At 31.4% G+C, this 104618-nt stretch overlaps 8 protein-coding genes across 9 annotated transcripts; 4 read left to right on the top strand and 4 right to left on the bottom strand.

The window, feature by feature from the left end:
- The first annotated feature begins 25710 nt into the window (after nucleotides 1-25710).
- On the top strand, nucleotides 25711-28170 carry LOC129894051 (cytochrome P450 78A5-like). The gene is made up of 2 exons (XM_055969548.1): nucleotides 25711-26792; nucleotides 27246-28170. The coding sequence occupies exons 1-2, from the start codon at nucleotides 25848-25850 to the stop codon at nucleotides 27846-27848; spliced, it is 1548 nt and encodes a 515-aa protein (XP_055825523.1). The 5' UTR covers nucleotides 25711-25847; the 3' UTR covers nucleotides 27849-28170.
- A 5996-nt stretch (nucleotides 28171-34166) lies between these two features.
- LOC129894052 (psbP-like protein 1, chloroplastic) lies at nucleotides 34167-40875 on the bottom strand. Of its 2 annotated transcripts, none has more exons than XM_055969550.1 (9): nucleotides 40783-40875; nucleotides 40432-40516; nucleotides 40236-40347; nucleotides 39417-39500; nucleotides 39164-39246; nucleotides 38720-38842; nucleotides 38466-38537; nucleotides 35395-35491; nucleotides 34167-34452 (listed from the first exon to the last, which is right to left on the bottom strand). In XM_055969550.1, the coding sequence occupies exons 2-9, from the start codon at nucleotides 40492-40494 to the stop codon at nucleotides 34349-34351; spliced, it is 738 nt and encodes a 245-aa protein (XP_055825525.1). In that variant the 5' UTR covers nucleotides 40495-40516; nucleotides 40783-40875; the 3' UTR covers nucleotides 34167-34348. The 2 variants fall into 2 exon arrangements, with proteins under 2 accessions (XP_055825525.1, XP_055825524.1); XM_055969549.1 differs by having other exon boundaries at nucleotides 40719-40854.
- A 2681-nt stretch (nucleotides 40876-43556) lies between these two features.
- Nucleotides 43557-45458, top strand: LOC129894204 (pentatricopeptide repeat-containing protein PNM1, mitochondrial). The gene has a single exon (XM_055969772.1). The coding sequence runs from the start codon at nucleotides 43700-43702 to the stop codon at nucleotides 45266-45268; it is 1569 nt and encodes a 522-aa protein (XP_055825747.1). The 5' UTR covers nucleotides 43557-43699; the 3' UTR covers nucleotides 45269-45458.
- A 3163-nt stretch (nucleotides 45459-48621) lies between these two features.
- LOC129894205 (COBRA-like protein 1) lies at nucleotides 48622-51488 on the top strand. The gene is made up of 6 exons (XM_055969773.1): nucleotides 48622-48860; nucleotides 49739-49818; nucleotides 49952-50408; nucleotides 50553-50712; nucleotides 50820-51097; nucleotides 51177-51488. Exons 1-6 carry the CDS (start codon nucleotides 48755-48757, stop codon nucleotides 51470-51472), a joined length of 1377 nt encoding a protein of 458 aa, XP_055825748.1. The 5' UTR covers nucleotides 48622-48754; the 3' UTR covers nucleotides 51473-51488.
- A 61-nt stretch (nucleotides 51489-51549) lies between these two features.
- Nucleotides 51550-53838, bottom strand: LOC129894206 (COBRA-like protein 4). Its single transcript, XM_055969774.1, has 6 exons — nucleotides 53629-53838; nucleotides 53466-53545; nucleotides 52939-53395; nucleotides 52706-52853; nucleotides 52353-52630; nucleotides 51550-52278 (listed from the first exon to the last, which is right to left on the bottom strand). Exons 1-6 carry the CDS (start codon nucleotides 53750-53752, stop codon nucleotides 51998-52000), a joined length of 1368 nt encoding a protein of 455 aa, XP_055825749.1. The 5' UTR covers nucleotides 53753-53838; the 3' UTR covers nucleotides 51550-51997.
- A 1082-nt stretch (nucleotides 53839-54920) lies between these two features.
- On the bottom strand, nucleotides 54921-57037 carry LOC129896055 (COBRA-like protein 4). Its single transcript, XM_055971873.1, has 6 exons — nucleotides 56798-57037; nucleotides 56627-56706; nucleotides 56095-56551; nucleotides 55876-56023; nucleotides 55426-55694; nucleotides 54921-55329 (listed from the first exon to the last, which is right to left on the bottom strand). The coding sequence occupies exons 1-6, from the start codon at nucleotides 56868-56870 to the stop codon at nucleotides 55103-55105; spliced, it is 1254 nt and encodes a 417-aa protein (XP_055827848.1). The 5' UTR covers nucleotides 56871-57037; the 3' UTR covers nucleotides 54921-55102.
- A 19965-nt stretch (nucleotides 57038-77002) lies between these two features.
- Nucleotides 77003-79230, top strand: LOC129896141 (UDP-arabinopyranose mutase 3). Its single transcript, XM_055971974.1, has 4 exons — nucleotides 77003-77424; nucleotides 77909-78159; nucleotides 78242-78410; nucleotides 78739-79230. Exons 1-4 carry the CDS (start codon nucleotides 77104-77106, stop codon nucleotides 79075-79077), a joined length of 1080 nt encoding a protein of 359 aa, XP_055827949.1. The 5' UTR covers nucleotides 77003-77103; the 3' UTR covers nucleotides 79078-79230.
- A 1018-nt stretch (nucleotides 79231-80248) lies between these two features.
- LOC129895981 (squamosa promoter-binding-like protein 6) lies at nucleotides 80249-86659 on the bottom strand. Its single transcript, XM_055971783.1, has 4 exons — nucleotides 85444-86659; nucleotides 85034-85128; nucleotides 81082-81930; nucleotides 80249-80603 (listed from the first exon to the last, which is right to left on the bottom strand). Exons 1-3 carry the CDS (start codon nucleotides 86055-86057, stop codon nucleotides 81086-81088), a joined length of 1554 nt encoding a protein of 517 aa, XP_055827758.1. The 5' UTR covers nucleotides 86058-86659; the 3' UTR covers nucleotides 80249-80603; nucleotides 81082-81085.
- Nucleotides 86660-104618: the final 17959 nt, after the last annotated feature.

A 104618-nucleotide genomic window follows, 5' to 3' on the forward strand; every position in this document is an offset into this window, starting at 1 on the left:
GTCGACAACAATATTAGCAGACAGATTTCTATCTCCAATTAGCTCTTGTAATTAATTCAATTTAACCCATATAAATATGTTATTCTACTTCAACTAATTTTTACACATCCTTTATAGTTTACACCTTAAACATCCCTTAACCATATCATACACAAAAACAACATCTAACAGCCCCAACATAACTTACAACACAATAGCATATTTGAACTCAAAAATCCTTACACCAAAAACATGTAAAATCTCTTCTCAATTTCGTCTTTAAAAATACCAAAAATGAGCAATAAATTTTCCTTTAACATCTTTAATTTCCTTATTAGACTTATACAACAATGTCCTAAATCATTCTTCTCAAAACAAACCAAAGATCAAAGTAATTCTCAAAAGTTAGAAACCAAAATTTTTGGACAGCTTTCCAAAATTTTCAGATTTATGTTTCCAACATCCATAGCATGATTCCAATGAATTTCATGGAAGAATCAAGTTAAAATAATAAATAATCAACTTACCTTAACCTTGGAGAGATTTTTGAAGTTCAAGGAGTGTTGGGACGTTATTGGATAGGTTTTGAGATAAGGGAGAAGTGGGAGACAATTCTGGAAGTTTTGTGAAGTGTAGAGCTGAAAATTGTCTGATCTTTGTTCCTTTTAATGTGGCTCTTTTGGATCGATTTTGGGCTAATTTTTGGACTAAAAATAGTTTATTATGTGAAAACATATTAGGCTTTTGTCCCAAAAAAATTATTGGAGTTTGGCAACCCAAAATCCTCATCCATTCCACCAACAATGGGCTGCCAGAAAAATTTCAGAATTGGGTTTTTCCACAATTAACTTATATTGGCCCAACAATAAGTCATTACTTAGCTTAATAGTACCATATAACCAACCCATTAAATATACACCATGTCCGAATCTTAATACCTATTACTTCAACTTACTATTCCTCTTAGAATTAAAAAAATCACATGTCACCTTTAAAATTTCAAACAATTGCCACACTCTCGATCCATTTCCAACCAATACATTCATCTACAAGTCATGATTTCTCATACATATATGAATATTCCACACTGAGTACAATATACTAAAATGTTAGCAAATAAAAAAAATATGGGGTATTACAAAAATATACTCCACATTTTCACCCGCAAATATACTTCTGCAGCAGCAATATCATGAAAAGGGTTTTAAAAAATATTCTGAATTACTTTCTCACCTTCTCATTACTGAAAGCCACAATGAGTTATTAATAAAAAATCATGATAGTCGGCCCGTTGGTTCTTTGTCACTCCCTGAAGTAAATCAGACAAATTATAACCAATGAGTAAGAGGTCATGGCCTCAGTCATGATCGTGGTCATGATCGAAAAAGAAATTATAATCATGATGCTCGGTTGGCACCGAGAAATGATCAGCAGTACAAAAAGAAGAGTGAAAAACCAGAAGTTTTACCAAAGAAAAATTCAGAAAGCATATGTCATAAATGTGGAGGTGTGGGGCATTGATCACAGAATTGCTGATCAAAACGTCTGGTTCAGCTATATCAGACATTCTTGAAAAGGCCAGAAAATAATCTGGAGATAAATTTTATCTCTGAAGATAATATTGAGCCTATGCATCTGGATATAGCTAATTTCTTTAATTTTCCAGAAGACAATATGAATATTGATAAGTCTAATAATATTTAATTTCTAACTTGCTTAGAAGAAAAGCAAATATTACTACAATTTTTGGTAATTCAAAAAATGATTGAAGGCTTTAGAAGAGCTACTATATTTTTGCCTAATGGGACAAAAATTGTTATAGAAGATATACTATTCAATTCTAAATCCCCAACAACTTGTTAAGCTTTAAAGATATACGTAGAAATGAATATCATGTTGAGACACTAAATGAAATGAACATATTATGCAAAAATTAGTACAATTGAAGAATATATGATTCTAAACCAGCAGTTTACTGATCTAAATACACTTGTGCTATGACATGATCGGATAGGTCATCCTGAATCAATAATGATGAGACGAATCCTTGAAAATTCAACTGAACATATGTTAAAGAACAAGAAGATTCTTAAGAATGGTGAATTTTCATGTGTTGCTTATTATCAAGACAAATTAATTGTCAGACCATCGACCCTGAAGGTTGGCATCGAATATCTTAGCCTTTTAGAGCGTATACATGGAGATATATGTGGATTTATTCATCCACCTAGTGGATTGTTTAAATATTTTATGGTCCTAATAGATGCATCATCTAAATGGTCTTATGTATGTCTCTTATCATCTTCCAACCTAGCGTTTGTGAAGTTGTTGGCACAAATAATAAAATTAAGGGCGCAATTCTCAAATTATCCAATTAAGGTCATTCGCCTTGATAATGCTGGAGAATTTACATTCCAAGCTTTTGATGATTATTATTTATCAATTGGATTAAAAATTGAACATTATATTGCTCATTTTCATACTCAAAATTGCCTTGAAGAGTCATTTATTAAGCGCCTACAATTAATAATCAGACCTCTACTAATGAAAATAAAATTGTCAATTATTGTTTGGGGTCATGCTATCTTACAAGCAGCAACACTTGTACGTCTCACACCGACACATTATAATAAATACTCTCTGTCACAATTGATATTTGGTCATGAGCCAAATATAATCCATCTACGAATTTTTGGTTATGCGGTATACGTGCCTATAGCACCACCACAACGTATAAAGATGGGCCCTCAATGAAGGTTGGGCATATATGTTGGGTTTGAGTCACCTCCATAATTCGCTTCCTTAAACCATTAATAGGAGACTTATTTACTGCTCGATTTACAGATTGTTGGTTTGATGAAATAATTTTCCAGTCATTGGAGGAGAGAAAAAGGAATCCGAAAAAAATTTACGTGGAAAGTTTCATCACTATCTCATTTTGATCCAGACACCCTCACATGTGAGGAGGAGGTCCAGAAGATCATTCACTTATAAAAACTAGCAAATCAAATTCGAGATGCATTTACTGATTTGAAACGGATAACTAAGTCACATATCCTTGCAGTGAATATGCCTATCCGAATTGATATCCCCAAAAGACCATCACAATCAGACCTAATACAATATTTTCTGTTAATTTGCTGGCAAAGTATAGTTCATCCCCAACGCGAAGGCATTGAAACGGTATCAAACATATTTTGCGATACCTAAAAGGTACTATTGATATGAGTTTGTTTTATACTAACAAAGGTTATGCAGACCTTATTGGTTATGCAGATGCATGTTATTTATCAGACCACATAAAGTTTGATCTCAGACAAGCTATCTAATTACACACGAAGGAACTGTCGTATCATGGCGATCTACAAAATAATCTATTGTTGCTACTTCTTCAAATCATGCCGAAATAATAGCAATTCATGAAGCAAGTACCGAATGTGTGTCGTTGAGATCGATGACACAGTTCACCAAAGAAAGATGTGGTCTGAAAAATAATGTCAAAGTACCCACAATTATATTCGAAGACAATACCGCATGCATAGCTCAATTGAAAGGTGGCTTCATAAAAGAAGACAGAACGAAACATATGTCACCAAAATTATTCTTCACACATGATCTTTAGAAGAATGGTGATATTGATGTACAACAAGTTCGTTCAAGTGATAATCTTGCAGATTTATTCACAAAGGCATTACCAACATCAACTTTTGATAAGCTAAGATATAAGATTGGAATGCGTCGTCTCTAAAATATCAAATGAAGTTTTCATCAGGAGGAGTAAAATACGCGCTACACTATTTTTCCCTTAACCAAGGTTTTGTCCCACTGGTTTTTTCTGGTAAGGTTTTTAAGGAGGCAACAATCAAGACATATTACCAGATGTGTGTACTCTTTTTCCTTCACTAGGCTTTTTTTCACTGTTTTTTTCTAATAAGGTCTTAACGAGACACAATATCTATCGGTGTCCAAAATAACTATGTATATTATTTTTTGTAAAGTTTTTTTTACACGTGAACATCCAAGGGCGTGTTACAAAATGAATGTTGTTTTCCCAAGTGGGGTCCACTTAAAAGTGGGCAAGTTGCCCACTTGGTCTTCTTTTTCTTCATAGTTGTTGTTTTTCTTCTTATATAAATACCATCCTTGGCATTAAGAAGAACACACACAGATACACTGATACGACAATTATCTCTTGTTCTCTCCTTCTGTCACTATCTCTCTTTCTAATTAATTTGCAAAGTTAATTTATTTTACAACAGAAACAACTTTGCACCTCAAAATAGTTTTTTTTGAAATATATTAATAACTTTGAATTTTAAAATAAATCCAGAAGAATACTTTCAATAAAAAAGTACTAAGTATTATTCAAAATTTTGAGGCCTCCGATTCATTTTTGGCTTTAGGCCACTAAAATGCTTGAACCGGCCTCTGCTCACGTCAAAACCAACTAACAGTAATCGAGTAGCATGGTATCTTCAAAGATGCCATCAATTGAATGAACATCTGTTTGGAATTGGGCCTCATCCTAAACGGCAGAATTACATGCAGGCCCGTTGTTATGTTTACATTGCAAGTATTGGACCAAGTCCAATGTTAGAACTAAATTGGGCTTTCGGCACAAACTTTTTCATATCAAGAAATTGCTCTAAATCAAGAATGAACGGGTGAAAATCAACTCGAAATATTCTCCTTATGAGGCAAACATTTTCCTCGAGGGACAAAAATGCAAATGACCCAAAATTTCTTCTCCTCCACCACCGTCGACATCTTCTCACTTTCTTCAGTATATGTAAATCATCAGAATTTTTGCCACGAATCTTGACCGATCCCCTAGGATTCGAAATGGTGACACTCCAACATTCTATTTGAGTGATTTTGCAAAAACTAGTCACCCTCATGGAGGAAAATTAAGTTATTTTCATACAAACCGTTCAGGGTAAAAAAAAAGAAGAGAAAAAAAACTTTCAAAGTCGATGCGAGATAAATTCTTAAATTGTTATTCCACTTTATTATTATTCAAAAAAAATGGGGAAGGGAAGAATAAGAAAGGGATTACAAGAAAGGGAATCGAATTTGAACCCTCACTAACCAGATGAAAGTCCGTGTAGTCAATCAAATGAGCTACTAAAATCACCGCCACTTTATTTTTCAATTTGCGGATTTAGAACTTATGTTAGAAAAATACTTATTGAGGGAATTTCACCATGGAGACAAGAGTGCAATTAATGATGAAGGGTAGAATGAAAATGAAATTTTTGCATCAAACTGTGAAATATGATAAGCATTTCCCAAAGCGGCCAATTGCCCCTTCTCCAAGTTACCAACTTCAAATATAGATACTGCATGAGATCTCAACATGCCACATTTGCCTAAACATTATCAAAAGTTGTACCAACCAATTTATTTTTCATACTCTCGTGATTTGTATATTGGAATTCCTAAATACTCATATAGTATCAGTCAAAAGGGTTTTAAATTTTTTGGTTCTATATGTTAGGTATAAGTAATAATAGAAAAAATATCTTATTTGGTAATTAGATAGATTATTAATTTGGTAAGAATTGGGTAGGTTGAATTATGACTCATTATTTAATGTATGTTTACCCAATTCATCGTAGCCCAAGCAATTTCCAAAGAGTTAATAGCCCGCTCATTTGTAAACTCATCTCATTTTAACCCGTCTAATTAAATTCAATCAAATCTGCTCATCTTACACTCCTAAATGAATTTAGGGTTCATTTGAATTTTCATTGTCAGAAAATTAGAGTGCATATGTAAGGCTAAAATTGTTTTTTAATGCACGCATCATATTTATTAAATGTTAAATTACCTTGATTTTTTTGTATTTATTTCTTTACGTTTGGCCTAATTCTCTAACGCAAACCAAAACACTTGTGAAATTATTCTAAAATTATGTCTCAATTTAAGTGGCAGAGTTGGAATTTTGAGAATCAAAAGAATATATTCATTTTGACGGTAAATTCAAGCATATAATCTTTTAATTTTTTTTATGCATCGTCAAATTATAGTTTCACACTCAAAGTCACATGCACTGACTAATCCACAAATCATAAGAAGCCGACAAGATTGCTTTCATTAGATTAAAACTTAAGAATAATTTGGAAGCAAATCTATATCTAAAATTGGAAGAACAAAAGTAAATCTTCTTTGGAATATTGTCTTGGTAACATTAGGCCAAACGTAAATTAAAAATATTCACTTAAACACGAGTATACATCAAACATGTTAAATAATAGATTTGTCTCCATCAAAGTTGGAATCTAATAATTAAGATTTTTTTATAAAAGGGGTGGAATATAAGTCGGAAATAAAGGTAATGCATACTCTAATAAGAGTGCTTAGCAGCTGTATTACGAGGCTGCTAACTACACTATTGCTATCCCGAGCGAAGCTAGAATATTAGATTTGAATTCGACCAGACTCAGTAATTTTAATTTTATATTTATATCAAAAAATTTATTAAATATATATAATAGTTAATAGCCTTGTTATTAATACCAGATATTGGCAACATCATAGCCACATATCGAAAAGGATAGTCGATCAATTGAACACTCTTCATTGAAAATTTTTATGGCATATATAGAAAATTATACTAAATATATAGGTAGAAAATTATCTAATATACATAAATATTTAATTTTGAATAATCTGTAGAGTATTTCTGATTTCATCATTGAATATTAAATAAAAGGTGTCGATCAAGTGGTAAACACCTGCCTCTAACCCTGATATTGTAGGTTTGAGTTAGACAATCTAAAAAGGTTAAAAGTTCTAGGAAGGGATATATTTCAAAAAAATATCCAATAATATAATTTTTGAAATTAAAAATTATATAGTTCAAATGACGACTTCGTGACTTTACTTATTGAATAAACTCTTTACTCCATGATTTATTTTTTATTATAAAATTTTGCTTGGATATAGAAGCGTTGGAAGTTGGTGCGTGTGGCTGCCCCAATATAGCACCAAGCCCTTTTAATGTTTTGTTATAAGAACAACTTCCTTTTTTATTTTGGCATTTTATGGTGCTGGTTGGATCAAGAAATTGATTTGAAGTGAAGAAATTATACCCACAAAAATAAAGTTAGATTTGGATTCTCAAATTTATGCTGATGAATGATGATACGAGGCCTATTTAAAGATGGTCTAGCAAAAAGAAAAAGAAAATATTTAGATTTTACTTTATAGTTATTGAACAAACTCCCTGTATCTTACTTTGGCATTTAATTTAGATGGACCGTAACATATGCTTTATGAACTAATATGCTTTACTACGCATGAGGATTATAGTAGGACGACTAATATATATATAAAAAAATGTTACAAGTCTTAAAAAAGCAATAACTATAGTCAAACTCAGTAATTAATTAAGGAAAATTTATATAAATGTACTACATTAAGAAAATATTTATCATTTATTGTAATAATATATTTTTTTCACTGAACACTTATAATATAATTAAAATACAATTTTAATACATATTAGCAAGAATAATTTATAAAACTCATATAATACAAGTTTTATTCATGGATAATATATTTATCACATACTTTAATACACATATAATACATTTTGTCAATTTCTTACCAAAATGGTATAATATATTTTAAAACACTTATAATACATTTATATTGCATGATTAATTTACTTTTAATATATGGAAGATATATCATAATATTATTATATATTGTTATAAAATGGTAATAAATAAAAAGTATCGCTAAAATAAGTTATTATTTATTTAAAAGTATTTTTCCTAATAATTTTTCCATTAACTAATGAAATTTTGAATTTTTTACGAGGCTTGAACAACTTTTCTTACTTTGATTTGATTTTTATGATATGAGTTGAGCTCAAAAGATGAAAGTTGTCGAGATGAGAATGTTGAGATGAATGTATAGGCATACCAAGAGCGACATCATTAAAAATGAGGCTATTCGGGACAAGGTAGGAGTGGTCTCCGTGGAAGACAAGATACGGAAAGTGCGACTGAGATGGTTTGGGCATGTGAAGAGGAGAGACACAGATGCCCAGGGCGGAGATGTGAGAGGTTGGCCATGAATGATATCCGAAGAGGTAGGGGTAAGCCGAAGAAATATTGGAGAGAGGTAATTAGACAGGACATGGTGCAGTTACAGCTTACCGAGGACATGACCTTAGATAGGATGGTATGGAGGACCCATATTAGGATAGAAAGCTAGTACAAAATTTCGTTATTCTTCCTTATTAGTAGGCGCATTGGCGCACTATAATTTCTTGTGCTCTTATTTCTGTTATTATATATTACTCTCTGTACTTTGATTACTCTATTTTATCTGTGTCGCTTTCGTTATTTTCTTTCACATAACGGTTTGAACTTCTTGTACTTTTTAGCAGTATCTGACATCTTTTTATGCTTCTATTGAGCCGAGGGTTTCTTGAAAACAACCGTCCTACCTTGATAGCAGTAAGGTCCGCGTACATTTTACCCTCCCCAGACCCACGTTGTGGGATTTCCCTGGATTGTTGTTGTTGTTGTTGATATGAGTTGAGCTCAAAACTTAATTTAACATAAACATTATAGGATTTTAAACATGAATTCACATTTAAAATTTTTAAAAAAAATACTTTAAAAACCTAATTTTCAAATAATAATTTATTTTATATTTTGAATCACACTTTTATCTGTCTAGTTCTATTTTGATTAATCCAAATCTGTGTAAGTAAAGCAAACCTCTTTAGATAACGTCTAACTTCACTAAATTTGGACACTGTTGTTGTCAAAGGATGGGACCTGACCAAGACAGTAGTCAACCTTCATGAAAATTTGTCGTAAGTAAGAATGTTGCAACTTGTGCCTTTTGATGAAGATATTATGTTATGAACAACTTGCAATTTACACTATTTTTTTCTTTTTTCCTATTGGTTTGATCATCAATTTTTATTGATGAGACTAAGCAAGTGGTGGTTGGAACTTGTTGTTGATCAGATATAGGATTCCGATTCCTATTTAGGTTAGATTACCAAGAATTTAAAAATCATATTATCATTTGCGTACTACTCTATTATACTCTTTCACGAATTGAATTAATACCTTTTATTTTCAAAATCATGAATTTTATTTTATTTTTAAAAAACTCATTGTATTTATGTTGTTTTTTAAAAGTTTATCATCATATATTGATAGGGGCTACATCACGTGTGTAGTCAATATCTTGTATTAGTAGTAATTGGGTTCACAACTAAAATATTAGTGTATATACCATAATTAAAATAAATTAAAATTGTAAATAAAATAACAAAAATGAATAAAAGAATAAATATAGATTGAGGCGTATACATCTTATTCTCTTTAAGAAAATTCAAGTCCATTACAGTATAATCTACACTGATTCAGTATAAAACTCTTGACTTGCTCCCTTCAAGATACAACGGTCTAACAACATCATATAACTCAAATAACTACGGATTAGTTGAAGAGTCCAAAGCTCCACCATTAGAATACCTTCCTTTTACATAAAAAATTACTCTCTTTGTAGTAAATTAGTTGAAGACTTGAACTATTTTTCTTTGTCTCAACTCTCACTTTCGCTACACTAACCTTACTGCACACTACATTAATGTTTTCCACACTTTTCATAATTTTGCATACCCATCACAAAAAAAGAGACACCGCTTATTTATAGGTGAGGATTCTTTTTTGTATTGAATAAGAAGAGTGGGGGTAGTAATGTGGTAAATAAATGACTTAGAAGTTACATAAGTTATTAGGCATAATAACAACAACAACAACAATCCAGTGGAATTTCACAACGTGGGGTCTGGAGAGAGTAAAGTGTACACAGACCTTACTCCTACCAAGGTAGGACGACTGTTTTCGAGAGACCATCAACTCAATAGAAGCATAAAAAGAGGTCAGATAAGGCTAAGAAGTTCAAAGCGATATGGAAAAGCAAATAACGAAAGCGACACAGATAAAATAGATAATAACACAAATCAGAGCATAAGAAATTATAGTGCGTTAATGCGCGTACTAATAAGTAAGAATAACGAGACTATGTATTAGCCATCTGCCCTAATATGAGTCTTCCACACCCTCCAATCTAAGGTCATGTTTACAAGACATAATAAAGTAGAGCATAACGTAGTGGTTACATAAGTTACACAAAAATAATTGACCACATTTTTATCAATTTATATCCACTAAAATAATGCACTTCAACTTTAGAATTTAAAATTAAAATATCATGCTATAAAATAAATATTTGATTAGCAAAATTCTTAGTACATAAACATGAATAGAACAAAAGCTACTAAGTTTATGTGAACCCAAATTATACGTTACAAATATGTTACACGACATGAACCCAATAGCTAGCTTTTACCTAAATCATGCATATATTTCATGAAGAAACCTACTTAACATCCATAAATATTTGAGTGTGTACCTAGTTATTATCATAGTATAAATTTAAAGTTACAGTAAAAACTCGTAAATTCCAAATAATGATGCATAAGTTAACACAAAGCTAGCAATAAAGCAAATAGGTTGTACAAAGAACCTTAAAGAAGGATTGAAAGAGAAAGAAGAAGTCAATCACAGGCTTGAAATGACTAGGGACGATGTTAACAACATTAACCATGTTGCTTGGGATATTTTCGTTTAAATGGTTGTCCTTTTATTAACTTTGTCTATGATTTAGATGTTCAAGTCCTTATTTGTAGACAATAATGGCACGTCCTTAATCACGTACATTGTGAGGCACCTTGATAACTAGTACTTAAGATTTTGCTTTGTCAAATCAACCAAAGCCGTTAAGAATTAATATTAAGGTTACGGAAGTGGGAACACCAAAGAATGTCTTTGCATTATAAAGAGTTTCATTGCTTATTTCATGCGTTATAAATGAATGGCCTTACGGAGTAGTTTGGTATGCAAATTAAATTATCGTGTGGTTATAATTTTCTGGATTGTTATTATTTCAAATTAGATAGGATAACTCACAAAATGCATGATAAATTTTATCTTAAATTTAATAAAATTGAAGTGGCACGATTATATGAGAAAAGTATGTGTTAAATGATGCTTAAGTGGCATGATGACATGCCGAGCCATCATATTTAAGTTGAAAAGATTACCAAAAACAATCGGTGAAAGGTATCAAAGGGGGTGAAGAAGGAGAATTCTGTATTTTACAAGTGCAAAGCAAGGTGTAAATTTTTTATATATACTGGTAGAGCATGATTAAATACAATTTAAACTTAGAATAGGTAAGTTTTACCACCATTCTTTGGAATGATTTGCACTAGGCTATGCGAACTTCGTACTAAATAAACTGTCTAGTAATATGCAAAATGTGGTATACATGACATGATTATGATTTTATGAAGGACAATAATATCGTATAAGGTCTTATTTCATTTTTTAAAAAATAAATAAATAAGTACTCCCTTTGTTTAAGTTAGTTTGTTGGTTTGATTCAGCAACTAAGAGATGTGTAATACGTATGTACATTAAAATGTTCTTTGCATTCTGTAATTTTAAATATGTCATACATGATTATGATTTTCTGTATTTGTTAGAACTAAATAGATTTGTACTCCTATATATTCTTGTTACTCAATAGAAGAAGACATTTTGCTCAATACAATATTAATTTTTAAAAACAAATATTTGGGAAACATGAAAAGACGATTAACTCTGAAATAGTAATTATTGGTATCTAAGTTTATAATAAAATGATTTGATCTAGTACTCTAATTTAACAGTAACAGAATTTATAGAGTAGGCATTAATAAAGAGAATTATGCTCTTACAATATGATTGAGTGTTTAAAAGCCATTTCGCCACTAATCCTTATATGCGCCTGTGATCATCAACAAAACAAGTGAATATTAATGATTTTTCTTAAGTTGAACAGTATGCCGCATATTTCTTTTCTTTTCTCTATTTATAGCACAATTTGATACTCACAAAAGAGACACACAACAAATTTACCATAATAATAATTAAAATTATACAAAATTATTCCTCCATTTTTTTAATTTTTTTTTTATCATGTGCTTGTTTTTGACTTGTCTGTCATTGTTTAATGATAGAATAATGTAATCAAAGACAAGTGAAAATTTTATGTTAAATATGAAAATATGTTACTACTATTTTTAAAAAACAATTAATAAAGGCAACGCAGAGTCACAGGTAGAAAGGAGTATTTAATAAAAAAGTAAATAACTTAATAAAATTATTGGTCTATTTTATTTTAGATGATATCGTTGAGATATCAAATAACTTTTCAACCATAAGTTTAAAAATTTGAGATAGTGTAAATATACAACCACAATATATCCAGTGAAATTACAAAAGTGGAGTCTGAGAGAATAGAATGTATGCAGGTCTTACCACTATTTCATTGACATAGAGAGTCTGTTTCCGAAAAACGCTCGGCTCAAAACTCACAACCCCAAAATAGTGTAAATATAAAGATTGTATTTATCGAACTACTCTTATCTTTTCAATTTATGTTTTTTTTTATTTGATTGAATATGAAATTTAAGAAATTATATATAAAGAATATACTGAATGCTATGACTATAAATTAAAAAAATGTATATTATTATAATATATATTTTAATCTTGTGGTTTAATTGAAAACATTGAATTAAAAGTTGTTGAATTAGAAAAATAAATAAATTTTAAGAGGATAGTGTACTTGAAACGGAGGCTCGTAGTAACTTTTTAACCATAAGGTCTACTACTATTTTAAAATAAATTCAAGTACTATAAAATTCTGTTTACAGTACTTAGTAAATGTCATATCTTATTTTAAGTTATTTAATTTAAAATTTTATTTTCATAATAACATACCCTATGTAATTATATAAGCGAATTTGGGGAGTATTGTTGTGCAAATTTTATCTCTATTTTATGAATATAAAAAGGTTGTTTTAATAGACCATCGGATCCACTTCATTAGAGACCTCTCTCGTCGGTTAGGTAGACAACATGATTCACTTATGGCCGAAGCCGTGGGTGTTCGAGAAGCACTAAGTTGGCTAAAAGAACACTTTGCAGCAACACCGATATTTGTAGAAATGGACAATCTTTTGGTTAAACAAGCACCAAAAAAAAATATGCGGAAACAACTCTTACTTTGATGTTATTATTTCATGACTGTAAAACACTCACGTGTGGCTTTACTTTTATTTCTGTCTTTTGTTAAAAGATCAATAAATCAATGTGCCCCACCAATTAGCTCGAGCTTCGGGTTCTATGACTGATGTTATGGAGTGGATAATAGATCCCCCATCTTTAATTCATGATGTACTCAACTTTGATTTGATCAATAATTAATCAAAATATATATTTAAAATAAAAAATAATATATATATAATGTTTAATCCCCTAACCCAATATTTTATTTAGGGATGACAATGGAGCGGGGTGGGACCGGTGCTCCTTAACCCGCATTTTTTTTAACCGCCCCACCCCGCCCCGCCTCATACAAACCTGCCTCACATAAATTCGTCCGCATAAATTTTATGTTTTTTTTCCTTTTTAATTGAGTTTAATATAAAAAATAAAATTCATAATATTTTTTTCATTTTTCGCTAATTTACATTGAAATATGAACTAACTAATTGTTTCTAATTAACATTTCAACAATTGTTTTTTAATCGTTAATTAATTATAATGAACATTTGTCTAGTTGAATTTCTTTTTTAAAAGAAAATTTTAAAATTAAAGTCAAAATTTAATATAAAAAGTTTATATATTTTAATTTTACTAACTACAAATATTTAATTTTATTTGAGTTCCTATTTAATATCTTAAACTCACATAAATTCAACATCTACCTTACACCGTATTAATTTCGATAATAATTAATTCAATCCGCTCCTCATTTGCCCCGCCCCATCTAGCCCTAAATCCACCCGATACCCGCTTCCTAATTTTGTTCAATCTAATCTACTTCTACTAATCTTTAGTCTGAACATAGTCAATCGCTACACCGCCTCAACGCGACATTTAAGTAAATGAAAACAGAAATGAACTATTTATTGCTGAAGAGGAGAGTGTACTGGGTGGGGGCGACAAGTCCTGCCATCAAAAAAAGCATAAGAATATGAAATTAAATGTAAGATACAGAATTATTAATTTCATTTTTAAATTATTGACAACTTCAAAAATATTTTTTTACTTGATAAATTAAATATAAATATATTCCTGATTTGTAATTTGAGTAAAATATAGCCGTATATTCTCATTAAATTTAGAAATATTTTGAATACTTCTTACAATTTTTTATTAAAAATTTCATGCTTCAAGTAAAAAATATTTTTAAGGTTGTCAACAATGTAAAAATAAAATTAATAATTTAGGTGAAATTAAAAGATATTTTCTATACATTTGTCTTAATTAATTAGATTGATGAAAAATTGAAAAAGAAAAATCTGTATGAAAGGAAAGGGAGAGTCGTCAAAATAAATGAGTTGACTATTAAAGAGTGTAGAGTGTACTTGGTAAGGGTCTGTAGCATTTGTCACCACCCCGCTGTGCCTTTGCCCCCTGTAATAGGTTGATGGTACAACACAATCTCTATAGGCCCAGTTTCAGGATCCTTTGTAGGCTGTTCAGTGACACGTATATCATCACGCATCAACCATTACATTCGTTTTCAACTAGACTAGTAAATGTCTCATTTACCCAAAGCAAATTCATCTCGTTTCTTCACCCAACTAAATTTAAAATTTTATTTACCTAAATTAAATAACTTCTTTAAGGATCATAAGTTAAAAATCTCAAACTTATAACTTCGCTTAAAAATATCTAAAATTTCTAAATTTGAAATGTATTTAATTTTATTTTTTTTATAACACACGGATTTTAAAATAAGTTTAAAAAATATCTAAAACTGAACCGTTAAATGTTTTAAGTTTTTGCGTTATAATACAGGCTGTAATAGAGTAGTGGATGTCATAAAAAGCACTACTAGTATTGGTGTAGTTGGATAGTAGAGGTAAAAAAAAAAAAAAAAAAGGCTAGTTTATTGGTGACCTGATTACAAAGGCAAAGGTGATCATGCAGACGGCGTTGCAGAAGATTCACTGTCCTCGCAAATCGAAAAAATAGCAGAGATGTCTTTGGACCAATTCTAGCGAAGAAATAGAAGCCTTTTGGTACAAAAGGCAACTATTCTGCACTGTCATTTGCCAACCTGGGTGGCGACTCACTCATCATACCTTGAACCAAGAGATACGTCCCTATACCGCAGAACAATCGTGGGGGGTGGTTGTAACACAGTAATTACTCCCCCGTTGTCTTTGGTATCACTCAAAATATTTTTATATTTGATTTTGTTAAAAAAAAATTAAAATATTTTATATTGAAAAGTAAATTACTTAGTAATGAGGAGGAAAATAACTTTCTTTTATATATAAAAATAGAGAAAACATTACACAAAATGACATTTTAAATTAATTGTGTTCCTTTCTATCATCCAAACACATTATTCTTTAGAACCCGATTGGATGGGCTTAAAAAAATAATTTTTATATTTGAAGTGCTTTTAGAATTTTTGAAGTGCTGAAAGTTATTTTTATAAATAAGCAGTTGAGTATTTGGATAAAAGTGAATATGTCGAAGAAATGAGGAAATAATGTGAATTTTTGGATTAAAAAAATAAAAATGATAGTTTGGGAATTTAGTTAAAATATAAGGAATATAAAAGTAATTTTCATAGTAAAAAAAAATGGCTTTAAGCACTTAGAAAAAAAAGTTAGGAATCCTAACTTTTCATTTTTGGCTGACTTTAAGAACTTTATGGCTTAAAGTTAGCATTACGCAAACACCATAATAAGCTAAAAAGGGTTTATAAATTTGTTTGACCAACTTATAAGCCTATCCAAACGGGCTCTAAGTTCGGCAGAAAATATTTTTTTTAAAAATAATAATTTAAACTACCTTTTTCAAAAATTAACACAATATTTTATTATTTGACAATACTAAATTCAGATTTGAGTGATTGGTTGAATAATAAAACATATATTTAACTACTATTCCAAAAAGATAATTATTTCATTTTACAAAGTTTCCAAATATGTGCACTATTGAATCTATCAATCAAGTAAACTATCATCATATAAAATAAAACTAAGGAAATACAATGCATACATGCATAAAGTCTATCGTGATTTTACAATTAAGTGGTAGATTTGATTAATAATTACTATTCATGTTTCAAAAATAGTGATATTATATTCTTGTCAGTTTGTGTTATCCCTTTATTAATTTGAAAACAATTTAATTGGAATTATATATTTTACCTTTAGAGGTCATTTGATTAGAGGGGTAAGGAATACAATTTTAGGTTAAATTTTGGTTTAGCTTATTCCCCGTTGGATAAAAATATATATTTCAAGATTAATAAATTTGAGATTATTTATAACATAAGTATTATTGATTTTATATCAAATTGTCATGTTTAATAACAATCATGATATTAAACACCAAAATCGCACAATTGCATTTTCCAACATTTTTATTCCATAATCTTTTAAGAAAATCAACGTTAAATTCGAGCTTTATTTAAACTAAACTACATACAAAGTATTATATAACTTACTTTTATTTATAATGAACCAAACATTTACAAATAAAAATATACACATTAAATTAATTTGTCAATATAATTTTATTATCGTTAATTTTAGGATAAGTTGTTCGCATGCCAATCAATCCATTAATGAACAAGATTTTTTGCATGTAAATGTTATGATATATTCAACTCTATGAAGTTTCAAATATCTCATAATCTACATAAATAATATGAAATGTTTAATATTATAAGTCTTATATAATTTGTTTCTTAAATTTAATGTCATTTTTATATAACATTTTTTCTTAATAGTGATTATTTATAAATAAATAAAAACTAATAACAATTTTTTTATTGTAGGTAAGAAAATAAATTATTCATCTATTAAAATTAATATATCCAGTACTCCTATCATGTTTAACATCATTTTAATTGTTGTTTATAAAATTCAACACAAAGTTTATTGTTTAGTCAGCATACACCCTCCCACATCAACTAAAACATATCCTATCTTCCTTTCAATTTATGTTGCCATATTTTTATTTTTAAGTATGTTTAAAAAAATATCATTTTTTTATAATTAAAATAAATTATTGTGCAAAATCTTCTTTTAACATTAAGGAAATAATTATAGATACATAAATATCCTCTAGTTCATATTAACCAAATTTTCAAAACTTTTTTTATGATGCAAATAAGTAAATTATTCAAAGTCCAAAAAAATCATTGAGACATTTTTATATATTTAACTTTCATTTAATGAGATTGTTATGTACTTTATATTTTCTAGAACACTACTAGTTTGAAATAATTAAACAAATAATAGTGAAAAATAGACTTTAATTTATATCCTTAAATAATTTTTCAAAAGAATAGTCATACTATAACAATTCACTTAATATGAACTTTAAAGAGTATTTGATGTTTGTTTTAAATAACGAATTTCAAATATATTTTTTTCTATCTTAGATTTTTTTTTAAGTCAAATGATATCATACTATATGTAATGAGACAATTTAAATAGTCCATCCATCCCATATTATCTTTCAACTTTCACTTTAAGATTACAAAATCAAAATACTTTTCTACTATTATAAACTAAATCAAATTAATTAAAACAGAAGAAATATATATAAATAATTAAAGTGTAATCACGAAACAGACCACGCACGAAAATCCTACCCATCAGTTTTGTATGGCGGCGCCGTTGCTCAGAGGAAATATTGAAACTGTAACGCCTCCCCACTTTCTAACTGTTACATTCCATGCCCCCTCCACTATTTCATATTAATCGAATTTTTAACATAATGCATACCTATTAAGAAAAGTATTTAAAAATAAAATTTGAATTATATTTTTCTCTATTATCCTTTTATATGATTAAATGTGAAATTGTAAATACAAGTAGTTTTTTATTGGAGTATAACTTTATAAATAATGTAGTTTAACTCATAGAAAATTACAAAACATCATTAAAACAAAGGGTAAACATGAAAAAAGTTTTAAACGTCTCTCATGAACTTTAATCAATTCAACTATTTTGAACAATGAAAAAAGTTCTAAAAATTCAGTTAATATGAAATAGAGGGAGTAACATTTTAGAGTAATATTGCTTTTCTTTATTTATTACATTTCACTCCATTTGACATGATTATTTTTTAAAATTATTCAATACATTTACATTTCTCAGGTATTATTAGGAGTGTACATCGGTCAGTTTGATTAATCAATTTCAGTTTTTAAATACATTAAATCGATAACTAAATCAATAAGATATATATTTGTTATTGATTTTTTTGGGTTATTGGCTTTTGATCTTTAACGATTTAATTTTTGGTTTAACCAATAAACAAATCCTTTCAAAACAAATATACGACTTATCAATCAACTTGACACGATACAAGCGACGTTCTTATCGTGGATACTCACAATTCACAACTCTAGCCATCACCTAATCCTTGTCGGTGTCGTTACAAACTATAGACGCCGCCGTTTTTAGTTCTTTAGATTTTGATGTCGTAAACCTAAAGTAATACTAAAGTCTAAAAGGTAATAAGTGTGAATTGTGAGTTGTGTAGGTTACTGATAGTCTGATATAGTGATTATATTAATATTAAAATAATAAATTATTATAGTTTTAATGGATTATCGATTTATCCAATATTAAAAAATTAATACCGAATTGATCACCCAATGTTTTTTTTATAAGAACATTAAATAATCGTTAATCTAATAACCCAATAGCAATAAATCAGTGACGGAGCTAGGATTCTGAATAAGAGGATTTAAAATCTCAATAAGTAGACACACGGGCTAGTCGAAGGGGGTTCGATATCTACTTTATATACATAAAAATTATTTTAATCATATATAAATGATATAATCTTCTGCCGATGGATTGGCTCAGCCACTACAATAAACCAATAACATTTCTTTCTATTCGATTTATCGTCGTCTCGATTTTTTCACAACCGTAGGTATCGTGTTGAATTAAAATTAAATTTTTGATATATATATATTGAGTGACTTGACTCCGTTCAAGTGCTTGCTAGAAAAAATCTCTATCTTTTGATTTTGATTCTTTCAAATCATTCCCTCAAGAGATCCGATTTCATTTTATTGAATTTGAAATTTTGATAATTCTTTTATAATGATAAGAAAATAATGCATTTTAAATTTAACATCCTACAGAACTATTCCTAGCACAAATAGATAATGAGGTCATTTTTATATAATTTTTAATAATTCAAAGATATTTTAGGCCCTTTTTCGTTTGTTTTGCAATTTGTCTTCTCTATCTCCTCCTCATTCTTCTCCAATTATCACGTTAAATTTTTTCTCTACTTTTAAAAAAACTAATCATAAATTTATATTTTTAAAGAATCCTCTATATCATTTTAATACTTTATAGTCTTCATATTTTGTAAATCAAAAGTGAAGAAAGAAAGAACCGGCACTTCATTGTGGCCGCTATTTTCATGATTTCACATATTGAGTATCGATCTTAGGATGTTGAACTCTTTCAAGAAATACGATTTAAGTTCTATTTTATTAGATCTTGTAAGAATTTTTGTTGATATACGGCTTGGAACCGCCGGAAAGTCTAACGACGACTGGTTGGACGGAGGTAGTAGCGGAACGAAAGATGGACCTGGCAATGATAGTGGTCATATTTGCTCGGGTTATTTCTTGTAAGAAAAATAAGGGTAATATGTGTAGGAGTAAAATATCTAAAAAAAAAAAAAGCAAAGAGAAAAAATCAAATCATTTTAATTTTTTTTTTCATGATTCGTACCATCAGGAATACTAAAATAATAATACCAAATTGAATTATGCATCTAACAATTTTCAATATAGATGTCTAACCTGCAAAATCAAATCAAAGAAGATAAAAAAATGACCAATCAAAAAGACAAAAGATGAAGAGAAATGAAAATAAAATAATCATCATATAAGTCTCAAAATAATTTTTTATAAGAGTGATTTTAATGTGTCATCAATTTGTTTAATAATTTTTTGAGAGTTATGAATATGAAAGGTTAGGAGTTATGGACATTACTAATATTAATTAAGAGTATAATTTATGTATTAAGAAAATGGTTTTATAAAGTAATAATTGAAAGAAATGAGAGAAAAAAGCCAAAAAAAAAAAGAAAATAAATAAATATGAATGGAGGTCATGGAAAGGTGCCACATCACTTTATCTATGATCCTCCTTTATATATATAGAGAGAGATAGAGAGATTTGAAATACCAAATCATCTTTTGAAATTAGTGAAGATTGATTGTTGAGATCCTATCCATTTAAGTGGTGATTTTTATTTCTTCGACAGAGAAAGTTTTCCACAGTTAAACTAAAGTTATTTACTTTACTATTTGCTCAACTAGTCTAAAAAAAATTGGTTCCTTAGACGAGTAGTTGTACTAGTTCTTTCAACTAGTTACGCGCCCTATATGACGCTTAAAACACGCTTAATTCTGGAATAAATTATCTTATACTTTAATTAATTTAACACTTAAAACATGCTTAATTCTAGATTAAGTTATCCATATTTTATAACCAAACAAAAAATAAAAAAATATTAAAAAATTATTCCATAATTATTTTGTTTTATTCATCACACAAACGACCTATAAAGGAGAAAAAAATTATCCCCCACTTATGATAATAACGTATTCTTCTTTCGCCTTCATTCCTTTTGCCCGCAATCTATATATCTGGCTTTATATTGTCCTCTACAAATATTATGTGCTTCCAAGAAAAATATACCGTCGAATAAATTTTATCAAAAAAAATAAAAAAGTAGAGAAGGAAAAAACAAATGCCATAATTATTAAAAGTGTGTATACATACACATATCAAGTTAGCTTTGTGTGTTGCAGAAATTTTATTCATCTATGAGAGGGACGAAAGTCGATACCCTTGTGATGAGGTCCCCAAGAGATAAATTTAATATTGATAATATAAGAATAAAAATAAAGATAAAAAATTAATAATTATTATTTAAATTTTCATTTAGTAGTCATGTATATTAAAATTAGTTATTTCTGAATACTTGTTAATTTAAGAAAATCAAATTTTTTTTTCTTTTCAATTTCACTCTTAACATTGATTATTTTAGAACTAAAAGCCACGTAAATTAACAAATATTAAGAAACTAATAAGAAATATAATGATCAAATTAAGCTTTTAGTTTTTTTTCATGGATCATGCAAAATCGTTCATATTACTACTACTAAATGGGAACAGAGGAGGGAGTACAATAATATTGTTTTAATAAAATTTATTCGAGTAGAAATTATTCAAATGAATTTATTTTGTCGCAAAAAACAAATTTAATAAGAAAATCATGTGTAAATTCCATATGGTGAAATATTTTTACAAAAAAGTTTCCAAAAACATACTGTATTGGGAACAGAAAAAGACATTTTCTAGAAGGGATGTCTTCAATACTATTAACTTCCATGTTTATAACTATTAAGAATGTCCAATTGAATCGTCACTGGATCGTTTGGCTGATAGATTAATTACACTCTTTTCGTTTTTTTTACTTATCAAATTTTAACTTGACACACCTATTAAAAATAATTATTAATATAGTGAGTTTATTAGTTTATCCTATTAATTGATAAAGTTTTAAACATATTTACTCACTATATTTTTCAAAGACATTAACTCAATGTTAATAAATTGAGGATATGATAGGAAGAAAAAAATTGTCCAAAACCCCTCCACCTGAATTCGAATAGTAAAAAAAAAATTAAACTAAAAAATATTTAACAAGTAAATAAGAATGGAGGGAGTATATAATCTGTAACGTAGAAATTGTTTAACAATTAATACAATTGGAAAAGTGTTGTGTGGAGAATAAATAATGTATAAAGATGGTTATACATAAATAAAAATAAACTATGAATTATTAAACAATGAATAAAAATAATTTGCTGCTACAGTTATTTTTTACTATAATTTCTTTTCCTATTTGTTTGTGTCACGATCCAAAATGGGTCATGAGTGTCACCCACCCTTAACCTCCTAGGTGGGAGAACCAATGATGTGAACCCCAACTTATAAAGTATAACAACAACGCGGAAGCTCAAACTTATAAAGTACGAATTAACAATCTACAAGAGTTTACTACTTAACGTTTCCCAAAATTTGAAAGTCATCACATCAAGGACATATAATTCTAAATACTAAGTCTAGAATGTCAAACACTAAAATAAAATAAGTGACATAGTTCGTGTCTGAACACTAAGGACATCATGTCATGACTAAGAGAATCCATCACGAGCTAGAAAGATAGCTCACCCTTAAATCCGATGAACTTGAGACGGACTAGAGCTGAGGTCGAGTCGAAATCTGTGGAACACTCGCTGCACTCCACAAAATAAAACAAGAAAAGATACAAGTAGGGGTCAGTACAGGACAATATGTACTGAGTAGATATCATCGGCCGACTCAAAATAGAAATCAATATGCACAAAGTAGTAGCGAGAAATCAACCATAGCACTAAACAGGTGGCAACCAACAAGAGCAAGTGACAACAAAATGAACAATTTTATAACCAGTCAACAACATCGAGGTCACACATGAGGACTCAAGCCTCCACATCACACTCTTTTGGAAAATGAGTTATGGAGATTGGGTAGTATTAAGTCATTTTAATTTATTTTTCTTTAATATTACCGTGCCGGAATGTGACACCCGATCCAAATATACCATGTCGGAATGTGACACCCGATCCAAATATACCGTGTCGGAACGTGACACCCGATCCAAATATAATTAATTTATCATTCCTTATGATTACATTCCACTTCATTAACAATATTTCATCAAGCCTTCTTTATTCAAGGCAACATTTTTGATAGGACAAGTTCAAGATTATGGATTTCATGGCCTCGGGATTTTAGACCAATCACAATAATATATCAACCATCCAAACCACAACAATTAAATGCGTAGTAAACTTCACACATATTACTCAATGAATATCAATCACTATTAAGAGTCTATCTATGATATAGAATAAAAACCATAACCTACCTCAATTGAAGATCCGAAGTAAAACAAGCTAATCCACCAACGTCTTTCCTTTCTTCAATGCCTCCGGCCACTTTCAATCTATCAAATATATAATATTTATAAGTAAACTAATCCGTAGACATACATACTATATATATGTTTAACCTAGACCCAACAACTCATCCAAATTTATAATCAAATTCCTAAGTTTTGTTACCAACTAATATCTCAAGTCTCATATTCCTAAATTCAAGTCTAGGGTTAAGTCTCAATTCCTCCAAATAACATAACTCTAATAACATTTTTATAATATCATACCTTATTATTTATTTACTTATCTCAATATATCAAAACTTGAATCATAGTATGATAATTAAAGGAATAAAATATATCAAAAGTAAAGTAAATTAAAGTCTAAAAGTTTGAAATAGAGCAACTCATCTGTAGGAGTAGTTTTAGCTTTAATATTTGCAATTCAAAAGTTTTCGAAAATACTACCTACAGTTAATTATGTTAATAATAAATTTTTCTAATAGATAATTTTTTCAACCATTAAATTCATGAAATAGACAATAACTAACACCGACTGTTTTAAACTTTTGTTATTATATTCTAACAATTTCATCATATGTAACCCTCTCAATTCTTTTCTCAACATTATATCATTATTGACTGATCATTAGCCCTCAATCATGCGCCTTAATCTGCCACCCAACAATATAATATACATATTATGTACTCCAGCATCAATTTACACATACAAAGACAATTCCTTCTTTAAAAATATTCATCCAACATTAGTGCGGAAGATAAGATTTCGACCTGAATGCTGCCGTCGTCGTTGATCTATCCGTCTTAGGGTACCAGTAATTTATGGTATGATAATAAGAAATACTAATCCCTATTAACTTATTTTAATAAATAAAGTGATATAGGGTATTTAATAAATTATCACTTTAGCCCACCAATTAAATCAATTATCTAAAGTTACCTCTCAACTAAATAACTATGGTTATCAAATAGTCCAAAATACCCATTAAAAATTTACGGGGTGAGTCATTTATGAAATAAAAAGTTCTAGTTCTCAAAACGACCTAATGGATCGTTACAGTATGATATATTTTATTTGAGTTGATGATACATCAAAAACAACTTCTCTATTAAGCGAACTTAAGAATATAAATAAAGCGCTTCCTTTAGGTCTAAAAAAATTAATAGTGAATTTTATGATTTTTTTAAAAAATGATATTAAAAATTGTAAAAGAAGGAACACAATTTATATAAGAAAAAATAAAAGCACTTTTTACATCAATATAACTTTGAATTAAATACCTCAAATCTTCATAATAATAATTAATATTTTTACTACAATATCCAATATAATGTCTGACAAACAAATGACTGCAATCTTATTAAGTAGAATTAAATGTTAGTATTATAAATAATAATCCTAGTACGTAAAGTTAGTAGAAACTTAATAAAATTTTAGTTTTAATTTATTACGTGTACGTATATTTATATTTAAGGTATCTTATTAAAATTTGAATTTAGAAACTAATTTAATTGAGATGTTCTTGCTCTTTATCCTTATATGATATTGGTAAAGATTTCACTTAATATCGTTATTACTATTTTGAAGAATTTGACTTTTAATTTGATATAAAATAATAATATATAAATGTTCATATATTTGTATCCATATTAATAAGTAAGATATTTTGATTATCCATATTAATTCTATATAACCAAAGACCTCTAACTATTCGTACAAAAAGCAATGCATCCCAAACCCAAAGGTCAAAATTGCCCATAATTGAGTGTACTTTACTTGGCTAAAAAGAAAGAATACTTTAAATTATTACTTTATAAAAAACATATTTTATTATTTTTAAAACACCTAAAAAAACCAGTTTAAAGTTAGTGAGGAAATCAAATAATTGATGTTTTTGAAATTGTTTCTCAATGATTAATTATTGGAAAATGAAATTTATTATGATAATAATATGCTCTAGATTATTATTTTGTCCCATTTCATTATTTTACTAAAAATAAAACGAAATGCTCTAAATATTTTGAGCACTTTAAATTTGAACTTGATTGATTCAATTAAAGTATTAATGTTTGTTTTATTATTCAACAAAAAAACCTTTTTTTTTCACTACATTCAAATAATAATTGTATAAGTACACAATATTTCTTCTTTTGAATATGAATTTTGATGAATATTTTTAAAATTGAATTTTTATTATATTAATATGACAAAAATTATAACTTATATTACTTATAGTATAATTTTAAATATCTTAAATTTTTAAAAATTAAATTAATTTAACCGTATTCATTTTTAGAAATTAATTAAATAAAATTGAATAAATATAAATACTGTATAAATTGAGATGAAAATAGGTTTTTTTCCAAATTGTTAAATTCTAATATAGTCCTTTCTACGAAATTCTTTAAAAAAGAATGATTAATTAGTACTTTATCATTCAGTATTGTTTTTTTTAAAAAAGTTAATTTTCTTTTTCTTAGATAATAATTTATGAAGAATAATAATTAAATTTGCTCCCTAATAACTCTCTATTTAACCGTTATCTCACGCTCTTGGTCTTCTCCACACCTCCACTGCCACCTTCTCTTCTCCACTTCCCCTCTCTCTCTAGTCCCTTTCTCTCCCAAAAGATTTCACATCGTAACTACTCAACACCGCTAAAAACAATCTGTCTTTGAAGCTCAGAAATGTATTCTGAATACTCTCTTCTCTTCATTCCGTCCACTGCTGTCCTTAACTATGAGCTTCTTTTCTTTTTTATCCTCTTTCTTGCTGTTTTCGCCTTCTGGCTTACCCCCGGTGGGTTAGCTTGGTCTTTCTCTAAGGCCCGTGTCTCCATTCCTGGTCCCTCTGGTTTACCTGTACTTGGGTTGGTCTTAACTTTCACTGGTTCCCTAACTCACAGATTGCTTGCAAAGCTCTCTAATGGCTTGAAAGCTGAATCGTTAATGGCGTTTTCAGTTGGATTTACTCGTTTTATAATATCTAGCCATCCTGAGACTGCGAAGGAAATACTTAATAGTTCGTCTTTTGCTGATAGACCAGTGAAGGAGTCTGCTTACGAATTGTTGTTTCACAGAGCAATGGGTTTTGCGCCTTATGGTGAGTATTGGAGGAATCTGAGGAGGATTTCAGCAACCCATTTGTTCAGTCCAAAGAGAATAGCATGTTTCGGTGATTTTAGGGGAGAAATAGGTACGAAGATGGTGAGTGAAATTATGACTTTGATGGAGACAGATGGCCATGTTATGGTGAAAAGGGTTTTGCATTTTGGGTCACTGAACAATGTGATGAGGACTGTTTTTGGTAAAAGTTACAATTTCAATTCACACGATGGACGAGAGTTGGAATATTTGGTAAGTGAAGGGTATGAATTGCTTGGGATATTTAACTGGAGTGACCATTTTCCTTTGTTGGGGTGGTTAGATTTGCAAGGAGTTAGAAGAAGATGCAAAGAGCTGGTGGCTCGAGTAAATATATTTGTAGGGAAGATCATTGAAGAGCACAGGTTGAAGAGGGCCAAAAATGCTGAAAATGCTGTAGATGAAGGTTTTCATGACTTTGTTGATGTATTGCTTGATATGGAGAAGGAAAATAAACTGAGTGATTCAGACATGATTGCTGTTCTTTGGGTATTTTTTCTTTTTAATCTTAGCTCTTTTGAAACATTCAAAGATTCATTGATTCTTATTGTTCAAATATGAATATAATTTTATGTGTTCTTTTTAATCTTTTTACTCCCAGTATTTATTCGCTTACAAGACTTTATTTTGTTGTTCATGTATAGGTATGTTTCGACTAGTAGTCAATCGTCTGGTTTAATTTGCTTCACTCCTTAGTTATTATGTGTATTAATTTTCTATCTTATCAGTATTTATCATTGCCTTTTTCCTCCTGTTAAATCGTCTCTTTCTTGTGTTTTGGTGATAAAGAATCTGAATAATCTTAGCTTTATACAATCCATGATAGGGGCAGTACTGATATTCTTCAAGTCTTTTTCTACTATTTTTTCAGCATCATATCCCTGTTTATTTGATTTGGTCTTCAATTATGTAATGACGTACTAATACGTTTGTTCTTTTCAGGAAATGATCTTTAGAGGGACTGATACTGTGGCCATCTTATTAGAATGGATTGTTGCCAGGATGGCACTACATCCAAATATTCAAGCCAAGGTTCAATGTGAAATAGACACTGTGGTTGGTACTGATAGAGCTGTATGTGACTCCGACTTGCCTAATCTGCCATATCTTCTAGCCATAGTGAAAGAGACTCTAAGAGTGCACCCTCCTGGTCCCTTGCTCTCATGGGCTAGGCTTGCAATTCATGATACCTGCGTAGGTCAGCATTTTATCCCTGCCGGTACCACAGCCATGGTGAACATGTGGGCTATTACACATGATGAAAATATATGGTCACAACCTGAAGAATATGTTCCAGAAAGGTTCTTGGTAGATGATGTAGCAATCATGGGTTCTGATCTTAGGCTTGCTCCATTTGGTTCAGGGAGGAGGGTTTGCCCGGGTAAGGCAATGGGACTTGCTACTGTTCAGCTATGGCTAGCTCAACTGCTTCAAGAATTTAAATGGGTTCCTTCTGATGATGGCATCAACTTGTCTGAGAGCTTGAAATTGTCATTGGAAATGAAACACCCTTTGGTTTGCAAGGCTGTTTCTAGGGTTCATTGAAAGCGCTTGGTTGGTTTCCATGTTTTGGGTTGTTGGCTTCTGCTCGTCTTTGTTGATCTCAAAAATGAATTTTATCTGCTATTAACGAGAGATCGATCAGACTTGTTTGTAAGTTATGCTTATAGATGTAGTTTTTCTTAAGTTGTCTTAGGGGAAGAAAGATAGGCTAACCCAAGGTTCCGTTCACTTGGTCCCTTTATGGTAGGAATTTGTTTGTCGTCTTTGGTGTGGTTCTTGCGAGTATTTCAACATGCCTTGTACACAGCTTCTTTTTGCAATATCCAAAGCAATATAATTTCTATCTTTCTTATCAAAGACTAAACGTGTCTCCTTTGTTCTTCAATGCTACGTTGCTATAATCTCTAAAATGTAATTTAGTCGTGCAACTTGATCTACCGTCACATGTGAACTCAATTAGTTCTTTAACTTTCAAGTGTAAACTTTGCTATATTTGTGTAAACAGTAGCATGCAAGTGTGAACGGCCATGGCGATTATGTTCTTCCATGTTTGGTTGTTTTTTTCTGCTGTATTTGTCCTATATTTAACACTTGTAAATCTGGGGATGCCGTCTCTTGGTCCTTGCGTTGTCTTGTACTACAATTAGTAGATGGGAAAAGATATTAAATTTATTCAAGGGGGGTTTCATATATGACCATTAACTTGTTCTAATCCGTTTTAAGTAACTGACGAATGTTGTATAATTATTATCACGGGTACTAAGGTAGTCAATAGTCATCATAATATTTCCTCAATAAGTATACGTTACAAATTCTCATTAAGTATCATGTGATTAGTGTTCAGTAATAGCAGTAACTGTTAAAAAGTTGGAGAATCCAAGAAATACATACCCATAAGATTAATCTAGAAGAGTGAATGATGATAGTACATGAATTGTTTAGGGTTTTATTTTATTTTTTTAGTCTTATTTAAAAAGAATGTACATTTTCCATTTGACAACGTTTTAATTCCAATTCAATAATTTTCTTTGTTTTTGTAAACTTTGGGCAATTAAAAAAATCAAACAAATAAATTAAAAGAGAGTATTGTTCTTATACTTAATAAATTATGATATATAAATTATACGAGTATTATTTTTATTCTACTTAATACATTAAGGGACTGGTTGGAAACAAGTTATTTCAGGATTAATTATATTGAGATTTGTTATTTCCACCATGTGTATGTGGGATAACTTTATTTCAGGATTAATTATATTGAGATTAGTTATTTCCATCATGTATATGGGATAACTTATTCCAATTTATCCCATCACTATGGTATAAATGTGGGATAAGTTATTCCAAACATGACACGACCAAACAAGATACCAAAATTTTATATCAAAGACTTTTTTAATTCATGACTATTTATTTTTATTTCTCATACCAAATGAGTCCTAATAATATTCCTATTCTAATAAACTCTAATTCATTTTGATGAAACAAGATCCTCATAAGATCTACTTAAATAATAAACAAAAACCTTTAATACTCTCCTAAACAATTTTAAAAACCTTTTATACTCTCCTAAACATGTTAACTTATGATAAATTGTGAGCTTGTCCCTTTTATCAGCTTTATTCTTGTTAGCTTTATTTTGTGCTCTCTATTAATTCTTAGCTAGAAAGCATTGCCTTTTGAATGTTAAAGTAAAGCAAGGAAACTACTAAGATTCTCTTTGCTCTCTCTATTGCTTAGGGGAATTTTGGTTTATGATCAGATAATAACAAAAACAACAATGTGGTAGAGAAACAAACAAATGATTGAAGAATAATATTATTAATGGTCATTTGATGCTATATATCTAAATCCTACCTAGCTATCTAACTATATAAAAAAATTGTACTACTAGTTACTTGAATATTTTTTTTTCTATATAATTACATATACCCATACATAATAAAGCTTTTCTCCTTTTTCATACATGTATATATAAAAAGAAAGATGCATTCAGGATTTGAATATCCAATATTCACAGTTTTTATTTTTGCCCATCCAAATCAAAACGCAACTTGCCTTAGATTCTTCTTTTTTTAGCCATTAATTCTCATCTTTTATTTATTCCTTTCACCTCTTCCATGAACTAATAATGTAGTACACATTTTTTTTTTTGAGTAATTCATCACTTCCACGTTCAATAATTGGGTTGGCACATGGATTGTAAAACGGACAAACTAGAATTTCACCTATTTTTATTGAGTTTAGAATTCAACCACAATTGATTTAGTTTATTAGGTTCGAAATCTACTTTAATAGTTGGGATAGGTAAGAGGGTCAAGAAGCTACTAAAATAAAGTCTTTTGGGGCCTGCATTTTTATCTGTACTGAATTCTTTGATTAATTTAAAATTACGCTATGCAAGATCGATTAAAGAGGAAAGTTCTCCCTAGAAAGATTTGTTTTTTCATTATGAGGCCTGAACTGGCCAAGACTTCTAGTTTAGAAAGAATTAATGAGACCCAATTTTCACTCCCTCTAAACCCTTATTGTGAATGAGAAGATTATTAATAATTTAATATCTCAAAAAGCTAATTTTTTTTTACTTAAATAAGAATATTTATGATGTTTTTATAAGAAATAATATAAGACCCTCATTAAAATTTGACTTTAGACAATCAATTTTATTTAGTTGCCCATGTTTATTATTATTTGGTGAATAATTTTTAAGCACGTGTATAGAGTTCAAGCCAAGCTATTTATTTCGAATGAATCTATAAGTTACATTTTACATGTACCGTAATAAATCCAAACAAACAAAATCGAAATTACATTAGCCTTCCTATTTCTTTTCCAAAAAGAAAAGTTAAAAAATTAAAAGGTGAGCACATTGGGTTATGATCCAGTAGTTACTTAATTCAATTAAACTTAAATGAATTGGATCATAATACTCATTTATAATAAATTTGGCCGCTTTTAACTTAACACGGTGATTTGACACGGCTTGTTCATTAATACCAAGTACTACATGAAAAACCAAACCGCATATCCGTACACAAACTAAGATATGGACGAAAGCTTTTATAAAGAAATAGGAATATTGTAAGGAAATATGGCATCTCTGATTATTTGTTACTTTCGATATTTGTTTTGAATTTCGATTACTGATGATATGATGATGTAGGAACTGGGAATATATTACATATATCATAAGTGGACAGGGAAGAGTAATTATTCCTTTGACCACCAATAGTTTTTTTTCTTCATATATAATTTTTCCTGTCTCTCCAACTTCTCTTCCAAGTTTTCTCCTTTAAAATTTGGAATATTAGCTACCTACACCACATAATTTGCATGGATTCTCTCTTGGGATTGTGCTGATTATTTTCTTACTTTATTAGATTTCTTAAGGTTCCCTTTGCATTTATTTATATATATATATATATAATAATATAAAGTTAAAACATGACAACATGACTAATGACTACCTGTTCCAATTCAAAGGAATAATTAGTCTCAAATTAAACTAATAGTTCTTATATATATCCAGGTTAGATAGGAGGAGCCTTGTTAATATGGATGAACTATGTTATCTATTTGTAAACTGTTTCGGTAGTATATGATGAATATTATATTATATATTTTATATAAAGTATAAACAATTTATACATAATTTTGTACATATTTTCTAAACTAGTTGATCAACATTTTTAAGCTGTTAATTATTTGCCAATTAAATACTAGCTAGATGCTTAATCCAAATTACATCAAAAGGTTAATCAAGATCTTAAGAGTGATTTAATTGAAGAAATTAAGTGTAGGAGAAGCCACCGTGAATAGTGTTGAATCCTTATACATACCATATGAGGGGCAACAAGGAGTACATAAGTTGGATGCAAAAAAAGGAAAAGCCCAAAGGTGAATTAACAAGATTTCCTTGCTTTTCCTGTGATGCCTTCTCTCAATTATTTGCTTTCGGAATGACAGAAGCATGATTTTTATCGACTTCAACATGGGTCTATTATATAATAAATAGTATAGTTTTCTGACAAAAGGGTTCAAATGAAACCCTTCCTCTTCCTCTACTCAAGCTAGGCCCCTAATTTGGACAATCTAATTTCTATTTACGCGAATCAATTATTTTAAAGGTAATCTAAGGTAATTACAACAACAACTAGGTCATTATCGTATCAAATAAAATAACAGTGAAAGAATAAGTTGAAATTAAAGGTAACTATCCATAATATATCATATTAGTAACTTTTCAAAAATAAGGATCCGTAATAAATTATATCAGTAACTTTTCAAAAATAAGAATCCATGATATATTATATTAGTAACTTTTCAAAAACAAGGAACAACTAATTGTCTATAAACATGTTGAATTATACATAAAAGTGTATTGCACTCAATAGTGGAACCAAAAATTCAAACAAGGAGAAAGAACTCTTATATTAAGGTTCAACAATTTATATATACAAAAGAAAAATTATATTTTCCCTATTTACATAAGTATAGCTTTCAATGACTTGCACACGAACCTCTCTATCTCTGCCTCTAATTACATTGTCGATGAATATAAGTTAAATTTATGGGTGGGCGTATATACAAATATTCGTACAAAAAAATCTAGTGTATTTTTTTTTTCATTTTCCATACAATGGAATAGCATGAATATGGTGAAAATCAAATAATAGAAAAGTTATTTCCCTTTGGAATGTAATCTGGAGAATAAATTCTTCATTGTGAAGTTGGCATTAATGATAAAAGCACAACAATTGGAAGTGCTAGTGAATATACTTCCACGAATTATAAATACCTGTACGTCCAATAAAAATCAAGAGGCATGGCAATTATATTAAAAAGTTTTTAATACTTAGCTGTATACTGATTCTGCTGATGATCATGAATTCAAGCACATTTCTTATCATATATTTATGAAGTTGACAGTCACTTAGTCGTGGGATGCCCTATGATGATGATTCTCAGTCTCATCTTGGACCCCATCATAATTTGTTGCATGTACTATGTATATCAATTTATTAATTAAGAATTCGTAAGAATGATTGAGTTGATGCTGTATGCGGTATCATTAGGGATTGATTCCTTCACGCGAGTTCATCACATCTGGCTTGCCTAGTGCGGTTTGCATCTCCTATGTGATTTGTAAGATATTGTACATGAGCAAGTTTAGCCGGTACACATTCGAAGGATAGCGACAAGGGTTTTCCGCGGGTTCCAAAAAAATAATATTACTAAGCCTTTGATCCCTTATCTCTACAAATATGATACTACTATTCATTAATTAATTTAATAGTATGTGCGGTTGATTATTGCGTACACTTGTGCTTAGTATTTGTAGGACATGTTAAAGAAACCATAAACAAGGGGTACCGTTGCTTCTTATCTTTCATACAGTGTATGTCTCTGTTTGTGAAAGAGCCCTTATAATACAAAGTTTGTGCCAACTATAAAAAGTGGTAAAATTTAATACAATATATTTGGCCATCACTATGTGCTGTTCTAAACCAATTTTGACACATCTAAAAGATCCAGCTGAAACATCGTAGGACATTATTTGTATAACTTATTCTTAATTAGTGTACTAATCATATTATTAAAAATGAATTTGTGCTACTGGCTGCTAGTGTGAATGGGGATCCACAAGAAGCCCATGAAGCTGCCTAATCTGGACTCTTTTCTATTTGCTTTTTTTCCTTTCTTTTTGCCTTTATCTAATGACAGCATTATGGCGTATAATGATGTTTAAGGGCATAAATTAAAGATGGCATGCTTCATCTGAAAGAAACCTAGATAAAGTAACGTTTATTATACACGAAAAAACTGCTGTGTGGAACAGGGAAACATGATCTCGTACCCATGAAAATGACACAAAGCTTGCTTTTTCTTGTGCACTATTTATAGGGTAACTTAATATATGTGTACTGTACATATTCTTTTAAGATCATCATTTCCTGATGAGCTACAACCAGGAATTGGCTCAATAAAGAAAGAAAATATGGGGTCAAAGAAAGTTACAAGAAATAATAGAAGAATCATGCAGTTCATGCTTGGGAATTTTGAATAATGAAGACTTGCATGCCAGTTTCATTTTTTATCTGTTCATTTGGAGCACATTTACTGTGAATGGTAAAAACAAATCATACAGCTTTTTACGCATGATTTCAGGGCTTATACATGCCATGAAAATAATGTGCTCTAGAAAAAGAACGTATGAATTTTTTACTGTAACTTGTCAGATTTTGTCAAACGACTATTTTTCTCTAGGTTTGCTATTTCATGTTTCTTTTGGCTAAGGAGCTGTGGTTCAGGGCACATAACTAAATATGAGGGAAGTAAAGAAAAGACAATACAGGGACATTGAAATAGAACAGAGTATTCTACAAAGGCTGCTGCTATAAAATCCGTACTGTTATTTTGACAAGCAGTGGCTGAGAATAAGCACAATACTCATATCTACATTCATTATACAACCTCAATTAGTTATATAAAGATGAAAACTGGGATTTTAACAACAAAAAGAACCGTGCTATTGAAGTATACTAAACATTGAAAATTTGGAAGGAATCAACCACAGTATGTAGTCTATCCTTCATCTTCCCCCATCTCCTCTCATTTGCCCCAGTTGTCAATGTATAGAACTTTCCTGCATAAGGATTCATCATTCAAATTGAAACATTAGGAAGTTTATGCATATTCAAATTCCTCGTAAAAGTAGAGAAGAAACAACTTGGAGTGATACAGTGATTTTAAATGCAACAAGCTGCAAAAACAATAGGAGGAGGGGGTCAGGATACACATAAAATGGAACCAGGGAAGTCTTGGGCTGACCAGCATTAACCTTACGTTCAAATTAAACAAAGAAAAGTTTCTCGTCAGTTCAAGACATTCATGAAGTCATCACTATTATATCTTACCATCAAGTTGATTCTCGGTGCATGAAAGATTCAAATTATAGATACAAAGCATTCAGGCTGGGCAGATAAACAGAACAAATATAACAGTTGATAGAAGTAGTTGTACTGCTTATATAACAAAATTATTGAATGCAACAACATTTTAGTTTTAAGGGGTTTGAACCATCTTCCAATAATTCACTTCTTTCATTGTTATCCCAGATAAAAAAGAAGGCCTAAATCTACTAACATGCTGACAAAAAAGACGGTCACTGATGTCAGATCACTTGCATGACTCATGAGATTTGAGGTAGAAGTAAATCTTATTGTCAATGTATATAAAAATATCTATATATGTTATCATATTTTCCTATATGATAACATAGGAGACTAAATCAGTTCTTGCTAAGTTGATGACTCCCCAGGTTAGGGTAAAAATCACTGCATCATTTTTCAGGCTCAGAGGAATGTCCTCGAGATTTAAATTGCTGCATCTTTCAAATAGTTAGTGCTAAACTATAACAGTTTAAGAACTTGCAGGTAACCAAGTTCTATTCCAGAAAGGCAGGTAAGTGAGACCCTTTCTTTAATCAGTCTTGCGGAAGGAGTTTGAAACAACCAAGTTAGCAAAGAAGTAGAACATTCTCCGTAGCATACACATCATCAATTAAAACCTGAGATATGATTCATACCATTGCCAATGCAGACTGCAGTGAGGGCATGCCGAGTATAATTTGGGGCTTGTGCAGTAAACTCGAACGTGTAATAGGTTTTTCCATCAACGACACGCTACAAAATGCATTTTAGATACATCAAATGGTTATGTAAAAGCTGATATCAGACAATACAAACATGATGAAAAGTAGTAAGCCTATAAGGAAAATAATAGCTTGCAGAATTATGCAAACACATGATGAATCTTATCCCAGTTCTCATTTTACTAACAAAGCTATGATTTCTTGAGTCAGTAGTGCGCACCAGGAAGATGCTTATCATTTGACAAAACCAAATGCCAAGCCTCAACAGTTCTTATGAAGAATCTATACACTGCTGAAGTAAAGCAGGTAGAAAAGTCAAGCTGTGAAGCTGTTTACTATAAAGATCAACATTCCATGTGTATCGAAATTTAGTTATCTTTCCTTGATAGGCTAAAAATTTATTCCTTTTCATTACTACAAAGGGAAAAAGAAGAGCTAGACGATTAAAGTACATTATGACTCTCACCTGCTGACTGTGATTTAATCTCTCTCTCTCTCTCTCTCTCTCTCTCTCTCCATTTGTTGGGAGTTGTGTTGGTTGAAGTTTTTATCATTTTAAAAAATCTCATTATCTCCTGGAATACTGCAAAAGGGAGCAGAACTAGGTGGGATTACTTGTCATATTTCCTGGTGATGTATTTCAAGCATGACAGGTGATCACTACCAACATATAGAAATAAGTTATCTTGTAATAGCTATATGCCATTTCTAGATATGATAGCAATTGCAGAAGTAGCTTAACTTTACTCCAGTGAAACCAATCTAAGCAATTTATGACCTCAAGAATAAGTACAAATTGAATCATTGGAAGAGTGAATCATTTCCGAGTGTTGATATGGAAACTGATAGTTTATATTCCTAAACAGTTAAATACAAATAACAAAAAAGGATACGTACTACTGAAGCAGTGGAAAAATATTGATCATAACATCTAGTTTATCTTAAATGATATAAATTGTCAAGACCTCATAAAATAACTAGTTTTTTTTAGCCTAGTAATTTAATCCAACGCAAGATGGCTTTAAATATATTCCAAGAATTGTGAAGTGGATGGCATTTAAAACACAATTAGGAGGACAACAGAGAATGAACTCCTCATGACGGCTAAACTGCAACTTAATTGTTAATTATTTGTCATTTCTTGGTACTTATCCGAAAACATAAAGGAATCATTCCTTGATAGAGATTTGAAGATAGACCGCATTTTTGTAAACCAATTTTTTCTCCTATACTCAAGCTCTCCAAATAGACCTGAGTGCCACTAAAGAGATATGAGATTGGAACACAGGACACCAATCAAAGTAGTGCACAAACTCATATTTGTCACAACATGAATGGTAAAAAAATGGAGATAAATATATGTTTTACAAGCAAAGTTAAGAACTTCTGAAAAGGTTCACTTAACTGGAACTAAAAAATTTCATGACTAAGTGTGACACAAAATTAGACTGACTATGTTGTACGGGGTGGAGTGGTAGCCAGTCAAGAATTCAAACGTTCAGAAGATGAAGGTAGCAGAAATAAAGATGCTTAGATGGACGCGCGGGCATACGAGAAGAGATAAGTTTAGGAATGAAGAGATACAGGGCCTGCGTTGCCCTGCCGTTGTGGACAAGATGCGAGAAATGAAGCTAAGATGGATGGGGCATGTGAAGAGGAGGAGCACAGATGCCCCAATGAGGAGGTCCGAGATGTTGGCGGTGATAGGTTTGAGGAGAGGTAGACCGACGAAGCATTTGGGAGAGGTGATTAGACAGGAACACATCTACAACTCACCGAAGACATGACCCTAATAGGAGAGCATGGAGCGCAAGGATCAGGGTAGACAATTAGTAGGTAGTAGAGCGTTTTCTCTGCATAGTGGTAGAGCAGGGTTCCAGACTTCCAGTATAGAATAACTGCACGTACCCTTACTTGATTTATTATTACTACCTCCGTTTCAATTTGTTTGACCTACTTTCTTTTTTAGTCCATTTAAAAAAGAATGATCCTTTTCCTTTTTAGCAACTTTTTAATTTCAACTTTTCACATGGCATGCTTAAGACCACAAGATTAAAGTGTATTTTGGTACATTTAACAGATCTTTAATTTTAGACTACAAGATTTAAAAGTCTTCTTTACTTTCACAAACTTCGTGCCAAGTCAAAACAAGTCACTCAATTTGAAACGGAGGGAGTATTATACTAGCATTATCTTATGTTTTGATTTTATTACTACTGATGTTCCTTTCACTTTGGTTATCCTTAATATTTGTAATGTTAGTACTTCTTTTTTGACAATGATATGTATTGTTAGTACTTCTCTTTCTTCAGTATCTTCATCTTAGCCTTTTACTCTTGCTTCTCTCAACCTTTTTTGAAAAACGATTTTCTTGAGCCGATGGTCTATCGGAAACAACCTTTCTACCTTGTGCATTTCACTCTCCCCAAACACCACTTATGGTAATGTACTAGGTATGTTGTAGTTGTTGTTGTTAACTGCTACACAGTAAGAAGAAAAAGGATAGAAAGTAAAAAGAAGTAATAATTGTAACTTGACTTCTGTGAATTGACCATAGTAACACTTTTACCTCTTGTTTTAAGTTCATTGGAAACCACAACAGAAGCGTCCACATTGTAACTTTAAACATTCATGTTGCTTGTAACATAAGTAGCTCTGAGCTAAGAAACGATTTTTGCTTCTTGTTTTAAGTTCAAGGATCCAGAGAAAACACAGTACTTAAACAAGCTTGGAATTAAGATTTAGTTGTTGTTGCATCAACATAGCTATACAATACATAAGTTTTTTCTCTCATACGGTCAAATGGGCTTTTTAAGGGCATAAAACATCAAAACATGTTGACCAAATGATTCGATCCAGAAGGAAGATATATAAGTGGGTAACATCAAAGATGCTAAGGCTCTGAAAGATTTGTTTAACAGTAACACCAACAATATGTCAGCATGACAAGCAGTCAAGGATCAGTTGCAAATTTTCAGTAATGGAAGAAATATCAAAATACACACCTCTGATGCTTCAAATAGTTTTGTTTTCTGAGAAGGCGACGCTAAAAACTTTTTTATTAAAATTTCAGCAACCTGCAATATGAATAGGTTCTGGTTAGGGCATATTCATAAGTGCCCACAATCACAAATTAACAAGGAATCCACCTGAAAATCTAAGTATCTGTTGGGGAAAAATAATCCAAAACATCCAAACAGTTATACGTAGCCCTTTTCATGTATATGTATGGGATAAATGATCTAGCATTTTAACAAACCTGTTGTGGTGAACCAAAATCTCGTATGTCCTCTTTACTGCTTGGTACCAAATTTACGCTAACACTTTCTAATGGTTCAATAACATCTTTGAAAACTTTATCTTCACCTTCAACAACGACTTCCTGGGCAAGGGTAGAAAATGAATAAAGAAACAGCTAAAGAAAAATTGAATCAATGGATAAGACAGGTTTAATTTATAAGGGGGAAAGTGATTCAGAAATTGGAAATTGCAACTATAGCATTTTTCAAAAAATTAGTTAAATTATAAAGAAGGTGACTAAAATTTTTTTATGGAGTAAAGATCTGAAATTGCTAAACCCACAAATGCAGCTACATACTCCTGTTTCCCCAGCAAACTATTTACACAACTATGACATTAGAACAAAAGACAAACGTAAAAGAAAACCAACAGAGAACATTATAGTCATTAAGTGAAGAATGACCTGCCATCCAAAAGGATAGAGGAAAGAGTATCCATCCTTCTTGTCTGTGACAGGCAGAAATCCCTTCTTATTTTCTGCAGCAACTGAGCCATATCAAAGGGTGTACTCTTAGGATATCAGTTGATAAAATTTCAAGAATCAACAAGATACATGAATGGTAACTGTGATAAATGCATCACAACTTCATTTCGTCAAACATTGAAACAGAAGTATAGGGAATTGAAAGGGTAAGATGCTGCATTAAGACTTTTACATGATGTTGGTATCTGAGAAGTCATCAGCAGCAACGGGGCAACTGTTGGTCCCACAGCAAGAAATTGACGCCTCCCAAGTCTATCTGTAAGAAAACGGATAGAGGAAAATAGTGACTAGTCCGTCTTGGGTGCCAAAATGTCAATCAGAGTGAGACAAAATAATATACTACAGCACTATTCCCACATCTTATAATCAGAACAAGAGCCTATAATGAGCATATCAGGAATCTGGGATGACACTTAATTCAAGCTAAAAGAACTCAAACACAAGGTCATCCAACAAACAACATTGCAGTTCATGGATGCAAAGGTGTTAATATCAACCAATTCATGCATTATTACGAAATGTTTGTCCTTCAAATTAGAATTAAGTTTACTTCAAATTCCTTTATAAGACAGCAATGTTGGGTACATTTTTCTTCATAATTAAGAAATTATTCCTCTAACTGGAAGTAGATTCCTTTTATACTCATCAAAATAGCAGAATAAAGTGTACCGAATTAACATAACCATATTACACTATTGAACTAAACGTCCCTGCTTTTGCCAGCATAAGATTGTTCACTCAGGTAAATGGCATCCCCAACAGAAGTCTATAGGAACTATGAAACTGTGTGCTCCTCAATCACTTTGCCTATGACTGTTATCATAACTAAAAGATTGAGAGTAGAAAAAATTAAGACACCGTCTAAGTAAAGTCATTGAACTATAAAGTTTAATGCTCAGTCACATTTCATCTCTTTAGTCAAGGCATTACTTAGATATATGTGATTTGACAGCTCGATCGGACTTTGCTACAAATTCGAAAGAAATCTAACCTTGGCAAGAGGAAGTGGAAGTTTCGGTCACATTCTCTGACCTGATAATACATCCAGGAGCCCTAAGGTTGTGACCATTCCTAAACCACCCCAGTTGATGCATCACATCCACCTTTATAATAAGTGAAGATGAACTTTCGAAATTGGGATACATTATCAATGCTAAGCAAAATGGAAGAAGAACTCGGAAGAGTACCTGAGATGATACATTTGGCAAGTACGCATGATACGGGGTAGTCCACTTTTGCACTAACACCATCTCTCAAAATCCTAATCAAAAACTGCAAAAATGCGAAATCATAAAACGAAATATACACATTATTTAGCCAGTCAACGTTAAATAAGTACATTGAACATCTCAATTAGGTTTTTACACTCAAATGCTTTCCAATTGAATTCTCAAATGCTTTACAATCAGTGGTTCTAGTATGTTCTATGTGCTTTTTACGACGATATATGGAGAAAGACATGAGTAATTGATACCGTTGCCGTACAATGTCGGTACCGGTGAAGTACCGATGAAGGAGCGTCTTTGCCACGCGCTTACCTGGAGAAGAAGACAGTTGGTTTCAGTTTATGCAATCTTCACATCATCCAATATCTCCCTCTCAAATCTCAATTATCCACCCAACTCTCCTGCTCGCCACCCATTATATTCTGAAAAGACTTAAATACCCTCCAACTTTTAAAAATAATTCTTATTTTCCCTTTTAACTTTGATTAAAAACTGCAAACTCAATCTCCATTTCTGGCAAATTGTAGATATTTTCCCTCCTGTTTCAATTAAATTTTTGAATATTTATATTACCTTAAAGGTTATCAACTTTTATCTCTTCTTATCTTTTAAATTACATGATATTTTTTAAATCTTTATTTACTTATGGAATAAACTAAATATTACTTTTGAATTTAAATAATTGAAATTAAACATGTAAGTTAATAATATTGAAAAATAAAAAAAATAAGCATAACACGAATAAATTTAATGGTGACAATTACAGCTCAAATATATATTTATGCAAATGGAAATTTATTAGATTGAGAAACTTTAAAATATCTACAAAACACAATTATTAGAAAAGAAGATAGATATCATTTTTAAAAAATATTCTTTATTTATGATTTTAATGAATCTAATTTATATTTCTAATAAAATTTAATTAGTCGCAATTGAAATTTGAAATTTATAAAATAATAAAAAAAAAGAGTAAAAGAAAGAATGGTAACAAATTTATGAAAGTTCCCGGCTGTTACATTCTTTTTTTAACCCTAAAGGGTAGGATGAGCTGGGTGGGTGAGTAGTTCCCCACATGAAAGAATTGAGATTGATTTTCTTTATCGTTATCCTTTTCAATCAGAATATGTTAGCCTGGTGCAATTTATACCTCTTATATAATTGTGAGCTATTGAATAGAAGCAAGATTATTTAGTGAATATTCAAAAGATAGTGATTTCAATTTTTTTTGAGATTTTAAAAAATAAAATTAAAAAAACTATTTTATTTATATTTTAAATAGGATAAAATTCACCAAGATACAATAGAGTAATTTTATTTGCACTAAATATAGTCAAGTTTTTATCTACATTAAAAAAAAAGTAGCCCCAAATCATCGATATATGTATATGCAACAAAAAATTATTTCAACAACATGGGTCATGTGTTATGTATCGATATGTATATACAATGTATCGATATTATATAAATAGTGTATAATGTATAATTGTATGCATCATAGATGATGTATATCTATATACATTATTGATACAATAAAGTGTACGTTGCAGATATATTTTTTTCAATCTTAACCAACTCAAATCTCATCTAAGCAATTTCAAAATTTAGATAGGAGCTCCTTTCAATGTTTCAAGCCTTTTAATATATTATTTATTCAAAATAATTTGCAATTATTATACGTCAATTTTTGAGTCTAGCTTTGAATATGGAAGATGAAGAAGAAAGAAAACGGAGGAAGAGGAGAAGGAAAACAACAAAGGAATAGGGAAAAAGAGGAAGGAATGAAGAAAGTAGAAAAAGAAGTCGTGAACGGAAGAAAAAAATATTAATGGCTGAAAGAGGAAGATCAAAGAAGGCGGAAAAGAAAGCGCAATTACACTTCACTTGTGTTGAAAAGTTCCGAATGATATTTTTGATAAAAAATAATAATTAAATTATTTTGGATAAAACAAATTATAAATGAGGGAAACTTACATAGATATACTATATTAAGAAAATATTTACTATTTATAGCAATAACAAATTTTTTTACTGGACAGTATAATATATTTATAATACAATTTTAATATATATTATCGAGAATAATTTAAAAAACACATATAATGTATGTTTTGTAATGAATAATACATTTATCACATTTTAATACATTTATAATAATTTGTGTCAAAATCTTACCAAACAGACATAATATATTTTAAAATACTTATAATATATTTATATTGAATACATAATTCACTTTTAATACATAGTTGATTTATCATAGTATTAACATGTATCGATATAGATAAGGGTGTGTATCAGTCAGTTCGGTTTGATTTTAAGTATTATCGATTTTCAATTTTTAAATATGCTAAACCGATAATCAAATCAATAAGATATTTGTTATCGATTTTTGGTTTATCGATTTTTGATCTTTAACGGTTCGGTTTTCGATTTAACCAATAAGAAATGCTTTCAAAACAAATATACAACTTCTCCAATAATTTGACGCGATACAGGCATACAACGAAACAACCAAATTAGACGTTCTTGTTGTGAATACTCACAATCCACAACTCTTAACCATCGCCTAACCCTTGTCGTCGTTGTTGCAAACTGTAGCCGCCGCCATTCTTAGTTCTTTAAATTTTGACTTTGTGAACCTAAATTAATAATAATACTTAAAGGATAAATACAGTGTGAACTGTGAAATAGTGCGAAATGTGAATGGTGTAAGTTACTGGCAATTTAATATAATGATTATATTAACATTTTTTGTTTGATACTTTGATATTTATCTACGAGTAAAAATTTAAATAGTAAATTATTATAGTCTTAATGGATTATCGGTTTACCCAATACCCAATATTAAGAAACTAATACCGAACCCATAACCCACTAATTATTTTTTATAAAATCATTGAATAACTTTTAACCCAATAACCCAATAACACTTTTTTTGGTTCGTTTTATCGGTCGGCTTAGTTTTTGCACACCCCTAGATATAGATGGTAATAAATAAAAAATATCGTTAAAATCAGTAATTAATTTATGAAATCCTAAATAATTTTTCCTTTTGCTTAATTATCCCTTTAAACCTTAAGGTTTAGCCTAAAGGCCCAAAACCCAAAACAGAGCCCAGAGCCCAGAACCACCAGAACCAGACTTGCTGTAGCAGTAAGAGAGGGTTTAACACTCCGCCATAGCCGTCGCCGCCCTTTCTTGTTCTCTCACTCAGTACACACTGAAAATGCGTCGAATCACCTCCCCGGCAACACTCCGGACACTGCTCCTTCGCTGCATTTCTTCGTCGGCGGCCGATCAATCCTACCACCTTCCATGTTCCCAGCTATCCCTTTCCAAAACCCATTTTTTCACTTCACCACTTCCCCCTTATGACCCATTTTCCTTTTCACAATATTCTACCAGTTTCAGACCCTTCTCTTCCCAACCCGCCGCAAGGGATCAAGAAGAAACAACCGCTCTGTCTATTTCCTCCGAGCTTGTTAAGGAACTGGATGCGGAATCTCTATCCATTCCACAAAGTCTCGATCTGTCTTTCTCCCATATCAATTTGACTCCTTCCCTGATCCTTTCCACACTCAATCTTTCCCCAGATGCAGGCCGAACAGTATTAGGTTTTTTCAAGTGGGTTAAGTCTAAGGAGAGTTTCAACCTTGATGATGAGGTTGTGTCTTATTTTGTGGATTATTTTGGTAGGAGAAAGGATTTCAAAGCTGCCCAGGATGTACTTAGTGATGGGATAGGGTTAACGGGAAGGAAGACGTTAGAATCCATGGTTGAGAGACTTGTAAGGGCTGGGAGAACCACTCAGACAGTAGCATTTTTTGAAAATATGGAGAAAGATTATGGGTTAGTGAGGGATTTAGATTCTTTGAAGTTGGTTGTTTCTAGGTTGTGTGAGCATGGCTTTGCTAGCTATGCTGAGAAAATGGTTAAAAGTCTGGCTAGCGAATTCTTCCCAGACGAATATATATGTGATATGCTGATAAGGGGTTGGTGCATTGATGGGAAACTCGACGAGGCACAGCGGTTAGCTGGGGAGATGTATAGAGGAGGGTTTGAGATCGGGACTTCAGCTTACAATGCAATTCTTGATTGTGTTTGTAAGCTCTGTAGGAAGAAGGATCCTTTCAGGCTTCAATCTGAGGCGGAAAATGTGTTGCTAGAAATGGAGGAGAAAGGCGTTCCTAGAGACGTGGAAACCTTTAATGTTTTAATTACTAACTTATGTAAGATTAGGAAAACAGAGGATGCTTTGAATCTGTTTTATAGAGTGGGGGAGTGGGGTTGTAATCCTGATGAGACGACGTTTCTTACTCTTATTAGGAGCTTATACCAGGCTGCTAGGGTTGGAGAAGGTGATGAAATGATCGATAGAATGAAATCTGCAGGATTTGGGGTTGCACTTGATAAGAAGGCCTATTATGAATTCTTGAAAATATTATGTGGGATTGAAAGAATGGATCATGCTATGAGTGTCTTTGCAAAGATGAAGGAAGATGGTTGCAAACCAGGGTTAAAGTCATACGACGTGTTGATGGGAAAGCTGGTTGCTCATAATCGGGTTGACAAAGCAAATGCACTATATAAGGAAGCCGAGAGCAATGGATTGGCAGTTGAACCAAAGGCTTATATGGTGCACCCAAGATATGCAAAGAAGAAACCTACCACTGGGAAGAAGGAGAAGAAGAGGGAGACGTTACCAGAGAAAATGGCTAGAAAGAGAACAAAACTAAAGAAAATTCGCCTTAGTTTTGTCAAGAAACCTAGAAAAATGGCCCGCCGAGCTTTTTGATCCCTTCTGTATTTGATGGTTTTGAGAGAGATTTTCCAGTGGTATGCTGAAAGTGTTTTCCCCCTCATTTTGATTAGTCTTGACAATACTAGAAATAAAATTTTGGTTTACAACAATGCTCTCTCCTTTATTTTTTGTTGCTCTTTAAATTTGTAACTCATGAATGAATTTATATTTTTGTATCTCATGAATCGATTTAGAATTATAATTTCTGAATAAACTTGCCATCATCTCTCCTTAACATATTGTAACATTCATATATGCTTTGGATGAACATGAGTGTATAGGTTCTCTTGCGACGGATAAATTTGTACAACTTGTGACAAGATAAATTGACAGTCCATGATGTTGAAGTCATTGTGCATTTGTCTGTGTATGCGCACATATATTGTATTGGTTTATTTGAGTTGGATGCAAGAACAGGATAGAATTGTGAATGTGCAAGGTTAAATTAGATTCTTATTACGAAAGCAGGAGTTAGAATACTTTGTCTGTCTGGAGGTACTTGAAAAATGTTGTATCTGCAAAATCAATAAGTACTTTGGAAGAGGGAACTGATAATTTGCATGGTATTCTCTGTATTTAGTAACTCTTTAGAAAACTTAGGTCATGTGTACCTGCTATGGTAAGATTACTCGATATCCCTGCCAATCATAGACATATTTGTCCGCTTAGCTCACACATCGGCTAAGTTGTGCTTGAGTGGAGGATGTACTGAACTTGGCTGTAATATTCTATGGTGTTAATTATGACAGATAACTCAGTTTCTCAAATGAGGCTTGCCAGTTTCAGTTTGTGGCCTTCTGCCAGAGGCAACATGCTATCTAGTGTGTCTCTTTTAAATAGATTAATAACAAACCATAGAGTTTGTTGAGAAGCCAATTCTTATTCTAATTTTGTTACTATTTAGTTTTTTTGTAAGGTCAACACATTGTTATATGATGTAACGACGTATTAGAGCCCGTTTGGATGGGCTTAAAGCCATTTTGTTTGATCATGGAAATTGTTTTTATATCCCTTATATTTTAACTAAATTGCCAAACTACCCTTTTTATTCTTTTAACCCTAAAATTCAAACACTTATTTTCAACATAAACACTTTTATCCAAACACTCAACTGCTTATTTATTAAAATAATTTTCAGCACTTTAAAGTTCTAAAAGCACTTCATACATAAAAGTTATTTTTTAAGCCCATCCAAACGGGCTCTTAGTCGTTTCTGTATACACTAGATACAAGAGGCCCGTGCTACATGTTAATTTATGTGACACAGTCGAAATTTGGAGAATCACCTAATTTTTTTTTATGATTTTTAAATATTTTAAGTTGTTATTTATTGTGATTTATAATACTTTTTACATAATTTTTAAATAATGTATATTACTCCATATGTCCCAATTTACGTGGCACAAATAGAATTTTAAGAGTCAATCAAATTTTTATATGTTTTTCAAATATTTCAAGTCGTTAATTGTTATGATTTATAATTTTTTTTATGTCATTTGCAAATTATATATGTTACTTTTTTTTGTTTCAATTCATGTGACACCGATAGAATTCAGTGAGTTAATCAAATTTTTATATCTTTTAAAATTTAAATATTTTAAGTTGTTAATTATCGTGATTTATAGAATTTTTTAACGTAATTTTTGAATATTCAAAAGACTAAAAGAATAAGATAAATAAATTAAAACAGAAAAATTATAGATATTATATAAATGCCCTCGGCTAGAAGCAGACACGTCGAGTGGGAGGTGTCTGCTTCTAGCCTTCTATATTATACGTATTAGCATGTTTGGATTGACTTTTGGCTTATAAGTTATAAGCCAAAAGCCATAAATTAGAATTTCTAATTTTTGACTTATTTTTGTTATTTTGGCTTAAAAATAAGTGCTTATAAGTACTTTTTAACATTACTCAAATACTTCAAAATTAATTAAAATCCATTTTGACTTAAAAACCGTTAAAATAAGCCAATCCAAACTGGCACGTAGTAAAGTAATACAATTTTCAATTTGATCAGAATTTCTTATAAAGAAAGGAATTTGACAACCTCAAATAATTTATTCTAAAGCTCGTTTCTTAATGAATTGGTTTTGCCTTTCTAAGCCCAGAATAGTCGCGAGGGCCTGTGAATCAACATTCCAAGTCAAGTAGGTATCAAGAACGAAAACAGAAAGAAAGAAGATTTCAACAGTTATCCACTTTTAGGCTGCCTATAATCCTAATTAAAGCCACTTTGGATGCTCATTAGTTATTAATCATATTGCACATATAATGGCAATCTTATTCCACGGAGTATTCCCATTTACCCTCACTAATTCTGTCATATTTCTCTTTCACACGTCGATTAAAAAATCATAAATAAAAAGTGTTTTTTTAACTCATTAATTTATTCATTAATTCTTTTCAATATAATCAATATTGTTTGTTTTCAACAATAATTAATTTTAAGAATATGTGGCACACAAGATATAGGTATACCATGTAAATCTCATTCATGTAAAAATATTTTTACTGATCGATATGTGATGAATGTTCGGCGGATGGAGTGCACATATTACACACGAGATAGAGGTGTGACACACGCAATTTTTTTCCCCATTAAATATACTTAAAACCTCTTATTAAGATTTAATTTTATGCCATTAATTTTGTTCAAAAAGATAATAAATCATACAAGGAAAACATGGTCACATTAGAAATTCTTTAGTCAATAAAACAAAAAGTCTTAAAGAAGTAGTCAATAAACAATTAAACAGGCCTCATTAGTTCAGATAAAATGAGATTTCAAATTGATAGTAGCTAAATGTAATAAGTAGGACATTTATTACTTTTACTCTATATACCCCCAGTTTTAATGGAAACGCTGAAAATTGCCTTGAAGCTACCATATATACTTGGGCTCGTTTGGTTAGGGAATAAGTTATCTTGGATTTTATCATAATTAAATATGGGATAAATTGTAAAATTAATTCTAGAATTAATTATTCCTTATTCATCATAGAAACGAGCCCTTAAGAGTCGTTTGATAGCTGCTTAGAGTTATGCAGGTATCAGTAATGTAAGAATTACTTATGAATAAATCTATCATTTCATGCAAGTATTAGTTGTACAGAAATTAGTTATTTCACCTTCTATCCTATATAAAATAATAAATAGATTCTTTTATAAATTATACATGAACAACTTAGATCTTATTCAGCTACCAAACGAGCCTTCGTGGGTGTAAATTAAATTAGAGTAAGTCATAATCAGAGGTGACCATCTGGTGACAGTTGGCTCTAAGAAGTCTCTTTAACCCCTCCCTTTCCCTCCTCCATTTGAAAAACATTAGTAGTCCATATGTAATAACATCACAAAAAAGGCAAACTCCTTGTCATTAACACATTTTAATTCCCTCTTCTTTTTCTATGTCCATTCCCAACACAAAATAGTATTGGTCAGTGGTCACCCTTCCCAATTTTTGTTTTAATCCACTCAGCAATGGAGGTCTGTCTCTGTTACATCTCAAGATCATCAATCACTAAATTTGGCACTTTCGATATTCTGATAGCCTTGTTGCTTTCTCTTATGTGCTTTACGTCTACAGGTGAGTGAATGCCCAACGTGTTTATTCCCTTTTGTCATCATCCCATTTACTACTACCTAGCTAGTCAAGTGTTCGCTTACAAAAAAAAAAAAGAATCTTTTTTGTTCTTATCTTTCAATTTTGGACATAGAAATGAATACCTTGGTTTGCTTATTATAACATTGATAATGTGACTGTTTCATTGAATCGGAAAGAAGAGAGTCAAGATTACACATAGGGATTATGATAATCTTGAAAAAATAATATTATTTTTTTTGGTATGGTTTGATTAAGTTTTTGAGTGTGGTTTGTTTATTGATGGAATAAGAATGTCCTGCACATTGATGTGCTTTGGTTACTCAATGGAAGACTGTAAAGCATTGTGACCATGTCATAAAAGGCTATATTTTTATTTTCTTTTGTGTTTTATTCTTCATTTTATTTCGAATTTGTCTACGATTTCGATATGTTCAATTCTCTTTGTAATGCAGATAAAACTATCCCCGGCTTATTGCTTCGAGCAGAGAGAAAAAAATTCAATTTCCTTACCTTTTTGTGACATAGAAGAGCAGAATAATATATAAGATGTTTATTGGAAAAAAAAATGATAACAAGTCTCAAGTTTGATCAAGTAGGTGGTTTAGAATAAGCAAAAAATATTTAGTTAATGTTTTTCTGTTGTCTTAGGAATTAGGATCATTGACGTAGCCAATATTACCTTGTAATATTAAATTCACCTGCTTAATGTTTGTTAAGTCAACCATTTGCATTTATAATGACTGGAATATTGATATTGTAGCAATTTGGTGCCTAGACTGTGCCTTTTACTCATTTTTGTTTCGTCCCCTATTTCTAGAGCTGGAGTAAAGTAGTTTACTGTTTGATGAATATTGTTGCAGATGCTTATGATACACTTGATCCGAATGGAAATATTACCGTCAAGTGGGATATTAAGTCTTGGACTCCAGATGGATATCTTGTGAGTGTATTTGGTCTTATTATACTAATGAAATGTTACTTGTCACTTAAATAACAATCATAGCTTATAATGAAGTTTATCACAGTTGTGTTTGACCCAAAAAGGATTTTTGTTTTACCTTGGAAATAAGCAGGCTATTGTTACAATATATAACTTGCAAAAGTATCGTCATATTCAAGCACCGGGATGGCAACTAGGTTGGACATGGGCAAAAAAAGAAATAATTTGGAATGCAGTTGGAGGTCAAGCCATCGAGCAAGGAGATTGTTCAAGATTCAAAGGTAGCATTCCTCATTGCTGCAAAAAAGACCCATTCATTGTCGACTTGTTGCCAGGAACTCCGTATAACCAGCAAATTTCAAATTGCTGCAAAGGTGGAGTAATTAGCTCGTGGGTTCAAGATCCAGATAAAGCTATTAGTGCATTCCAACTCAGTGTCGGTCATGCAGGAACAAGTAACAAGACAGTAAGGTTGCCAAAAAACTTCACCCTCGAAGCACCAGGACCTGGATATACATGCGGGCCTGCAGTGAAGGGGAAACCAACCAAGTTTCTAACACCAGATGGAAGGAGGTTCACTCAAGCTTTGAGTAAGTTATGTTCCTTTACTTTCTCAAGACATTAGTGACATGACATACGCGAATGATGCACACTTGTTTGATCATGAAATTTTCCAAGTCTATACTAGTATAATTAAAGGTATAACCATATTAATCGTATCTATTTCCTTGCAGTGACATGGAATGTTACTTGCACATATTCACAATTCCTAGCTCAGAAGACATCCAGTTGTTGTGTCTCACTGTCCTCTTTCTACAACGACACAATTATAAACTGTCCGACTTGCACATGTGGTTGCCAAAATAACATAACTCAACCGGGAACATGTGTAGAGTGAGCAGACACTATCTTTAATCTCAAATTCTCCCTTTCTTTTTTGTTTTGGTTTCCAGAAAATCCTAACATTCATTTGATATTATTTGTTTTATGCTCTCTGACAGGCCGGACTCACCTTATTTAGCCTCAACACTTCTAAGTTCCGGAAAGAATGATTACAGTCCTTTGGTCCAATGTACTAAACATATGTGTCCGATTAGAGTTCATTGGCATGTTAAGACCAACTATAAAGCTTACTGGAGGGTAAAAATTACAATAACAAATTTCAACTACAGAATGAACTATTCCCAGTGGAATCTTGTTGTTCAACACCCCAACTTTGAGAATCTCACGCAGATATTCAGCTTTAATTATGAGTCACTGATCCCGTATGGTTCTATTAGTGAGTACTCGTTGCCCTTGACAAGGAAATACACCTTTCGTATACATTTGAGTTTTGTAACTGATTTGATCTTTTACAGATGATACTGCTATGTTTTGGGGAATCAAATATTACAATGATCTGCTAATGCAGGGTGGACCTTCTGGAAATGTGCAATCAGAGATCATATTTCAGAAGGATAAATCGACGTTCACCTTTGAAAATGGCTGGGCTTTCCCTCGAAAGGTTTACTTTAATGGTGACAATTGTGTTATGCCACCCCCGGATACTTATCCGTACCTACCAAATGCTAGTGCCTACAGTGGGCTTACTCTATTGCACTCTTTGGCTGCAATTTTGATATCTCTTATTCTACTAAATTCACATAACTTGTAAAATTATAAGAAAGAAATACAATTGAAGATTTTCATTGTTTCCAATGAAGAGAATTTTCTAGCCTTGTTTATATCAACATCAACATTAAATGTCTTCAATAAAATTTGAAAGCATCACTTATGCAACTTCACCCCGAGGTTCCAACATGTGAAGGTTTACTCGTGATTTTGTAGATGTAACCACTGACTTGGTGTGTTCCAGTACAGCTGCTCGAGGTTCAACAGATGCATTGTATATATCTTTGCACACATAGTAACACTTTATGATAATGTGTTGGTTCCCTATACTTTGAGAATTTTGATGTACACTACTGAATGATGTTCAGAAAACTTTGTAGCAGAAAGCAAAAATCTTATATATGAGGTTATCTCTAGTTATACAATAAAATGAACAAGGTCCATTCACTATTCTCTCCGCATGCATGCAATATATAACAACATAAGCAAGATCTTGATGATGTAACACAATCTGAATGTGAAGTTTAGATTGTATGTTGTTGCTGCCATCGAGTGAATTTTTCTGTTATCAGGTGAGGAAAATCATCAAAATCATGCAAATTGCAATGCTTGAAAATGAAAATGACCCCTTTTCAGCAGAGTTGGGCAAAATTGGGTATGAATCCGGAGGGGGAAGTTTGCATTCATCTCCATTAAAGTAGACTCTCCGGGGAAATCCCCATCCCGACTTCAGTGTAAATGTATTCTTATCCTTTTGCATAAGCACCTCAGACTGAACATTCCCCGAAGGTCCAGCTTCCATCAAGAGATCATTGTAAAATTTCATACCATAGAACATGGCAGTGTCATCTGTGTAGACAAATGATTGTTAAGTTCCGTTCAAGCTTGAGAAAGAAACTAAATTCACATTCGTATGCACTCACTAATGGATTGGTAGGGTACGAGAGGCTTGTAGCTGAAGCTGAAAACTTGAGTGACATTGTTGAGATTGGGATGTTGTGCCACAAGTGTCCAATGTGTATGGTTCAATCTGTAATTGAAATTAGTGATAGCAATTTTGACTCGCCAATAGTCCTTGTAATTGAGCTTAACATGCCAATGCACGCGTATTGGGCACATATGGTGGGTGCATTGTATTAATGGCTCATTATCCTTTCTTGGAGTGTTTATTCCCTTTCTTTTCAGTTTTTCCGAGTCTCCCCTGCATCATCAAAATCCCAGTAAACTAATTAGCAAATGTTAATGGATAAGCTTTATGTATGCAAAGGATACCTACATAATGCAGTTGTGTTTATGATTGCAACCACAAGCACAAGATGGGCAAGGAGTGATGGTGTCGTTGTAGAAAGTTGAGAAAGAAACACAACAACTCGGGTACTTGGATGACAGAAACTGAGAATAGGTGCATGTCACATTCCAAGTCACTGCAAGTAATTATTACATCAACCTGGTTGCTTACTGAAATACCGATAGACAGAGGGAAAAATAGAAGCAAAAAGGGAAACTTACTCAATGCTTGAGTTTTTCGCCTATGATCTGCAGTGAGGAAAACTGTGGATGGAACTATCTTTGCCGGGCCACAAGTGTAGCCTGGTCCTGGGCCAAGCAGAGTGAAATTCTTGGGTAGTTTTACTGTTTTGTTTGATGTTCCAGCAAGTCCAACACTAATCTGAAAAGAAGATACGGACTCGGAAGGATCTTCGCCCCAAGACGCGAGAACACCACCTTTACAGCAGTTGCTGAACTGTTGGTTGTAAGGAACTCCAGGAAGCAAGTCCACAAGTACTGGATCCCTCTTGCAGCAATGTGGTACATTTCCTTTAAACTTGGAACAGTCACCTTGTTCTGTTGTTTGTGATCCCACTATGGACCATATGACTTCTTTCTTTGGCCAGTTCCATCCTAAAGTCCATCCAGGGCTCATAATATGCCGATACATTTGGAAATTATTCATTGTAACAACAGCCTGTATGAACATTTCAGGTTTTCATTACTATATAATCATTCGCGTCAATCAGTATTATGAAGATACTTACCACATAGCCATCTGGTGTCCAAGACATGACATCCCATTTTATTGTGATGTTACCAAACGGATCCAATGGATCAAATGCATCTGAAGGTACGAAAGGAAGATCAAAATTATATGTAATGGGCCACAAAAATATACAATTTCTTTTCTATAAGTATGTACTTTACCTGCTGCATGAGGGAAAATAGAAGACAAGACGACTGCGGAAAAAATTAACTTTGCTAGAGGAAATAAGAGTTGGCATTGATGGGAGTAATCTTTTCCCTCAAAAGATATTCTTTTCTGAGACATCCTTAGTATAGTAGTATATCTTGATGTTTAAGGATCTTATGTTTTTTTTCCTAATAGAATGAACTTGGAGTATTAAAAGAGAGGGAAATTTTAGCTCACGATGATGCCACACCTAATGGTTGTTGGGTGCTTTATGCCATAATATCATTATCTCACTCCCACTCTATAATTCTTTCTCACCTATTTCGGCATCTTTCAAAGGGTCATCAAGATTGAGAAAGGCGGGCGATGGGACATTTAAACGCAATAGCTAAGCAGTCATTTCCTAGGTGGGATATATCATCAGTTCTGATTAGCTATTGGTAAAACTGTCCCTTTATAGTAGATGTTAAGTCATAATTGTTCTTGATTATTTATAGCAAAAATTTAACAGTGAAAAAATTCCTAATTTGATGGGAATACAATCACTATCTGTACCAGTCTAAAATCGAACCCTTGTAGTTGTAAAAACGAATTCAAAGAGCGGAGCCTTTTTTTTTTCTTGTATATATGTCTTCCCTTTAAACTTCATTTAATTTTCTTGAGAGCATTTCTTATACTACATTGTGTTTCAAGTTGAAGAAATCCTAGCGAAGTTGCATGTGAGCTTTTAACATCGTTACATAAGTGAACAAAGGATGTGTTAACAATTTGAATGACACCGACTTGCCATCTTCAGAGTTACGCTTCTTTAAACTAATTTGCTCTAACAGAACCAACTCAAGACAAGTCTTTCGAATTGAGCCCTCTTGTTCAGTCAGAACAGGTCGATCAACGTCTTAGGCCACGACTCGGAGTGGTGGCCTGGATTCAAGAGTAGTGCCAAACAATGGCCAAAGAGGTTGTTGATCCTCAGGGAGGGGGAAATTGTTGTGTATCAATTATCCCTCGTCGATTAAAAAGATAATACTAATGGTTTATTGGCTTGAGTGAACTCTCCCACCTAATAGACTAGTCTTTTGGGTTGGGGTCTCTTGTTTAGTCTATAACATTCAAGTAGCAGACTGCAAAGTGAAACAACATAATTTTGTATATCCAGCTTCTTGTTGACAATAAAGTACAGTAGGATCAGAGTTAGTTCTTTGAAGAGGTGCTCCGTGTTTCATGCCCAAACGAATATACTTCAAACCTGCCGTATGAATCATTAGACATTTTATGGCACTCATTGAATATATAGAAGAAAATTGGATAATTTAAGTGTGCTCCGGTAAAGCACCTTATTTTTCATAAAAGACTTGAATAGTTTTGGAAATTGCCAAGTGCATTGTAATACTCATTAGTACATTCCTGTTCTTGAATATTTATCACTAGTTACACCCATCAGTTGGGAAAACCAAGGGAAACAGAACAACCAGAGTTGGACAATTTTCTTTATCTGGTGCCGGCAGAATATGGAAGATATGGGTAAGATTCAGGAGATGGCATCACACAAGGATTGCCATTGAAGTAGACCCTCCGAGGGAAAGCCCAAGCTTTCTTCAGTGCGAGTGTTTTTCCGTCCTTCTGAAGTGTTAAATCTGAGTGGACATTTCCTTTTGGTCCAGCTTGCATCAGGACATCATTATATGACTTTCTCCCATAAAACAAGGCTGTATCATCTGCATAGTAAAAACATCATCAGTCTGATGGATAGTCTAATGATCAAGAATATGTATGTTATGTTTATCAATCAAATAAAGGCAAAGGGAGCTTACTAGCTGATAGGTTGGGCATGAGAGGCTTGTATGAAAAGCTGGAAACTTGAGTCGCGTTATTGAGGTTTGGATGTTGAACGACGAGTGTCCATAGTGTATAGTTGAATCGGTAGTTGAAGTTTGTGATGGTGATCTTCACGCTCCAGGACTTCTTGTAGTTTGATTTAACATGCCAATGCACATTGATAGGACACATGTGCTTTGTGCATTGCAGCACTGGCTTATTTACTTTCTTTTGAACGTTTACTCCCTTTCCACTTGGTGTCTTCCTGCAATTACACTTGTCGGTTATGATCTGTGAAGGAGAATTGTTCATAGCTACTTAACGAGGGACAATTTTTACTTGTTTAATTCTTATGTGCATCAGCACCTTCATAACAGAGAAAGTACTACTGCAACTACTACTACTAATTGAAGGTATGAAGTATGGGAAATGCATATAAATCTTACATGACACAGTTGCTACTGTTCTGGCAGCCACAAGAGCAAGAAGGACAAGGGGTGATACTTGCATTGTGAAAAGAAGACAAGGAGACACAACATGTCGGTGTTGGAGAGGCTAAGAACTGAGAGTAAGTGCAAATCACTCTCCATGTCACTGCATATTAAGCAGAAAGATTCAGACTTAGCAAACAGTATTTACTTTCAATGTAGGGTTGAAAGACTCACTCATAGCCTGTGTAAATCGTCGACCATCCGATGTTATGAAACGAGTGGGATGGATGATTTTAGCAGGACCACAAACATAGCCACCACCTGGAGCATTCAAAGTGAAATTTTTGGGAAGTTTCACTGTACTGTTTGTAGTCCCAGCAGAGCCTACGGTTATCTGAAATGCAGAGAGAGCAGCAGAAGGGTCCTTTCCCATCGATGCCAAAACACCATCCTTGCAGCAATTAGCAATTTGCTGGTTATAAGGGGTATTTGGCAGCAAATCAACAATTGCAGGATTTTTCTCACAGCTGTGAGGAATATTGGATCTGAACATTGAACAATCCCCTTGATCAGTAGCTTGTGCTCCAAACATGGACCAAATCACCTCATTCCTTGCCCATGTCCATCCTAAAGTCCATCCAGGCCTCATTATTGGACGATACATTTGGAAATTGTTCATTGTCACAATTGCCTGAAATTTCGAAAAATTCATGAACCAAAGATCTCAAACATCTAATTAAATAATAGTTAGTTCAAATATAATTACCACATAACCATCAGGGGTCCAAGACATCACATCCCATTTGATTGTTATATTTCCGCTTGGATCCAATGCGTCATAGGCAGCTGCAATATAATTACAAGTAAAACAAAAGTCAAAATAGAAATATGAATGCAATAGAATCTCTAAACACCTCCCTTGCAGCAATGTAATTACCTGCACCAGAAAATAGCACAAAAAGTAGAAACACTATGGTATATGAGTTCCAGGACATGTTGGACGACCCCATGGGTCTAAATTTCTCGAGTATAGTTTTGAGATGCAATTGCACATATCTATGTCATTGTATCTATTTAAAATGCTAACAAAAATAGGAAGTAGAACGTGCCAAAGAATGGAAGAAAGAAATTGTAAAGGTCGCAAAAGAAGGCTGCTTCCTGGAAAAAGAGTACACATGCAATTGTTGACTTTGCCTTGCCCGGAAGACTTAAGACTTATTTTAGTCAAATATTTTCTGACCTACTTTTTGACAAATGAAGAAACGATAATATTTTTTTTCTATTATATTCTCAATTTATTAAGATTGATATAAACTCATTATATCAATCATTATTTTTTTAATAGACATGTCAAGTTAAAATTGACAAATAAAAAGGAACGGAGTGAGTAATATCAAATATTGCTGGGAGTACTTCAAAAAACTAATACTCTCTCTTGTGTCATTTAATGTGAATCATTTCCTTTTTATTTCGTCCAAAAAAGAATGTCATCTAGTTAAAAATAGGAAAAGGATCAAAAATGTCATTAAATTATTTGAAATGAATAAAAATGTCTTCCGTTTATAATTTGGTCCAAAAATGTCTTTGCCGTCAAATCTGTGATCAAAAAATGCTCTTATTGTTATTTAATAGGTCAAAAATGCCCCTATTGTTACAAAATGGGTCAAAATGCCTTTTTTCTGAATAAATATAATTTTTTTTAAGAAAAAACAAATCGTGTTCCTTATAAAAATATTACTTTTAAAAAACTCTATTCTTGTTTTCTTTCTTTTTAAACCACATTAAGTAATAAAAATGTAGGAAATTATTTTATTCTTCGTAATCTCATTTTATCAATTAAAAAAGAATAATTTCATGTACTATATGTTTTAATGAATAATATATGCCATATATATAAGATCATAATAAATCCATTATTAATTTTTATTCAAATAACGATAAAAATAACTATAATAAAATAAGAAATATTTTTAATTTTTTTCTAATCGAAGTAGAATAAATATTTGCTAATAAAAAAAATATTATTAGAAAAAAAATATATTCAAAAAGAAAATAAATAATATATATTTTTTAATTATGAAAATAAATAATATATTTATTTGAAAAGGGGCATTTTTGACCTATTAAATAACAATAAGGGCATTTTTGGATCAAAGTATTGACAACAAGGGCATTTTTGGACCAAACTATAATCGGAGGGTATTTTTGTTCATTTCAAATAGTTTAAGGGCATTTTTAACCCTTTTCCCTTAAAAATATTTTAACGTTAAAACTCTCTTTTTACAACACAAATATCTAAGAATTGTTTTACACCAGAAGTTTTTAAAGTCTTTTTTTTAAAATACTATGTCAATTCAAACGGGTGCTACATAAAATGGGACAGACGAAGTAATGTTTTTTATATCAAAAAATGACCTAAAATGCCCTCGAACTATTGAAAATGATACAAAAATGTCTCTCATCCATCTATTGGGTCTAAAATGCCTTTACCACCTTTAAGTTCAAAAATGACTTTTCCTTTAACGAAAAAAGGCATGGAGAAACATTTTTGTACCATTTCCAATAGTTCGAGGCCATTTTAGGTCCTTTTCCGTAATTAAAATTCTGTTAAATAAATTTTGATATATAATTAATTTTAAATAATTAAATTGTAACCAATAGATGGCTATCACATTTTTTAAAAAATTATTCAAATTATTTAATTAAAATTCTTTTAAATAAATTTGATTTATAATTAAATTGTAACCAATAGATGGCCGCCATGTGTTTAAAAAAATTATTCAAATTATTTAATTAAAATTATATTAAAGAAAAAGTCATTTTTGAAATTAAAAGTAGATGACAAAGACATTAATTTTTGGAATTTTATATGATAATCATCCCTCTTTAGTTCAATGAAGTAGAACGAGTAATGTTTTTTATATTGTTCAATGAAGTTGAACGAGTTTGTTTTTTTTGGCCTTTTTAAAAGAAGGCTTCTAAAGGAAGATGAAGAGATCACGCGCGAAGAGCTGAGGATAAAGCAACTTATAACGCCTCTTAAACAAGTGAATGAACAAGAATCAAAGTTAGTCACAAAATCCTTACATCAATTTATTAATTTGATTCTACAGAGCAAACCATGATCTTTATTTTGTACTCCGTATATATTAGATTTACTTTCAGTGAAGCTATAAGGTATCATACCCGGGGGATTACAAAATAACGAAAAAGTAAAAGTGACCGTGTTTCAATTTATGTGGTATTTTTCATTTTTCGAGAATTAATGTGACTAATCTTTAAAAGTTAAATTGGATCAGATCAACTTAATATTTTAAAATTTAAATTTAAATATTCAAAAGCGAAATAAAAAGTACTATAAGTTGCAGTTCTTGTTAAGTTCAAGACGCAAACTAAATTATAGAATTATCTTCATGCTTTTAATATAATTATATTTATCTTCATCCTTTTAATATAATATAGATAGATAAATATTTGAAAAAAAAAGTTTGTAAAACTTTCATTAAATACAAATAAATGAGAGGTAAGAACTCAATTATTCATTAAGCGCGGATAAACGAAACCCAAATAATCCAATGTCCTCAACAAAAACTGTACAAGGCCAAAATGGTCCAATCGAATTGGAACAGAAAAGTATAGCCAATATGAGCTCACGGAAGAAGACAGATGATTCCACGTTGCGTCTTCCTATTGGGTCCAATTGGCTGCATTAGAGATTTTTTGATGAAAATGTAGGCTCTTTCTCGTTAACAACAATGGAATCAACTAATTGATAATCTCTATATTAGTCTAATAACTAAGTTTGTCCATTAAAAATCATTCTAATGGAGTATCTACGTAGAGCCAATGTTAATAATAAATATTGATGGTGATATTTTCAGGCATGTTACTATTTCTGTTAAGACGCCTGGTCCAACTCAACTAATCCATAGCAAAACTCAAAGCATGAGAAAAGGGAGAGAATACCGAAAAACCATAGGAATGGGTGGAATTGGAAAGCTAATCATTAGGAAAAAGCCACCAATCCCCATAGATTTTCGGATAAGCTCATCTCCCTGTTTCAGATCTGCTAACCACTAGTTTGTGTATGTGAATTAACGATGCAGAAGCTGACACTTTTTTATAAGGGAAGAGTGGGGTGCGGCGGAAACAGCTACGAAACTGACTTGTTAATAGCCTGGACTCTCACATATCCATACCCATTGACCGCCCTTGTTGTTTAAATCGTCCAAAAACAAATGGCACGTTTACTACTATTGAAAATAATTTAATTTTACGTGACTTTTTTGTTAATTTATAGTCATCTAAATATTAAAAGAAATTATTTTTATTTTTAAAATTTTATGTCAAAATAAATAATATCATATAAATATAAACAAAAAAAAATACAAATTGTAGCTATTAAGAATTATAAATTAATAACCAAACGTGATATTTGATGTGCTCAATTTTATCCTATTTATGACTTGTTTCATACTCCGGTCCCCCTACAAATTTTATTGGCCTTTTACCTACTATGGAGATTTAGTTTTGTTTTTCTATACTAAATTTTAATATAAAGTAAATGAATTATTAAGCACATAGTATAAGAATATTCGTGGGACTCATGCTTTGTCAAAATGAAATATCATTATTTATTGTCGGTGTTAAAAGGATGTGGAAAATTTTGGAGTGGTTCAAACCTTATACCTTACACAAACTAATAAGTAATAGTTTAGGTATTTATATTTTTAATAGTTTACATATGAAATTAAAAAAAAAAAGATATTTTAAGTGTTTTTTTTACATGATCTTATTTAAATATTATGTTTGTTTTGATTGTTATTTAAAATAGTTTATTGTATTGTATAGTTTAAATAATCACCTCAAATGTGACTCCATATTTTACGGCTTTTGCAATTGTTCTCTTGTAGCTTTAAAACTAATTAATACTCCCTTTATTTAATTTTTAAGGTAATGCACACATATTAAAAAAATAGTTAAAAATAAAATTTGAACCATATTTTTCTGTACTATCTTTTTGTTTAGTCAATCTCATAAAGATAATTAAATGTGAAATCATAAATACAAATAGTTTTTTATTGGAGTATAACTTTATAACTAGTGTAATTTAACTCCTAAAAAATTATAAAACTTCATTAATGCAAAAGGTAAACTTCATTATGTAGTGTAGTTTAACTCCTAAACTCCCACCTTATTGGTGAATGTTCAATTCCCACATTGTAATCCCCCCCTCCCCCCATTTCCCCATTCCCTACCCCCAATTTTTATTAAAGGAAAAAAAAACTTTGTATATTTATTATATACCCGATGTATAATATTATATACCGAATTTTTAAAACATTGAAGTAAGAAAATAGTGACTATGTGATTGAAACTTAAAAATTTGGCTACCTATATAATGGCAAAAACATTTTTCTTATCGAGAATGAGTAATTGTGTTTTTGCGCTAAAGATTTGCAATGTACTTTTTGGATTATAAATTTACAATATAAGTTAGGTAATTATATTTTTCTATTTTGAAATAAAGTGGAATTAGAAACATTTCATCTATAAACGATTTTGGCTTTGTAACTGATCTCTTTTCACTTTAAAATTAATTATTATTAAATATTTTCATATAATTAAAACAAAAAAATGTGAGAATGATGTCAAAATAAATAGATAAAAGTAAGTTATGCTGGACTGACTTAATTGAAACAAAATCACAACTATACTAGTATTTAAAAACTAATACGATATACTATGAGGGTTTGTTTGGAAAGTCAATTCATACTCACTCTTTTTTTTTTAAAAAAATCAAAATAATTATCATTTTAGGAATTCTAAATTAAAGTTACGAATTATTTTCAATTATTCTCTTAAAGTTAAAGAAGTATATGCACAATGTTTAAAAGGAAAAAGTTGTCTACCTGTCGTATTTATTATTTTCTTAATATGCATGAAAAAAAAGAAACTAAACCAATAGTTAAAATGAGATGGAGGGAGTAATTAATAGGATAGTAATTACAACACAATTTAGTAATTACGCAATATTGTAACTTGAAAGACTTGTTAGTTTGTTATAATGTGATGATAATATAATTACAAATGTAACGTTTGATTTTGTAGGTGTAATTCATAGTTAAATTTTTTATGTTTTAAAAATAAAAATTAATTGTAAAAAACCACACGTTAGTGTTTGACAAATATATCTCTATAAGAGATATATACTGCTAAAACATTAATTATGTCAAAATTTATGTTAGAATTATTATTTCGTACACACTAAACAAGAATTATACGTATATGATTTGTTTCTTCTTCAACTTATTATTTTGGTTGATAAATATGTACAGCTACAAATATCTCTGCATGAAACAAGAAGAGATAATTGCATAAAAAAATATGCAATCCGCCGAACGTCTCCGGCATACCAAACACTATATACCTCATCAAAATTCCTACAAGCAAATTGGAATTAAGCAAATTGGTTACTTTGACTGAAAATTCAATAAGTAATAATAATAAAAAGACTTTGTCAACCAAAACAAAAAGAAGCAATTAAATTTGGTGTAATTAATAGGATAATAATTACAATACAATTTAGTAATCATCGCAATATTGCAACTAAAAAGACTTTTTAGTTTATTATAATGTGATTATAATATAATTACAAACGTAACGTCTGATTTTATAGGTGTAATTACATAGTTAGAATTTTTATGTTTTAAAAATAAAAATTAATTATAAAAACGACGCGTTAATGTTTGACAAATATATCTCTATAAGAGATAAGAGATATACATTGCTAAAGCATTAATTGTGTTAAAATTTATGCCAAAATTATTATTCCATACACAGTAAACAAAAATTATAGTATATGGGTTGTTTCTTTTCTTCAACTTATTATTTTGCTTGATAAACATGTACAACTATAAATATCTCTGGATGAAACAAAGAGAGATAATTAACTAAGAACATGCAATCCACAGAACGTCTCCAGGTCTCCTGCATACCAGACACTATATACCTCATCAAAATTCCCACAAGCAAATTGGAGTTAAGCAAATTGTTGACTTTGACACAAAATTTAATAAGTTTTAATAATAAAACGACTTTATCAACCAAAATTATAAATATACTAAATCACCTTTTAAATTTATGATTTTTGAACCTGTCATGACATTTTCCATAATTACAACATGTTATTAAATGTTAAAATTGTTAAAAAATGAGAGCAAATAATAAATACTACTAAAAGAGGAAAGTAACACAATAGAAAAACAAGAGATGAGAGCTTTTGTTATTTTTTCAAGTGTTCCCAAATGTCTCCATGTGTATAATATTATGAAAATAAATCTTATACCTCTATTTATAATGTTACATAGATCAAGACATACAAAATTGAAGATTGTCATAAGCTGACATATTTAACCCATTATATCATATAGACTGTGTTGACTTGATAAATATATTAAAAATACCTTTTAAAATTGCTATTTTAAACATATCATGATATTTTTACACAACTATAACATGTTATTAAGGGTAAATGGAAGAGATTCTTTTTTTTCTTTTTCTTTAATATAACTTAAAAGTCACTAGATTCTTTAATATATGAATAATAGATGGTGGGGCAGGCGGGCTGCAGCCAGAGAAAAGGGGGCGAAGCCCGAAAACTGATAGGAATGGGTGGAGTTGGTAAGCTAAAGATAATGGAGTATTGAAGAAGCTTACCAGCTCACCCATTTCTAAAAGTTTTTGTAGGGCTCAATTCCCATTTCACATTAGCTGAAAGCCTTTTATTAAGTAGTACAGTAACATTTTTGTATGCATATATAGAGATTGTTTGATAAGTGACTTGGCTACCTACAGTTTCTACTTATATAGTGTGTACTTAATGGTCCGTGGGGGGTGGGCGACTTATTACACAATAGTTCCCCATCTGATAAGGTTAACGTCGTGGAATTTCTGAAAATATGTAATATAAATCATATCAATAATACTGAGGAAGAAGATAACTTGGGAGAGAAGACAATCTCATTCTATTAATTAACAATTGAATGCATAACATTGTATATATATAACTCAATCTCTAACTAACTCCTAACTGACTTTCTAACCAACTGATTCTGTAACAAACTTCTGTAACAAACTTGTGAATTGATCACGTGAATAATTAGTTTAATCACTAATCACTAATTCAGGGCACGTCAACACATGTGCTTAATTCCTTCACAAACTCCCTTAAGGGGATATGAAAATATTTTTCATCCCTAGCTTGGACGCCAAATACATGTGTAATGGTCGACCAAGACCCTTAGTGAATAGATCAACAGGTTGCTCAGTTGAAGGTAGATAAGCATTGACAATCAATCCCTCTTGAATTTTTTTTCTATTGAAATGACAATCTATGTCTATGTGCTTAGTCTTTTCATAGAACACAAGATTCGTAGCTATCTGCAGTCTTGATTTGCTATCAAAAAATAGAGAAACGGGTACTTTAATATCTACACCAAGCTCTTTAAATAAGCTAATTACCCATACCACTTCTACAACTCAAGAAGCCATTGCCCTGTACTTAGCTTCTACTGAACTTCTAGAAGGAGTAGCTTGCTTCTTAGACTTCCAAGAAATTGGTGAATTCCCATATTGCGCAAGATAACCAGTAATAGACTTTCTACTGTTGATACAGGTTCCTCAATCAACATCAAAATATACCTTTAAAAGATCATCTCCAACAGCAGACATTAGTATTCCCAATTCTGGTGCATGCTTGACACATTGAACTAACATTAAGGCTGCCTCCATGTGAGATTTCTTTGGAGAGTGCATGAACTGACTCAGACTTTACACAATAAATGCAATATCTAATCTGGTTGTTGTAAGATATAATAACCTTCCAATGAGTTATTGATAACCAGTAGGATCTTTCAATACCAAATCTTTATGAGTTGATGGTATATATTTGTCAAACTCAATTGTAGTAAGTTTTTGAGTCTGATCTATAGGAGTTGGGACAGGCTTAGCACAAGCAAGTTCCATATATGTAATTAACTCCAATGCATACTTTCTCTGGTGTAATCCTATCTTCACTCCTGACAAATTCAATGCCAAAAAAATATCTAAGTTCTCTCAAATCTTTGATCTTAAAAGATGTGTGTAATGCCTTTTTAGTGTGTTGAATCATGGAATGATCATTTCCAATAATTAGCAAATCATCTACATAGACCAACACAATGACAATCATGTCCCATTCCTTCTTTGTGAACAAGGACTAATCTCTAGTGCTTTGATGAAATTCAGATGAAGTTAAGGCTGTAGTGAGTTTAATGTTCCACTGTTTAGATGCTTGTTTCAATCCATACAAGGATTTTAATAGTTTGCACACTTGTCCAGCCTTTCTTGCTTTATCAGAAAAATCTTTTAGAATTGTCATGCATACTTTTTCATATAGATCTTCCTGTAGAAAAGGATTATATACATCTATTTGGTATAATTTTCATCGCCTGGTTGCTGTCAATGAAATCACTGCCCTGACAGTAGTCATTTTCACCATAAGAGAAAAAGTCTCTTGGTAATCCAATCCCCCCTTTTGACTATATCCTTTTGCCACCAATCGAACCTTCAATCTTTCCACTTCCCCATCTGTTTTATATTTGATTTTGTACACCCACCTACATTTCATTTCCTTATTTTCTGTTGGAAGTATCAAAATCTTCCATGTTTTGTTATATTCTAATGTTTGTTTTTCAGCCTTCATGGTCTGTACCCATCTCTGATCATTTGCTACCTCTAAATAGTTAGCAGGTTTAATTTTTACTAAAAATTTAGACACAAAACTTTGTTACTTGGATGATTAACCAGTATAATCTATATTATCAGCAATAGAATATAGACAATTTCTAGAAGCCTTTGTTAGAACATAATCTTTGTGCCATATAGGAGGTTTAGTCCCTCTTACTGATCTTTTGATCTTTGTATTCCCTGCATCATTCATTACAGCTACTGGTGCATTCTCTACATTGTCTCTCTCAGCCAAGGGTACATCCTCTGATATACTACCTTCTGAAGGATGATTCAGCATAACATCCTCTTCAGGAGCAACTACTGAATCAATGGGTAAAGAAGAAGATGTTATAAGCATGAGCAAATCATCAAAAGAAAAATGAGGGTTTGATATATGAAGATCCTGCTGGTCCTTCACACTTCCCTTGAATGGGAAGATGGATTTCATAAACACCATATCTCTACTGATAAAAAAGTATCATTTTTAAGATCATATAGTCTATACCCTTTCTGCTATGTACTATAACCAACTAACACAGCTCTCACTGCTCTAGGACTAAACTTGTCCTTTTGAGTAAGATGTGTAGCAAAACACAAGCAACCTAGGACTCCTAGGTGGTGAAGAGATGGAAGCTTATTGTACAATAGTTCAAAAAGTGACTGTCCATTCAATACAGTTGAAGGTATTCTATTTAAAATATAAACAAATGCTTCAATGTACAATCCCCAGAATCTATCTGGCAAACTATCTTGAAACTTGACTGCTTTTGCAGTCTCAAGAATATATCTATGCCTTCTTTCTACCACACTATTTTGCTGTGGTGTATATGTATTATACTATAATTGTAAAACAACTCTCTAAATGCATGACTAAATAATTCTCCACCATTATCAGATCTTAATTTCTAAACCTTTTTTTCAAACTGTCTTTCTACTTGAATAAAAAAGTGTCTCAATAACATCAACACATCTGATTTAAGTCTCATTAGAAAAATTCAAGTCTATCTTGAATAGTCATCAACAATAGTAAGGAAGAATCTCATACCATCAAAAGTTTTTCATTTATATGGTCCCCAAACATCTACATGTAGTAATTGAAAGCTAGAAGTAGATCTATCCACACTATGTGGAAAGGATAATTTTATTTGTTTAGCAAGTGGACATATCTCACAATTATTCAAAGTAAATGATTTCATCTTACTAGTGTTTTGAGACATAGGTAATTTCTTAAGAACATTCATAGGAACATGACAGAATCTATGATGCCAAGTAAGAGCAGTTTTTTTTGTGCATTTGCTGCAAAACACTTGTGTATGCCAACTTTATTATTTTTTGAGTGTAGAGTGTAAAGTCTTTCTTCTTCACCAATTCCCTCGCCTTCCCAGATGAGAGATCCTGAAATACACAACATTTGGGGAAAAAAGTAGCACTGCAGTTTAAGTCTTTTGTTAATTTGGAAACTGACATAAGGTTAACCTTGAAAGCTGGTACACACAACACATTATTCAAAACATCACCTTCTCCTAGATGGTAATTCCCTACATGTGAAACTTTTACTGAGTCCCCTATGGGCAGTTGCACTTGACCTGCATTGTCTGTCAATCCTTCATCTAATAAGTTTGTATGATCACTTATAATATGATTAGTAGCTCTTGTATCTACTATTCATTTAATAAAAGTTTCTTTATTAGGGAAAAATGTACCTGCCATATTAGCACTTTTACTAATAGGACCAGCAGGAGCATGACTACTGCCAGAAGAACTTGGAGTAAACATGGATTGAGTCATTATGACCTGCTGTTGTTGATACTGAGATTGACATGAGTCAAAATTAGACTGCAGTATTTGCTAGTTACAACACTGATGTCCTTCTCTTTGTTGTGACTGTACCTGCTGATTTTGCTGATTTTAATGCATTTGCTCCTGTAGACCTGCATTGTTAGTATTAAACAAAAGAGTGCCACCTGACATGGATCCTGTAACCACATTTGCTCTCCTTTTCCCTCTAAAATCAGTAGGGTAGCCAATAAGACTGTAATAATTTCCTTTCTCATGTCTAGTGAGATGACAAAAGTCATATTTTTTCAACTTGCTACAATCTCCTCTAGTTTGTCCTTTCATGTGACAGTAATCACAAAAGGAATTTGCATTGAATCCTTTCTTTTGCTTGTGACTGTCACTGTCTGTCCTTGAAGTATACATAGCAGTGGGAACAACTTGTTCATGCATCATTCGACTTGTTCCAGCTACAATCCTTTGACTCTCATCTTGATTCACCAATACATAAACTTGATTAATAGTTGGAACCTGTGGCATCATTAGAATTTGGCTCCTAGCTTGACTATAACTATCACTAAGTCCCATTAAAAACTGCAATACTTTTTGATACTGTAAATACTCACTGAATTCTCTTGACTTAGTACAACTACATGAAAGATGAGGCATAATCGAATCATATTCATCCCACAAAGCCTTCAGTTTAGAGTAATAAACTGATACTGAGGAAGTACCTTGAACAGAAGTTAAAATTTCTTTATGCAATTGAAAAGTCCTAGAACTGTTGATTTTATCAAACCTTTCTCTTAGATCCTCCCAAATCAAATGACTATCTGAACAAAACAACACACCACATATGCTATCTTTACTTACATTGCAAATAATTCAGGAAACCACAATCGCATTGCAGCGATTCCAAAGTCTCTCTAAGTCTCCTGTAAACTGAACTTGTTTCATTGATCTATCAATAAACCCTTGTTTATTCTTGCCTAGAAAAGCAAGCTTTATAGCTCTGCTCCAAAGTGTGTAATTTTCTCATCCAGTCAACATAATTCCAACTGATAAAGAACCAGGTGCATCCAATGGATGCAAATACAAATGATGATGATAATCACTTGATGTGGTTGTGGTCGCGGAAGCATTTTCTCCCATAACTCCTAAATTCGTCATGAAAATCAAGCTAAAAAAACTTACAGAGATCTAGAAATAGAGATAAGCACATAATCCCTTGAATCCTTCACTGCATGTGAAAGAAATCCGTCGATTTGTACCTCTCTTTGCTCTGATACCATGTGGAATTTCTGAAAATATGTAATCTAAATCATATCAATAATATTGAGGAAGAAGATAACTTGGAGAGAAGACAATTTCATTCTATTGATTAACAATTGAATGCATAACATTGTGTATATATACAACTCAATCTCTAACTAACTCCTAACTGACTTTTTAACCAACTGATTTTGTAACAAAATTCTGTAACAAACTTGTAAACTGATCACGTGATTAATTAGTTTAATCACTAATTCGGGGCACATCAACACATGTGCTTAATTCCATCACAGATGTTTCTTTTTGAGATAAGAGCTTGATTTTTTGTTTGTTTCTTGAGATTGAGTTTATAATTTGTTACACTAAATTAGAATCTCCGACCAAAACAAAATGTGATATTTCTCATATAGAATAATTCTAGATACTTTTATTTTATTATTTAATTAGCTTAGCACCTACCACTGTAATTTGTTTTGAATTTCCTCCTTTAATTATTTCATGAATTCAATTATAATTGTGTTTTAACTCAAAAAAATTTCTTGTACAAAAGGTTTTCTCGGTGTGAATAAACACTTTTATATCTATCTTTTTTTTTGAAGAAGTTTTTAACTTATATAAATAGAACATCTTTTGTTCTCATACAAGAACACAAAACATACACAATGCAGTAGTCATTGTTTATATGTTTTTTCTTTTTATATTCGGTGAATTGATCAAATAATATCAAAAATAATGTTTTTTCTATGCCTTGCTACATACCGTTTGATGCACTTTGCGAGGAAGGTACAAAAACAACCCCCGTTAGCGAGGAACGGGTTAACAGACCATGGTATTCCATTTTAATATTTCTAAAAAAAAATAAACAACTTTTTAAAGGAGATATTAATAAAATAATAATTAATTTAAAGAGCATGATCTTAGGTAGAGCAAACCAGTCCAGATATATATTATAGGAAGTCTGGACTTGTTAGCATTTTAAAGTACTTTTATAAGTGTTCGACTAAAATAAGAAAATGCTAAGGACTTCTTTTTAAATCAAAATACAATTATAAAATTACCTAACTTAGATAAGTGTCATAAGTTATAAAGTTTGTTTTGGTGGGGAATTTCCAAATGAATGGGCAAGTGGAGCAGAGCACCGCTTGGCTTGTCGGTTATCCCCAGCAGTACATCTCTCTTACCCCCAGAAACACAAATTTGAATAAGCCAATACAAAAGTGGAACTTCGATAATGAATGAATGACTCAATACAAATGTAAAGTTCAAAAATTCGCATATATAACTTTTAATAAATATAGCGCATCACTCTTCTTATTTTCCTAAAATTTCAGATTCAAAAATTACCAATTCCATTCGTAAGAATAATTCAGAACATGACAAGCACAAACGATGCTTCGATTCTTGCACGATTGATTTATTAATTCATTATAATTCTCTTTAAAATATGAATCGACAGAAAATACTATACGAGGTGCAAATTTGGACATCATTGTACATCCAACATGAAACATTCCTGTTCTTGAATATTTACCAACACAGGCTAGGAATACCAAGAGAGTAGGAAAATTTTCTTTACCTGCTGCCGACAGAATTTGGAAGATTCAGGAGATGGCCGGCATCACACACAGACCCAACCTTCTCTTAAAAAATTAATCATACTTTACTTTCTTCAAGAGATATTTTACTTTCCTCAACACATCCAAAAGGCACTAATAAAGCAACTAAAATGATTCAAAATATGATGCTAATTACAGAAGAAGATGGATTAATTAATAAGAAATTGCCCAAAAGGCAATTGAAATTCTTCTTCTAGATGATGTTACATTAGCGAAGTTTGGAAAGAAGCTCATTAGCTTCTGACTCTGAAAACTTACATTTTTCTTCAAACTCCGTCTCAAAGCCCTCTAGAAAATCCTTGTCTATCTCCTTGCATTCTTCCTTCTGCTCTGATCCAATCCTTCAAACACTGTCATTTCAACCGATAAATCGTCTTTCTCCCCTATTCGCACTTGCTCGTCCCGACTAAACACTCCATCTAATGGAATAGTAGACACAGGAACCGCAAGCACATCTCGTGCCATTTTGGAAAGTAGGGGGAATTTCTTCGTATTCTCTTTCCACCATGCCAAGAGATCAAAATCAGACTCATCGACATCATATTGTTGCTCCAGATACAAACTAAGCTCATTAGAATTAGTAGATCGTCTCGATTCATGTGACATTACAACATGTTGTTTCCAAAATTCGCAACCTGGAAAATGCTTAGATGAAGAAGAACCCGGAGGCATTGGGGGCTGTTTGGGTTCAACTGCAACATCATAACCTGACTGAATAAATCTCATTAGCTAATTTCAATAAATCATCTTTATGAGAATATAAATCTTGCTCCCTATAGCTCAAATCCAGATTTTGATATAAACATTTAAGGGATCTAATAATGCACCAAGTAAATATATTGGAGGTACAGGAATAAAATGTTTGATAAATTCAGCTCTCATGTCAGGTAAAAAATCACTAAAGTAAGGATTATCCTTATATTTTAAGAACAACGAAGATATGTCATTCAATTAAACAAGTACCGAATTGCAAGTAGAATAATAAGAACCAGAAAAGTGTGAAATATAGCACTCTGAAACTTCTGTAAAAAATTAACTAACTCTTCACAGATACTCCAATTTATGTTAGTCAAATCATTTTCATCATCATTAATAGATTTATTTTCATCAGCATCAGCAACAATAGCTTCATTATAAGCTTCTGTAAGAATGTCTTTTTGTTCCAACGCACGGACCAACATATCATAAGTAGTATTCCATCTGGTCGGAATATCAAGTATTTGGGATCTTAACAAGTGTTTATCAGCTAAACACTTTTTGCTAAATTCAGTCTGTCTATAAGTACAACAAATAATATAGCGCATCGCTCTTCTTATCTTCCTAATTTCAGGTTCAAAACGAGCAATTCCATCCCTAACAATTGAATTCAAAATATGACAGGCACATCTAACATAACGATGCTTCAATTCTTGCACAGCTGATTCATTAGTATTCTCTTTAAAATACGAATTAACTGAAAACAACTTATCACTTATCCTATAACGGCGCGCAAATTTAGCCATCATCTCAGATATGTTAAACCTGTTTGATATGCTAAAAATCCGTTTTTGCATAATAAAGTTATCATCAATCCAATGAGCAGTAAAGCATACAATATCTACGTCAGTGAAGTCAGTACGAGCTATGTCAATACTTAAGGCTAAACTACAAGAAAGAGACTTAAAATTTTCAATTATTTGACTTCGATACTTATAAAATTGATTTCTGATTTCAGAAATAATAACACTCCTAGGAATAGGCTTATATGCTGGAAAATGGGCGTTTCGAATATAAATTGTAAGAGAATTCCTGAAATTTGTAGTATAAAGTATTGATTCAGCACATAATAATTTAACTAAGTTCAGCACGATCAATTTCTTCTGAATATTCAGTGGGATAGTAGAAAATTTGAATATATTTTTCTAGAGAATCTGTGAAACTCTTACTATAAAGTGACTCAACAATAATAAATTTAGCTAGTTCCCAATGGTCAAGTTTTCTACAATATTTAAATTGTTCACCAGTTTTAGGATCAATTTTGAATTGTACAGCAATTGCTATCACAACTTTCATTATCTGAGCTAAGTTCATTATGACCACGTTTATTTTTTAATCTATTATTACCTGGTAATGTTGACATTATAAATATAAGGGAGAAAATACATGAGTAAACCTTTAAATAAGCAAAATAAGTAATGAAGAGATGGAACGATTCTACCAAATTGACAAAACACAAACAAATTGAGCAGTTGAAACTTGAATTCCAATCACTTGAGAGAATGAGAGACAGTTTGAGAAGAAAAAGAGTTGTTTTTGTAGTGAGAAAGAAATGTAAGATGTTTATATAGCTTTGAATGAGGGAATGATTTTATTGAGAAATAATCATAATTAGAAAAAAAAAATAAGAAGGGACAACGGTCATATAAAATATTACCGCTATTTTAATATTTAACGGTCGTAAATTGTTAAGTAACAAAATGATTTGTAAATAGATTAAGGACATTAGTTCTTCGAAGAATGTGCAAAGTAGGACAAGGGTAGCTCTGGTTAATTGATATTTTCTTCTTTCATATTTACTAGTCACATTTTGCTAGAGTTATATTATGTGAATTTTGACCAATATATATGTTTGGATGGTATTTTGCTATATTTTTGTTATTTTGATTTTAAAATAAGTATTTAAATAAAAAATGTTTTACTTAAACACTATAAAAATATATAGTTTTTGAAAATTTAAAATTTTAAGTTTAAATATTTTATTTCATCTAGCTCAAAAGATTAATCAAATTGATTCTCATATTTTATTTAAACATTAATTCATGAGTTTGTTACAGAGAATGTGGTTGAGAAATTATTTTAATGCTCTTATTTATCGAGAATTTTCGACATCAATTAATTAACCTCAAGTAAAAAATGTCTAAAATATATAATATGATTTATTGAAATGAATGCATTTAATTAAAGTAAATGATATTATTTATGTGGCTAACATAATTACACTATATAACATAGACAAATGAAAACAGATAAAAAAAAATCAAAATTTCAAAAATAACGCACATTTAGCCGAATAAAATTAAATGTGATTTACGGACAATGTATATGTATCTGGATAACATTCCTTTTCTGCATAACTAAAACATTTTTTGGAAAAACAAAAACTACCAAACTTGGTCCATTGACTAAACGACTAACAATATCACCCTAGTCGTTAAGTAATCAAAAGATTTGTAAAAAGATTAATGTAGAATCAGGATCAACTAGGACAGAAATAAAGCATTGGGTCAAACTCTTTTTTGGTGTCAAGGTAATAACTATGAATAGTCATCGACTTTCGAAAAAGAGTAGAAGAATGGGACGTACCAGCTATCAAAAAATGACTTCCCCCAATCATCCAGGAGTCACTGCTGAGCTTGACAATCAACGTTCAGCTGCTAAAGGTTGGAGAGAGGCTCAGGTGCGGAGCCTTCCACTGTGGATCGAGACTATGCAAAAGTAGAACACCATGACATCAGTTCTTTGAAGAATGTGCAAAGTAGGAAAACGATAGCTTTAGCTAATTGATACTAGCACATGTTTTATTTTTTAAGAGTCAAATTATATGAATTTTTACTAATATTTGAAGAACTTGTGTTTGGATGACTTTTGTCTTATTTTTGTTGTTTTGATTTAAAAAATAAATATTTAAAAATGCTTTAATTTTGTGAAAAAAATCTTAGTTAAACACTACTCCATCCGTTCCATTTTACGTGGCACCCCCTTTGACTTGATATGGTGTTTAAGAAAAAAAAAACTTTTGAAATTTGTAGTCTAAAACAATGATTAAATATTGTGTAGTTGAGATTCAATTCGTCAAGATAAAAGTGAAATTTTAAAATTAAATTGTTTCTAGTTATAATAAGGTAACATGATCTTTGTGACGGATTAAAAATGAAAGTTCATCGTGTAAAATGAAATAGGGGGAGTATAAAAATGCTTAAGAGTTACTCCCTTTGTCTCTTTTACTAACTTTTACTTGTTCACTATTTTAAAAATATATTTTCACTTTTATTTGTCACTTTTATTATTTCAAGAAAAGACAATTTTTTTCTTCATGTATTTACTTTTAGCATTAATTATTTATCCAAAATCATTTTTCAAGACTTAATATTACACATCAATTAGTAGGGGTAGTTCAATCATTGTTTTTTTAAATAGATGTGACAAGTAAAAGTGAACACATGAAGTATTTTGGCTTAAAAACACCTATAATAAGTCATTCCAAACATACTCTAAGTTATATTTTTTTCACCATATTAATATGAGAAGGATAACAACTTATAGTATTTTTTGTATAGTTTTCCAATATTTACATTTAAAATTTAAAATATTTAATTAATCTAATTTAATTTAGCTATAAAAATTAATCAAATTAATTCTCATAAAATAAAATGTGACTAATAAAAATTAAGCATTAATTCATGAGTTTGATACAAAGAATGTGTACGAGAAATTCATTTAGTCATGGGGTGCGGTTATTTATCAAGATTTTTTTACGACAAATTGTTAATATAGTTGAGATTCTCTGCTCTTTTTTGTTAATATTTTCTTTTGTCATAGCATCCTTGACTTGGCCAATATTGCCTTGTACTGTTAAGTTCCCCTGCTTAATGGTTTTTAAGTCAACATTTGTATTTATAGTGATCGAATATTGATATTTATTTACTGTAAAAGTTTTTAGCTTATTGATGAGTTAGTTTACATTGGTGATATTACATTCACCTATATACATACATAATTTGGATTTGTAATATTATATTTACCTTTGACTATTACATTTATAATGCTAGGGAAATCTCAAAATTATACGATAATATATGGAATTTTAGTTGGCCAGGTTGATGAGATGTTCAGATTTTTTATTGTCATTAGTGGACGAATTCTAAATATTTTCCTTGTCATTATACAACGAAAAAACTTTGACATACGAAATAAACTAAGAGAAATAGAAGGAGAAATCGATGTTCACCCGTCAGTAAAAGTATTTTGAAATGATGAAGGATGATCCTATATTTCGACACATTTATTTCAGCATTTCTAAAATTCCAGAAAGAATAATTACATGCCGATATTGTGCAGACATTTACGATGTTTGTTGGTAAGATTATCAAACAGTTGTTGCTACGTCGGTGACTATATTTACTAGAGTAAATACTATTTTCAGCATTTTAATTTATTTAATCTATTTTTCTTTTTAACATGTCATTTTTTCATGACATATTTAAAATCACAAAATTAAAGAATATTTTATTACATTTGAGATATATTTATACTTTAATATCACAAAATTCAAAAAAAAAATTATTTTTTTAAATTTTGTGTCAAGTCAAAATAAATCAAATAAATTGAAATGCGAGAATAAACTACATTAACGACATTATTTATCCTGTTTAATCTATAGTGTTTGTATGTTTTATGTGAGTAAATTTCATGATTCTGAAAGAAATTAAAAAAAAAAAAACTCATTCGTAATGAAAAAGGAAAAGAGTTGATGAAAATCACTCCGTTTAAAATCCAATTTGTTTTGAATTTGTATTCCAAAAAAGTCATACAAGATGCTTATACTTGGAAAAGAAAAATACAACAATTAATTGGAATTTATGAGTACATAAAGTCCAGTTGTGTTTGGGTTGGAAAAGAATGTCGTTTTTTGTAATTTTAATTTCAAAAATCAAATTCATATTGTATGACATTTTTGAAATACAAAAAAACAAATTGGAGTGATTCTGATGAGTGAAAGTTTGCCACGTGTGGTTGGAAAGAGGTGATTGGGCCCATGATTAGTGATGGAAGTGAGCCCAGCACTTGTTTATAGGTTCCAAAGAGCCGAAAGACACGGGACTAATTGGCGGCCCACCTCGATGCCCGAGCCCGATTAACGTAACGTCCCCTTCTAGTACAGGCCCCCTCCCTTACGTTTCATGTTTCCTACCTAGTACTCTACTTTAATTGCGCCTTACTTTCTATACTCACAAGTTACATGGATGTCATTAACTAATTTTAGTAAATATTTTTTTATTTTTAATCAGATATAGTCTTTGTTAGAAAATACTATATCTTTTACTATGAGATTTTTCAGTGTGAATCAGAGTACATCAGATGAAAAATCAAAAAAAATCACATCGACATATTCATTTTTATTTGTCCATTATTTCAAAATTAAATTTTTACTTATACTTATGATATACCTTCTACGTTTAGGGCTTTAGACCTTCCACTTAATGACCAGACCACTGATGTATTGTGTTGCATAATCATGCGTAAAAAAAATTGAGAGACTTGTAGTGTTAACGTGTTAGGAAAGGAAGAAGAGAAAATACTTTTTATTTCTCTTAAAAGATAAATATACAATGAAAAAAAACATGTTTCTTTATAAGGAAAAATTGACTTGATTCAATTATAATAGACATAATAAAATCATTGTATTGCTTACTCATATATGGTAAAATAAATATAATGTCAAGTGATTGAACAAGTAAAATAAAAGTAACAGAGTAATTCACAAGTAGTAATATTTATTTCAGAAAAACAATAAAACTGCGCATTCCGGGCCCCTTTTCCTAACTTACAAATTACAAGTAACGCTAGGTAGAAGAAAAAAAGAAATATTGAGGAGATGTTGCATCACGTGCCACCGCCCCCTCTTTATTCAGGAGTTTCACTACGCGGAGGCAACATGGACACCACCCCATTCACTTTAAATTTCATTCATTCATAATTCTTCTATATAAACTCTTTCTCTATTTACACAATCTTCACAAACGCTCCAATTTAATTATTCTACACAAAAATGGCAAAGGCTTCTGCTTCAACTCCTCTTTTGAAAGATGAACTTGACATAGTGATTCCCACTATCAGAAACCTTGATTTCTTGGAGATGTGGAGGCCTTTTTTCCAGCCTTACCATATTATCATTGTTCAAGATGGTGACCCTTCAAAGGTCATTAAGGTCCCTGAAGGCTTTGATTACGAGCTCTATAATCGTAACGATATAAACAAAATTTTGGGTCCTAAGGCTTCTTGCATCTCTTTCAAGGATTCTGCTTGCCGTTGCTTTGGTTATATGGTCTCTAAGAAGAAGTACATATACACCATTGACGACGATTGCTTTGTAAGATTACCCTTTCTTTTTAATTGTTTTAACTACATATATAATTTTCTTTTCTTTGGATTTGCTACTCCTGTTTTTTCGGCACTAAACTCGAGATCTGCTAACCTATTTAATTAAGAGATATTGATATTTATTACTATTCGCTTAATGTTAATACTGGATCTATTTTGAAGTCTTAATTATGTGTTTATCTAAGTGCATTATAGTAAATTGCCGATTCCTGGGTATCCGGATTTGAAAGTTATCTTGCTTACATTTAGGCTTGTTTTGGTTTGGCTCCCGAGATTAATTATTCCTGATTGTTACTCAATGTAGTACAAAAATAACACTACAATACTCTGGTAAATTTAATTTCGAAATTAGTTACTCTGGTAAGAAAATGATCTGTTGTAATTTTAATGGAAGAAAATGGCCTTACAAATATCTAATATGGCAGTGATCTCAATGTTTATGAGGTGTTTATGGATGTAATTCGCAATTGCAGGTAGCTAAAGATCCAACTGGCAAGGAAATTAATGCGCTTGAACAACATATTAAGAATTTGTTGTCCCCATCAAGTCCATTTTTCTTCAATACCTTGTATGATCCCTACAGAGAAGGCGCGGATTTTGTCCGTGGGTACCCATTCAGTCTCCGTGAAGGTGTACCAACTGCAATTTCACATGGTCTTTGGCTTAACATCCCTGATTATGATGCACCTACCCAGCTTGTCAAGCCTCTTGAAAGGAACACCAGGTAGCAACGTTGTCCTGCTATAGATAGTTATTATCTTATCTCCTTAATGCGGTCCCTAAAGTTGCGTTGTTGTCATTTTTAGGTATGTTGATGCTGTTATGACGATCCCAAAGGGTACCCTCTTCCCCATGTGTGGCATGAACTTGGCATTCGACCGTGAGTTGATTGGCCCTGCTATGTACTTTGGACTCATGGGCGATGGACAGCCTATTGGACGCTACGACGACATGTGGGCTGGCTGGTGTACCAAGGTATTATACTACTTAGAGGCAGATCCATGATTTAGTACTTCCTCCGTTTCAAAAAGAATGTCTTCCTTTCCTTTTTAATCTGTTTCAAAAAGAATGACTTCTTTCCTTGACATGTTTAAGGCTACAAGATTAAAGGATATTTTGGTACATTTGACATAACTTTAATTTAGGACAAGATGGATAAGTCTTTTTTGTTTTTTCAAAAGTCTGTGTCAAGTCAAACTAAGTCATTCTTTTTTAAACGGAGGGACTAATTTGTTTACACATACATTCTACGTTCTGTGCCTGCCTCTAATACCTCATTTTTGTCTGGTATGGTTTTGTATAGGTGATATGTGATCACTTAGGATTGGGAGTGAAGACAGGTCTTCCATACATTTGGCACAGCAAGGCCAGCAATCCATTTGTGAACCTCAAGAAAGAATATAAGGGTATTTACTGGCAAGAGGAGCTGATCCCATTCTTCCAATCTGTTGCCCTTCCAAAGGACTGCACCTCTGTCCAAAAATGTTACCTAGAACTCTCCAAACAAGTGAAAGCAAAGCTTGGCAAGGTGGATGATTACTTTAACAAGCTGGCTGATGCAATGATTACATGGATTGAAGCATGGGACGAGCTCAATCCATCGGCAGCTGCTTCCAAATTACCTAATGGTAGCTCAAAATAGACAAAACGATCATCATTTTCTTGGTTCTAGTTTTTTTTTTAACATTTTATTTTGCATTAAGGAGGTTGTTAAGTCTTGTTATGTCATGAGAGTTGAGGACAATATCTATGCGACATGCCATTTAATTAATCAAAACCATTACAACTTTTTTGACCTGCCCGCAGCCGGCTGTTATTGTATTTTAGAAGCATATTCCTTAACAAGTTGTCTTTACTTTTTTGTTCCCTCAAAATTTCCAAAATGTTTGGCATAGAACTAACTTTATGAGTGGACAAGTCAAAAGAGAAGACAGGTTGGCCTAAGAAAAATCATCACATTGGGACGCCTAATTAATTGCATAGGCAATCAAAATAGCAACATTGTTGAAACAGTAAAAGGATGTAGACGCTTTACTAAGAAATAGACTTGTAATAGTTGGTTATAATCAGGAAGATGCCTTTTTTTACCATCACCAACTGGATAGCAAAACCGGATGAAAAATAGGGATATTTTTAAGCTGATTAAAATATTGAGACTATAAAGAAGATTATGTTTTTTTACAAAATAAATGTTTGTTAATTCCATAAGATGAGAATTAACATTGACTCGTTTGTTAAATAAAAAAAGGGTAACGCCATTGCCGGGGATTGAACCCATACTTACCACTATACTACAACGACTTGGTTGTTAATTTTCCCCTATGTATTTATTAATGAAGCAATAGAGGTTAACAGCGTGACAAGCGGGAATACTTACATGAGATGGTTAACGGCATTTCGGCACAAAGAAGCTTTGCATCCTATATGGTTTTAATTTACATTCTCAAAGTATAGAATAATACCAAAACATATAAACATGGGAGGTTGTCAGCAGGTATGCATGCAGCGCCCCGACTGAAAGGATTATGGGGAAAAACCGAATATAAAGGAGGGCTGCAGCAGACTATCTGCCTGCAGTTCATCATTTGGAGATCAAACCATACAACAGTGACTTCAACTCAAAATATAGTGAATCAGATAGAAGAAATCGATTCTCTGATCCTTTAAAATATTGCTATCATACAATTAATGTTACCAGAACTTACTAGCTCAAAGCTGATCAGCAAAATTCACACCTTTTCCCTCAAGATGCTATAACCTTCCAGAACTTCATGCATTCTTTCTAATGACTAAAAGCGTTGTTCATGAAATACTTGAGCAACTATATATTCTATAACAAAGGAACGAAAAGGGTGGATATTCAGTACACAGATTAACTCAGGCTACCAAGTCATGATTATTTTTGTTAATTGTTCAAGAGAGAGGAAAAACATTATTATTGAATGAGACAGTACAATAAGGAGCAGTTGTCACTCAGTATAAAAATGAGAGGGCAAAAGAAACAAAAAAAAAAAAAAAAAAAGACCCGAACATCAAGATTCCAAACACTTGCTCCCTGATGCTCCCACCAAATGTAAACTGAGAAGGCTGTCTGCTTCTTGTCTGAGTTGCTGTACATTTCAGCTGTTAAGCGCCCACCAATTTTGACAATAATCCAGATATTCGCATCTGCAAACATCAAGTCTAATTTAGGGCAAGAAGGGCAACATAACAAGGCAAGATTACTTCATGCAATTTGATCATAAGCTGCATTGTTACAAAATCATACAGGCCTCCTGATTTTGCATAAAAGATAAGCATCTTTATGGAACATCCACTACTAAGATAGGATCAGACATTATTGGAAGTTGACAATAAGAAATTAACCTGACATCTTCAGGGTCCAGCTTCAGAAGGTAACATGGAGGAGCATATGTATTGGGAAATCCCAACAAATGTGAAAAATAAGTGTAGGTGAAAATCTAAGAATGTGATAGCCTGAGAAGAAAGTAATTTTTGATCCAGTTTACGAACACATATGCCGAAACAACAGCAAGGCTAATAATTATTGAAGCTAAAAGAAGAAAGGATCTTTCTGTAATCACCAAAATGAAACATGTGATAGAGTTAAGTAAAACACTGATAGTGATACAGCACATTTTTCTACCTGCTCAAGTGATTCTGAGACCGGGGGAAGCATTGCTGTCCTGCTTCACTTGCATGGAAAACCTTTGATGCTCCACACGCTGAAGCTGTGATGACAACAGGAGCAAATCAATAGTAGGTCCATCTTCACAAGAAAGTTGATTCTTGGGGTTCACCAAATCTGATCCTTGAATGATGCGATTGATACCACAAGTGTTGCTAGGAAATAATATCTGGTCCAGTCCACCTTCTGCAGAATTGACCCCAGATGAATTGAATGTATTGGACATCCTACCTGCTGAAGCCTGAGGACCAAGTCCCAGATCATTTTTAGATGCTTGAGTCACATTATAATTGTTGCTTGGTTGAATCAGGGGGCGAGAGGAGGAAAAAACAGTAGAATGATTTGACGAGCCCTGTGATTGAGATGACAGAAGAGAGAGAGCATTGCTGGAGTTTGATAACCCTGATAGCCCCTGAATGGTGGAAGATGTGTCCAAAGCATGCAAGACTTCAGATCCAGTCGAGGTGGTGTGGAACAGAGAAGGGGAAACAAAATCTGATCCTCGCATATCATGCAGAGATGAGTTACTACTCTCGTTAAATCTGCTTCTTGTTACAGCAGGTAGTCCATCATGGAGAGAAAAACACCCTTTCTTGGCATGATACGATGTGAAATGAGATTTTGGTTGTAACTGTCCATTTGTAAAGGGCGTGGCAAGTTGAGGACTATAATCAACACCATCTTCAACTTTTACATTCTTATACCAGTCATTCATCTCATATTTAGGCTGATGCAGAAAGCGGCTGCCAAGTATGTCTTGGCACGCAAATGAAGACGTTGCAAAAGAAGTTCCACGAAATCTGGTACCTGTCAAACCCTGGACTGTGTTATGATACCGTACAGATGAATTTTAATTTTTTAAAAATAAATTCACACAATAGGAAACCCCCGAAGCCTTGTAGTCCAGAATACACTTAATAGAACTTGAATTCAACATGCCAAACGAGAATAATATGAAAGGATTATAAACTTACGCTAGTAAAAAAAATTGAGCATACCTGTTTTTGATAAGTTAAAAAGTAAAGCATATCTTAATATGAAATTGGTTAAATATGCTCTAAAATTTAGCTCGTTAAAAGATTTGTGGTACCTAAATGTTGGCAATTCAATAACAATTCGTTCTTTCAGGCAACATGAAACAGGAGATTTATAAAGCCAATTCCAACTATTTGGAATTGAGGCATAGTTGATTGATTGAGAAGTATTATTCATAGTATGTGAATAAACATAAATTCTGAAGTTTATAACAATAATTCAAATGTATTCACTATTAAGAATTTTCAAATATTATTTGTTCAAAGAAAGTTTCTACAAATTGTTACATACACAAAAATGGCATTGTTTTTCTTAAAACAATTAATGCTACATACATTCATATAGAGTTTGACATTTGTCATTCTCAAAACCTTCTTAATACTATCTTCCACATAAAATTCATGATATATGGCAATAATGAGATGAAGCAAATTTATACTATTTGATGTACAATAACCACAACACCCTATTATTCCGATGAAGAGAAGAACCTATGATTAGCTTTTTGGGAAATTTCCAAAACTATGCATCAATCCCAAGCTTGTTGGAATCAAATATATGAATCCTCATTATTATAAATGCTCTAGTTAGGTCCATAATATTTCAATACTTCGTACTCAAGGATTACCTAACACCGGGAATTTCTAATAATCTCTAGTGGTTATCTCTCTTATGAAATAAGAATCTTCTAGTAAGCATTACTCTTCTAGTTGGTATCACCTAGAAGGTTCTTATGAAGAGAAGAACCTATGATTAGCTTTTTGGGAAATTTCCAAAACTATGCATCAATCCCAAGCTTGTTGGAATCAAATATATGAATCCTCATTATTATAAATGCTCTAGTTAGGTCCATAATATTTCAATACTTCGTACTCAAGGATTACCTAACACCGGGAATTTCTAATAATCTCTAGTGGTTATCTCTCTTATGAAATAAGAATCTTCTAGTAAGCATTATTCTTCTAGTTGGTATCACCTATACAGATTTTCAACATCCATTATTTTCTATCTTTTGCTAGATTTGCATGGATAAGTTCATAGGAAGATATTCTAAATCTTTTGAGTTAACTTCTTTTCATGTGATTTTAGTTCTACTTTTCCTCTTGTAACACCTTCAGTATCATGTTTTCATACCTAAAAAAAGTGCATCTGGAGGCCTACATAACACGTGGAAAAACCATCTCAAACAACAATCTCTAATTTTATTCTCTATATCGTGCTACTTGCACCTTCTAACATATGTGACTACACATCCATCTTAACATTCGCGTCTCTGGGACGTTGATTTTGTAGATAATTTTAGAGACTTGCATACACTCTCATACAGCATTGTTGGCCTTACCGTTGTTCTGTAAAACTTGCCTTTCACTTTGTTAAGTATCTTCCAATCACATAACACTTTAATCTTATGTGTGATATCGTCCTTCATCATTCTATTTTCATGAAACATTGATCCCAAATATCTAAATTGTCTACGTTTGTATAAGTTCACTACATCATGAAATCTAAATCAAATTTATTGAGAAAGAGGAGAGGGATGAAGAGTCCGCTGATGGGGACGCAGTGGATGAGCGAGACACGGATGATGAAGACGGAGAAGATGGAATTGCCCTATTTTATTATGGCTGAATTTTTATCTTAATTCCAGTGAATTATCCTGAAGATTTTAAGAAAAAATCCTATCGAAAGAACCTATCCTTACAGGAATTGATAGGTCAAGCAACAATAAGCACACCTCTTTAGATTTGATTTACTTGGAACACAAATATTCAATTTTTTGTTTGGAATAGTATTACTACAACAGGATATTTGCGTGCTTGGAAAATGCCTTTTCCCTGCATTAAAATAAGCAAGACAACAATCTATAAGGTTGCAGAATTTCAAGGACTAACTCATCTTGTGCAAACAAATCGAGATTCTTGACTTTTATAACCATCAAATCACAAGATTGGAACCCTCTAATTGAATAATTACAATAGTGGCTGGAAGACATCCTTTTAAAAGATGTTTCCCTCTTCTGTACTACAATTATGGAACATGATGGCATGAGGCTACCATCGACGAAAGTAGGACTAAGGGTAGATGGGGTCTTAAATTTGAGGAGGAATTTTAATTTTAAGCTCAGCTACAGAAGAAAAGTTGAGGGAACCGAGAGCTATCTTCAAAACCAAATACTTCGATTTGGAAAGTAGAAAAGGATGACTGTTTCTTTTAAGTCTTGTCAGAGTGTTCTATTTAGAACTAGCAGAAGGAATCATTGACCTTGAGAATTTAGTAAACACAAGGCACCACCAAAAGTGGTATGTTTCAGTTGAATTGCTTAGCACAAATTAAGTTTTACTGAAGAAAAACCACATGAATTGGGGATCTTTACTTGCAGTTGGTTATTAATGTGTGAAAACAGTGGGAGCCCCATGTTTCTGCATTGCTCTGTATCCTGACAGACTGGTGTATGTTTATCGGAGGATGAAAAAGCAGATGAAAGTTCTGCAGGTACTACTCCTATGTTAATAGTATGGAATGTGGGGAAGGGAATTTCAGATGAGAGTAGTGATACAAATCCTAGATGTCTATAGTCCTTGGCTTTGTGGTGTAACATGAAAAATGTAGATCATTTCGATACCTTGCTTTACATGATTGATTCCCTGCAATATAGATAGGAGATCTAGTCTTTCAATCATGGACAGATTTCAGCACCCTCTAGGTGCTGTTTTTGGCGATAAAATGTACTAATAGAACATGGATTACAGGAAATAGTCTAGAAAATTAGTTTTCATGCATCTTAGTGAGTTTCTTATTAGAGATTGAAACTATAATATGCAAAATTAAGAACTACTTTTATGAAGCAAATGACTGAATCAGCCTGAGCGCGTACCAGTATGGGGGGGCTTCCTTCGGCGCTCATTATGACCTGCAAGACGTTTCCTGCAGCTCCGTTTGCCATCATCAAACTCAGCCAGTAGATGGAACCTACAAGTAAAAGTAGCAAGACTGATTTACATGAACTGCAAAGAATAGAACATATTTTACTGCAACAAAACAAGAAAGATAACAGCTGGCTTTTATAAGACTTGCAAATAAAATTGATATGATCAATCAAATTACTCACTAAGGATGAAAGAGTATGCTCTAACATAGTTCATAAATTTGAGACACAAGTAAAATTAAAATGGATCTGAACAAATATTTTCGAGCTAATATTGATTGATTGCGCTTGCAATATGATTTTAGCTAATAGAAAATGTTTACAAATTGAGAATTATGCCTTTGGAGACACAATAGTACCTGCTACATTGCTGACAAAACCTCTGCTCGATGCCATTTACGATAACTTTAGCAGTCTTTGAGTGAACCTCACACACTTTATGCCTCTTATGATAGTCCTTACAGGAGCTGAGATCCTTTCCACAACCTTGAACTTGGCAAAATGGTTTGTGGGAGTTCACACCTCCTGCTCTCATTCTCTTAGCCGGAACAATTGACTCAGCAGAAGTGGAACTGGACAAACTCTTAGTAGATTTGTAAATACTTGCATTTACATGATGATCAGGAAATCTTCCAAGCTTCAAATCTATCAGTGATGAGTCTCTTGAAATTGAGTCCACAGCTGAGCTTGATAGTTTAGAACTAGATTTATCTTCCCCAGGAAATGAACCGAAAATACTAGCACCACCATGCTTAGTACTAGTAAAACCATCTCTCATTTGGTCACAGAAGATGGGTTTTCTCATCAGATTTGGAGAACCCAATTCATGAAATCCTTGATTATCAGTTGAACACATTCCATAGCTACTTGGGGTCTTCAATTCCCAACCCATAACTCCATTTTTCAGTCTCCCCATTCCATCTTCCTCTGATACAAAACCCTTCCCCCCTGAGAAATAGCTCCATGACTCCATTTCCCCTCTTGGCTTAAATTCTACAATTTCAAAGGCTGCTTTACTCTTCCTCCATAACACCAAGCAGATAATTTCTTCCCCAAAATAGTAAAGAAGTTCGTAAATCAGGAAAAAACCCAGTCAATGAAAAAAAAGGACAAGTGAGAAGAAGTCCAAAATAAGTGTTTGCAATCAAGAAGCACTCAAGAAGGAAGTAGACAAGTTAAATACTTGCCTCCTTAGTGGAAGCAAAGGTGGAGGTATTATCAAGAAAAAGTAGTACAGTTGGGTGAATGCAAAAAAGAAGTGGTCCAACTCAAATACTAAAAAAAATACAAAATGTAAAAAGCTGCCAAAATGACAGGAAAGAGAGGGAGGGGGTGGTTTAGGAAAGGAGAGAAAGTGAAGTGCAGGGATGTGGATTATTAAGTAGTAGTAGTACCACAAAGATTTATAAAAGTGTTGTGTTTTGTTAAAATAGAGAAATGGAGTTTATGATGAAGACACTACACATATGTATTCATTCACATGGGGGCAGTGCCACTAAATTTTGGGGTTACCATTAGCTCCATTGAATAGTTTATAGCTTCTCTCCCTCTTTTCTTCATTGTTACAGATAGAATGAGAGCCCCCACTTCCTCCTAACTTTCCTTTGCCACTAGCTAAATTGCTATCCACACATTTTTTTCTTCCTTTTACAGTACAGTATAAACAAAATATAACAATTATAGTCATTTGTCAAAACAACAACAACAACAAGCCCAGTATAATTCCATCATGTGGAATCTAGAGAAGATAGAGTCTACACAGACCTAATCCCACCTTGAAAGGTAGGACAGTCATTTGTCAAAACATTAATTTTATTATGGTACGATATGAAATTATGAGATAAAATTAGAGTTTTGTTTTGACATATGATTTAGACTTTTTATATTATATATTTTCTCATAAATTATAAAATTAGTCAAAATTATCCCAATTATTTATACAATCTTACCAAATAAATAAAAAATTATAAAATCGCATTATACATTATCACAAAATTATTCTAAAAAAATACAACATTTTGATCAAAGCTTAATTAATTTAATAAGAAAATAAAATTAAACATAAATTGTAGTGTTCAAGTTGTCAGTAGCTAAGGAAATTATTTTTGCAATTAATGTCACATATCATAGTGGGAATTTTTTTATTATTAAATATTGATTTGAATGACGTAGTTATAAATTTGATCAAAAATAATGAATTTGGTGAATATAAATGGTAAATTAAGAATTGATTTGAAGTAAAAATAAATTTTATATTGGAAAGAATAGTCATTATATGAGATATAAACGGTTTTAAAAGTAATGATATGAATTGCAAATTTTATTTACATATGAAACAAATGGCTAGTAGATATATATAACTTAAACATGGATTGTTTTTATAAAATATAAACTTATGGATCAATTTTTATATTTAAAAAATCTCATTTCATGATTTGAAATTCTCAAATTATGATTTTTGGTGAATTTAGAATTTCATCTCATGATATGAAATCATGAAATGAAATCAACGTAAAATAGCATGTCCAAACGTTGAAATCACATGGCCAAACGCATACTATGTTTAAAAAGTAAAACTATTATTTTATTTATTATTCCGTGTCAAGCCAATACTCTAAATACTAAAATGAATAGAAGAATCTTCACGGACGAGGTCTCTGGTTCAAGTACGAATTTTTCCGTTGGTTGATTCTCGTAATTGAGACCTTTGGCCATAAGACTTTAGTCGCGCTTAGCAAACGAGGCTCGAAACGGAATGGATATCAGAGTCCACTTATCTCCGATATAATAAAATATTATTTAATTTTATAATTTTAAATATGTTATCTAAAAATTTAAAATAAAAAATTACTATAAGAGAAAGAAATATTGACTAGAGAGGGAAGTAAAAAAAAAAAAGGAATGGAGGGAGGGAGTAAAAAATAATAAAGCCGACACCACAATCTTGTCTTTGTAGAAAAAGCAAATGAAAATAATGTTTGTTACTTTAATTATAATTAATACACAGGAATTAGTAGAGTATAATAGATCCAGAGAAAAGGTGCCGCGTGTTTCACAAATGTTACACGTTTCTTAGAAGTTAGAACATATGCTATTTTAATATGAGACTCCAATTATTATAAAGATATGTCTCTGTGTTATATGTCATGCTTCATGGTTGTTTTTACCATGTTTTATAAACATTAAGACATAACCCTTCTTACTATAATCTAACTATATGAGATTGAAGCTAGTTCTCCTATATTAAAATTGACTATAAATTAATCTACAAAATAATTTTTAGGTGATTTAACTTTTACGTGTTCAATCATTAAAATTGGAGCACATCTTAATCTAAATCTATATTTTCAAACACTAAACAATAACGTAACGTCAGTGATTTTAAGTGTAGAGAGAGAGAGTCGGTAGGGCAAAAAGGGCAGCCCGGTGCACTTAAGCTCCCGCTATGCGCAGGGTCCGGGGAAGGGCCCGACCACAAGGGTCTATTGTACGCAGCCTTACCTTGCATTTCTGCCAGAGGCTGTTTCCAAGGCTTGAACCCGTGACCTCCTGGTCACATGGCAGCAACTTTACCAGTTACTCCAAGGCTCCCCTTCCGAGTCGGTAGATTACTGTTTATATTTATTTATCTACTATATTATTTTGGGATATCTAATAATATTTTTTAAATTTATAAAATTAATGAATATTTTATCCTTGCTATTAAATACTATTTATTTTTCAATGTTTGAATGTTTTGTATTTAATAAGGGTGATTTAGTAAAATAACATCTATCATTTACTACTTTTTAATCATTATGTCAAAGCAATAATGGACAACTATCCTTGTAGAGAGAAAAATAAGTAATACTCCCTCTATCCATAGTTACTTGTCTACCATACAAAAAATAGATATTCAATAATACTTGTCCAATTTATGAAATCAAGAAATAAATTTATACTTAGCTCCTAATTTACCCTCATTATTAATTATAGTCATTTTTCTATTACATTTTTCAAGATATTATACTCCTTCCGTTCCCTTTTACTTGTCATATTTTGACTTGCACACCTATTAAGAAATCAATGATTGATATAATGAATTTACCATTTTACCCTTACTAATCATTAAAGTCATAATACAAATTTCAAAACATTTTGGTATTCTAAGTGTATAGATGGATTGATCCTTTTAATATTTTAAGAAATTCTACATATTTCAAAGATATTAACTCTCTCAATAAATTGAAGGTATAATAGGTAAAAAAAATTATACTTTTTTTATTTATTAAATTTGACAAGTAAAAAGAAAAATTAAATTAGAAAATTTTTGACAAATAAAAAAGAACAGATGGAGTATTTATTATATTTAAAAGGTAATATAATAAAATTATTATTTTATTTATGAATTTTTTAAGAAGGGTGCGAAATTAAAAGTAGACGGATATTGTGGGAAGGAGGGAGTTAGTTAGAACTTAGAAAAGTCTCCTTCATTAATGGCAACTTCACTCACATTCAAACGTATGACTGTTCAATGAGAAAAAATAAATGAGGCCAACAAATCTCTTAAAGAATTGGTAAAACCAAATGAACTTACAACAGTACTTGGTTTGAATTTAATTTTCCATCTCATAGAATTATTATTACTCATACTCCTTTTCAATGATTTTTTTTTTTTTAAATCTTCTACCCATAATTTGTCAGCAACAAAAATAATAAAAGAATTTAGAAAGTATTATGCCACTCACAAAAAGGGAAATAAAAAACATTAGGAATTTGCTAAATATAAACTCGGCTGTGCTTCTGTACGTACAAGCAGCATAAAAAGCTAGATCAGCCATTCAAGTTTTGGAAGAAGAAAAGAATCATTTTTTTTCTTTTACTTTTCACCATTTTTCATGAACCCTTTTTTGGAAATCTAGGGAAGTTATCTTTCCGTTAATTTTATTTATGAAAAAATAGATTATGTGATTCCTAAAAATTTAAGGGACGTGGGGTAAATGTTCCATTTTCTTAAAATATTTAATTTTTTAAATATAAGTAGAACAGTAAGTGAATGGTTTGAATTCTACTATTTATAAAATGCAATTTAAAGCATAATAGTATATTTTTTTAAAAAAATGACAACATTCTTATGCCATACTTCCTACCTTTTAAAGTTTATATATGGCACATCTTTTATAGTCTGTGTCAAAAACCATGATTTATTCATAGGGACAATTTTAAATATATGTAATAAACTAATTAGTTTATAATAAATATAATCATATTTTATTTACATAAAAAATAGTTAAAAATCACAAAAAATATATAGTGACTATACAACATAGCTTGTCAAAAGTCATAAAAAGTATACACTGACTATACAATATAGATTACTTATACATGAGTTATACATTGAATATACATTATGATACATTCTGCTGAATGTAATAAGAGTGCAAAATTCGGAAATTTCGTACGAAAAGGAGGCTATGTAGTATGGCCCTATACATGAAATATACTTTGAGTATACATGAATATACATCACATATACATAAATGTACATCGAATGACCTTTTTTGGTAATTAAAATGACCAAATGATCATCTATTTAAAATAATTTAAATTTAAATTTTTATTTTATTTTAATGATAAGCTGTTATAAGACATAAATATTATAGAATGTTTGATACAACAATTAGTTTCAAAAGTCTCATAAATACACATGCGATCTGTCATGTTTAAAACGACAAGTTCATTTTAATTTTTTTTTCTTGAAAAAAATAAATCGTGTCGAGTCAAATTGTGTTATTTTAAGGCCACGTTTGAACATGATTTAAAATTAGATTGATTTGAAGTTGAAGTTGAAGTTGAATTTAGACATACAATTTAGATTTCTCAAGTTATATTTTTTTTCCATAAACACATATAAAAAATCCACAATTTATGAAAACTTTTAAAAGTTCTCAATTCTTATACAATTATCAAATGACCAAATCATAGTTCATCAATAAAATATCAAAATATTCTAAAGCGCACATTGATAAATCACAAATAAATAAATATTTGTGATTACAAACGTCAAATACACATGATTTAATAAAGATCCATAAGTCAACAAAAGTAGTAACTAAATATATATTCTTTAATATTATTCGTTCGCGTGGTACGGACAATCTCTTCACACTGATCATTAGTCTTTCTTCTTCTTCTTTTTTTGGCAAAATTTAAAATGATGAATATTCTTTTACAAAATATAAATTTATGGATCAAGTTTTATATATTTTTTAAAAAAATATAATTACAATTTGAAATCTTGATTTTTTTTTAAATTAAAATTTAAAATTATGATCTCGAATCACATCTTTAAATGCCTAGTAAATTAAAAGAAGGGAAAGTAGCTAAGGTTTTTCCCATAAGCTTCAAGGCTTTGTGCTGTCGTTTCCTTTTTCTTTTCATGTTATCTAAAATCTAAGTTTCTTTTTTTTTTAATCAGAAGGAGCTAGGTATATTATAAGATTAGTTATCGTTTTCCCTTGTGATTATGGGGGGTGAATTAGTTATAGTTTGGACCACATTTCAGTCCAGGAATAAAATGTTTTCAATTTTAATTATTTTATTAAAAATAATTTTTATAATGTCTGCCTGAAAAGCTGCTTCGATACACATTGATTAAACTTCCAAAAGTACCTTCTTTAGAATATAATAGAAATATAAAAATTTCGTCATGCAAAGAAAAACTATAGGAGTTCGTTATGGACCACTGCATAATGCCAAACAGCCTACCAATAGGTCTAGGCCAAATCGATTGAAAATAGTTAAGTACTAATAAAACATGACTTTCTCATGTATTTCACTTCTCTTCAGAATAATATGTATATTGAAACGTTTAAGATTTAAAGTTTATAAATTTTTATAATAATTTAAATCAATTTTATATGATAATAACGAACTAAATTTACTGCCAATTTTTCTTTTTTTGATATTTAGTAAATATTTTAATACATATATAGGGTTTGAGAAAAATTTAAAAGTTATTGTTACCCGGCATGCAATATGTTAGATTCATTAGTATTTTGAAAGTCAACGTTTTCCTTCTTTTATTAGAATGATTATTAAAAATATTCTGAAATTTTTTTAGCTATAAACAAAATATTTTATTGTGCTTTTGCAATTTTTAAATATTTAAATTACATATTAAAAATAAAGAATAAATATTTGGGATATGAATATCAAATGTGATCAGCAATGATGATTGGTTTAAATTACATATTAAAAATAAAGAATAAATATTTAAATTTATATTAAATTGAGTTGACTCTCGTACTATATATATAATCATAATCCTTTGGAATTGGAGAGGTTTAGTCAGTCATTCATTTCATTATGTTGAATTTTTAATTATTTTTTTTGGGAATTCCTACTATCTATACTTTAACTATATCAATAAAAGTCACACCCATAATTAGGGGCAGAACTAGCACTTTAATTACGAATTTGATGGAATCAAGTAATTTTAAAAGTGATAAAGATTTTCAGTTTCTCCTCCCTATCTCAATCAACCTTATGTAATTAAAAAAAAATTAATGAAAAAGAATATTTTGAATGTAATATAAAAAGATATTTTGACACTTCCAATCAAAGGAAAAGTTAGGTAGGATTAAGGAGTTCACAAATATCTTTTAACAGAAAAGTATATTGTTTATATATGAATAAAAATATTATTTATATATATATATTTGATGTTGATAAACCCCCTTTAATTTCTCACATATTTACTTCTTTATATTTTAATTTTTTTACAATAAAAATTATTTTATTATGACTCTGCCACTCTTTACAGGAACTTGGAAACCATGTGATCTGTGTCCACCAGCAAGCTATATACCAAACTATAGGTCCAAAAATACAATTCAGCAAGACATACTTATTTTTATTTCACTATCTTTTTGGCTGTATTTGTCAAATTATTTGTTTGTTTTGGGGGTTTCAAACAAAAAGGTGGTGGGCCGGGTGGAGTTGTTTCTATACTTAATACTCAACAGTTGACAAAACCAGCAAATATATATTATATATATACATAATGTTTGAGCAGTTTGATGAGCTATAACAATAATGATCAACTTCTCTTAGTAACCGTTTTCTCATAGATATTACATTATATACATATATGTTTTATATAACAACATTTTACTGTATCATCTAATTTTCTCTGTGTAAAAATTGAACGTTATTTTAGGCTTTTCATCCCATTTTACGTCTGAAATGTTCACCATGTGTATCCCACTAGAGTCGATTTTGATGTTGGAACCAATTAAATTAGGTGTTTTTTTGGACAACACACGATCTAAAATAGGAGTGTATATATACATAAGAGCAAAAAGTAGAGTTGGGACAAATTAATTAAAACTGCAACTTAAGTACACACCAGTTACAACTTAGAAGTTGCAAGTCCAATAGCGATTGATCATTTATGATGTACTCTACTTAACTTTTTTGGTACAATAGTAATATAATAATAATAGTTGGAATGGGGACCATCCTTACACATGATTAAAAGTTTTGGGACCAATGATGAGTGGTTAGGGAGAAGTTTGGGTAGATATTTAAACAAATAAAAATATCTCACTGCCTTTGAAACCGTGGACCAACAATACAGCTCCTCTGCAAACTTAAAACAGTTTTTTCCCCTTATAATCATCTGGCTTCCTCTACCCTTTCACCCGAGGTCCGATAACAATAATAATATATTTAGTATAAATTTACAAATTAAATTTAGAGGGAATAAAATATGTACAAGCCGTGTTGTGCTGTGACTCTAATTTAAATTTATATTATTGCATTTGTCCATTCAAGGGAAAGCATTCATTCATTCATTTTCAGAGTTCTAATGAAAAATCATTAATTTAGAGTGGAAGAAGGGGTAAATGTAGCGAATTCAATATTGAAAATCTTAAAAGTTGAATCTATTAAATTTAAGAGCAAAGTACATTATACAACTGTCCCTCAAAGTAATAAGCGATATATATATTTGACTAGTGAATGTAATTATTTTGATCGGCCGGCCAAATATGTAACCTTTCTTTAATTTAAACCTTGAATCCGCGGGTGGAGGGATTTCATCCATCACATCATGCTCCTTGGTCCGAAAAATCTCATTTTGGAGGATAAAAGGCGGCTTCATTTCTAGGATTTGAAATCGAAACCTATAACTAAAAGTCAAATGACTATTTATCACTCGATCACAATATTTTGCGGTAAGACAAAATTGGTATAGTTGTTACTATTACTTGTTCTTTAGAGTTATATTTCCAAACAATGGAAAGAAAATAAGAAAGATGAGAAAGAAAAATCCTTTCCTCTTGTTATCGAATTTGTATGGAATTCCGTCGATTACAACAACTTCGGAATGTCAAAACTGGCCTAGGAGAGTTTATGGAATCAGTTTTAGAGTTGTAACCAAGATTTGAGGTCTTGAATTGAGAATTTAATGAATTTTAGGTCAAGATTTGTCTTTGGTCAACTTTTGGAGTTTCGATGATCGAAATAGAATTTCGATGACTCCATTGGATTCGGGGGATGGTTTTTGGTCTAGAAAAAGTGTTGGCTGAATTTTCAGAGGTCCCGAGCCCATTTTGGTATTTTGAAGGCCTAAGTTGGTTTAGTTGCGACTGTAAGAGTTTCGGGTCAAAGAGACATCGAATTTGAATTCTGATGGTTCCATCAGCTCCGGAATGGCCAAATTAGGCCAATAACGTTATTGGCATGACTATCGAGGCAATCGATACGAGTTTGGGGTCATTTGACGATTTTGACTTTAAAAGTTAGCATATTGTTGACTTTGGTCAACATTCTTGGAAAATGAACTCAGATGAAAATTTTGACAGTACGCTTAGTTCCGGAATGTCAAGTTTGGTTTAGAACGACCCTTCATTCACTTTCCGAGGCTTTCGTTCTAATCTTGAGGCCCGTTGTGGAATGTGGCTTAAAATGACATTTGGATATGGGACCCATTTTTCATTAAAATGACCTCATATGAGAATTTTGAATACGCCATTAAGTTTAGAACATCCGAACGAATCCCAAGCACCCGTCGGAGATTTTGAATTTTTTCCAAAATCTATGTTGCAGCAAAACAAAATCTAGTGCAAGGCAGCCCGTTTCTAAGTTTTTGACTCAACTTTAAAACCCCATAACTTGAGTTCCAGAGCTCCATTTTGGGTTATTCGAAGTCAGTGTGTTCAAAAAGTTTGTGGCTACGCATTGGAGTATTTCAGAACTGCTAGATACTCCCTGTTTGAGGTAAGATTCGCATTATAGCAGCTTCCCTTCCTATTTTCAAAATTAATTTTTGAAGAATTTTGAGAATTTATTTCTTGGTCTATCTAAGCCCGATTTTGATGATTCAAGGGTCTAAGTTCAAGAGAATTTAGTGAAAAATCCTCTGGTAAACTCAGAATTTTGTGGGGAGGCTTCGTGTGAGCTAAATCTACAAATCTAGCTACTATTTTGGCCATTTTCGAATTGAAATTGTGTGGAATTTTGGAAGATTGTATGTTGATCATTTAAACTCCATTTTTAGTGATTTTTGAGGCTATATTGTGGGGTTTATCGCAAGGAACGTCATGGTGTAATTTGTTTGGAATGGGAGGATCTAGTTTTTTTCAAAATTCGCTCATCAAGAAGCTGACATTTCCATCTTTTAGTTTATTTTTTTTTTTAATTTTGATTGCATGCTCGTCCCGAGTAGTTTTTCACCCCGAATTATATTATAGTGTTGATTTGTGAGTTTGGGGTGACGTTTAGAACTTATTTTTGGGCTCAAATTCTAAATTTCGGACTTGGGTCCTACATTTCTGTTTTAGATCCTGAAATTGCTTCGTCTCCAAAAATTATGAAATTAGTGTCTAAGCGATCGTATCGATGTTAAGCTTCTATTTTTAAAAGCGTGACAACATTCTGAGATTTGTTGAAAGGAAAAGGCTCCTACACTGTAATTTGGAGCCCGCGTGTTCAGCCTACTGGTAGGCTACGGTTTTTCTTTCTTTAGATTTAGCTGAAATGTGTGAAAACATGTTGAAATAGTTGGAATTTGGGTTGGATAGCTTAATGTTATATCTTAGGCATTAGAAATCATGTTTTAGACTTGTTATCAAATTTTTTGATTATTTGGAAGCATACGTGTCTTACCGTTACTTGTTAGTATTATAAGAAGAGTTGAATGAGAATGTTGCTGATATTGTGGAGTATGTTGGCCTTAGTATAGGATGTAAACCTTCTTTAGTTACCCCAACGTCGCTCTGGCGGACTTAGTTTTTTTTAGAATAAAGTAACGACCTCGTGCCTGGTAGTTGGCCTTAGCTAGGCAATACCCTTGCTCTTAATAACACCCTCATCTATAACTCGGTATAATCATGACTCCGCGATGCGTCGACAATACTAAACTTTATGATCATTTAACTTCAACTTCGGTTCAAGTTCTGGCGGCATATCAGTTGATACCATGGGATAAATTATCTGTGAGCATCCGGGTACCCAGTCCCAGCCTCCGTTTTAAATTATCGAGAAGCATCCAGGTACTCAGTCCAGGCCTCTGCCGGCTTGCTAGTATGACGAGCATTCGGGTACCTAGTCCTGACCTCGATCATACCGATGCATTACGGCGAGCATCTGGGTACCAGGTCACAGCCTCGACTGCACTGATGTATTATGGCGAGCATCCGGGTACCCAATCCTAACCTCGATCACACCGATGCATTACGGCGAGCATCTGGGTACCAGGTCACAGCCTCGACTGCACTGATGTATTATGGCGAGCATCCGGGTACCCAATCCTAACCTCGATCACACCGATGCATTACGGCGAGCATCTGGGTACCAGGTCACAGCCTCGACTGCATCGATTTATTATAGCAAGCATCCGGGTACCCAGTCCTGGCCTTGGCCACGTTGGACATTTGAGCGAGCATCTAGGTCCCAGTCCTGGCCTCAACCCCTAAGGCACTCCTAGTTCATTGACTCTTGGAGATTCTAGGTTTGGAAATGATAAAGTTCTTCGGTTCCTAACCTTGAAGATTCTTGGTTCCTAGCCTTGATAGTTGTAGCTATTCTGTGTACTTGGTGGGCTTATGGGGGTTCGGTCGGGTTTTTATTTAACTTGCGCAAATGTGTCCCTGCTGGGCTTATGGGGGCACAGTTGGATATATTTAGTTGTAGCTTTTGTAGATATTATTCTTTTCACTTTAGATGCTTATGTTGATTTTTATTTAGGCTTATTCCTCTTTTTCATATTTTTTTCACACTTTCTGCTCAGTCGGCCTATGATGCCTACTGGGTAACTATTGTCTTGGTATTCATACTACACTTTGCATCTACTTTTGTGATGCATGACCGAGCACCAACTATCGTTGTGGATAGATCGAGCCTGTTGCAGTCAGCTTCAGAGACTAGGGTGAGCACTTGGCGTTTTTGGATCATTTTTGTCTCCTTCAGTATGAATGACTCGCCTTTTGCCTTTTGAAACTAGCTAGTTGTTGCATATATTTTTGGTCTACTTTCGAAACTTGTACTCATCTTTTATTGTGTAGAAGCTCTGTACTTCTGAATTCTAGGTTTTGGGAGGGATCTTTAGTTGTTTATATCATGTTTTGATTTATTTCCGCTTATTCTTTCTGCTTATCTTTATAATTCGCCACTCTTATTTAGTTTTTTCCCTCAGACCATTACTTGAAGTTCTGGATTGACGGATTAGCTTACTTACTGGTGGGTTACAGTGGGTGCCATCATGACCTGAGAAATCGGATCGCGACAATAAAAGAGCTGTTATATTACTTTCTCTCTTCTATTTCCCGTACTAGTATAATTTGAATTTGACTTGTCACATAATTTTTCTCTTCTTGTGTTAATTAGTCTCACTACAACAAAAATAGTTAGCGACAATAAATATGCATATTAATAAAGATGCTAAAATCTTTATCGGCATTAGGTAATTGCCATTAGATCCAATATCGCTATAGGCTTTCGCTACATTTACAAAGAGTGTTAATTGCCTCTAAAAAGATATTTTTAGTGGTAATTAAGCTATTCTCGTTAATTAAATGACTCTAAAGATCATATTTGTGTCTCCATCTTTATATCATGTGTTATATATGTATTCCACCATTTTTATGATTGTAGCGTTTAATTCACACTTATACGTACTTTGATTAATTTTTCAAGTTCTTACTCCTAAGTCTGAGCTACTGTGTCAATTTTTCTAAATCTCTATATTTTGAAAAATAAAATTTCTTCAGATCAATTAAGTAGGCGTTTAAACATGCGATTTCATATCACAATTAGCGTTTAGACATTTGATTTCATATTGATTTTATCTCATAATTTTATATCACGAAACAAAATTTCAAATTCAAATTATGATTTGAAAATTTTCAAATATAAAAATTGACCACAAGTTTATATATTGTAAAAAAAAAAACTCACATATATATCTACTAACCATTTATTTTTATATATAAATAAAATTTATAATTCATATCATTTTTTAAAACCATTTATATATTATAAAATGATTATTCTCACCAACATAAAATTTCTTATTACTTCAAATCAATTTCTTATTTATCATTTATATTTACCAAATTTATTATTTTTTATTAAATTTATTTACCAACCAAATTTATTATCATTGTATTGAATTGACAAGACTCTCTTTATAATAGTATCGTTTATTTCAATATATTTTAGTATCGTTTATTTCAATATATTTTAGCTGTTGTAGCGAATTGTTCTTATATGAAATTATATATAAAACAAGTATGACAACTTTTATGTACTGGCTTTTATAAAGTAGAGATAATAAAGACATGGCCAGCAGAGAATTAGATGGATGAAGATAAAAAACCTGCCCCACACCCACCCTACACACAAAAATTACAGCCTATCAAATTCCACCTTCTTTCATCTATTATTAGCTCTTTGAATGTGAAGTAGCTTTTGGTCTATTGGTAGGGTATATATATATAGTTGAAACTCAAAAAGGTTGTGACTTGTGACACAGCCACAAAGATCAGTCGGTTGAACATTCTTTGTCAATATAAAAAATTACTACTTATACATAAAGTTATATTAAATATATAAGTCAAAACTTAATTATTTAATATTACGTATTTTTTTTTATCCATCCTAATAGTTCCTATTCTTGGTAAATTAAACATACAATTTTTAAATTGAAAGTGATAAATGTTTACCATCTGAGCAATTCGCTTTTATCTAATATTATGTATATATAAAAAATTATATTAATTATATAGGTCAAAACATAATTATTTCAATGCTTGATTTGACATGTATGAGGTTGCAGCTTGCACCAATCAATATTGTTTCATTAAGGGTACGTAAATTTCATTAACTTATTAAACTCCTCAATTTATTTGTCTTAAATAGCATTGTCATCAATGAGAATTATGGTGTTTGATGAGCCAATTAGATACTATTAATGTAACGTTATGATATTTATAATGTCTATCTTAAAGATATAGTTGAAAGGAGACTACCTAGTTTGACATGCATGCTTCGAAAATTACTAAGTTTAATTACTAACGCTTAACCTTGTACGTACTTTAATTTGTTGAAGTCCAAATATTCTCAACTAACTTTAGTTTCCAAAAACAAATACCTAAGAAACTCATGCTTTATTTCAAGAATTAAGACAACCACACTTGTCTACCTTCACAATCATCCATGTGTGGACAATTCAAAGAAAGGTAGGGCCCACAGTTTTGATAAGTCAAAAGCAAAGAAAAGGTGCAACAGTCCATAGTGGTTGTAGGTTAAAAGTTTATAAATTAATATATACCTGTCATATATTTAAATATATAGAGCTTTTTTTTTTAGTAATAATAAATTGATCTCTATTTTTACTTTATCAAATCATTCGATCAGGATAAATTATATTAAATTTTAATATAAATATTGAATTTTCAGGGTGATCTCAGTATAGAGGATCTATCCAACTTTGTTGGATTGTATATATTGCATTGTTTTATATGAAGATATTCCAACCAATGAAATAGAGTTGATTTGTCGCTTTCCACCCTTTATGTGAATGTTCCCCATGTGAGCATATAAATGTAATCAACCACCACAACTTCCCTACATTTTTTCTCTTTAACACATTTTCACATTAATCGAAACTCACATCGTATAAGAGCATATTAGGAGTTTCTTTATTTTGAGGACTAAAATCTAAGCTTCTAGAAGTGAGCGAATCTTATCACTTCCGGTTTTATTAATTTCAAATTTCAAATTATCTGTCCCGTTTCTTTTTTACATGTTCTGGAATAAAATATTAATTAAGAAGAGTTTTGATTATATTAATTTTATTTTATGTCTTAAGATATTATCCCTCTTCTTTGAATATTTATTCGATTCGTGTGTCATCAATCTATAATTGGGGTGTTTGTAGCCTCAAAGAACTAAGTATTACTGTTAAGGATAAAATAGAAAGACAATAATTAATTTTATCTTGCGCATCTAAAATAATAAATAATTTGAGATATTTATTTTAAAAATCATGACAGATAATTTGAGACGGATGGAGTAATTACTTCTTAAATTCTTAGCAAGATTCAAGAAGGCTATCTAGGTGGGCCTGATTGCTGGTTCAAAAGAAAGCGCAATATTCACCAAACTAAGGCCTTCAAAGTTGGAGGAGCCCAAGTTGGACATCATGACACGTTCTCCTCTTCTCTCGTATGTTTCTGGGATTTAACTATATAATCCTAACTTTTTGGGTTTCAATTACTAAGACTAATTCCTGGTTAATATATTGTTGGAAATTGTACATGGCTGTCAATTTACTAAATATAAACTTAATTTTTGGCCAATATAATCACTATATATTTCTTGAAGAATAAGTTTTGATACACTATACACTTATTATATACTTGGTATACATTGAATATATACCGATCACAGTTATAGGTTATCACAGCTAGCTGGGTTTCTTTTTTCTTTTCTTTTTTTTTAAGGAAAAATTACCAAGGAAAACACTTTTTAATAAATAATTATTGATTTTAACGATGTTTTTTATTTATTACCATCTATAGCAATACATAGCAATATTATGATATATCTGTCATGTATTAAAAGTGAATTATACATGCAATATAATTGTATTACAAGTGTTTTAAAATATATTATACTTGTTTGGTAAGAAATTGACATAATATATTAAAAGTGTATTAAAGTATGTGATAAATATATTATCCATTAAAATAATTCTTGTATTATATAAGTTTTATAAATTATTCTCGCTAATATATATTAAAACTGTATTATAAGTGTCCAGTGAAAAAAAAATATTATTGCTATAATTGATAAATATTTTCTTAATATAGTATATTTATGTAAGTTTCCCTTTTTTTCCCTTCAAAAAACAAAATAACTTGCTGCTAAAAAAGTTTAAAGATTCAATAATATTAACTGCTTAGGCTACTCAAAATTGAACCAAGGATCTATTAGTTTTTTTGTTTTTTTTTTGGAAAAGAACACTTATACTCTAAAAAAGTAAAATATTTACCCTTTTAAATGCGTTATTATTTTCATACTCTTTTTTTTTTAAAATTCACACACTGATGCGATACTGACATCAACGCCGACCTTTATTTTTCTTTTCTGATACCATCACAGTATATGAATATACTCTGATGGTATCAAAGAGTAACTGGGAAGACAACAATATTTTCATTGAAGGATTGCTTCTTCCTCCTGGATCCAATCAAAGTATAATATACTCTGGTGGTATCAAAGAATAACTGAACAATGTTTTCATTGAGTTTTGTTTCAATCCTTCGATTAGATTACTCAATCATCCTTGATACCATTACTGCATATCCATCTACTGTCATAGTATTATTGATGCATGTTTCAATTCTTCAATACTTTAATTTTAAAAAAGTTAAAAAAAGAATCATAATTTAGATATAAATTTTTAAAAAGTTTGCAAAAAGAGAAAATAAATTGTAAAAATATATCTTTTACTAATTTAGAGTTTAATAAATAAGATTGTGACTTTCCTAATTTTCTCTTAATTGTTTCTTATTTTTTTCTTAAAAAATGAACTCAATTCTATATGATACCGATAGAGTATGAATATACCGATGGAGTATCATAGAGGACTAAACTAGTCCTATATGATACCGATATGTCATATAGGATTAATTCATAGTTGTGATGCGGATATCATGTACGATATGTCATATAGGACTAACTCATAGTCCAATTTATGTAGGGTCCCCCCCCCCCCTTTTTTTTTTCTTCTTCTGAATAACTACCTTATCCCAATTAAGCTTGGAGTTTTAGGTAATGTTACGAAAGAATCCTTAATGTATAATTCAAAAGAAAAAGAAGAATCCATATATATATATATATATATATATATATATATATATGTACACATAGGGGTGTCAAAATGAGCCCAAATATAGATAATTCGTCCAATTAGTCCAAATTTTTATGTATTGAGCTAAAGATAATTTGTAGGAACTTTTTTACAAATAGCAAATATTAAACCATAAATAATATCCAGTAGCTACACTTTTACTATTTATAGGAAATAGCAATATTTTAATTTTCTACCAACTATATTTTAATTTACCTTCATTCAATCACTCCCACTCTCTCTTCTGAAAACCCTTCGGATCAAAAGTTTTTTAACTAAAATTCAAAATCAATAAGTGATCGAAACAATTCATCCTCGTCATGCCAGAAAAATACAAAGGCGATGATGCATCTGTGAGTAGTATTGGAATCAAAAAAAATTTCACCTTTCAAATTCGAACTAGTATTTTTTTTTTTCAAAAACTCATTAAATTTACAATGAAATAATTAGTACGATGTCTAATGAATGTTGTATGTAAGTTGGTATGATCCGATATATATTTTGGATATTATACACAATGTTGGTAATTTGTAGATATATTGCTTATAATCGTTAACTAACTGTATAAGGATAATGTATACGGAGTATAATTGTACATTGAATAAAAACTAGTTCATACTTTAACACTTAATACAAATTAGTTGATACAAATTAGTTTTTTAAAATATATCATTGAAATATTTGTGTGTATAAACCGTGAGGATACAAATTATACTTTAGATACAAAATTTTTTGGAATACAAATGTTTCCACAACTATGTAAGAATAATGAGGTAATCTTTATGTATGATCATTTAGAATACAACTTTGTTTTAGAAATTGAGACGTGATAAGAAGTAGAATATCAATCTGTTTGTATATATGATAGCTATAATACAATTGTCTTATGAATACAAATATTATTATAGATAGCAAATTTCTTATAAATACAATTTTTGTGTAATTTGTAGCAAAAATGTTATGAATACAATGTAACAATTTTTTTAGGGATACAAATTATATATGTTTTATAAGCTTGAAAACAAAATTTGAGGGATACACATAAAATCAAATACTCATACAACTTATGTTTTTTTTATAATATAAATTGACTTCTGAAACTACAAAAAGGTATTGAAATACAAATTCGTGTAAGATATCGTTTTCCTTTTAATATTGTTTGATGATAATTTTAATTTATTGAAGAGTGGGAAGAATTAGTTTTCTGATAATGTATTCTGGAAGATGGAACGATAATAATTGCTTTGATGATTACACAATAGAGGCAATCATATTGAAGGAGTGTGCAAGTTATAAAGAGCTACCGGAGGAAATTGCCAAGCAAATTGGTATTGATTTGAGATACCAATGTATGAAGCTGAAGCATAAGATCGATGGTAGCGATAAACCTTTTGAGATACATAACGAGATTGGCGTAAGAGTTTACGTGTCATTAAAAAAAGATAGCAAGAATTTGACAAAATATCCATTATGTGTGACTATATTTGTCAAAGATGACAAATTGATGGTTAAAAATCTTCAGGTAGAAGGGTAGAAATGGACATAATAAATGCAAATAATACATTAGATTCACAGGCATTAGTGCTTGCAAATGAATGTGATCCATTAGATACCGAAGTGGTGAGGAGTGAGATTATATCAAACACTAAGCAAAAAAAGGTAATGATAGATCAGGTGTACAAAGACAAGGCAACAATACAGGCTGTTATGACGCAACATTCAATTGACCATAAGATCCAATTTCAAATAGAAAGGTCAAACGCAATTAGGTATGTGCGTTGTATACTCATTGATTTTTATTATTTTATATATCAAATACTAATTACTTTGAATATCATTTGTTCATATTGAATAACAGTTACACTCTTATCTGTGTATCCGATGAGTATAAATAAAAAATAAAGTTGTCGAATATCAATAAATCGGGAACGTTTAGAATTAGAGAGTTCAACAATGAGCATGCATGTTCATTGATGGACAGGGTGTATTCTCAATGACAAGAAACAAGCAATTTGATTGGGGGGATAATTAAACCTAAGTTATTCAATCACAAAACAAAATACGCACCAAGGGATGTAATGGACGATGTTAAAGTGAACCTTGAAATTGATGAAACATACCCTAAGGAATGGA

The sequence above is a fragment of the Solanum dulcamara genome, chromosome 7 (genome assembly GCF_947179165.1).
Source record: "Solanum dulcamara chromosome 7, daSolDulc1.2, whole genome shotgun sequence".
Taxonomy (NCBI): domain Eukaryota; kingdom Viridiplantae; phylum Streptophyta; class Magnoliopsida; order Solanales; family Solanaceae; genus Solanum; species Solanum dulcamara.

What these genes read in the sequence shown, in the direction of transcription:
- LOC129894051 (XM_055969548.1), top strand. Translation starts at nt 25,848, where the DNA reads ATGTATTCTGAATACTCTCTTCTCTTCATTCCGTCCACTGCTGTCCTT. An exon ending in ACATGATTGCTGTTCTTTGG is followed by an intron (nt 26,793 to 27,245) that starts GTATTTTTTCTT and finishes TGTTCTTTTCAG; the next exon opens with GAAATGATCTTTAGAGGGAC.
- LOC129894052 (XM_055969550.1), bottom strand. Translation starts at nt 40,494, where the DNA reads ATGGTGTTAGTGCAAAAGTGGACTACCCCGTATCATGCGTACTTGCCA. An exon ending in TGCCAAATGTATCATCTCAG is followed by an intron (nt 40,348 to 40,431) that starts GTACTCTTCCGA and finishes CTTATTATAAAG; the next exon opens with GTGGATGTGATGCATCAACT. An exon ending in TGCAGTCTGCATTGGCAATG is followed by an intron (nt 34,453 to 35,394) that starts GTATGAATCATA and finishes ATCCTTATGCAG; the next exon opens with GAAAGTTCTATACATTGACA.
- LOC129894204 (XM_055969772.1), top strand. Translation starts at nt 43,700, where the DNA reads ATGCGTCGAATCACCTCCCCGGCAACACTCCGGACACTGCTCCTTCGC.
- LOC129894205 (XM_055969773.1), top strand. Translation starts at nt 48,755, where the DNA reads ATGGAGGTCTGTCTCTGTTACATCTCAAGATCATCAATCACTAAATTT. An exon ending in TATGTGCTTTACGTCTACAG is followed by an intron (nt 48,861 to 49,738) that starts GTGAGTGAATGC and finishes ATATTGTTGCAG; the next exon opens with ATGCTTATGATACACTTGAT. An exon ending in GAGGTTCACTCAAGCTTTGA is followed by an intron (nt 50,409 to 50,552) that starts GTAAGTTATGTT and finishes ATTTCCTTGCAG; the next exon opens with TGACATGGAATGTTACTTGC.
- LOC129894206 (XM_055969774.1), bottom strand. Translation starts at nt 53,752, where the DNA reads ATGTCTCAGAAAAGAATATCTTTTGAGGGAAAAGATTACTCCCATCAA. An exon ending in CATAAACACAACTGCATTAT is followed by an intron (nt 52,631 to 52,705) that starts GTAGGTATCCTT and finishes TTGATGATGCAG; the next exon opens with GGGAGACTCGGAAAAACTGA. An exon ending in CGTACCCTACCAATCCATTA is followed by an intron (nt 52,279 to 52,352) that starts GTGAGTGCATAC and finishes TTGTCTACACAG; the next exon opens with ATGACACTGCCATGTTCTAT.
- LOC129896055 (XM_055971873.1), bottom strand. Translation starts at nt 56,870, where the DNA reads ATGGGGTCGTCCAACATGTCCTGGAACTCATATACCATAGTGTTTCTA. An exon ending in TGTGCTATTTTCTGGTGCAG is followed by an intron (nt 56,707 to 56,797) that starts GTAATTACATTG and finishes ATTATATTGCAG; the next exon opens with CTGCCTATGACGCATTGGAT. An exon ending in GGACCCCTGATGGTTATGTG is followed by an intron (nt 56,552 to 56,626) that starts GTAATTATATTT and finishes TCGAAATTTCAG; the next exon opens with GCAATTGTGACAATGAACAA.
- LOC129896141 (XM_055971974.1), top strand. Translation starts at nt 77,104, where the DNA reads ATGGCAAAGGCTTCTGCTTCAACTCCTCTTTTGAAAGATGAACTTGAC. An exon ending in CCATTGACGACGATTGCTTT is followed by an intron (nt 77,425 to 77,908) that starts GTAAGATTACCC and finishes TCGCAATTGCAG; the next exon opens with GTAGCTAAAGATCCAACTGG. An exon ending in CCTCTTGAAAGGAACACCAG is followed by an intron (nt 78,160 to 78,241) that starts GTAGCAACGTTG and finishes TGTCATTTTTAG; the next exon opens with GTATGTTGATGCTGTTATGA.
- LOC129895981 (XM_055971783.1), bottom strand. Translation starts at nt 86,057, where the DNA reads ATGGAGTCATGGAGCTATTTCTCAGGGGGGAAGGGTTTTGTATCAGAG. An exon ending in TTTTGTCAGCAATGTAGCAG is followed by an intron (nt 85,129 to 85,443) that starts GTACTATTGTGT and finishes TTTTACTTGTAG; the next exon opens with GTTCCATCTACTGGCTGAGT. An exon ending in AAGGAAGCCCCCCCATACTG is followed by an intron (nt 81,931 to 85,033) that starts GTACGCGCTCAG and finishes AGGGTTTGACAG; the next exon opens with GTACCAGATTTCGTGGAACT.